General features: G+C 62.7%; 18 protein-coding genes across 32 annotated transcripts; 10 read left to right on the top strand and 8 right to left on the bottom strand.

Moving 5' to 3' along the window:
- Window positions 1-1,658: 1,658 nt before the first annotated feature.
- Window positions 1,659-24,772, top strand: GRIN1 (glutamate ionotropic receptor NMDA type subunit 1). Of its 8 annotated transcripts, none has more exons than XM_027615872.2 (21): window positions 1,659-2,351; window positions 4,892-5,026; window positions 7,467-7,643; window positions 9,813-9,875; window positions 10,656-10,756; window positions 14,788-14,909; window positions 14,985-15,159; window positions 16,355-16,499; window positions 16,597-16,680; window positions 18,434-18,575; window positions 18,658-18,785; window positions 19,022-19,186; window positions 19,262-19,380; window positions 19,497-19,609; window positions 19,683-19,831; window positions 19,933-20,090; window positions 20,318-20,479; window positions 20,649-20,758; window positions 20,866-21,011; window positions 22,233-22,343; window positions 24,626-24,772. In XM_027615872.2, exons 1-21 carry the CDS (start codon window positions 2,094-2,096, stop codon window positions 24,692-24,694), a joined length of 2,832 nt encoding a protein of 943 aa, XP_027471673.1. In that variant the 5' UTR covers window positions 1,659-2,093; the 3' UTR covers window positions 24,695-24,772. The 8 variants fall into 8 exon arrangements, with proteins under 8 accessions (XP_027471673.1, XP_027471671.1, XP_027471676.1 ...); XM_027615870.2 differs by having other exon boundaries at window positions 24,257-24,772; XM_027615875.2 differs by lacking the exon at window positions 22,233-22,343 and having other exon boundaries at window positions 24,257-24,772.
- A 758-nt stretch (window positions 24,773-25,530) lies between these two features.
- On the bottom strand, window positions 25,531-26,668 carry LRRC26 (leucine rich repeat containing 26). Its single transcript, XM_027616000.2, has 2 exons — window positions 25,996-26,668; window positions 25,531-25,907 (listed from the first exon to the last, which is right to left on the bottom strand). Exons 1-2 carry the CDS (start codon window positions 26,666-26,668, stop codon window positions 25,618-25,620), a joined length of 963 nt encoding a protein of 320 aa, XP_027471801.2. The 3' UTR covers window positions 25,531-25,617.
- Window positions 26,669-27,633: 965 nt separating this feature from the next.
- On the bottom strand, window positions 27,634-28,694 carry TMEM210 (transmembrane protein 210). Of its 2 annotated transcripts, XM_027616032.1 has the most exons (4): window positions 28,546-28,694; window positions 28,278-28,413; window positions 28,072-28,101; window positions 27,634-27,877 (listed from the first exon to the last, which is right to left on the bottom strand). In XM_027616032.1, the coding sequence occupies exons 1-4, from the start codon at window positions 28,631-28,633 to the stop codon at window positions 27,682-27,684; spliced, it is 450 nt and encodes a 149-aa protein (XP_027471833.1). In that variant the 5' UTR covers window positions 28,634-28,694; the 3' UTR covers window positions 27,634-27,681. The 2 variants fall into 2 exon arrangements, with proteins under 2 accessions (XP_027471833.1, XP_027471834.1); XM_027616033.1 differs by lacking the exon at window positions 28,072-28,101.
- Window positions 28,695-31,048: 2,354 nt separating this feature from the next.
- On the bottom strand, window positions 31,049-42,122 carry ANAPC2 (anaphase promoting complex subunit 2). 3 transcript variants are annotated; one of them, XM_027615886.2, is made up of 13 exons: window positions 41,949-42,120; window positions 41,136-41,758; window positions 40,076-40,208; window positions 38,918-39,092; window positions 38,398-38,517; window positions 37,890-38,007; window positions 36,849-37,030; window positions 36,359-36,500; window positions 35,971-36,046; window positions 35,678-35,881; window positions 31,841-31,970; window positions 31,452-31,738; window positions 31,049-31,352 (listed from the first exon to the last, which is right to left on the bottom strand). In XM_027615886.2, exons 1-13 carry the CDS (start codon window positions 42,051-42,053, stop codon window positions 31,140-31,142), a joined length of 2,508 nt encoding a protein of 835 aa, XP_027471687.2. In that variant the 5' UTR covers window positions 42,054-42,120; the 3' UTR covers window positions 31,049-31,139. The 3 variants fall into 3 exon arrangements, with proteins under 3 accessions (XP_027471687.2, XP_027471688.1, XP_027471689.1); XM_027615887.1 differs by having other exon boundaries at window positions 31,452-31,687; window positions 41,949-42,115; XM_027615888.1 differs by lacking the exon at window positions 31,049-31,352 and having other exon boundaries at window positions 31,458-31,709; window positions 41,949-42,122.
- SSNA1 (SS nuclear autoantigen 1) lies at window positions 42,122-43,740 on the top strand. The gene is made up of 3 exons (XM_027616042.2): window positions 42,122-42,276; window positions 42,731-42,930; window positions 43,185-43,740. Exons 1-3 carry the CDS (start codon window positions 42,225-42,227, stop codon window positions 43,293-43,295), a joined length of 363 nt encoding a protein of 120 aa, XP_027471843.1. The 5' UTR covers window positions 42,122-42,224; the 3' UTR covers window positions 43,296-43,740.
- A 1,317-nt stretch (window positions 43,741-45,057) lies between these two features.
- On the bottom strand, window positions 45,058-55,593 carry TPRN (taperin). The gene is made up of 4 exons (XM_027615898.2): window positions 51,489-55,593; window positions 45,865-46,117; window positions 45,679-45,785; window positions 45,058-45,567 (listed from the first exon to the last, which is right to left on the bottom strand). The coding sequence occupies exons 1-4, from the start codon at window positions 53,343-53,345 to the stop codon at window positions 45,505-45,507; spliced, it is 2,280 nt and encodes a 759-aa protein (XP_027471699.2). The 5' UTR covers window positions 53,346-55,593; the 3' UTR covers window positions 45,058-45,504.
- Window positions 55,594-55,745: 152 nt separating this feature from the next.
- Window positions 55,746-57,287, bottom strand: TMEM203 (transmembrane protein 203). The gene has a single exon (XM_027616038.2). It carries the CDS (start codon window positions 57,052-57,054, stop codon window positions 56,644-56,646), a length of 411 nt encoding a protein of 136 aa, XP_027471839.1. The 5' UTR covers window positions 57,055-57,287; the 3' UTR covers window positions 55,746-56,643.
- Window positions 57,288-57,335: 48 nt separating this feature from the next.
- Window positions 57,336-66,724, top strand: NDOR1 (NADPH dependent diflavin oxidoreductase 1). Of its 3 annotated transcripts, none has more exons than XR_003523737.2 (14): window positions 57,336-57,560; window positions 57,912-57,989; window positions 62,438-62,535; window positions 63,436-63,534; window positions 63,616-63,717; window positions 63,796-64,005; window positions 64,274-64,395; window positions 64,506-64,726; window positions 64,826-64,933; window positions 65,131-65,245; window positions 65,381-65,527; window positions 65,608-65,726; window positions 65,799-65,896; window positions 65,980-66,003. XR_003523737.2 is itself a non-coding variant. In XM_027615918.2 (14 exons), exons 1-14 carry the CDS (start codon window positions 57,426-57,428, stop codon window positions 66,122-66,124), a joined length of 1,794 nt encoding a protein of 597 aa, XP_027471719.2. In that variant the 5' UTR covers window positions 57,336-57,425; the 3' UTR covers window positions 66,125-66,722. The 3 variants fall into 3 exon arrangements, 2 of the variants coding, with proteins under 2 accessions (XP_027471719.2, XP_027471720.2); XM_027615918.2 differs by having other exon boundaries at window positions 65,802-65,896; window positions 65,980-66,722; XM_027615919.2 differs by having other exon boundaries at window positions 57,429-57,560; window positions 57,961-57,989; window positions 65,802-65,896; window positions 65,980-66,724.
- On the bottom strand, window positions 66,568-68,286 carry LOC118356214 (extensin-like). Its single transcript, XM_035723717.1, has one exon. The coding sequence runs from the start codon at window positions 68,284-68,286 to the stop codon at window positions 66,568-66,570; it is 1,719 nt and encodes a 572-aa protein (XP_035579610.1).
- Window positions 68,285-70,684, top strand: LOC113934205. Its single transcript, XM_035723716.1, has 3 exons — window positions 68,285-68,296; window positions 68,402-68,437; window positions 68,638-70,684. Exons 1-3 carry the CDS (start codon window positions 68,285-68,287, stop codon window positions 69,700-69,702), a joined length of 1,113 nt encoding a protein of 370 aa, XP_035579609.1. The 3' UTR covers window positions 69,703-70,684.
- A 254-nt stretch (window positions 70,685-70,938) lies between these two features.
- RNF208 (ring finger protein 208) lies at window positions 70,939-72,837 on the bottom strand. The gene is made up of 2 exons (XM_027616015.2): window positions 72,698-72,837; window positions 70,939-72,490 (listed from the first exon to the last, which is right to left on the bottom strand). The coding sequence occupies exon 2, from the start codon at window positions 71,965-71,967 to the stop codon at window positions 71,170-71,172; it is 798 nt and encodes a 265-aa protein (XP_027471816.1). The 5' UTR covers window positions 71,968-72,490; window positions 72,698-72,837; the 3' UTR covers window positions 70,939-71,169.
- Window positions 72,838-73,254: 417 nt separating this feature from the next.
- Window positions 73,255-76,664, top strand: CYSRT1 (cysteine rich tail 1). Its single transcript, XM_027614716.1, has 3 exons — window positions 73,255-73,440; window positions 75,855-75,910; window positions 76,234-76,664. The coding sequence occupies exon 3, from the start codon at window positions 76,242-76,244 to the stop codon at window positions 76,662-76,664; it is 423 nt and encodes a 140-aa protein (XP_027470517.1). The 5' UTR covers window positions 73,255-73,440; window positions 75,855-75,910; window positions 76,234-76,241.
- A 5,071-nt stretch (window positions 76,665-81,735) lies between these two features.
- SLC34A3 (solute carrier family 34 member 3) lies at window positions 81,736-86,831 on the top strand. The gene is made up of 13 exons (XM_027615917.2): window positions 81,736-81,861; window positions 82,031-82,154; window positions 82,434-82,523; window positions 83,011-83,139; window positions 83,215-83,358; window positions 83,434-83,545; window positions 83,625-83,820; window positions 84,018-84,107; window positions 84,203-84,290; window positions 84,387-84,554; window positions 84,633-84,749; window positions 84,831-84,955; window positions 86,306-86,831. Exons 2-13 carry the CDS (start codon window positions 82,070-82,072, stop codon window positions 86,768-86,770), a joined length of 1,809 nt encoding a protein of 602 aa, XP_027471718.1. The 5' UTR covers window positions 81,736-81,861; window positions 82,031-82,069; the 3' UTR covers window positions 86,771-86,831.
- Window positions 86,832-90,652: 3,821 nt separating this feature from the next.
- TUBB4B (tubulin beta 4B class IVb) lies at window positions 90,653-93,146 on the top strand. The gene is made up of 4 exons (XM_027615963.2): window positions 90,653-90,813; window positions 91,101-91,209; window positions 91,305-91,415; window positions 91,945-93,146. The coding sequence occupies exons 1-4, from the start codon at window positions 90,757-90,759 to the stop codon at window positions 93,003-93,005; spliced, it is 1,338 nt and encodes a 445-aa protein (XP_027471764.1). The 5' UTR covers window positions 90,653-90,756; the 3' UTR covers window positions 93,006-93,146.
- FAM166A (family with sequence similarity 166 member A) lies at window positions 93,030-99,144 on the bottom strand. Of its 2 annotated transcripts, none has more exons than XM_027615999.2 (10): window positions 98,909-99,144; window positions 97,435-97,540; window positions 97,210-97,309; window positions 96,318-96,450; window positions 94,976-95,190; window positions 94,629-94,894; window positions 94,406-94,532; window positions 93,984-94,078; window positions 93,446-93,563; window positions 93,030-93,225 (listed from the first exon to the last, which is right to left on the bottom strand). In XM_027615999.2, the coding sequence occupies exons 4-10, from the start codon at window positions 96,371-96,373 to the stop codon at window positions 93,137-93,139; spliced, it is 966 nt and encodes a 321-aa protein (XP_027471800.2). In that variant the 5' UTR covers window positions 96,374-96,450; window positions 97,210-97,309; window positions 97,435-97,540; window positions 98,909-99,144; the 3' UTR covers window positions 93,030-93,136. The 2 variants fall into 2 exon arrangements, with proteins under 2 accessions (XP_027471800.2, XP_027471799.2); XM_027615998.2 differs by lacking the exon at window positions 98,909-99,144 and adding an exon at window positions 98,210-98,322.
- On the top strand, window positions 97,611-101,882 carry STPG3 (sperm-tail PG-rich repeat containing 3). Of its 2 annotated transcripts, none has more exons than XM_027616001.2 (6): window positions 97,611-98,108; window positions 98,587-98,744; window positions 98,850-98,984; window positions 99,082-99,170; window positions 99,391-99,691; window positions 99,818-101,882. In XM_027616001.2, exons 1-6 carry the CDS (start codon window positions 97,969-97,971, stop codon window positions 99,949-99,951), a joined length of 957 nt encoding a protein of 318 aa, XP_027471802.1. In that variant the 5' UTR covers window positions 97,611-97,968; the 3' UTR covers window positions 99,952-101,882. The 2 variants fall into 2 exon arrangements, with proteins under 2 accessions (XP_027471802.1, XP_027471803.1); XM_027616002.2 differs by lacking the exon at window positions 97,611-98,108 and adding an exon at window positions 98,377-98,493.
- A 348-nt stretch (window positions 101,883-102,230) lies between these two features.
- Window positions 102,231-112,706, top strand: NELFB (negative elongation factor complex member B). Its single transcript, XM_027615954.2, has 13 exons — window positions 102,231-102,534; window positions 102,775-102,938; window positions 103,076-103,175; window positions 103,541-103,771; window positions 105,847-106,032; window positions 106,632-106,744; window positions 107,305-107,407; window positions 107,652-107,747; window positions 107,969-108,111; window positions 108,218-108,324; window positions 111,166-111,307; window positions 111,525-111,633; window positions 111,777-112,706. The coding sequence occupies exons 1-13, from the start codon at window positions 102,433-102,435 to the stop codon at window positions 111,921-111,923; spliced, it is 1,743 nt and encodes a 580-aa protein (XP_027471755.1). The 5' UTR covers window positions 102,231-102,432; the 3' UTR covers window positions 111,924-112,706.
- A 1,642-nt stretch (window positions 112,707-114,348) lies between these two features.
- TOR4A (torsin family 4 member A) lies at window positions 114,349-120,028 on the top strand. Its single transcript, XM_027615973.2, has 2 exons — window positions 114,349-114,569; window positions 115,286-120,028. Exon 2 carries the CDS (start codon window positions 115,323-115,325, stop codon window positions 116,607-116,609), a length of 1,287 nt encoding a protein of 428 aa, XP_027471774.1. The 5' UTR covers window positions 114,349-114,569; window positions 115,286-115,322; the 3' UTR covers window positions 116,610-120,028.
- Window positions 120,029-121,896: the final 1,868 nt, after the last annotated feature.

Below are 121,896 nucleotides of genomic sequence, written 5' to 3'. Positions count from 1 at the left end.
CTGGGGGAGGTGGCGGTATGCTGCAAACTCACAGTCCATAGGGAAAAATAAGCACTGATTTGCAGGGTTTGATGATTTCCCTGGTGTAACTGCTTCCACCATAGCCAGTTTCAAGCTCCCAGCTGCGTGAAAACTAGCTCACAGATATCTGAATATTTAGAAACTGCCTCTCCAGGGCTAGCCGGAGCTGCTCCAGCACCCAACTGGCAGGTGGGGGTAGATGGGAGGGGCCTGGCTGTCTGGCTGCAGTCCCCTGATGAATTCTTTTGTCCCTGAGGTGTTCTGGAGCTGTCTGGGCCACACCAGAGCTGGCAGCCTGCCCTCATGCACCCACACAGCCTCCAAGCTCTGACCTGCCACAGGCCACAGGCCACAGACCCTGTGGAGGTGGGGCTGGCTCTGGGCTCCCAAACGCCCCCCAATATATCCTTCTGTGAGCCCACAGGGAGTAAGCGTGTCTAGGACTGATGTTCCTTCCACTGTGGATCTCGATCCTGGAGCAGAGAGAGGAGTGGGCCTGCAGCAAGCCACCAGTAGGTTAGCCCCCCAGCAATGATTCCTTCGCATTGAGAGAGAAGGGGTCGAGAAAGGGAGCATGCCAAGAGCCGAGACCCTGCCTCTCAGAACCAGGGATATCCCTTGGTGTCTGTGTTTGGCTCTGGGGGGTGGGGCGGGAGGTCAGCCTAGTGGTGAGAACTGCAGGGAGACAGGGAGAGTGGGATCCGGAGGGAAAGGGAGGGGCTTCTCCCCTCTCTGCTGCTCAGAACATCACTTAGGTGTGGCGACGGCCCTGCTTTATCCCTACTGGGGGCTTTTGCAGTTGGGTTTGCAGAATCCTCAGTTGCTATTGGAAACAATGATGTCACTGGCAGGGGGCGGAGCTTCAGCCATCCTTTGAGTTAGGGAAGTGAAGCCCTCTCCAGGGGTGTGGGGACAAGGGAGGCTCTGGAAAGGGGCAGGAGGGGTGGGGGCTGGGAGTGAATTAGGGGAGGAAGAGCAGGGGAAGAGTAGAAGCAGGGGATATTGGATGTCTACCCTGGCACACACCTCACCAGAGCAAGTGCTTTCTGATGTCTAACCTTGGTCCCATCTGCTACAAACACAACTCCCTCTGGCCTTGGCTTCTGCATAACTGATTTGGGTCCAGACCCCAGACTCCGCTGGAAGACCCAGCTCAACATGGGGGCAGCCGCTGTCACCCTTTCTATTCTTCTCAACCCTCTGGGGGGAGTCCAAGTCACATGGCCAGGCAGATGGGATCTCTCCCCCATTTTTGAGCCTTTTGGAGAGGGGAGTCCCACTGTCCCTCCCCTAGAGGCATGGCTTAGGGCCTCTCCACACCCCTGGGTCTCCAGCCAGCAGAGTCAGGCCCCGAAATATCGTTGACTAGGGGTGAGGACTCGTGCGCGCGCGCGCGTGCCCACACACACGCACACACTGCCAGGACACATTTGGTCATGTTAAAGACACGCAAGGCTGCCGCAGGGACACGAACCCCTCTAACCTCTCTAAACTCATCTCCCTGCAGGTCGCTGTCGCAGCGACCCCTCCAAACACACCCGCGCGTACACGCACACTCGCGCACAGCCTCCCCCCCACCCCTCGTGTGCTCTGATAAATGCTCGCACCAACGCAGGCGCACACTCTGGCGCGGGAGGCGCCGCTCCGTGTTGGGAAGCGGGGGCGGCGGGAGGGGCAGGAGACGCTGGCCCCACTCGCGGCTCCGTAGCTGCCGCGGTCGCCGCAGCGTCGGGACCAGGACCGGCGAAGCCCGCGGAGGAGCCGCGGCTGCGACGAGCTCTCGGCGGCGCCGGGCGCCTGGAGCAGCGCCGGGACCCGCTTCAGCACCGCGGACAGCGCCAGCCGCTCCCGCGGCCGTGGGACCCCCGCGTGCCCGGCACAGCGCCCGCCCACCGAGGGCTCGGGTGCCCTCTTCCCTCCCGCAGACGTCCGGGGACTACGGCTCCGGGGGAAGACGTGGCGCCCCCAGCCCGCGGGATCGGGCGCGCGCAGGACGGCCGGGACACCCCGCTGGGGATGCGCCGAGGGCCCGGTATTCGCGCTGCCCAGAGCTAGGGCTCTGCCCGGAGCCCATGAGCACCATGCGCCTGCTGACACTCGCCCTGCTTTTCTCCTGCTCCTTTGCCCGCGCTGCCTGCGACCCCAAGATCGTCAACATCGGAGCTGTGCTGAGCACGAGGAAGCACGAGCAGATGTTCCGTGAGGCCGTGAACCAGGCCAACAAGCGGCATGGCTCCTGGAAGATCCAACTCAATGCCACCTCCGTCACCCACAAACCCAACGCCATCCAGATGGCCCTGTCGGTGTGCGAGGACCTCATCTCCAGCCAGGTGCCCACCACCCCCCACCAGGGCTCCCGCAGCGCAGCTCTTACCCCTCCCCCCACCGCCTCCCCACCATCCCCCCTCCTCTACCCTCCATCCCTCCTACTGTCCCAGTTTCATCCCACCCTTTCCTAGCCCTCTTGAGAGAGGACCCCTAAGCGAACTGGCTCATGTTGGAAAGGGCTGGTCTCACTAGCAGCCAAACACCAGTTCCCCATCTTGCCGCGTCTTGCTCCCCGCCCCCCCCACTGATCACCTGCCACCATGGTCAGTCCTCACAAGGTTCCAGGGCTCCAGATCCTGACCCATGTGTGCAGACGTGTGGCAAGCATTTCATGGTTTGTTTCATCACTGTGTCAGTGAAGGGTGGGTATCCTGGGCTTATGGGCAGAAGGGCTCTCCCAGCCCCAAGCACGCACTGTGAGCAGGTCTTTAAACAGGATGGGGCCTGGGGCCATCTTTGTCTCTGCTTCTAGACCTCCTTCCCTTCCTCCCTCCTCTTCCCCCATCCATGGGTTTGTCTGAGATGGGAAATGGCCCAGGTGTTGAAGCAGAGTGTTCTGGAGGGTGGGAGCAGGGACTGTGCATGTGGGAGGTGTCCGGGCACACAGCGCGGGAGCCGCTGACTGCCAGCGCTGCGGGGGAGGACATGACTCCTAGGATTTTGCCCGTCAGAGCTGTCCGCCCCTGTGCCGTGCTGCCTGCTGAATTCCAATGAATCCACGGGATCACTGCAATGCAGCCCTTTATGTAAGAGTCGGGACCGACACTGGGCCAAATGATGCTTATCCTTGCTCACCTGCCAGACACAGCACATCTGTGGACATCGGTGGACAGGCACACTCACACATGCACATCTGTATTTATGCACAGAGATGCCTAGACTTACATTAGCACACACTCATGCACACCAGCATTACACAATCGATTGCACATGCTCACTCACACACATCTGCCCAACACGCATGCACACCCATGGACACACATGCTCATGGGCCACACAGTGCTTGGCACACCCAGGTGCACATGCAAACAGGGGCTCAATCATGCACACACATGCACATACACATAAGGACATGTTGGGGCATACATTTATACACATGCATATTCCAGCACACACTTGTGAACACCTGTATGATCAGACACTCACGCAGACACAGACTGGGCACTTTTGGTTGCGGACTGGAGGTGAGGGCCTGGGAAGGGATAGCCAGTCCAAACAGCTCCAACTGCAGAGGCTGGGGCTGAGCTTTGCTCAGAAATCTCCCCCTCCCCACCTCACAAGCCACCTCCATGCTCCCAGCCCCAAGCATGAGAGATAGGACTGGGTGAAGTCTTCGTGGCCAGCAGCTTAGGTCACGTGTCCCATCTGGGATGAGGGAGAGACGTGAAGAAGCGGAGTTAGAGAGTCCGGGTAGGGCCCTTTCTGGGGGCCCCTCCTCCCACTCACAGTTACGCCATCTGTGAGCATTGTTCCCTCAGAGAACAGCCAGTGCCAGGAGCAACAGTGACAGTGACAGCAGCAGCTGCCCCTCGCGGGGCACACCTTATGGGTGAGGGCTGTGCTAGCTTGGCAGCCGTTGCCCCACGTGTGGGGCCGGAGCATGCCACCCCCCCCCACCCCATGGGCAGGAAGAGGTGGGTCCTGTGGCTCACAGACTCTGGGAGGCGGAGTTGGGACAGACCCAGGCCCTTCTAATGGGAGGGTGGCAGGGAGGTGCCAAGCCATCTGCTCCCCGCCACCACTCTTCCCCTGCCCTGGAGCACTGAGCCACCGGCTTCAGACCTGCCTGCAGGGGCCGTGGTCCAGGCAGGAAGGCTAGGCTGCCCACCCCTCCCCAGCACTCTCCTTTCTTGAGGATGTGGTCAGCGCTCAAAGTCAGGACTAAGTCTGGTTCAAACTAGGCTGAGCTCAGCCGGCCCCTGGAAGACACCTGCAGGATTGAGGGCGCCCGTGACTCCTTGCCTGGCTTCTCCCAACAAAGCTCCATCTGCAGTATTAGATGCAGACCTTTTGGAGCAGCTCGTGGTTTCTGGAGCACTGGCCTCCGTGCCCAGGCGGAGGGACAGTGGGTGTGCTCGTCAGCATGACGCGGGACCAGCCACTCTCACCAGCCCATGCTGGGGGCGATGTGTACCTCCTGGGACATCCCGAGGACAGTCTCTGCCTTCCCTTTCAGGGTCTCAATACACATCCCAGGACAGTTCCTCCAGTGTGAGGGATGAAGGGAGGCCCCAGGCAGGGAAAAGTGCGGGGAGGGGTCTGTCATCTCCCTGTGTGTCCTGTCTGCCCCCTGGAGTCTTGCTCTGCTTCTGACTCACTCACCCCTTCAATTGTAGACTCTGAGGGTGGTTCTAGGGTCTTGTCCCCTTGCCTGGGGGTGTGTACCCCTTGGGCTGCATGTGTGCACAAATGGTGCCCCTGGATGTCCCCACCCCTGGCCTGCTGAGTTCAGCCTCCACTGCTTCGGGGCAGCCAGCTCCAGTGCAGTGCCCGCCCCACCCTCACCCCCCACTCGAGCTGACCCTGTGCCCTGTGTCCACAGGTCTACGCCATCCTAGTTAGCCACCCACCTACCCCCAACGACCACTTCACTCCCACCCCCGTCTCCTACACAGCCGGCTTCTACCGCATCCCCGTCCTGGGGCTGACCACCCGTATGTCCATCTATTCAGACAAGGTAAGCCTGACCACTCCGTGGGGACCCAGCTGGCTCTGTTCCTGTGTTCAGACCCAGTGGCTGAGTCCGGCAGCCCAGGGCCACTGGCAGCTGCCCTGGGGTGAGGGAGGAGGGCGGAGGCACAGAGGTGCTCAGACCATGGGCTCTGGGCTCAAGGAGCAGCAGGGTGAGACGTGAGCTCATGCATTCATGCACGTTCACACACTCATACCCATACACAGAGCCTCAGACACACACAGACTCACTGACACACACGCACATACACACCGATACACATTCTCCTAGCAGGCAAACTCAGACTCACACAGGTTCACAGATACAAATAAACCCATACATTCACACCAAGTTCACGTGCACACACAAACATATCCCCATGAACAAACACTCAGGTGCTCTTACACACATTCACACATGCACACTCACACCATACACACTCTTACACTCACACACACCAAGGTGTTCACCCTCCCACACACTCATGCTCCATCACACACACACTCACAGGCACACTCGTGCACTTATACTCATGCCCACACACACACATACACTTACTCTGGCAAGCGACAGGCACCAATAACAAGCCCTCGGAAGCAGCAGAAGTTCCCGTGGGCCGGGAGAAGGGACAGACAGGTGGATTTTGGAGAGCTGGAGGGGGCGCTGCCAGGGGAGGAAAAGCCTGGAAGGGGTGCACCAGGCAGCCATGAGGTTGTGGGTCCCAGCCTTTCCCGCTGCAGGGCACAGGTGAAAAAGATGTCCCCGTATGTGCAGGGTAATGGAGGAGGCAGCTCATGGCAGGAGAGGCTAGACTGGGGTCTGCAGGTCCTGGGGCTGCAAGCACCAACACTCAGCAGCATATAGGACCCTTGTGGCCCCCGGGTGGGGAATGAGGGTCTGGCTGGAGCCATGCAATCCTGGAGCAGCAGCTGGAGGAGCCAAGAGGTCACTGAGCTGGTATCCCAAAGAGGTGGGGAACTCGTTCTAGGACACACAGCTCTCCCACAGCGTCTGCCCATGATCCTGGGAGGACTCATCAGCTGGGGAAGCCAAGAACCACCAGGAGGCTGGGAGGGCCCCACAGCCTGCTCCACGTCTTCCTCCAGACCTTGGGCTACCTGCAGACAGATCAGGAGGGGCCAGAGGAGGGGCCGTGTGCTGGGGGCTTCCCAGTCTCCCATCCCCTCCAGGTCCATCTTGCCGGGAGTCCACAGTTCTAGATAAAGCTGCCTAAGGCATGGAGGTCATCCCAGCCAGGGCCAGGGGGCCTGGGGAGGTCAGGGATGGGTCTGCCCAGAGGCGAGGGGAAACTGAGGCCAGTGCCAAAGTTTGTCCAGGAAGCCCCCAAGGGAGGAAGCCAGTTGGAGGCTGGAGCGGCAGCTCCTTCCTGAGGCTCTGGAAGCCCCAGCATATAGCTGAGGCACCCAGACTGTTCAGATGCACTTAGCCTTCAGCTGCAGAGAAGTGGGGGACCCTTTCCTGTGCCCTCCAACCTCCTTAGCTGTCTGGCACCCATCCCCTCGTAAGCAAAAGGAAGGAAAGCAGCTGGGAGGAGGCGCCCTCTCCCAGGGCAGAACCCCAGCCCAGATTCAGATTGTGGCCCAACTCCCTGGTCCAGCATGAGGACCAAACCTCACAACTCCGCCCTGGCCCCACTCAGGGTCCCAATCCATGGCCAATCTGTGCCCAACACACAGACCGGGAAGGCCTGGGTCAGAGCCAGTCCGAGACCCAACTACAACCCCCTTGCAGCCATGCTGACAAGTGGATGAGGGCCAGAGGCAAAGGGGCATTCTTGCGCTCAGGTTCCAAGGCACTGCCCCCAGGCCACAAAGAGGGAGCAGGTGGAGAAATGATGTGGACATCTCAGAGCACCACAAGATCAGCATGGGACTAGCATTCCCTGGGCAGACATGGAGGGGCGAGACTGCAGAGGACAGAGCCTGCTGTGCGCTCCTGCCCTGTCCTGCCCTGTCCTGCCCCATCCTGGCAGTTGCATGTACACACAGAGAAGGAAGGCAGGGTCAGCAAGCAGCAACCTCTGGACTTGAAGACAAGGTTTTGGCCCCAAATAAAGACTTCTGGCAAACACTACGGTTGTGTGAATTTGGGAAGGAGCCCTGCGAAGCCCCACTGCGGATAGTTGAGAGGCTGTGCCGGGACAGCAGCCAGGGAGCCGGGGAGCTCATGTCAGGGACACTTCCGACAGTTCCAGAGACCTGGGCAGACACCGAGCGCTGTTTCTCAGATTGGACGGCGTGGGGGGCAGCAGGGGCAGTGGGGTCCCTGGCTCTGGCAGGTGGCCCCCAGCGGTCTGAGGGTAGAGCTAGGAGGAAGCAGGGTCCCGGGCTGAGGGGTCTGCTGGCGTCTGCAGCGGGAGGAGGGCAGCGTGGGGGAAGCGCCCCCATTCCCCCGCCGGCCCCTCAGCCTCCCTGTGTTCCCGCAGAGCATACACCTGAGCTTCCTTCGCACGGTGCCGCCCTACTCCCACCAGTCCAGTGTGTGGTTCGAGATGATGCGCGTCTACAGCTGGAACCACATCATCCTCCTGGTCAGCGACGACCACGAGGGCAGGGCCGCGCAGAAGCGCCTGGAGACGCTGCTGGAGGAGCGCGAGTCCAAGGTGAGGCCCGGGCCGCGGGCGGGAGGAGCCGAGGAGGAGCCGAGGAGCCGAGGAGCCGGAGGAGCCGGCGCGCTGCCTGCGCTGTGTCTGTGGCCCGTGTGTGAACACCCTTTCTTTCCATCGTGCATGGTCAGCACCACTACGTCTGGCGAGCGCCCGCCCCAGCCTGTTCTCGGCTCATTTCACTCGCTTTGCCATTAGTCGAAATCTCCTTCGTGTCAGTCCCTGCGGGGCGAGGGCAGGACCACCTGGAGCTCCGCAAACACCCCACCCCGCCCAGCGCAGCACCCTCCTCCTCACGGGGCTGCAAGGCCCGGCCCCGCCCCTTGCAGTTGCGCCCCCGTCCCCCGCAGCGCCCCCAACCCCAGAAGGCGGAGGCCCCAGCCAGACCGGCGCGGCCCCGCCCCTCCTCCCGCCCCCAACCCTCCCCACAGCGGCCCCAGAGCCCCAGCGACCGTGCGTCGTGCCCCTCCCCCAAAGGACCCGGTACCCTCCCTCCCTGCATTGCACGACCTCACCTCCCCTGCCGCCCTCCCCCTCTCAGCTGCCCATTGTCCTACCCGAAGCTCATCCACAGACAGCTGCCACCCCCTCTCCTCTGCCTGGGCTCTGCCCCCTGCAGGCCTCCCGCTCCCCCAAGCTAGCCCGGAGGCTGTCCCCTCCTCACCTCACTCCCACCGTGGGGCTGGGCTCTGGGTTCCTCCAAGAGACCAGTTACCCTCCTGGCTCTAGACACACTGACCAACAGCCCCAGCCTGGCCCCCACTCTGTGGGGCCGCAGAGAGGGCAGAGTGGCCATTTCTGGGGGTCCAGGTGACCCCCACCCCCTTCCTTGCCCGCCCCCACTGCCAGCTTGAGGAAGCCCAGGGTCCCGCCTTCACCCAGCCCAGAGCCCTGAGAGCTCAAGCCCTGTGCCATGGCCCCTCAGTTAGGATGGAGGCCGAGGCGCAGAGGGGGGGGGAGGCCTAGGCTGGGGCGGGCCCGGGGAGGCCAGACCAAGGGGGTGGTGGGAAGCATGTTCTGTCTGTGAAGTCAGAGCTGGCTTCAACCAACTTAGTGCCAACCCCAGGCCCCTCACAGGCCCCTGCAGGGAGTAGAGGGCACCGGCTGGGGTGGGTGAAGCCAGAGGGCAGACCCAGAGGTTCCTGGGGGGGGGGGGCCCTGCTGTGGGAGATTGGCTGAGTCTGAGAGGGAGGGCTGACCACCAGCGCCGTGGGCCCCACTCCTCCCAAGACAGCATCCCCCAGCGCCTGGCAGGCTGGTCACCTCCTGGCGGGCCCACCGATGGCTGCACACACTCACACGCTTACTGGCCGTGTCCCTGCACACCCACCCAGGTGCGCCCATGCTCACAGGGACATGTGGTCATTCCCAAGACAATCCGCTCACATTTCACATCTCCCACCACAGCCTGAGACCGTACCTGGACACGCACACAGGTCTGTAGCCCACAGACACACTCACCCCACCAACTCACACACACGCCCACACACGTGCCCGCACACCTTCTCACACACACACACACACGAGTGCGCAGATGGCACTGGCCCTCATTTCTCCACCAAAATCTTGTGTAGACTGACACTTTCACAGAGATGCCCGCAGACGCACACGACCCGTACGCATGCACGCACACACACACACAGAGTCCTATCACACTCGCTCACCAGTGCACGCGTGGGCCGACAGCTGTGCACACACCCATCAGTGAGAACAGGCACCTGGGCCTCTAAGGGAGATAGAGGGGAGGGTGCCAGGAGGGGAGGGACAGAGGGGACACAGGGCATGAGGGAGGGACTGCTCACCCCCATTCAGCACTGCCTGGGGCGGGCTGGGCACTGCTGGGACCACGCAGCAGGTGCATGGCAGGGGTGGGGGAGGCAGGTGGGTCCCCAAAGGGACACAGACAGGGCCGCCCTTTCTCCCAAGTGTGACCTTGTCCAAGAGCACAGCTCCGTGGCTGGGAGCCCCGGTGGCCCCCGTGCCCCCTCGCCCCCAGCACTGCCCTGGCCCCCAGCCCGCTCGGGCCGCGGTGTTTGCGAGCTCCAGGTATGTGCCCGTCTGCAGACGTGCCGAGGAGGTGGTGTGGTTGCTTCAGCGCCGTCATTTTCAACCGTTTATAATCTTCTTCTGTGTCTGCATATTTTCTCTGTGCACATTATTCATCAGAGTAAAAAAAGGAACTATGAAAACCTCGACCAACTGTCCTATGACAACAAGCGCGGACCCAAGGTATATATGCATGGACGTGCACGCCACCCACCGACTAGGGAGCCCTGGCCTCCGGCGCCTCGGCCGCTAGGGCCGCTGTCGGCCCGGCTGTGCTGCGCCGCAGGCCTGAGCCTGGAGGAGAGTGAGGTCGTGAGGCAGGCAGCGGCAGGCAGGAGAGGGCAGGAGCGGGGCCGCGTGGGTGCCCGCGGCCCGCCCATCGCGGCCTCAGCCTTGGCCTGCACCGAGAAGCAGGCACGGCCGGGCCGGCCGCAGGAGGAGCTGCTCTCCGGGAAGTGCATGCGAATCTCTGGGACCCCCAGGGTTTCCTCGCGGAACCCAGGAGGGAGCCCGCCCGCCCAGCTGCCCGCCTGCCCCTGTCGGTCCAGCCACTCCTGCAGGGGCCTGCAGGGTCAGGCCTGAGAGGATCTCCCATGGTTTTGGAAAAGTCGGCCCTATTTCTGCGCCCGGTTGCATTCCAAAACTCTTCTGTTTCCTGTCCGCTGCACGCATCCTTCTGAGTCTCGGCCCACTTCAGCTTGCATGCTCAGTGCAAAAGTGAGGACAGGAGAGAGATGGAGCGAGCGCAGGAGAGCGAGCAGGCTGAAGAAAGGACAGCAGGCGAGGCCAGGCCAGGCCAGGCAGGAGCCAGGCAAGCAGGTGCACAGTGCAGGTGGCAGGTGCAGGCCGTGGCGGCCCTAGCTAAGCTGCCTCTGGGCTCTTAGCAGCTGCAGCCCGACTCTCGCCCCTGAGGCGCTATGCCCCTGCCCCAGCCATCTGCTAACACTCCCGCTCACACCGCAGGCTGAGAAGGTGCTGCAGTTCGACCCGGGGACCAAGAATGTGACGGCCCTGCTGATGGAGGCGCGGGAGCTGGAGGCCCGGGTCATCATCCTCTCTGCCAGGTGAGGCTGGGCTAGACCCCTCCCCCTACTTCGCCCAGGCCTGCACCTGGGCCAGGGGCACTGTGGGGCTGACGCTGAGTTTCAGCTTCCAAAATGCCATGTCGAGGAGCGCCCCCCACCCCCGCCACGTACACCTGGAGACCTGGCCAATGCAATACCTTCTACCTGTCCATCCTTCCTCCTTCTAGTCACCTGTGGCTGCTTGCTCTGAGATGGGAGATGGAGAAGTCCCTGCCCTCAGGAAGGCAAACATGGCCCAAAGGCAGAGATGTGACCCAGGACTCTGGGAGCCGGGCTCAGGGGCAAAGCCCAGGGAAGGGACATGTGGGTGTGCAGGTGAGCCCAGGGGAGAAAGCCACAGCGAAGAGAGAGGCAGAGTCCTAGGACGGCAGGATTGGAGCAGCTGGAGTGGACAGCAGGAGAAAGGAACCAGTTAGGGACCTGTGGAAACCAAGCTGCAGCCAGCCAGCGCCTGACCCCCACCTTGACCTTGGAAATGAGACCTCAGCAAAAGCCTCCCTTTCCGTAAATGGCTAAGTTCCCCTGGGAAGGGAAAGTCCAGGCCCCTGGACTAGGAAAAGGAAGAGCCCCATTCCATGGAATAGCCAGGAGGGCCCACATGGACACACTCCAGTCTGCCCGTTCCTAGAAGTGCCACTGGGCTCCAACAGAGTGGAGAAAGACAACAGGGGTCACCCTGCCCAGAGGAGCGTTCCCCAAATGCTGCCGTCCAGCTGACCACAAAGAGGAAGCAATACTCTGAGTTGCAGGGCAGGTGTCCGTTTGGACATTCCGTCAACAAACCCCTGACACAGACCCCGGTGCCCCACTTCCCAGTGCTGGGGAGGGTGGGGCCAACCAAGCCTCCTTGGGCTGGAAGACAGGGAGCCCCTCGCTTACCAGAGCCAGGAGCTCATCCCCTTCTGCCCCTGTTTTACAGTGGCTAACCCGGGCTCACGCCAACCACTGACCCTGGGCACTGTGGGGAGGGCTCCAGGAGAAAGGTTTAAGGACAGGTGCAGGCAAGGCCAGGGGTTGCCCCGTCCCTCCCAGGGCAAGCCCTGCCCAGAACAAGCCCCATGGGAAAAGCCCCACCAGATCCTTCCATTTGATTTCCCAATTTGTTTGTACTCCCCCTCATTCATCATGGGGCTTGAGAGAGGTTCAGCGCATGTGGTGGGATCAAAGGGTGGGTGGGTGGGTGGACCAGTAGGCAGACAGATGGGCGAACGGACAGTTAGCTAACAACCAGAAGGCCCCTTCAACCAGGACAGAGCAACTCTAGGAACTCATTCTGCCAAAACATAGATGTTCAACTGTTGGGCACCTTGACAAAGGATGAGGTCACATCAAACTAGACCCCCGCAGCCCTCACCTTATCACCAGAGTGGCCACCAGGACCCTGGCCGGAAAGCCACAAGTAAAACCGATCCACAGACTCCCACCATACCCGGGTCCCAGCAGAGGGGTGGGCACTTTCTCCGGTTTCCCTCTGGTCCGTGAGGTCCCACACCACATTCTGAAGCTCCCTGAGCATGGGCTGGGAGGGGCTTGCCCTTCGTTGCCAGCTCCCAGGCTCGAAGACAGGTTTGGCAGGTATGGCTCCAAAACAAAGGTCAGCCCAGGGCAGGCTATGTGGTCACATCTGATAGTTGCACACACACCATGCACACATGGAAACATGCACACTAACTATGTGTGCACCACATGCGAGAATGCACATGAGCACACACCACTGAACACCACATGTACACACGTCATGCACATCACACACACACACACACACACACGTGTGTACACACCCCCAAATAAACCTTGTGCACGTGCCCACAGGCACACAGCATATGCACACCACTCACACACACACACACTGCATGTGCACACACCATGTACACACCATGCACAACACATGCCAAGTGTGTACACACACGAACACACATTATACACATACTATATAGACACACACACGTGTGCACGCCCACACATGGGTACACACCATATACACGCCACACACCGTGCACACATATATGTACACAAGACGTTCACACACACAGAGGCACAACACAACATACACCACACACCACATGCACGCACCTACCCCCCACGTGCACAGACACTGCCAACAAAGGCAGAGCACTCATCAACCACACAACCACCAGCACCCCCCTTGGACCCACACAAGGCCCCTCCCTGGACCGTTAAGAGCAGAAGGTACCCCTCCCCTCACACCTGGGCTCCTGGGAGCAGAGACGCCCGCGTGGCATGATGACGGGGCTCCCGGCCGCCCCGCACGCCCCGGTTCCCAGGAGCCAGGGAGGCAAGGGGGCGGCACACACAGGTCTTCCTGACCCCGGTACTTCCACCTGACACACGGGTTCCTCCTGCCTGAGGGCCCTTGAGAGCATGTTGGGGACAGGCCTCATGAAGCCAGTCTCAATTTCTGAGCAACTTTCTATGGAGCGTCGAGAGGTCGTGTCTCCAATTTCCTTCTTGCCTTCCGAGATTGTCTTTTCTGGGGCCAGTTACTTCCCTAAAACAGTTGGATGGGCTGATCAGGATTTTGCCTCCAACTTTTTACTGGTCATAACGATTCGCACAGACACAAGCGTGGCGGTGCACTCGGCCCACTCAGCCAGACGTCCCGGAACTGAACCATGTCACGCAGACAGGCTTCTCTGCCAGCTTCACCGGGCAGCCTGTGCCCCTACAGGTGCGGCACTGGCCTTGCCGGGCAGTCCTGGCTGGAGGCTCTGCTTTGGTCACGGGTGAGGTGCTGCCCGGGGCACCTCTCTGTGCGTGGCTTACATCAGGCAGGAGCATGTCGTGTAGAGCAAACACGGAAGGTCTACGTGTCCTCTCTGGCTAACCCTTGAGAAAACTGGGGGCAGGCCCCTTAGGGAGTCTAGAGCCACCTCAGTTTCCAGAGTCAGTCATTGTGAAAATAACCCAACACTCAGACAGTCCGTCCATCCCCTCTGGACCCCGCATTAGCCAAATGCCAGCTGTGGTCTCTGGCCATCTGTGGCCAGGTCCCAGCTGGTAGAGAAGGGAAGGTCAGAGCAGGGGGAGGACCCCCAGAGGCCCCCACAGCCCCGCCAGGCCCAGGATCCTTGTCCTGACAAGGGGAGCCCTAGGGGGCCAGGAGCACAGGGGCTCACCTGTAAGGACACCTCGAGAGCTCAGGATCACATGCGCCTCCAAGGCAAGGCCCTGCACTGCATCCTGCCACCGCCCCAGCCCTGGGTGGCAGGACATGCACAGCTGCTGGGCAGCAGCTCTCGGCACTCATCTCTCTCGAGCAGCTTTCGCTGCAAAGCGGAGGGCAGTTCCCAGGCACTGGGTCCCACCAACATCTGACCAACCCGGAGCATCCCCCACCCCTCAACTTGCATGTGTGGATGTGGAGAACCAGAGCGTGTACGGCTTGTCCAGGAGGTCGAAGGGGCATGGGCTCTGGGGTGACTGTCCACACACAGACCCAACTCTGCCAATTACCATTACTTGTGTGCTTTGGGTGCCTTGGTTTCCCCTCCTGCCACAGGGATAGTACTGATGTCCGCTGCATAGGGATACCGTGATAATTAAATACAAGAGTCCGTGTAAAGCGCTCAGAGCAGTGCCTGGCACCTGGTGAGCAAGCGAGCAATCAACAATGATCCCTTACCATCTGGGGCACCCTGACCCTGCTCACCAAGGCAGAGGGCCAGCAAGAGAGACTGGAAGCTCTGGGGGTCTGGGCCCCATTACCCCATCCCTACCCTCCACCACCACCCCCCTCACCTCTGTTGCGGGGCGGGGGCGGTCTCCTGGCCCAGGTGTGGGCTGGCGATGCAGGCTGGTACCGGGCCCTCTGCACCATCACTGGACCCAGGAAGGGCTGGGCCTGTCACCTCGGCAGTGTCCCCAGGCCTCTTTCCAGGCGAGGGTGGGCTGGGGGAGAGGCGGGGACAGGCCCAGACTCCAGAGGAGAACCCGTAGGTCCGGTGGGGAGGGGCTGGAGTCCTGGCTCGTCATCGCCCTCTGCCCCACAGCGAGGACGATGCTGCCACCGTGTACCGCGCAGCCGCGATGCTGAACATGACCGGCTCCGGGTACGTGTGGCTGGTGGGGGAGCGCGAGATCTCAGGCAACGCTCTGCGCTACGCCCCGGATGGTGAGTGCTGGGCCTCTCCGGGTCCCGGTGGGCCGGGGTTCCCCACGGGCTCTAAGCCCACCACACTCGCCCCAGGCATCATCGGACTGCAGCTCATCAATGGCAAGAACGAGTCAGCGCACATCAGCGACGCCGTGGGCGTCGTGGCCCAGGCAGTGCATGAACTCCTGGAGAAGGAGAACATCACCGACCCGCCCCGGGGCTGCGTGGGCAATACCAACATCTGGAAGACGGGGCCGCTCTTCAAGAGGTGGGCGGGCTCGCTTCTAGGGGTGGGCGGAGACTGTCTTCCAGAGGTGGGCGGGGCTCCCTTCTAGGGGTGGGCGGGGACTATCTTCCAGAAGTGGGCGGGGCTTTCTTCTAGAGGTGGGCGGGGACTATCTTCCAGAGGTGGGCGAGGTTTTCTTCTACGGGTGGGCGGGGCCTCTCAGGAGATGGGAGTAGTTCTCTTCAGCAGGTGCAGATACCGTCATCTCCCCGACTTCGCTCCTCTTCCCCCACCTCTCTCCTACCACCACCACCTCCGTTTCCACTGTGCTAATCATCCACCTCATTTCCAACACCGACATTAACGCTTCAAATGTCAGTGAAGTCATGGCTGTCTCCACTGCTCCTGACGCCACCTTTTAACACTGCAGCCAACCCTGAGACCCACCCCACCTACACAGGGTGCCTGACAACCCTTGGGAGGAGGCTCCTGCTGCATTTGGGGACAGGGGGCTTCCAGGGACCCAGCAGATCAGACAAAGGAGACCCCAAGGATGGAAACCAAGCCTGTAGGGAGCCAGGATTGGCCAGATGCCCAAGTGGATGGCCACAAGGGGGCAGGAGATAAGTCACAGCACCCCGGACGCTATACCACTCAGCCCATCACCAGATCCACCCCACCCCACTAAATAGCAAACAGTGAGTAGCATGTGCAGAACAGTTATAGTGCCCACAACAGGGGTACACACGCAACTGCAGATCTATGCAGCACGTGTGCACAGACTCAGAGAGGCGTGTGGCACATACACAGGCGTGCCACAAGCACGTGCATAGGGGTGCATCCACACAAAGATCACGTGTGTCACATATGTGGCCCCGTGTGCGCACAAGACAGGACCTCAACCCCACCTCCCCCACTTGCTTGTGAACAGGCTACTGCATCCTACCTGGACTTACTCCTCCTCGTTTGTGAAGCAAGGATGGCTGCTGGGAGGGACTGTCCCAACCCACAGAAAGCCCTCGAATAGGGTCTGGTGCTCAGGAGTTACTGGGCTACCATAGCTGTGTTGTCCATCTGGTGCTGGCAGACCGGCACACTGTCCACCAGATGCCCAGCACGAGGGTCTGACATCTGCTGATCTTTCCTTCTTGGGATTGAGGCAGAAAAAGGGGCTTGGGCTCAAAAGGCCAGGGAGAGGGAGCGTCTCTGATAAGTCTGCCCACAATGCCTTCTCCAGAGTGCTGATGTCTTCCAAGTATGCAGACGGGGTGACAGGCCGCGTGGAGTTCAATGAGGATGGGGATCGGAAGTTTGCTAACTACAGCATCATGAACCTGCAAAACCGGAAGCTGGTGCAAGTGGGCATCTACAACGGCACCCATGTAGGTGGGGGTCATGAGGGGGTGGGGGCTGGGGCCTTAGGGTCCTGGGGCCAAGACCCCTGCGTGGCCACCCTCCATCTCATACTCCCACCCCCAGGTCATCCCCAATGACAGGAAGATCATTTGGCCAGGTGGAGAGACAGAGAAGCCCCGAGGGTACCAGATGTCCACCAGGCTGAAGGTAGGGATCCTGCCCCCCTTTGCCAGTGTCCACACCCCCGATGCTCCTTCCAGCTCCTTGGGCCTGGGGGGCGGGGGACAGTGAGGCCAATGAAAGTGACTGAAGGAAGTGGGGAATGACCGGCACCTGGCTGCTGTAGGCCACACTTGGCACCACAGAGGAAGCAGGGAGAGCAGGTGGAGGGACGAGAGGAAGCTGCTGGCCCCCCATCCCATGGGCTCTCTCCAGTGCCTCTCCTGATCCAACTCCACTTGAGTCTAGAGAAGCCGTGTGGGACAGGACTCTTCCGGGGATGAGCTGATAGGGGACAGAGGGACCACTAGGTAGTTATTCTGGGGGCCTCAGCTGCAGCACTCTCCATCCTGAGTTCTGGTTCTCGAGATGCCACTTCCACACTCATCACCTAACCTCCCCCACCCCCAGTCTTCACAGCCTCCTGCTGTGACTGAGTCACACTGTCCTTTTGGCTCTGTCCCCCACCACCGGGGCATTCCCCATAGCAGGCTGTTCCCTCCTTGGCTCTCTCCCTGGGCCTCTGGGAGCCCCTCCTTTGCTGGCCTTTCCCCTCGAAACTTCCCTTCCTTGCTCCTTTGGGCTCCTCCCTCCTTCACAGTCATCATCGTTCCCAACAAGTAGAGTGGGCTTTTCCAAAGCAGTTCGATACCTTGTATTTAAAAGTCTGAAAGTAGGAGCCCAAACACTGATGGCCAGATGGTCCCATTCAGGCTGCCAGATTGCAGATGGCTTTGTGCAAGGTGTTTTGGTCTCACCGATTTTTTAAAGGCACAAACATATATTGCTTATATAATAGAAAAACACTTTTTTTAAAAGAAAACATGATGAAAGTTTAAAAAGCAATAAGCTCCTTCAGGTGCTCCCAATCCCCCAGGGGGGGGAAGTCAAAATGCTGCCCTTGCAGCTGAGACTCTGGCCAACCCACCCTGCAGACCCACCCTCCCCAGTGTGCCAGACGGTCCCTCTCAAACTGATCCCTGCCTACTCTGCATGCCCAATTCCAACATCACCTCCTCTGGGGCCCCTCATCAGTATGTTGCACTTGGTTCAGCTCCCCATGTCCCATACGTGTCCTCCTCACCCCTAGCCTCTGGGCCCGTGAAAGACAGGGAGAAGAGAGAACCCCAGCATAAGCCTCAAGGGGGCCTTGGGTTGAGAGGCAAGCTATGGGAGAGAGGACGGCGACCACGGAGGAAAGAAGAAGGGAGCAAAGCTAGGTGGTCAAATACGCACTGCTGAGGAGGCTGAGGGCCAGGAGAGGCCAGGTGATCAGATAAGGGTGATCCCTGTGGGTCTCAGGTCCTGTGCAGACTCGGGCTGGATGCCAGACATGCCCCTGTCCTCATGGTAGGCAGTGGGGGGCAGGATGCATGCTCTGCGCTGGGACAGGGAGTTTTTCACCACTGAGAAATCAGAGAAGATGCGGGGCCGACTGGACATTCCAGCAGGCTCTGATGGAGGGAGTGATGCATAAGCCAATACCCCAAAGACAAGTGGCCAAGAGGAGGGGACAGTGTTTCAGGAGGCCATGAGCCTTCTGAACGCTGAGTAGTCTGGGGACCCTCTAGGGGTCAACAGGCAGATGTTGCTGAGAGTGGCCAGGGAGATGTGGAGCTGAGCATGGAGGGGCAGCGGCTGGAGGTGGGGGGATGTCAGGGATTTGTAGGGCATCCAGGGGAGTCTGGGGGCTTAGGGTGAGTGGTCCAAGCTGGGTCTTCTCCCTCCCCCTCCCCCGCAGATTGTGACGATCCATCAGGAGCCTTTCGTGTACGTCAAGCCCACGCTGAGCGATGGCACATGCAAGGAGGAGTTCACCGTCAATGGGGACCCGGTCAAGAAAGTGATCTGCACTGGACCCAACGACACGTCGCCAGGCAGCCGTGAGCGCGGGGCTGGGGCGCGGGGCGGGGCGGGGCGGAGGGGCCGGGAGCTCGGCGGTGATGGCCCCTGTCGCGTCTCTAGCTCGCCACACAGTGCCTCAGTGCTGCTACGGCTTCTGCATCGATCTGCTCATCAAGCTGGCGCGCACCATGAACTTCACCTACGAGGTGCACCTGGTGGCTGATGGCAAGTTCGGCACTCAAGAGCGGGTACGCGTGGATTACTGGGTGCCACGAGGGACGGGTCCGGGTGGAAGCAGTCTGGCTAAGGACAAGGCCGGGGTGGGCGGGGCCTGCGGGCCCGGCGGGGGCGGGCGGGCGGGCGGGGCCAACGGACTGGGATGGGGTCTGGAGTGGGTGGGCCCAAGAGCTGAGCTAGGGCAGGAGCCTGTCGCGGGAGTGGGGCTGACATCGTTCGCGCGCCCACCAGCTGTATCGCCCCGCAGGTGAACAACAGCAATAAGAAGGAGTGGAATGGGATGATGGGCGAGCTGCTCAGCGGGCAGGCGGACATGATCGTGGCGCCGCTGACCATCAACAACGAGCGTGCACAGTACATCGAGTTCTCCAAGCCCTTCAAGTACCAGGGCCTGACCATTCTGGTCAAGAAGGTGGGCAGGGCCCAGCGCGGCTGGGGTGGGGTCCTAGGTGAGTTCGGGTGGCGCTGACAACCTGTCCACCTGCAGGAGATCCCCCGTAGCACGCTGGACTCGTTCATGCAGCCCTTCCAGAGCACGCTGTGGCTGCTGGTGGGGTTGTCGGTGCACGTGGTGGCCGTGATGCTGTACCTGCTGGACCGCTTCAGGTGAGCGCGGCCCGGGGTCCGGACACCTCCCTCTGCGGGGGCGGGCGGAGCCGGGCGAGGGGGCGGGGCAGGGCTGCCCCTCCCGCCCTCTCCCGCCCGCCCTCTGCGCCCCGCAGCCCCTTCGGCCGGTTCAAGGTGAACAGTGAAGAGGAGGAGGAAGACGCGCTGACCCTGTCTTCGGCCATGTGGTTCTCCTGGGGCGTCCTGCTCAACTCGGGTATCGGGGAAGGTGAGGCCGCGCCCGGCCGCATCCCGCTCCGCCCCTTCCCGCCTGCCCGGAGCTTACCGTCCTCTGCCCGCAGGCGCCCCCCGAAGCTTCTCAGCGCGCATCCTGGGCATGGTGTGGGCCGGCTTCGCCATGATCATCGTGGCCTCCTATACCGCCAACCTGGCGGCCTTCCTGGTGCTGGACCGGCCGGAGGAGCGCATCACGGGCATCAACGACCCACGGGTGAGGCCTGGCCGGCTGGGGGCGAGGAGGGTGAGGTCAGCGGAACTCTGCCTGGGGTGGGCCCCGGGAGCAGCAGCGAGCTCTGCCCTCTGACCCTGCAGCTGAGGAATCCCTCCGACAAGTTCATCTACGCGACGGTGAAGCAGAGCTCGGTGGACATCTACTTCCGGCGGCAGGTGGAGCTGAGCACCATGTACCGACACATGGAGAAGCACAACTACGAGAGCGCCGCCGAGGCCATCCAGGCCGTGCGGGACAAGTGAGGGGGAGGGGCGGGCGGGACCGGTGAGGGGGAGGGGCGGGCGGGACAAGTTGTGGGGGGACAGGCAGGGAGGGGCATCCACCCCTACAGGAAAAGTGAGTGTGTCCAGGCTGGATGGGAACCGCGGGATGGAAACAGAGGTAAGGTTTCCAGGTGGGCAGGAGGTGGAGACTGCGAGCAGCCTGGTTGTGCAGGGCGCCTGTGACCCCTGCCCCTGCCCACAGCAAGCTTCACGCCTTCATCTGGGACTCGGCAGTGCTGGAGTTCGAGGCCTCCCAGAAGTGCGACCTAGTGACCACTGGCGAGCTGTTCTTCCGCTCGGGCTTTGGCATTGGCATGCGCAAGGACAGCCCGTGGAAGCAGAATGTCTCCCTGTCCATCCTCAAGTGAGTCTGCCTCACCCGCTGCCTGCTGCCCTTCATCCTTCTCCAAGAGGCTCCCACCAGAGGCCAACCCCTCCCCAGAGCCAGACCCTACCCCTAGGCACACAGACCCCGCCACCCCAACAGGGGCCCCACCCCAGTGCCCCGCCCACTCCAGGATGCTCCCTCCCAGGTCCCATGAGAATGGCTTCATGGAAGATCTGGACAAGACATGGGTGCGGTACCAGGAGTGTGACTCTCGCAGCAACGCCCCTGCTACCCTCACCTTTGAGAACATGGCAGGTAGGCCTCCCCGTTTCCCTCAATGCCCCTGCTAACACTGGTGGGGTCCTCCAAGGGGCCTGCAGACTGGCCAGCCCACAGCTGAGGTGCTGGGTCCTGGCCCACAGGGGTCTTCATGCTGGTGGCTGGGGGCATCGTGGCCGGGATCTTCCTGATCTTCATTGAGATAGCCTACAAGCGACACAAGGACGCTCGCCGGAAGCAGATGCAGCTAGCGTTCGCAGCCGTGAACGTGTGGAGAAAGAACCTGCAGGTAGGACAGGCCAGCCTCCGAGGCCTGGTGCCCATGGCCCGGCCTGGCCCCGGCCCTCCTCCATTCCCGCAGGCCGAAGCACCGGCTCAGGCTCCCAGGAGCCCATGCGGGCAGGACTGGAGCTAAGAGCCCCAACCAGGGGCAGCATTGCTGGGGGGCCACCTGCAGGTGGCTGCCCCCTGCAAAGCCCGGCTCCAAGCCTCTGCCTGGCCCCTCTGTCTCCAGAGTCGCCCGCGGCGCCCATTCCATAGGAAGGCAAACTGAGGCAGGGTAAGACAGGGACCCACCTGGGTGTAGCACGTGAGTCCAAGACATATTCTGCCCTCGCCGCCCCATGCCTCTCCTCGGCATCCGCCAGGAACCCCCTTCCCTGCTGCCCTGCTCTGTCCTCTGCTCCACGACTCCACCTTGAATCGGGCCAGCTGGCCCTGCCTGGCACCCCAGGCTGTGTCTGTGGGAACTCGCTGCCAGCAGGAAACAGGCTGCCCACCTGGGATAGGGCAGGCAGTGGGGCCTGTGCAGGCCTGTGGGCTCACGCCCCACGGCCCAGTTCTGGCTTCCTTCATCTCTTCTCTTTCTCTGGGTGCCTCCCCAGAGCTTGGGTCTGGGGATGAAGTTGGTGTCCAGAGAGGGAGGGCCACGGGGGGGGCGGGTTGCTGGAGCCCCCACACCTCTCATCTGCCGACTCTTGTTCTCGGGACCTGGTCACTGCTCTCACTGGCTGGCACAGGGCCATTCTGGCCATCAGACCCCAGGCCAGGGTCTGGAAGCCACCTCCATCTATCTCTCCAATTCATCTTGCCGCCTGCCTTTGGCCCCTCAGCCCCTTCCTGAATCTTGGCGTCCCCTTGGGACAGAATGGCTGGCAGGGCCCGAGGGGCAACTCCTCCAAGGCTTGGGGGACCCTCCTCCTTGGGACACCTGTAATCCAGGGTCACCCAGGAGCCAGGGAGCCAGACTGACCTCCCAGGAAGAGAGCCAGACGGGACCCCCACGCCCCAAGCCCAGCCCCAGCACAAGCAAGGTCAGGCCGAAGACCGGGCAGGAGCAGGGGCTGCTTGCACACGTCCAGCTGCTGGTCCGTCTGTCCAGCACAGCGAGGCAGGCAGGAGCGAGGGCCTGAGTGGCCGGCCAGGCTGGGCAGCAGCCCCCGAGGAGCAGGCGAGGGCAGGTGTGGCCGCCGCCCTTAGCTGTCTAATCACTTATACATATTCATTTTAGGATAGAAAGAGTGGTAGAGCAGAGCCCGACCCTAAAAAGAAAGCCACATTTAGGGCTATCACCTCCACCTTGGCTTCCAGCTTCAAGAGACGTAGGTCCTCCAAAGACACGGTAAGGGGAAGAACGCCCAGTCCCACGTCTCCGACTCTTATCTCGCCCCGCCCCCGTGTCTGTGTCCCGTGCCTCAGGCGTGCCCTCCCCCTCTCCCTCACCATCCCATCCACCCCCACCTCTGACCGCTGTGGCCCTTCTGCCTTCATCTCTATTTGCCCAGCACATGAGGTCTTCACTCTCTCTCTAGACCTTTCTTGGTCCTTTCTCCCACTGGCCCTCACTGGGTCTCCTCTTTCCCCATGTGTCTCTGCGTTGGTCTGCCCCCCATGCCATGACGCCATGCGCCATCTTGAAGCTGTGTCATGTCGTTGGTCAGCCAGTCAGCCTCTGAGCCCAGGGCCCCTGGGAGCCCAGAGCCAATCTGTCCTGGACTCCTCACCTGTGGGAGGCCACGCCACCTCTCTGTCACATCCGTTTCTCCAGCCTCTCCCAGAGGAGCCCACTGCCCTCTCTCCCCCGTCGCGACATCCATGGGGGGTGGCTGTGGTGTCCCATCCGCCCATCTGTCTGGCTGCCAGCCCCGCCACCCAGACACCTGTGTCACGCGTCTCACCAGAGCCATGCCTGTTGCATCCCCTCCATGTGGTCTCTGTGTGGGCCGGGGCTGGGGGCCGGGCCTGGCTCCATCTGGGTGGACGGCTGGGGCCTGGAACTGGGACAGGCCCCCAGCCACAGGGGACCGCCAGGCGGGGACTGGGTGGCACTAGAGGGGTGGAGCCCACCCCAGGCAGAGCCGGAGTCACTGAGGCTCCCAGGAAGCAGAGGCCTCGGGAAGCAGAGGCCTCGAGGGAGGAGGGCAGCTCCTCAGCTCCCGACCCTCTAGCCCTTCCCCACAGGGCGTCAGAGCAGGGCCTCCTACCCTGGACAGCTTGTCACCACACCAGATGTGCACACTTGGAATCAAAGCCCTTCAAATGGACCCAGGCTTGCTAGGGGCACCCCGATCCAAGGTAGGGAGGGGGCAGCCCAGAGTTAGCACTGTCCTTGGCCTCCCTGCCGTCCAGGGGCCAGCTTGGCCTCCATCCTGCAGGGGCTTATGCTCCAAGGTGGAAACAAGAATTTGCACACACACACACACACACACACACACACGCAGCGCACTGGGAAGGAGGCAGATCTCCAGGACAGAGACAGGGCTTGGCACAGAATGATCCGAGGCCAGGGTGAAGCCATCAGGGTGCCCCCAGAGGGGCCCACGTGGCCTGGCTGCTCTGCTTCCCAGGAGGGGCTTGGCACTGGGAGGGTAGGTGAAGAGTGAGGGATTGGGAGCTGCGAGCACAGGCCGGGGCTTCACAGGCCCGAGAAAGTGGGTTGAGCCAGGGGCCCTGCCAAGGGGTTCAGAAAGAGATCCAAGACCAGAGAGGAGAGGTGGTGGGGAAGGCCTGGGGAGAGGTTATCCTCGTAGACAGCACTTTTAGGGAGGAGCACAAAAGCTGCCTTGTGAGGGCGTCCTTGATTCCCCCCCCCAACAACACCCCTACCCAAAGAAAAGCTCCTTAGCTCGTCCAGGTGCAACTCAGAGACCTTCGAGGTGCCTTTCTGGGGACACAATCCCAGTAGACTCTTTACCCGAGCCTCTGTGGGCACCAGGGACCATCTCCCAGGGCAGCCCTGACACCATGTGGCATCTGGGGCTGGCCCTGCCCTGAGGGGTGACTGGGGTGCTGCCAGCTGGAGGGTCCGGGCGGGGGAGGGCAGCCTAGTTCCCATCCTGTTTCAGGCTGGGCGCCTGCTTGGAGGGAGGCCTGGGTGGGGGGCTCTGTTGGGAGGGGTGGGGTCGATCCGGCTGCTAAGATCCTCTGCCCCTGTCCTGTGGCCGGTCTGGGCCAGGGCAGCACTGGGCGCTCAGGGCTGGGGTCCCTGGCAGCCAGCGGGGCCAGCGGGTATTGATTGTTGGTTCTTATTTATAGAGCACCGGGGGTGGACGCGGCGCTTTGCAAAACCAAAAAGACACAGTGCTGCCGCGACGCGCTATTGAGAGGGAGGAGGGCCAGCTGCAGATGTGTGCCCGTCATAGGGAGAGCTGAGACGCCCTGCCCGCCCTCCTCTGCCCCCCTCCCCCGCAGACAGACAGACAGATGGACGGGACAGCGGCCCGGCCCACGCAGAGTCCCGGAGCACGACGGGGTCAGGGGGAGGAGCGCCCCCCCAGCCTCCCCCAGGCCGCGCCCGCCCACCCGCCGGTCGGCCGGCTGGCCGGTCCACCCGTCCCGGCCCTGCGCGTGCCCCCGAGCGTGGGGGCTAACGGGCTGCCTTGTCTGTGTATTTCTATTTTGCAGCAGTACCATCCCACTGATATCACGGGCACGCTCAACCTCTCAGATCCCTCGGTCAGCACCGTGGTGTGAGGCCCCCGGAGGCACCCACCTGCCCAGTTAGCCCGGCCAAGGACACTGATGGGTCCTGCTGCTCGGGAAGGCCTGAGGGAAGCCCACCCGCCCAAGACTGCCCACCCTGGGCCTCCCGTCTGTCTGTCTGCCCTGCTGCCGGGCGGGCAGCCCCTGCTGGACCGAGGCTCGGACCAGAGCGGCTGAGGACAGGCCAGAGCTGAGCTGGCTGGGCAGGGCCGCAGGGCACTCCGGCAGAGGCAGGGCCCTGGGGTCTCTAAGCAGTGGGGGAGAGGGGCTAACCTGGCCCCGGAGGGGCTTGGAGCAGAGACTGAAGCCCCAGGCTTCCCCGGCCACTACCAGAGCCACGGTGTGGGTGCGAGCCCCAACTGGCTGGGCCACCCCCTCCTCCAGCGCCTGCTCTTGGCTTGGCAGCCTCGGCTCCACCCCTCTCCTTTTCTTACCCTCGTCCCTTCTCGGCCTGACCCCCCTCCATCCAGCTGGCCCTGCCCCTCCCCAACGGCAGACTCTGACCCTCAGCGGACAGCTGCCTCCTGGGAGCGCGCTGGGGTTCTCCGCCGCCTCTGACCCTTTCCTCCGGTCTCCGCGAGGGCTGAGCCAGCCGTTTGCCTCCTCCAGCCTGCAGCCCAAGATAGGCTTCCCCCCACGCGCTGGCTCCGGACTGTCCTCAGCCCTGCGCGCCAACTTGTACAGGCCCAGCCCTTCCAGCGTCGAGCGCGTGCCTTCCCCGTGCGGCCCGTGCGCAGCCGCGCGCTGCCCCTCCGCCCAGGGGCCCGGCGCGCGCTGCCCCTGACCCGGTTTGTGCAGTGGTGATGTCTAAAGGAATGTCACGAAAATTTCTGTCTGTGTTGCTTGTTGACGCGTGCAGGGACTGTGAAGAAGGGCAGGGGACAGGGGAAGATTCGAGAACAGCCAAGGCCCGCTCAGGCCTGAGCAGAGGCGGCGGGGCTCCCAGGGCCAGAGTCCCGCGGTCTCCTCAGGCGGCTGAGGGCAGTGGCGCGGCAGCGCCGCGTGCGGCAGGCGGTGAGCACGGAGCCCAACGCCAGGCAGGCGGCCAGGCTGGCGAGGAACGAGACGGGCCCGAGCACGTAGACCACCGCCAGGTCCCGCGGAGCGAGTGGCTGCGGGCAGTGGCTGAAGGCGGCGTCCGGGAAGGCGGTCAAGGGGCTGAGCGTCTGGCGCCCTGGCAACACGCAGAGCAGCGTCTCGGCCTCTGCGGGACACAGGTGCAGAGTCAGGCGGCGGCGGCGGCGACGGTGTCCGTGGGTCCCGACCCGCCCACCCTCGGCCGGAGGGCTCACCTGGCGCCGGCCTCGGGTGCCTGCGCAGCCAGGAGCAGAGCGGACGCAGCGCGCAGCCGCAGGACCAGGGGTTGCCGCGCAGGTGCAGCGCGCGGAGAGCCGGCAGGCGGGCCAGGAGGCCGGGCGCGAGCGCGGCCAGCTCGTTGTCCTGCAGGCTGAGCGCGTGCAGCAGCGGGAGCGCGCCTAGCGCCGCGGGCTCCAGGCGCGCCAGCCGATTGCCTGCCAGCGAGAGGGAGCGGAGCGCGCGCAGGGGCGAGAAGGTGCCGGGCGCCAGAGCCTCCAGCTGGTTGTTGCTGAGGTCGAGCCGCTGCAGCGCGCCCAAGCTCCAGAAGGCCCGCGCGTGCACCCAGCGCAGCCCGTTCTCGCGCAGGTCCAGGCGCAGCAGCGTGCCGGCGCCCACGAAGGCCCCGGGCGGCAGCGCGCGCACACGGTTGTGGTCCAACATCAGCGCGCGCACGCGCCGGCTCAGGTCCGCGGGCACGGCGGGCAGAGCGCGCCCCGAGCAGTTGGCCAGGCCGCCCGGCGCGCACTCGCACGCCTCGGGGCAGTCCGGGGTGCCTGGGGTTCCTGGGAAGGTGGCCGCGGTGGACGACTGGGCCCAGACTGGCCACGGCGACAGCAGCAGGAGCAACATCGGCGGCGGCCGCCGCGAGAGAAAGGAGGGGCTCCTCATGGAGCAGCGCTAGGAGCCCGCTGCTCGCGCGTCCACGGAGCCAGTGCGTCTCTGCCGCGCCTGCACAAATATTAAATCTCCGGCCCGAGTGCCGGTAGTTCCTGTTCCATGGCCAGTCCCGCACCTAGGGCGGGGGCTGGGCAGACAGCCAGCGTCCTGCACTGCCAGCCACCTGTCCCAGAGCTGGGCTGCTCTTGGCTCTGGGCCAGCTGCGGCGCTGACAAGACGCCTCGCCCCTCCTCCCGAGGTGTCCACCACCCTGCGCCCCGCGGAGGCCTGAGGGCTGGACAACACCCACACCCACCAAACTCATCGATGCCACGCATGGAATGGGACTCCGTGAGCCCTGCTGCTCTCCCCAGTCTTTGCCCATCTCCTGCCCAGCAAAGTGACCCCAGCACACACACAGTGCCCCCCCACCACCACCTAGGGATGGTCCCATCCCCATAGTGGATGATCGGTGGGGTCAGGAGCACATGATGGGGGCCTGAGCTCAGGGGGTAAGCTGGAGGGTGGAGGGGGTACGAGACAGGGAGACAGTCATGTCTTCCCCACCTGGCCCTGTAAGGACTGTCCTAGAACCTCAAGGAGACAGTGTGGGTAGGGCAGAGGCACCAGCGCAAGTTCTCCTGTCAAACACTGCTCCCTCTGGGGTCATCAGAGTCACACACCCTGCCCTGGGGTTTCCCGGGGTGGGGGTGGGGCGACAGGGGCCCCGCGCCCCCGCCAACTTCATGGAAGACAGCCGCAGGAAGATGAGGGGAGGGGCTAGGCTGAGGCCACGGCAAGAGGAGGTGGAAGTACCAGGGCTGTGCCTCCCTGCCCTGGAGGGTGGACAGTGGGTGCCTTCTCCTCCCACCCAAGATCCAGGAGGGGACCTAGGTGCACACAAAGCCCTCCGCACCCCGTGGTGCACAGCTGCACCGGGGCTCGAGGATGAGTCTGCAGGGAGGACAGGGCAGAAGCACTGAATACTGTTTAATTCCCCTCCCCCAGGCTGCCTGCAGCCCTACTCAGGTTGGGGGGGTGAGAGGGAGCTGCTCCTCCACAGTCATGTTTGGGGTCATCGGGTCCATGGGAATGGCCATGAGGCCTTGTTCGTCCAGGGGCGGCAGCATGGAGTCCAGGTCGGGGTCCATGACATGGGACTCCACTTGCACGGAGTGCAGGTCCATGCGATCTTCCTGGACTCCGTAGCGCCCCACCAACCTGCACGACAGGGGCCGGGTCAGGCCGGCTGCAGGCAGCCACCAGCACAGGCCTCGCAAGGCCTTGGCCCCCCCTCCCAGGGTGGGCCCGGGCCTCCAGTCAGTGCTCGCGACCCATCTGTGACCCCCCTGCACCTCCCAGCGGCAGGAAGCTGGGGCACAGCTCACCTGTGGGCCTCCCCTGAGGTTACTCACCTGCTGTTCGTGTGTCTGGGGCATGGCTCACTGGAGGGACAAGGGGAGATGTGAATCCTGGGACAACGGAGCCCAGACGTGCCCCCAGCCCCCCGCCTCTCCGCAGCCCAGCCTGGGAAATGGCGTCCCGGCTCCTGGTGACCCCCACCATCCCCCAGCACGGCCCTGCGGCCCTCAGCCACCCTCCCAGCCCTGGGCTCAGGCACCTCTTGGCTCTCATGACACCGACTGCCACGATGACCAGGCTGCAGAGGCAACTGGCGCCTATGCCTGCCAGCACCACAAGCAGGGCAATGAGGGCCTCGCGGCTGAGGCCGAGGCTGCACTCGCAGTACGTCCCAGCTGCAGAGACAGAGCCCGTGTGGCCGAGGGGCCCTCGTCACCGGCCAGCGGAGGACCCCAGGGCCGCCCCTCACCCTGGCGGCCACCAGAAGGGTACGGGGAGGGGCGGGGTTCGGGGGCAGGAGGAGGCACCTGCAGCAGGGACGAGCAAAAGGGACAAACATAGGAGGCCAAGGGGGCTGCCGACCAGGCAGGAGTCAGGCCGGGGACAGGGGGCCATGTCCAGCCCCCAACCCCACCACACACCTCCGGACGGAACCCATCAGAAGGCGCTGACCTCACAGTAGGGCCCTGAAGCAGAGTGGGTGGGGGCAGGGCTTCAGCTTGAGCTTCACTTGAGCTCGGTGCCCAAGTGGAGGAGCCCTGGGCAGGCAGCCCTGGGGTGGGGCAGGTAGGGTGGAGAGGGGCCTGAGAGCCACTTCTGAATGCCCTACCAGACCCAAGGCCAAGGCAAGGATGGGGCTGCCCTGGCCTGGGCGGGGGGGGGGGGTGTGCTTCGTGGGGAAGGGGGTGGAGTCCACACCTAGGCCCCCGGGAAGGTGGAGACAGTGGCCTGGAAACCCTGGGGGGCCCAGAGCGTGCAGCACAGGCCCTGGTTCCTCTCTCAGGATCCCCGGAGGCTGGGACAAGCAGGGGCCAAGGGGTGGGCAAGGCGTGGACCTGTGCTCAAGGCCCTCCCTCACGCTGGCTGTCCTGGGGAGGGGGAGGGGGAGGGTCCCGAGGGTCCCGCCCACACCCACCTCCCAGCAATGCTCAGGTCCAGAGGAACCTGCAGGGGTTCTTCAACCCCCCAGGAGAGATGGGGGGCACTGCCCACAGGTCTCCCCAGCACCACATCCTCTGGGTGCACCTGGTTCAGAAGCAGCTGCAGGTAGCACCTGAGGCTCCAGCTTAAGTGTCCTTCAAGCCGGAGCCCAGCTGACCCTCTGAGGGCTGCTTCCTGGTGCATCTTCCTGCCACCTGACAAGCGCTGCCTGAGGGACTCACCTGCAGGATGGCATCTTTAGAGTTAACCTCAGCCTCCTCCCTGGTCTCCTGCACTGTCTCTCCACCCTGAGGCCTCCTCCCTCCTCCCCTAAGGACCTGGCCAAGCAAACCACCCAGGCAGCAGGAGGAATTGCCCCACCCCACAGCTGACCCCACAGGGCGCCAGGCGCAAGGGTGCAGAGGGGCCCCAGCTGACCCCTGCTCGCTGGGGAACCTCCCTGACTCCAGACACAGGTGGCCCCTCCTAGGGGAGCCCTCAGGGACCAGCCAGCGGGTTCTGGCCTGATGAGTAATGCTGTGACCCAAGACACAGCTTTTTTACCACATTCATCCACAAACCAAGTCAGAAGGGACAGGAAGCAGGAGTGCCGTGCCCAGAAGCGGACACAGCCCCCTGCCAGGCCGGTCTAGCAGGTTTGCACCCTGGTTAGGATGACAAAGGTACACTCAGCCCAGTGCCAGGTGGCCTTCCGCCTGGAGGGCATGTGGGCTGTCAGAGCCTCCTCCTGGGCCCCCACCAGAACCCGGAGGAAAGCGGGAGGCCCCTCTTCTAGTGACCACGGCTCAGCAGCCTTGGTGGTGGGCAGGGTGCAGGAGAGGGAGATGTCAGCTGCTACGACCACACACCTGGTTCCCACCACGTTGCCCTCCAAAGCCGTGGCAAACAGAACACTCTGGGGTAAGAAGGGGAAGTCCCAGAACAGCGCTGACTGCAGGGCCCTGTGCAACAGGCCAAAGTGGAGAAGTGGGGGTAGGCACTGGAAGACAGCCGGCAGGGGGGTGGGGGGGACCCAAGAGTGTGTAGAGGCAACAGGCATGGCTCCAGGCCTGGGAAGGCACCCTGGGCAGGTGGGAGCAGAAGTGGAGGCTCATTCCAAAGGGCCTCTGTTGCCTGGAGGACAGTGCCACCAGCTAGAGTGGAGCTCCCAGCACCGGAGGCCATGGCACCAGACTGGGCGGAGCCAACACCCTTCCCTGCCTCCTGGGACCTCAGGGCTGGGGCAGTGCCAGGCCCCTAAAACCCCTTGCACAGGACCCCGTGTGTGCTCTGGACACTGCTGGCCTCCCAGCTGCACTGGGAAGACTGGGCTCACAGGGTTCTTCACCTGTACTCTGAGCACTGAGGCCCCGGTGTGCTCCCGACCACGAGTCTGAGGGCACAGAAACCAGCTTCACTGTGAGCCACAAATAGCCAGCCCCTCCTGCTGCAGACATGGGGAGTTCTTGGTCCATCAGGGGACGCTCAGCTGCCTGCCCATCTCACACATTCCAGTGGCGTCCACGTGTCCCAGCAACAGCCCTGGAGCCTCAGGCCAGGAAGAGGGTGGGTGACCCAAGGGCTCCTTCCAAAGGCCAGAGTGAGGCTTGGGGCTGGAGGCCTCCGGTGTGCTCCTGCCTGAGCTTCAGGCTCAGAGGTGGGCCTTCCCCAGCTGGTGTGGCCTAGGGACACCCGTGTGCCAGGACTCTGGGTCTGGAGCTCAAACACAGGTGTGCAGGCCAGGACTGGGCCCGGCCACTCATGTTTCCCCTCACCTGCTCCCAGGGAGCCAGGTCCTGCTGAGTGGGGGTGGAGAGGTTGGTGTGGAGGGAGAACCTGGCCCCCAAGCTCATGATGGCCCACAAAACCACCAGGACAGGGAAAGGATAGAGAACCATTTGCTTTACTCTGCACTCTGGGGGCTGGGCAGGGGCGGGGGGTGGGTGGGGTGGATGGTGCGGGAAGGGCCCCGTGGGGGGCATCAGCTGCAGCTCTTGGGCAGGCGGTAGACGCCGGCCGAGTAGACCAGCTGCTGGTCACGCACCTTCTTCTGCAGGAAGCCCTGCAGCTCCTGCAGGTCAATCTCGGCCAGCGCGGGGCCGGTCACCACAAACATGCGGAGCATGCTGTAGATGCGCTCCAGCGAGAGGCTCTCCAGGTTGGTCAGCATGGCCTGGATGTACGTCCAGAAAAGCTGGGGAGACAGAGACCAGGCCGGCAGTCGGGCCACCGCCCGCCGGGCTGCCACCTCGCCCGGGCCGAGCCAGGCCGCCGCCCCCCCGCACAGCCGCACCAGCAGCTCCTCCTCCTTCTGGTCCGCCTGCGAGGCCATGCCCGAGTCGCTCTCCTCGTCGCTGTCGATGAGCACCATGCTGTCCCGGTCCTGGGGCCGCTCTTCCTCCACCACAGAGAAGGTCCCGGCAGGCTCCTCACGCAGCACGCCCTGCTGCAGCCACACCGACATGCGCCGCCGCAGCAGGGCCACGGGCATCTTCACCACCTTGCTCAGCTCCTCCAGGGTCCAGCTGGCTGTGTGGAGTAGCCGCGAGCACTGGGCACACAGGGCGAGGCCGAGCCTCCCTGCCCCCCCACCACCTGGCTTCCTGGAGGTCAGCAGGACCAGGGGGGCGGGCATGGGGGGGGCGTGGCTGGGGCTGGCCGGTGAGGGCTCAGCGGGCTCACCTTGGTCCTGGAAGTACAGCAGGACCACCGCCTGCACAGGAGTCACTGCCACAGACAGGGTGCGGTCGGCCAGCTCCACGTCCATGGTCACCAGACCCAGGGTGTGCTTCCAGCTGAGGGTCCGCATGGCCTGGGGAAGGCCGGAGTCAGCACCGGCAACCCCGCAGCCCGGCACCAGGGAGCGAAGGGCTCCCTGACCTGCCCCCACCCGGCCATCAGCAGCAGCAGCAGGGGAGGACAGGGCTCTGGCTCCCACCCGCTCAGCCAGCTCAGTCAGCAGGCACTGAACACGCAGTGAGGGCCACTGACAGATCCCTGCAGTCTCCGAGAAATACGTCTGTGTCCTAACATCCACGACCCCAGAGTGTGACCTGAGCTGGAGATGGGGTCATGGCAGGTGGGGCCAGTTAAGATGAGGTCATCTGGAGTACAGGGGGCCCTGACGGAATACGGTCAGCGTCCTCGGGGGGGGGGGGCGGGAAGGACAGAGGCAGAGACTGCAGGCACGCAGCCACAGCCGAGACACCAAGCAAGGCCCTCAAACCTGCTCCCCGATGCTGGGGGGCGGGAAGGACCAGCCCACACCCTGCTGACACCCTGGTCTCCGTGCTGCCCTGCAGAACGGAGGAAAAGCTTGTTCTGAGGACCCCAGTTGTGGCACTTTGTTCTGGCAGCCACAAGAAAGGCACACATTTTGGTCCCGTAAAGCGGGTGCCACTGTAGCAAATACTCAGGAATGTGGGAGTCCACGGAGTCGGGGGGGGGCAGAGGCTGGGAGTGCATGAGCCACACGCTCGTGATGGCTGCATTGCCCCGAAGGGCAAGTTGCCGGGAACGTGGCCAGGAAAGCCACGCTGGGGAGGTGTCAAACTGGAGAATGTGCGACCCTGCCAGGCAGTGGCAGAGCCCGTGTGAGCACGCCAGACTGAGGGAAGTGTGGGACGGTGGCGCATGGCAGCACGCGAGCCTGGACCGCGCAGGGGTGCTCCATGCGTGCTCGACACAGAGCCCCCAAGGGTACCAGAGACCTACACTCTGAAGCGGGAGCCCACCGGCAGCCCCAGAAGAGCCAGGATGGAGATGGGCTGTCCAGGAAGGGGGTGCGTGAGAATGGACAAGGCTCCAGAGAGTTTTACAACAGCCTGCGCTGAGAGAGAAGGGGGAGCCACGGGAGAGCCTGGCTCTGCACACAGGGCTGTGATGTGGAGGCCTGGCCAGCAGGCTGGGAACATGACCATGAGGTCACACAAGTTCTTCCACTGGCTTTCGGACTTGCTTGGGGCCTGTGACCCCTTCCGTTCTTCAGAAGTCTTCCTCTTGGAATGCAGAGTCTGCCCTACCCTGTCCCACAAACACATTCTGGAAGCAGCAACTACCTGTCCGCTCTCCCAGGTTCGCAGCCGGAGAGGAACCCTGGCCAGAATGAGCTGCACCAAATCAGATGCTACTTAGATGCTGAACTTTGGGGTTGTTGTGAACTTGGAGTTGGTGCTGGAAGGGTTAAGACTTCTGGGGATGTTGCTTGAATGTGTTTTGCATGTGGGAAGGACATGAATTTCAGGGGAGCTGGAGGGTGGACTGTTGCAGGTTGAATTGTGTCCCTCAAAAAGATGCTGAAGTCCTACCCCCAGTAACTCAGGACGTAAGCTAATCTGGAAATCAGGTCATCACACATTCAATTTGTTCCAATGAGCTCACTCTGGAATAGAGTGGGCCTTGACCCAATACGGCTGGTGTCCTCTAACAAGAAATTTGGACAGAGAGAGACACGGGGAGAATGCCACATGACAACAGAGGCAGAAGGTGACTGATGTGGCCACAAGTTACATGATGCCTGGAGCCACCAGAAGCTGGAAGAGGCAGGAAGAATTGTCCGCCGGAGGCTCTGGAGAGAGTGCAGCCCTACGACTGATCACTCGATTTTGGACTTTTAGCTGCCAGAGCTGAGATTCGCACTGTCTTAAGCCCCATTCATGGTACATTGTTCCGGCAGCCCCAGAACATTGACACAACCACTCTGGGCCAAGTGCTAAGAGTCTGTCAACAACCCCTCAGCTCTGAAAGGGGAGACAGCAGTGAACCCCACTTTGCTCAGAGAAAACAGAAGCAGAACCCACAGCTTGCCCAGGTCACATCCAGTAGAGCCACGGACAGGCCCTCTGGCTCTGAGACCGTGACCTTACAGCCACCACTCCTACCGGCAGATGTGAGGCCCAGCAGCAGAAAACATAGGCGAGGCTACTCTGTGCACTGCACAGCCACCCACAGGTGTCCAGCATGATCCTCGGGCCAAGAGTTCACTTGGCGGGAGGCAGAGACACTGTGGCCACAGGCCTGAGCTCCAGCACAGCTCTGGGGCCTGCCCCCGCCACTCTAGGATCCAGCTGGAGTTAAGACAAAGCAGGCTGAACCTTGGTCATCATGTCAGGTGCATCAGGCCTGAACCTTCCCGGGACCCATGGCAAGACCCCTGTGGGGGGTCATGGGGTCTCTCCTGGCGGTGGCAGCATGCCAACAAGGCAGCCAGAAGGGGCAGGGGGAAGGCAGCGAGCACACAGATGTCCTCAACCAAGGGAAGGTGGGGGTGCCCCGTGGGCAGGCTCCAGAGCGAGCACCTCACCACAGTCAGGAGCAGAAACCACGGGATGGTGCAATGGCCCAGCAGGAGCCAGGGAGAGCCACACAGACCGTCGCAGCGTTGTGCGGTGCTGCCCCTGAATATGGCCTGCCCCTGTTCTGCCTCCCCACTGCAGAGCCCCTTGCCTTGCTCCTGCCCTTGCCTGTCTCTGGAAGGGAGCCCTCCTCCCTCCAGAACTAGCTTCCCTGACCTGGAACAGCAAACCTGGAGAACCTGCTGTCCCTCCCACTACCTGGCTCTGCTGCCCAGCCCCCCACCAACTCCTCCATACCCCAGCCAACTGGTCTCCCTCGCAGGGCTCCGTTCTGAGGGCTCCTCAAGCCCTGGCTGCTGGCCCGTCTCTCCAGATGGTCCCAGGGCTCAGGCTCTGCTCCCTAGGCACCTACTGGACTCGTCCTCTGCTCGGGAACCCAGCAGCCCCTCAAGCCCCACAACTCACTTATCAGACCAAATGCCCCAGAACCTGCTTCACGAGTCCCCCGAACCCTAGGACAGGTACCCTAGCTCCCCGCTCTCTCCAGACATGTCTCCACTGAGCCACCCCTGCAAGGAAGGGTTCTTCGTGCCGTTAATCCCTGCCCACACGAGGTTCCACCGGCCCACACCTGCCACCTGCACTCCCGGAGGGAGTGGGCTCTGCATTCAGCACATCGGGCTCTGGTGGGCTCCGGACCACCCCACACGCCCTGCAGCGCTCCCCTCTCTCTCTCCTCCTGCCCGAGTCCTAGGCCGTCAGGGACCCAACAGTAGACAGCATAGTCCTGGTGTCTAGTGCCCTGGAGCCTGGGAAAAGCAGCTTCTAGGGAAGCAAGCTGGGCAGGGACAGGGCAGGGTCCTGGAAGTCAAGTGCCTTATGGGTGACTGGAGATGTCCTGGAGGCAGACACCCACCGAGCAGACACAGCTCCCTGACTCTCTCTGGGACAAGCCCGGCGCCCCAGCCCCTGGTTCTGAGATACCGGAGGGTAGACAAAGGAAGAGGAAGCCCAGAAGTGTGGGGGGCAGGAGCCACACGGCCCCTCTCCTGGTACAGTGTGGGGAAGCACCCACGTGCACACGTGCACAGGTTCCTCAGGGAGCCCCGAGGCAGAGGGGTCCGGAGAGGACTTGCAGGGATGGGCCCCACCCAGCTTCTGCTGCACAGCATGGGTGCAAGGGGCGCCTGCCCCAGTTCCTGACACAGGGAGGTGTGCACAGTACCTTCAGCTTCTCATACTTCTTGCAGTAGACCTCAAGGGCCTCCCTGATGTCCTCGGGGACCTCCAGCTTCTCGTCCTTGAAGGGCGGCCAGAACTCGCTGGACAGGATGACGGCATAGACCCCAAAAGGCGGCTGCTCCTCTGCGGGCCGCTTCTCGTCCTCCTCACGGATGTTGGCATTGATGCGACGGGAATCCGCCATGTCCTGGGCGGAAGAGCTAGGTGTGGCAAAAGCCCCTGGACTGCGCTGGGGGTGAGGCTGGGCCAGGTGGGCGGGGAGCCCTGGGTGCCCACCTTCAGCATGACCTCACAGAAGTGCATCGGAGCCTCGCCAAAGCGCAGCTTCAGCAGCTCCACATTGCGGATCTCCCTGGAAAGAAGCATCTCTGAGGGGGCGTAGTGCACCCCCACCCAGACAGGCTGCACAGGCACCTGCCCCCACCAATGCAAGGACACCCCCAGGCCAAGAGGAGAACTGGAAAGTGCAGCTCCAGCCATCCAGACCCCGGGCCTTCTCCATCCCAGCGGAGGCCTGGGAGTGCCCGGGCACCTGACTCCCCAAGCTCCTGGGCTGCTCCCGCCCAGGCCTTCCCGGGACCACGGCTGAGCACAGGCCAGTGCTTTTCTTGGCATCAGCGATGCAGCTTCCTTCCGCAGCCCAGCAGCCGCTCGCAATCCTCACCGCTCAGGACTGAAGCTGAACTGGTGCAGAAGGCGGTCAGCTAGCAACGAGCGGTACTCGTTGATGAAGAGATCCTTGCTGCCATAGATGCTGACCAGCAGGCTGATGATGTCCGAGGAGCGCCGCTTGGAGCTGGACTTCCCTGCACAGCACAGGGAGGGGGTGCCACTGAGGAAGCACCATCTGCGTCCAGCTGGGGCCCACCCTGCCACACCCATGAGGCCCAGGCTCAGATCCCAGGGTAGGGGTGGGCTGGGTGGTGCCCAGGCTGCCTGCAAATCTGCTCTTCTAGCAACCAAGATGGGGTCTCAGGCCACTGTGGGCCCACTCAAGCCAGTGGAAGGGCTCTGGGGAACAGGCTGGGTTGGGCGGGGACAGCTGACCCCCTCAAGCCTCGGGGCACATGTGGAGACAAACTCTAGCCCAGAGCGCCGACCTTACTGGAGCCTCCCCCACAATCCGGAGCCTGGCAGGGCTGGTGGGCACTGACCTGGATCAGCATCCACGGGGTCGGGGACCCAGTCCTCGGGCTCGCCAGAGTCATCCTCACTGTCCTGACCTGTCTCCAGACTCGCCGGATCTGTCTTGGACAGCTCAACAGCCAAGTCCCCTGTCCCGTCTGAGTCCCCCGTCAGCCCAGCCACAATCTGCCGCACCGTGTCCTCCCGTGTCCTGCCAAATGTGAGTCTGCTGGCCCTCACAGCACCTCTCCCTGCTTGCCTCACTAGCCCGCGTACCCCACCTCACCCATGGCAGCCAGTGCCCGTTGGCCCCACGCTTAAAATAAGTCTACCAGACTCTTCTCAAAAGATAATAATGATGTTAAAAATAAAATAAAAACCCACCACTTTCTGGGAACACCAAGAATTGAAATAAGACAGAACCGGGGTGCCCAGGGGTTCAGTCAGTGAAGCATTTGCCTTCGGCTCAGGTCACGATCCCAGGGTCCTGGGACCGAGTCCTGTGTTGGGCTCCCTGATCAGCAGGGAGTCTGCTTCTCCCTCTCCCTCTACCCCTCTCCCCTGTGCTGGTGCACACACTCTCCCTCTCTCTCTCAAAATAAATAAAATCTTAAAAAAAACAAACAAACAAGATAGAACCGAGACCGGGCGCTTCCCACCAAGAGGCAGTAGATGTGAGTTGGGGCGGCTCCAGCCCCAGCCCTGAGCCTCCACCGTTCTGAGGGGTTTCTGGGCAGTTGTGCCATGGGCGGGGCGCCCGCTCAAACATGTTCTCTCAGAGCCCAGCCAGCAGTCCCTGGTTCTCGCTGCAGGAGAGGCTGAGCCCAGGGTCTGGGGGCCTCTCTGGGCTGGGAGGAGGGGAAGGGACAGAGGGCAGGGGTGCACAGTGGGGCCAGTGTCTGCACACTGGGCAAAAGGTACAGCGGCAAGCACCAGCAGGAGGAAGGGGCCCAGCCTTGGCCAGGCCACGTGGCCCAAGAGGACCCAGGGGAACTGGGCTGCGTGCGTGGAGCCAGGAGACTAGGGCCCCAAGTCGGATCCGCTCCCTGGGGCCTGGCCGCGGCGCTCACCTCAGGTAGCGGCGAATGGGCTCACAGGCCACCTCCAGAATGACCATGGATGGGTCTAGTACACGCAGGGCCTTGATGGCAGATATATAAAGGGTGATGATGTCGCACGTGTTCACACCTATGGCCAGGAGAGAGGATGGTAGTCCCCACAGCACCCAGGAGTGGTGGTTCCACAAGTGAGCAGCTGCACCCTGGCCAGGCGAGCTTCCAGTCACCACTGTGACCTCACTCCCCAGGATACCAGTGTGACACGCAGGACACTAGCCCCTTCTCCCCCAGCTCTCAGGTGCTTTCTCCAGAATTTTCCAAGATCCAAGCCCCCACTCACCGGGTGGTCTGTTCTGAAGGGATCATGCACCACCTCTGCCTCTAGGCCACACCCCTCACTTCCTATGACTCCCTTCAAGGGAGGATGAAGTGGAGTGCCCTGGCCCTCCTGAGGACTGGCCCACGCTCTACACAGGCCCCAGGGCAGGGAGACCCGACTCCCAGCTAGCAGCTTCGGCACCTGGATGGAGGAGGCGTGTCTCCAGGGCAGCCTTGAGGGACAGGAGCAGCTGCTGCCTCTGGTCAGTCCTCTCCAGACAGTACTTGAGGTCCTCGATGGCTGGCCGCGAGTCCGGGAAGTCTGCAGAAGAGCACCAGCCCTCGCACAGACACGCCAGCACACACACACTGTGCGTGCAACAAAGGACACAAGTCGGCAGGGCCCAAAGGCTGAGCAGCCGCACCTCCACTCAGTAACCCCGAGAGACACCTGCGAGGTGCTTCAGGTCATCCTGTGCCCTCCTGTGCCCGCAACCCCCATGGTGCAGAAGGACAGAGCAGGGACGTGAGGCTGAGAGGACGAGTGTGGACACCCAGAAGCCCTGTCCACTGCCCTGCCACACCTGCCCTGACCCAGACGCTGAGCTGGGGGCAGCCCACACTGACGGGCCCTCGCTCTGCCCAAGCGCCCCTCACTGCCTGCCAGATCTGAAGGGCAAAGGCCCAGGGAAGGTGGCTACTCCAGAGGGCAGGGGGCCAACCTCGGATGATGCTGAAGAGCTCCTCGATGCGTAGGCTGGCGTAGATTCGGTAGAAGAACCTCTGCACGTGGCAGCGCCAGCGACGCAGTGTGTTGCCAGCCTCAGGGGATGCAGGCCTGGCTGGACCATCCTGCAGGAATACCTTGCCCAGCCAGCCCACCACCCTCTCGATCCACTGTTGGGAGAGCACAGGTGTGGGGACGTAAGGTGCTGAGCCCCAGCCCGACGTGGAACAGAGGCCAGGAGAAGCCACACAGCTACCCACCCTGTGGCCAGTCCTGGGTAGTCCCCAAGGCCGCCTGCTCTGGAGTAGGAACACAGCGAAATCATCAGGATAATAGGCCCAAAGGGGGCACCCCAGGCCTTCCATCAGTATGCCCCCACACCCTAAGAGCATCAGTGCCCTTATCTCTGGCAACAGTGGCCCTGATGCAGGGCATGAAGAGAATGCTCACCTCTGACTCGGTGGACAGACACACCCTGGGGGCCACGTACCTGACTAGCCATAGCAGACAGATGTAAGGACCCTTCCGAGCACACGTGCGTGTATAGGCAACGTGACCACGTGGACCCCAGGATGCATACATTCCCCCACAAACTATACAGCCACTAATGAGAATATCTGGATGCCCTGCTACGTGGGGACAACAAAGGTACCCCAGCCAGGCCTCTGGGCTCACACCCACTCAAGACCACTGCTGTAGGGACACTTGCTTTGATTCTCCATCACAGCTAATCTGCATTCTCAGGAGACAGTGGAAGAAAACAGGCAAAAAACAGGAGCAGGCTGGACAGTCCCCTGTGGTTGGACCCAGCACCTTCACAGCTCTGGGGAGTCCAGAGCAGAGCCCCAGACGATGCCCCCAACAGGATGGGTGCCCCGAGAGCCCTCCCTGGGACACCCTAGACCTTGGCACTGCCTCCAGCCAAGTGATTCTGCTCAGACCTCACTGAACACGTCACGGGCTCTTTCTCACTGTCCCCAAGGAAGGCTGGGAAGGGCCAGCCTTCACCCAGCACCAAGACAGCTTTGACCACCAGCCAGGTCCTAGTTCACCCAAGTCTCCACAGTCTCGCTGCTTCTAAAACCAGGGGGTCAGGTTTGCCAGAACCCTGTTCTACAGCCCCGAGGGGCAGGGCCTGAAAGGCTGTCCTTACCTTGTGGAACTCACGCAGAAAGGAGCGCTCATACTCGCCTCGGCAACGGTCCTCCATCCTCTCCCTGGTCACCTGGTGCAGGGTGGTGGTCACAGCCTCGGCACTGACCCGCTCCAACAGACTGAGCCTGTGTCTGGAAGAGACACCTGCCCGTGGAGCATGCAGACCACGTTCCTTTCCCCCACACCCAGTGCCCTCAGTAACAAAGGCTTCAAGAAAAAGTTGCTGGGAAGACAGAGCCCTGCCCTCCCCAGCTGGCCTCTCTGCCCCGGCTCAGACACTGGCCTTCCTCATGTGAACAGTGGGTGTGGCTCCTCAGGGCCAAAGCCTCATCAACTAAACATGGCTCTGAAACAACAGCTAAATACACCACCTGAGTACAGACGTCCCGTTAGGCATTTGGGTGCAGACCCTGGTCAACAACGGCAAAGCGACTCAAGAGGAAAGGAGACAGAACATTTCTGTGCATCCTTCATCTGGGATGAACCCAGCAGAAGCCATACAGGGCCTCCCTCCCCCTGCCAGCAACAAGACCACTCCCTTTCTAACCACTGCTGCCGCTTCACTCAATGTGACAAAATCACTGTAAGCAACCACAAAAGACAAAAAGCTTATAACTCAGAACCTGGCTTTAACAACAACAAAATCCTTTCCTCTTTAAAAGGCTGGAAAGGCAATCTGCTTTTGCAGCATGTTGGCCTAATCCCCAGCTTGTACTGTAAAGAGTAAAAAAGGTAAGCGCACTTTTGCAGTTACAGGGGAGAACAGATGCCATCCCTTTCCTGGAGAGCCTACACAAGGCACAGCTAAAATTTACCTGGCCCAGGAAATTTGGAATCGCGTAGGATCTTAGTGTAGTCAAAGTGTGAAACCTGGGGCTAATGTGCGTGGCAGACACACCTGTGTCCAGCACAGGAAGTATAAGTTCACAGCACAGAGATCCTGGGGACCCTCCCTTTGTCATGCCCCACCCCAACCCCCGGCCAGCTGGACCCGGGACAGTAACTGAGAGTCAAGAAGAACAGGGGCAAGGCGCAGCCACACAGGCGCGAGCACTCACAGGACCTGGCTGAGCTGGTGAAACTGCTCCAGGGCCTGGCGGCACCAGCACTGCTGTTTGTCGCTGCCGCATCCCGCACATAGCGGGCTCTGCAGAAGCCGGTAGTACCGACGCCGGGCGTACCTGCTGTCCAATTCTCCCTCCAGTTCCGGGTCTGTGCCCCCTTCCCCCTTCCGCTTACTCTGCATGTACACTCTCAAAAAGCGGCCGTAGAGGCGCTGAATCATCTCCTGAAAGGTTCTGGGAGTGGAAAAGAACAGGACGCCCCGCAACGTGGTGTGGACTTTTTCCCGCAGCCCCTGAGCGCCTGCGCCCATCAGCAAGCCCAGGCGAGTCCATTTCTCCAGCAGCTCCAGACTATGCAGGTAGGGATCCAGCCGGCTCTCCAACAGGCCGAAAGCGTCAAGGAGAAGCAGAAGGCACTGAGGCTCGTCTGCATAGTTCTCACGCTGGGAGATGGTATTCCAGAACTCGAGGGAGATGTTGGCCTGCAGGTCGTTCTGCAGCACCTCCACAAACCACTCCTCCAGGACCGAATGCAGACCGTGGCCCCTCAAAACCTCCACCGCCGCCCGGAGCTCCTCCTCCTTTGGCGGCACCGCACCGCTGGTCCGGGAGGACGCCTGGAGTGAGGAGGGAACGCAGAGTGGAGGTGGGAAGGGCGGGGACAGGCGGGGACAAGCGGGGAAGGGACGGAGCGGAGGAGAAGCTGCAACCGACGCTAGGGAAGGGCTGCCCGGGGAGCCTAACGAACCCCAGGGTGGACGTCCCGGGAACCTTGCGCGGGTCCGCCGCCCTCTTCCGGGGCCTCACCAGTCCCAAGGCGGCCGGCGGCACCAGCCCGGTGCTCACGGTGTTCCAGGCCACCAACAGCTCCTGTGCAGGCCCGGGGTCGCCGTCGCGCACCGCCGCCGCCATCTGTGCGGGCCCCTAGCTTCCCAGAGCCACCAGGCGCGGCGCGCCGCGATGACGCACACGAGAGGCGCGCGGCGGTGACGTATCGGAGGGCGCGCTGTCCCGAGGCAACGCGCAGGCGCGAGCGGGGATGCGGTAGCGGCGGTTGGAGTGGTCGCGGCCCCGGCGGCGACCATGACCCAGCAGGGCGCGGCGCTGCAGAATTACAACAACGAGCTGGTCAAGTGTGAGCGACCGCGCGGCGGGGTCCACCGGGCGGGCTGGGAGGGCGCGGGGCTCGCCGGCTTGCAGGCCCAGGAGGTAGCGGGCCCGCCGCGCGTGGCCGAGCGGGGTGCATGGTCCGTGCGTGGGGGTCTCGGCTCTGACGGCGCCGGAGGCCGTGCGGGCGTGCCGCACACACCTGGCGCTAGGTGTCCGCGGAGTGAGCGCAAGAACGGACCGCTGGAGCGCGCACTGCCTCCCCGGCACACCCCCGGTGGTCTGGTGCGGGGCTTTCCTTGACCCTAGAACCCCTGGGAGGTGGGACACCAGCCTGGCTCGGGTGGAAGGTGGCCCGGCCAGTACTGGGCCCTCCAGCACGCTTCTCTCGTAGCAGGCGGTGGGCTCCAGAGTGGGAGGGGTGCTGCGCTCCTTCCTGCCCTGGGTCCACAGCGCCTGCCCTCCGCTCGGCCCTCCCCCAGGCATCGAGGAGTTGTGCCAGAAGCGAGAGGAGTTGTGTCGGCAGATCCAGCAGGAGGAGGATGAGAAGCAGCGGCTGCAGAATGAGGTGAGGCAGCTGACGGAGAAACTGGCTCGAGTCAATGAGAACCTGGCGCGCAAGATTGCCTCTCGCAACGAGTTTGACCGGACCATCGCGGAGACAGAGGCCGCCTACCTAAAGGTGGGGCCCGCGGCACCTGGCGGGGTGGGCGGGGGGAGGGGGCTGCATGGCGCTGGCCGGACCTAACCTAGCCTGGCTTCCCAGGGTGCGAGGAAGGGGCTTTGGGCTAGACTCAGGGGAAAGGGCCCCTGCTGACCCTGTCCGACCCTCCCTCAGGGGCTTCCTGTCCGTGCTTCTGCCCCAGGGGCTGGCGCTGGCCTGGTGGGAGCTTCCTGTCGGTGGAACGGTGGTGACCATCACACGTCTGTTTGCAGATCCTGGAGAGCTCTCAGACTTTGCTCAGTGTCCTGAAGAGGGAAGCTGGGAACTTGACCAAGGCCACAGCCTCAGAGCAGAAGAGCGGCGGTGGGGGCAAGGACAGCTGACCAGCTGCAGGCGGGAGGGGCTGCCCCCCCCCCCCCCCCCCCCCCGGCACCCGTGAACAGCTGGGCCTCCAATAATCTGTCTTCAACGTGTCTTTGCTCTTCATGGTAGCAGTTGTCTCCTTTCATTGTCTTGGGTACCAAGAGGCCGTTGCCAAGCTCCACCCACCCCAGGTGATGAGGACAGCCCTGGGCACAGCCCACCGGGTAAGGGTCCTGGCCCTGCAGGATTTGGTGAGGCCAGGCTCTGGGTCACTCCTGCTCAGGGCCTGAGGACCCCACATCCCCCTGTGCTGCTGGTAAAGCCCTGCTCCCTAGTCTCAGCACCATGGCAGTGCGCTCACTGTGGTGCCCAGGCCAGGGGAGTGGGCAAGGGCCTGGGGCCCTCCACCTTGGAGCTTGCTCTCGTAGCCTATGACTGTCAATAAAGATTGTCTTTGTAAAAATACCCTACTGCCTATGGTCTATGTTTTGAGGGTAGGACTGCTGGACATCTCCAGAGTGGGTATGAGCCCCTGCCCAGCTGTGGTATGGCTCCTCCTCGGGAGAGGAAAGCCTGGAGCGGCTTTTCCTGTAACAAGACTTGTTGGCTTTGAAGACAGAGTTGAGGGTACTTTTGAGCATCTGCTGTGACCTTGTCATCCGTCCTTTCTCCCCACCAGGACTGCTGGCCCCTCTCTCCCAACTCCACTTAGACTACCCTTTGGGAGGTGGTCTGCTTATTGGTCCTGGTCTGTGTCATGCCCTATGACCAGCACAAGGCCTGGCCCAGGGAGACACGCTCTTGGCACAGGGCCTCCAGACAGGGCTGCCACCCCCCGGCTGCAGGATTCTGAACTTAGCCCAGTGGCTCCGCTGCTTCCCACCGTCCCTGGTCACACTAAGCACACAAGCTTCCAGCCTTCCACGCTGCCTGGGGCCCAGTCCTCCATCCTGAGTCCTCTCTGCGACCGTCTGCTGGCCTGTCAGCCCCCATGGGGTCCCTATGACTACCGGTTGGAGAGGTTTGGCAGGTTTGGGAAGCATGTATTGCTTGAGAGGGTCTGGAAAAACCCGGGCCCACCGCACCCAGAAAAACAGCTGGGCCTCCAGGCATTAACTAAAAACACTCTCCTCCTTCCCAAGCTTGGCCAGGCAGCATTCCTCATGGGCTTGACTCTTCAGGGGGGATACACTTGTGTTCAGTGCCTGGACTGTAAACAGTCCCAGCTCCCCAGCTCCAGGCTGCTGCTGAGCAGGCGGCTCTGCATCTGCCATTACCGCTCGGGATCTGCTGGGTCTGCCTGCCAGCCGCTAGCACCGACCCCAGGGAAGTAGTCTGCCTGCCACAACCTTGCTGCAGGTTCCTGTGGGTCAGGTAGCTTTCTAAGCCACACAGGAGGCTCTGCCCACCCCTGCCCGCTCCTCGTCCCCTCCCAAGCACTCCCAGAGGGCCAGATCCCAGAGAGTAAGCCTGAAGTGCCCCTCCCACCACAGCTGCCACTATGTCAGCCCTGGATGGGAGGGGGCGGCCCCAAAGGCCAGAAGTGCTCACAGGAAGGTCCCTCTCCCAGACAAGGGGGTGGTAGGGCGTGAACGCCTGGACCACCAGGACTGTTATGTGTGGGGGTGCCACACAGGGCCACCCCACACCTGGGCACAGACGTCCTAGCCAGGCTCCCCCGTACCCTCCTCCCCGCTGCCAGGGCCTCAAGGGAGCCCCCAGACCCCAGCCCTGCTCCCTGCTTCTCCAGCCAAGGAGCACACAGTAAGGCAGAAGTGGCCTTGTCCAGTGCTATTTATTGAATCCGTCATCAAACGCAAGAAAAGACTTGCCATTCGCCACAAAGGGAGTGGGTGGGTTGAGGTCTGCTGCTGGGGTGTACGGGCTGGGAATGGCTTGAAGCCCCACAGAGGACAGGCAGCCCAGCTGGCCCTTCACACACATCGGACAGCTGCCGGGCATGGTGTCCAGCAGGACCCTGTCCGTCCTCCATAGGCAGTGCCCCCAAATCAGGGCTGGAGAGCAAGACTCAGCCCCAGGGGAGGCAGGAGCCCCCAGGGCCCTAGGCTCAGGCCGAGCACCAGCACAGCTGTGAGGCCCCAGGAAGGGAGAGTGGGATATGGCAGGGCAGAGCCTGGCAGGGCAGAAGGGGGGTGCAGAACAGGGCAGGGCTCCTGGGCACTGCCCAGCTCCCAGGGCTCAGCCTTGGCCGTCCTGGCAGGGCCACGGTCAGAAATAGAGAGCTGGCTCGCTGCGGAAGTCTGAGAGGTCGTTCTGACTGGCAGGGGTGAGCTGAGAGAGAGAGACACAGAGGGAGCGGATGGGTTCATCCAGGCGTTAGAGACCCACCCCACCCCCCACCCCATGTCCCGTGTCTCCCCTGCTAGTCCCGTCCCTACTCACCATGACCTCCTTTGGTGCGGGCTCTGCCTCACGTGGAGCCTGCTCCAGCGTCTGCGCCTGCCATTTACCGAAGGCCATGGAGTGCTTTGGAGTGTAGCTGGACAGGCCTGTGAGCCGGGAGGCACACGTGTGGATGTGTGGCCCGGCGACCCACTGGGCCACCCGTTCCAACAGGCGGGCACTCACCTGAGCTACCGTCCGGCAGATGAGGGCTCTCAGGCCCCACATTGTTCACAAAAGTGGCTCGGGGCAGGAAGAGCACAAAGGGCTTCTCCACCACCCCCTCTGAGCTGGACTCCTCCTCCTCCTCGGCCTCCTCGGCCTCCTCGGCCTCCTCCGCCCCCTCCTGGGCCTCAGCCTCTTCCTCCTGCACCAGGGAGCTCTCAGGAGGGTACTCAAACGTGGTCTGCAGGCGCTTGTCATTGAAGGAGATCTTCATCTACGGGCAGGAGGCACATCAGCGGGGCCCTGCTGCCTAGCCACCAGCGGGACTTGAGCCCGACCGAGGTGGGCCCAGTGACCCCGAAGAACATGGTAGGGGTTGTCGGGCCCAGGCAGGTAGCACAGCAGGCCATCAACCCTTCAGGAGCTGAAAGGTGAAGGAGCTGCCCCTCATCAGAGACAACTCCTTTACCTGTACCCTGTAGGCCCGGGGCCAGAAGGACCCCAGGAAGACTGGGTCTGGATGCCCAGGGCAACCCAGGGCCAGTGTGTCTAAACACCTGCATCCCAGGCCCCACCCATCGCCTCCCACCCCGGGCCCAGGGTCGAGTCACCTCGAGTAGCCTACCCCTCCCAGGACCAGATCGAAGCCAGCAGGAGCCCAAAGCCTCAGGGTCTCCAGAAGCTTCTGTGGCAGCTCCAGGGCAGGAGCAGGGTCCAGGTGGACCGTACTTTGGGGGGCCCACATACTGGGAGGCCCTACCTTCTTAGCTACCAGCAGTTCTGCTGTCAGCTGGGGCCTCTCTCCAGGACTGAGTTCACATCTTGGCTGGCTAGCCACCTGAATGAGGCTGTCTGCACAGCTCAGCATGGACACCACTGCTGGGCAAGGACCAGGCACACCCAAGCCCCAGGGTCACCACAAGGTGACAAAGCAGGGTGGCTGGCACACCTAAGCCCCAGGAAGGTGGCACCAAGGGCCATCACCCTGTTTTACAGACTGAGTCAGCGTTAGAGCAAAGCTGCTCCCAGTGGGGGTTGTGGGGGCCCTTTCCTCCCACCTGGACTACCCATGTGGCCCGAGTCCACCCTGTCCACTCTGCAGGCTACAGAATCTCATGCCTGAGCAAATCCTCTCCTCTCCCAACGGCCTCAGAGTCCAGCAGGCTGCTGGTTCTGAGAGGAAGCGGGGTCAGGAACGAGCAGGACTGCAGGCAGACCCTCACCCTCCTTGACGCAGGACTCCCCTCCCCAGCCACAGGCCCCCCAGGCTTGCTCAGCAGGGCTCAGCCAGGCCCGGCAGGTTGGTAATGAATCTGAGAGCCACCAGCCTGCAGCAGATGGGAGCAGCCCTACGGGAGCTCGAAACATTAAACTCCCGAGCACAGGACACCAGCAGCCGGCTCAAGTTCCTCCTTCTTCCTTGGAAGGAGCCGGAGTCAGGAGCTGGGCCCCCAGGCAAAGCACCATGGGGCCTGGGGGCAGCAGAGGGACCCCCCGGCACTAGTCTCAGAGGGCAATTCCAGGCTGAGCCACTATTCAGAAACAAGGGCACCTGTTCCTGGCACCCTACCGTGCTCCTCCCACAACCACCCGTGCACACACGGCCCCCACGGCCGTGGGCATCCCCATCTCAGCATGGTGCACACACAGACATCCGCTGGGCAAATCTCAGGCCCAGGCCCCGGCCGGCTGTACATATGAGTGGTCACGGATAAGAGCAGGCAGGTGCAGACCACCTGAGTCAGGCAAAACCAAGAGCAAAATACTTGTTCCTGTCACTTGAAGGCCCACGGTCCCCACCTGCGCGGCCCTGCCCCCACACAGGCCCGCCCCAGCCCTCCAGCTGCCCCTGCCCCCCCAGGCCTAGCAGGACAGAAGCCCAAGCAGGATGGGACTGCCAACCCAGGGGCCTCCCCCTGCCCCAAGGCCCCACAGTGAACAGGGCTTCCAGTCACCCCTGGGTCCACGGCATTGTTCTCAACGACCCCGGGCCCTCCAGGCCCATCCCCCACCACTGAAGACAAAGGAAGGGCTGGCTGCCAGGGACCTGCCAGATTAGCGTGCCCTCATCAGTCCACATGACCAGCTCCTAGTGGGGAGGCTGAGGGGGCTGGGCAGACATGGGGCACTGAGCCTGGCACGGCCTGGCCAGGCAGGGGCGGGGCGGTGCTCCCAGGCCACTGTCTGCGCCCAGCTGCGGCCCCGGGCTTGGGTCACACCCCACCTCCCGTTCAGTGCCCACACTCTACAGCCCGGTGGGGCTCACAGGCCTTGTGGGTGCAGGTCTCTGGGTCACAGGACACCCTGTGACGAACACTGCTGGGAAGGGGCCAGCCTCTAGCCCTGGGCAGACGAGCCGGGAGTGGCCAGGGGCTGGCACTCGTGCACACCTGGCTGGGGGGGGAGGGGTGGACTTTGCCCGCTGCGCCAAGCGTAGCCGGCAGGTGTTTCCTGGCTTGGCCCACCTCCCAGCTCCCACATGCCCTTTGCCCCCCTCACCCTGCCCCACCTGCGCACACCCAGTTTGGGTTACTGAAGGGCGTCCAGCCTGGACTCTGGTCTGGGAGCTGGGTTCAACCAGCCCGTGCTGGTGGTGAGCCCCCGCCCAGCCCTCGCTCCCATCCCCTACTTAGTCTGCTGTAAGGACCACAGGACCACCCCACACAGCCTCTGCCACAGCTCCCACAGCTGTTTCCTGATGCCCCCAGTCAAGTGCAGCACCAGCCCAGGGCAGACCCTCTGCCAGTGGGGACGCTGGTGGAGCAGGGTCCAGCCTGCTCTCATGGCACCGGGCTTTAGAGAGCCCACATGGGGGCGGGAGGCACCTGCAGAAGACCTGGGGGAGTGGGAAGGGCGGGAAGGGGGGGCAGAGAGGAGACACAGCCAGGACGCCTGGAGGTGGGAGGGTGCGGAAGAGCGGGTGGGGAAGCAGGCCCCCGAGGGCAGCTATAACTGCACCACAGCTCCAAGCGCTGGAGCGAGGCCGAGGGCCACGACCCGGCCGGCAAAACTGGGGTGTCGGGGTGGCGCTTACACCACGGGTGAGGGCAGATGGCCAAGGGTGTCGCTGACTGAGCTCTGGGGACGCTGACACACTCAGGCTGCGCAGAGAACCAGCACGTAAGCAGTGAGGAGGGCAAAGGGGAGGGGAAGGAGTTCCTCAGACGTGCAGGAGCCTGGCCAGGCGGCACCTCACAAAGGGGAGAGGCCCACAGCACCAACCCAACAACCCTGCGGGAGGCGGGTGAGGAGAGCGGCCGGAGAGTCCCACCAACCACCGCCTGGGGGCCGGGGCAGAGGTGAGACGGGGCATGGCAACCATGCCCCACAGCAGCCAGCCCCTGCCTGGCTGTCAGGAGAGGGGCAGATGGGACATCTGCAATCCTGCCCAGAGACAACCAAGTGGGGACAGGTCCCCCCAGGCAGGCCTCCCAGGTCACACTGTCCAGCTGGGCGCCCCCACCACCCTGGACAGGGCTCTAGCCCTCCGAGGCACACAGACCTGCCGGCTCAGGGGCAGGCTGCCCGGGAGAGCCATACCTCACCGGCCGCCTGGGAAAGGCCCCAGCCCCTCCCACCAGCACCCCAGTCAGCCAGCCGTGCAGGGGTCAAGGTGAGCGGTGGGCCCCAAGGTCCCCCGTCGGGAGGGGGGTGAGCAGGACAATGATCCAAACCACAGGCTGGCTGGAGTGCTCCAGCAGCCCAGGGTCTCGAGGAGCAGTGGGAGCAATGCCCAGGGGCTACAGTCAGGAGGCTCTCCAGGGGACGCAGACGGCTCTGAAGGCCGGGCGCACCCACGCCTCTGCCCCACGCGACAGGAGTTCTGGCTCCTCCTGGGCAGGGCAGCTGGCGCGGGGGGTGGGGCAGTGCTCACAAGCCGGAAGTCACCTCCGATAGATTGTGCTGCTCTGGCAAGGGCTAGCTTGGCCGCTTGGCCCTGCCAGGCCATCCATCTGGACCCCCAACGCCCTCAGGCTGGCATAGAGATCAGGGCCAGGTTGGTCTGAACTGCTCTCCACGCTGGGCCAGGGCCTGCTTCCTCCCATCACCTCCTCCCGTCCTTCTCACCCCAACCCTGCCACAAGTGACCCCCACAGTGCTTTCCCCAGCGGGGGGAGGAAAGAGTAGGGGCTCTAGAAACAGGAACTAGCACTCAATTCCTGCCCCATGACCTCCAGCCATCCTTAGGTTCCTCATCCACAAAGTGGGGGGCCGTTACCACCTCCGCTTCTTGGGGCCAGCATGGAAAGGTACTGCCTCCCAATTCAGGGTCAACAGTCAGGGAGCAGGAGTGGGGAGGTAGGGCTGAGGGCCACGGCAAGGGCAGGAGCAAGGGTGGGAGGGGGCTGCGGCCCATAGCACTAGAGAGAGGGTGAGTCAAGGTCAGGCAGGCAAGATGGACCCGCCGGAAGTGCAAGGGCAGGTGGGTGTGGATGCCCGTCCCAGCAGATGGAGTGGGCGGGAGCACCAACGCCCTCACCCAAGCAGGAGGAAAGGACACACGGAGGAAGAGCAGTGCAAGGCCACCCCACGGCAAACAGAGGGAGGTGGCGGCTCACGTGACTAGACAACCAGCAGGCACCACCGACGGGGGGGGGCCTTTGGTGACACAAAGCACATCACCACCCCCATCGCCCCAAGGAACTTGAGGGTAGTGGCAAAGGTAGCTTCAAGGGTGAGCCAACGGAGAAGCCTGCCAGGCGCCATCTCAGTTCCAGGGGAAGGCACATCTGCCCCGTGTCCGCTGATGGGGGTCAGGTGGGGCTGGCTTTGGAATTTGCCCCTGGGCCGGACCCAGACGCTAGAATGACCAGGAAGAATCTGAGGAACGTTTTCTTGTGCCCAGAGGGTTCCAGGCCACTGGGCAGATGGGGATTAAGGTTCCAGCAGGGCTCCTGGTCCTGCAGCTGGGTCTCTGCCTGAAGCCCATCCTCCCCAGTGAGGGGGAGAGTCTACACTGCTTCCAGCATCACACCCCAGGCCTGGCACACACTAGGAGTTCAAGAAACACTTGCATGAAGCCAGGTCCTGCTGAGCTCCAGGCCAACATGCCTTCTGGGGCAGTTGACAGCCTCCCACAGAATGGTTCCCAGTGCTGCACCCCTGGGCTGACAGTGGGGTAGGGATCTGACCACACCCAAATCACAGGCCTCCTGTGCCTTCCCACTTCTGTCCTGGCACCTGCGACCCACACAGGCCAGGACTCCAGAAGACCAAAAAGCCAGGGCCAGTGTGGCACCAAGAGGCCCAGAACTACTTGTTCCAGTTGGACCCACGATGAGACAGGTGTGCCCCAGCAATTCCAGATGCAGCCGCAGGAACAGAACGGCAGCCATGGTGCTGGCTGGACTGACCTCCCCACAGCCTGACACAGCACACCTGAAGCAAACTGTCCCCTCTGGGCCATTAAGGCTCTACTAGAGCCCAAACCAGGGATCCCCCCTCCCCAGCTCAGGCCCTCCTGAAGCCCGAGTGGCCACCCAGTCCAGGGTCTCCTCTGGTCCACACAGAAGCCATCCCCCAAGCCACCCTCCAGCCAAGCCCAGTGCCCCAGGAAGCGGGCACATGCTAGACCCACAGCTCTGTGGCCCGTCACCTTTACTCCCTCCCACCCAGTGGCTCTCCCCCCTGCTCCCCCCACTGACCTTCTTTCTCGAGGAGCCAGCCTTGGTGAGGCAGGACTTCTCTAGAGCCAGGTAGCCACCAATCACCTCAATCTCGTGCACGGTGGGATAGCGCTTCTTCAATGTGGTTCCCAGGGCGGCAGGGGGATCTGACAAGCTGCCTGCCTCCTCCTCCTCAGCCTCCTGTGGCCTGGGCTCCCCATTGGTCTGCAGGGACCCTGGTTTCCTCTTGGGCACCACAGTGAAGGTGTTGCCACCTCGGTGCTGGCGCCCTGACTGGTGCCCAGGCCCAGTGGGGTGCGGGTGGTACCAAGGAGGCCCACCAGCTCCGGAGCAGTGCAGTTTGGCTTCTTGGGGGACCTCATCCTCTGAGTCCACCTCATCAATGAAGGTAACAGGCAACCCTGGGCTCCCAGGCTCCCTGCCGTTCTTGGCCAAGCTGGGAACCCCGAGGCCCTGGGCAGGCTTAGCTTCGGCAGCAGCCGGCGCACACAGGAATGGTGAGGACAGCCGCTGCTGCCGAACAGCTTGGTCCACGAGGGCAGTAGCTGGCCTGGGGGAGGCCCCCTCCTCCACCCCCAAGGGGCTCCTCCCTCCCGCAGGCACGCTATCCCTCCCAGGCACCAGCTGGGCTTCGAGCTCCAGGCTTTGGGGGGCCCAGCCAACCTCTCTCTCTGGCAGCCCCCTAGCCTGCCTCCCTTCAGGAGGAGGGGCCCCAGAGTCTTTGCGCTTGGGGATGAACAGGAAGGAGTTTCGCGAGTTCACACGGAGGCTGGCCAGGGCCCGGGCCTGGAGGTCCCCAGCAGGGATCCTATCCATGTCTGGCTTGGAGGCCGGCCGTATCTCAAAGGAGTCATTGGCGCTGGTGGCCGCGGAGACCCACTGGCGCTGGCTGGGAGTGGCACTGGAAGGGCTGGATGTGGGCAAGGCCAGGGACGCGGCTGGAGTGGCACTGGGGATCCCGGGGCTGGGGGGCGGGTGGACCGGGGCCTCCCCCGACTCCACCTTTGGCTTCCACTCGCCCGGCCCAGGCGCAGAGCCCGCGAGGCCGTTGGCAGTGCCGGCTCGGAACTCGGGGGCTGCAGGCTCGTTGGGGAGCGGGCGAGGGCCAGCGCTGCGGTGCAGGCCCCGAGGGTGGACGGTGAAGGAGTTGCTGCCGGTCTTCTGCAGGAAGTCGCTGCGCCGCGCCCCAGGGCCTGTAGCACCGCGCTCAGGCTCGAAGCAGGCGGCGCCCTCACCCACGCGCGGGGCGGCGGGGCCGGGAGCAGGCGGTGGCTGCGGCGGCGGGGTACGTCCGCGCTCCGGGCTCCTGCGGCGGACCGGCGCGGCCAGAACGTCGAATTTCTGGAGCAGGCGGCTGACGCGCCCGGGCGGCGGCGGCGGCGGCGGCGGCGGCGGCGGCGGCGGCGGCGGCGGCGGCGGCGCCTCGTACACGAGCACCTCAGCGGCGCGGATGCGGGCGGCCGGGCCAGGGCCCGGGCCGGGGCCAGCGGGCGGGAAGCCCGGTGCCGACTCGATGATGAGGATGTTGTCGGCGTGGATGGTGCGCACGCCCGGCACGCGGCGGTACAGCTCCAGCAGCTGCTGCACCGGCCGCGCCCCCGCCGGCCCCTCGCCCCCTCCGCGCCGCGTCCCGCGCCGCCGCTCCGATTCGAGCCGCATGAACGGGTTCTCGCGCAGCGGGCCCAGGCTCTCGGCCAGCACGAGCCGCTCGGCCGCCGGCTCCGAGGTCTCCGCCGCGCCCGCCTCGGCCCCAGTCTCGGGTGCCGCGCCCGCGCCCAAGGCGGCCAGCTTGGCCCGCTTCCGCTCCAAGATCTCCCGTTTCCAGGCGGGCAGCGCGGCGCGAGGCCCCGGGCCCGGCCGCCCCAGGCCGGCCATGCTGTGGAGCGAGCGCCGGAGCCAGCGTGCGCGGGGAACTGCGGTAGCCGCCAGCCGCCGGCCTTAGCGCCGCGGCCACGCCCCCCGGCCCCCGTCTATTGGGGAGGGGTCGGCTCGGACCCGCCCCGCGTCCCGCGGCCCCACCTATGGCAGAAGAGAACGGCCGGCCGCGCTGATTGGAGACTGCTCTCCCTGACCTCTCTTTCCCGGGGCGCCTAGCTGGAGAGCGCCAGTCTCCGAGCCGGTTTCCATTGGGGACGGCCCTCCTGGACGCGCCTCCGACCCCTCGCCGCTCATTGGCGGCCCCACTTCCGCCTCTGCGCCATTGGCCTGCGAGGACCGGAGGGCGGAGCCCGGCGGGGCTAGGTCCAGGCCGGCAACGCCAGACGGGCCCCTGGGCGCAACTAGGTGGGTGACCTTGGCTGGGCTCGGTCCTTCCTCGTCGTGCCAGCACCCAGTCCACCTGTTCCTGACGCTCAGAACGCAGTGGAAGAAGAGCCTGCCCAGGACTGGAAAGCTGTCCCCGCTGGTTCAGGGACTGCCCACCTGTGGTCCTAGGTCCTCTGCAGGACTTGGAGAGGCTAATGCTGGAGCCCCACACAGTGCTGAGGAATTGCTTCTCAGGAACCCCTAACTTTTGCCAGCCCCCAGAACTCACTCTGTTGTTCACACAAGTGGCAGAAGCCCTACCCCACACTTTGCCATCCAGGGCCCATTGAGCAGGAACAGGAGTGCAGAAGCTGTGAGGAGGCACAGAGAAAGCTCTCCAATGCAGACAGCCACGAAAGCCAGGCTGTGCATTCCACCCTGTTGCCTCCCCACACTCCTCTTTCATCTTCTGAACTTCCCCCATCCCAAGGCTAGTAGGGGTGCCAGTGACCTTAAGGGCCCAGCTTTCTTGCCCTTGCTGTGAAGAAGCTCACTCCCAGCACCCACCACACTTTTGAGGCCCAGTGAAGCCAAGGGGAGATGAGATTAGGGGGCATGGACACAGAGGGATGCTACCTGCCTTCCCCTCACCTCTCCTGCCCTCAGCACTTGCTCAGTAATGGCACTCACCTTTCAAGGAGTGGGACACTCCCTTTCAGGGACAGGGCTCCAAGGACACCTGGGGCTCCACATAGGCTGCGGGCAGGTTTCAACCTGGGGTGCCCTTCCCAGCTTCCAGGTCCCATAGTGGTCTGCACTACAACTACTTTAACATTGACTTACTCCTTTCCACTCTACTAAGCCAAGAAAATAAACTGGATTTCAGCCTTCCAGAGGTCAAGTGTCTCCTTTTCAGGACTCTGGTCAAATCACTTTTCCGAAGGAAACTAAGCCTTCTTATGCTCATCACTTCTATAGCAACAGGATCACTCAATTCTGAACTACAAAATAAAACAGGATACAACAAAACATGCAACCTAAAAATAACATTAAAAGAAAACCCACTCCCAGGGTGCCTGGCTGGCTCAGTCAGAGAAGTATGTGACTCTTGATCTCGGGGTCCTGAGTTCGAGCCCCACGTTGGCTGTAGAGATTATGTAAACGAACTTTAAATAATAAAAATAAAAAATAAAGGAAACCCACCGGCAATGTTCATCTTCTATCTGATTTTGACACAAATTATGCCAATCCTGGGTTGTAGCTGTGGGACAAACCAGACCAGTCTCCAATGCAAGAATCTCAATGGCTCAGGCCATGCAGCATCCATTCTAGGCAGAGGGTCACAAAGCTGCTTCACTAAAATAAAGGTCTGCATATCTGTTCTGTAAAGGGCCAGACAGTAAATATTTTATTTTTAGGCAGTTCTCACCAGGGACAGCTTTGTCTCCCAGACTTGTTAGTGTATGGAGACACTTCTGCTTGTCACAAGTGAGGGGTGCTCCTGGCGTCTAGCGAGTAGAGGACAGGGATGCTGCTAAACATTCTACAATGCTCAGAACAGCACCACCACCCACCCCAATCAAAGAATGATTTGACCCAAAAGGCCAAGAGTGCCAAATGCAAGCCACATTCACTTGCTGTCACATGGTCTTTGTTTTTATAACCCTTTGAAAATGTAAAAAATCACTCTCAGCTAATGGGCAGTACAAAAACATGCCTCAGGCCAGAGTTTGTTGACCCCTGCTCCACAGCAAGGCCTATAAAGACCACACACTGGCAGGAAGACAAGGCTCTGATGTCACACAAACTATTCAGCAGTGCCTCAACACAGGCCTACCCTATGTTGTCTTCACCCTGGCTCCCCGGGCAGGAAGACAGGCTTCTCCGAGGGAATGCCCCCATCCACCAATGAAGCTCTAGTACATTCCAGTCTCCCACAGTCAGCTTTGTAACCAGCTACATGACACAGGGGGGAGCATCTCAGCATTCATCTGATTTCACCCTTAAGAGCTCAGGCAACCACTGTACATCTCAGCAAAACATTCTTATTTTATTTTTATCTCAGCAAACGTTCTCATTTGACTTGGCACCTGACTGGCATTAAACTAAAGACCCCAGCCCAACAAACGTGGGCCAAGACCATTTGCAGGTCTCAGTGCCTGTGAGCATCAAAGCTGTTCCTCTCTCTCTGGTCCCTTAGGGAGGCCTAAATCTGTCTCAGGTGTGCTAACAGTGCTGGCCACAAGGTGGTGGAGAAGTTGCAATTGACTGGGATAGGAAGCCAAGCAGTGCTTTATAAGCAAGGTTCTCTCGGGCAGATCTCCACAAATAGAGGGTCCCAATCAATGCTTATCCAACATATGCCTGTCTGCCTGGGCTGGAATGAAGAAAGGGCCATCCTCCCCAGTGGCTCAGGGGAGGAGACACAAGCTCGTTTACACCACTTAGAGCTTAAGCATCTAGGTCTTGTCTGGCTGGATGGGGCAGTGGGCTCTTTTAGGTCAGCGCTGCTGGGCAGAGGAAATCCCCGAGTCCGGCTTTGCAGCCTTTGCACAAGGAGTACTCTTCCAAGATCCATGAAAATACTCAGAGCCCATCGGGGCATTTTACATATATGCAGTTTGCAACTGTCAGAGGAATTCTGCACTGTCTGGCCTGGGTACTTCTCAGCATCTCCATTCAGGATTAGCTATTCAAAGCATGAAATAACAAGACATACATTTTAAGGATCAAGGCTGCTCTTTTTTGCCCTGCTGAGGGAACAATTTTAGACATATGATTGGTATAGAGAAAATTGGGCACTCGCCAGGGCAGGAGCTGACTTTGCTTTCAGACCCAGACTTCTCCTTTGGTGCGGTGGAAGTGGGACCTCAGCTTGGGGTCCAGCATTCTAGCTATCCAGAGTTCTCTCTCCGGCCTTTCTGCGAGGCTAGTTGACCCGACAGGCGCGGATCATGAGCAGCTGCAGGAGAATGAAGACTGGAGACGTGATCAAGCCGAACCAGAGCTCCCGAGTCTGTTCCACCAGCTTCTGGCACAGTAACATCTCGAAGACAAACTTGAGGCTAAGAACCGTGAGGACCCAGAAGAGGCGGAGCACGGCCAACCGCTTCTCTCCGTCCTGGAAGAGGCGCACGGACACGATGGTGGTGAAGTAGGTGCTGAGCCCATCGGCGGCGAAAAAGGGCACAAACACGTTCCACCAGGAGAGGCCGGGGGCCAGGCCGTCCACACGCAGTGCCAGCAGCACGGAGAACACCATCAGGGCCAGCAGGTGCACAAAGATCTCGAAGGTGGCGAAGCCCAGCCACTGCACTAACTCCCGGAGGGAGAAGAGCATCGCGCCGGTTGAGCGCGGGCCGGGGCCCGGCCGAGCGTCCCACCGGCGGAGCTGCTCCTCCTCTCCCCGCGGGTCTCGCCGGCGCCTGCCGCCGTCGCCGCTGCTGCGAGCGGGAGACAGCGAGCGGCTCTGCCTGTCCCGGCCCTCGGCCCTGGCGTGCCGCCAATACCCTGGCCCCGGCCCGAGACCCAGTACTGGCCGCGAGCGGACGCCCGCCTCTCTCGGACGCCATGCCCTGCAGGGCGCGGCCTGAAGGCGTCACTTCCGGCCACCACCGGAAGTCGGAAGTCCAAGCGGGTCTGGGCCGCCCAGGCTCGTAGGAGCTGTTAGCAGGCCCGGTGCCTGGGTGCGGGCGTCTCCCGGTCGTCCCGATGCCGAGCCCGGGCCTTCTGGTGCTCTTCGGCAGCCAGACAGGCACGGCTCAGGATGTGTCGGAGAGGCTGGGCCGCGAGGCTCGGCGCCGGCGGCTCGACTGCCGGGTGCAGGCCCTGGACTCTTACTCAGTGGTGAGGGCGCCCTAGGGCCTCGGCGGGGAGACCGAGCAGGCCTGGGGCGCCAGCCCCCCTCCGAGCCCTCGACCGCAGGGCGCCGCATTTTGTCTGACAGCAGGCCCTTCATTTACGGCGGGTTTAGGGGGCGGGAGAACCTGGGGACAGTGGCTTGGCTCAGCGCATGGAGGGAGGGAGCAGGCAAGGTGGGAGGGTGGAACCCGAAAGAGAAAAAGGGCCGGCGGGCGGTTCGCGGGCGCTCACTGAGGTGGTGTCCTACCACCGTGAGCGAGGGAGAGGGCGCCAGGCTGCCGAGAGGATGCCTAGTCATTACAGCCCGAGGTCTTACACGTGTGTCTTTTTGTTGAGGTGAATCTGATTAATGAGACCCTGGTGATATTTGTTTGTGCAACTACAGGCCAAGGAGATCCCCCTGACAACATGAAGGTAAGGCCGACCTGAAGGCTTTCTTTGCTCAGGAGCTCAGATCACTGCCCTGGACCCTCACTCTGTTTTCTTTGCCTGGAGAGTCCCAGAAGCACAATAAACACTTGCCCTCCTATACCTACCGCTGCACGTGAGCTATGGATTGGGAAGGGTATCTTCGGATGGAGCTGGGGGCTCTGGCTCCGGCTGTCCTCCCTAATAAACTCTTCACAGGCCACCAAATAGCCTTGTTCTCCATTTTAACCTGTAATATTTTCTCTGGGGCTGTATATGAATCAAGTCTGGGTCTATGTGTGTATTTCAGAACTGGTGGACCTTCCCAGAACATTCTTCAATTCTTTGTGAACATTCCAAGCATGATCTAGTGCTGGGAATCCAGCCATGAACCTATTTCTGTCCTCGTGGAGCTCACATTATAGCACAAGCAACAACTTTCACAGGCAGTTACAATACTAGGAGATACATATGCCAGGGAAAGTACCAGATGTCATGGGGGCATTCATAAAAGCTATCTAGCCCAACCTAGGGGCTCAGGGAGAGCTCTCGAGAAGAAAGGTGTGTGGGCTAAGTCCTGAGGATAAGTGGGGGCTGGCCAGGCAAGAGGAAGAAGCCTGTGCAGAGGGTAGAGTGGGAAGAGTGGAAGCACTTCAGTAGGACAGAGCCAAGGAGAGCATCAGGGTGGGAGGGGAGAAGAGAGGCAGGAAGCTGGACCTGATCCCAAGGAGCCCAGCAGCCACAGTAAGGTGGAAGGACTTGAAGTGAAGGGCTGTGGAGTCCACTGGGTGACACAGTCACATTGGTACTCTAGCAAAACTGCCACTTGTCAAGAGGGGGGATGGGCTATAGCAGAGCAAGAACAGCTCCAGAGTATGCACAGTGCAGGCGAGGCTGGCGGCCTGGACCAGGAGGGTGGCAGGCAGTAGAGAAAAATAGACACACTCCGGAGATGTCAGGGTAGAATCGAGAGGACACGGAATCAAACAGGGATTCGGGCTCGGGGACCAGAATGGCTGGTAGTTCCAGGCACAGAGGTAGAGACCAGGGAGGTCAAGTGCTAGGAGTCGTTCAGGTCGAGGTGCGAGGTTGGTGTGGAGCTCTAGCAAGTATCCTGGATGAGGCATGAGAAAGGAAGCTCTCCCTCTCTCCTGGGACAGATTGCCCTGAAAACCAAGGGCATGAGAGGTGGAGGAAAGCCTGTGAGGGTCAGGAAAGTGGCCCCAGCAGCAAAAAGGGAGTGTACCAAATCCAAGGTCAAGGGCACAGAGGTGACTTCTGAGAGGAAGGTTTCCAGCACTCAAAGCTGCACAGAAGTGAGATAAGGCCTGAGCAGCATTGGTTTATCAGCAAAGGGCCTGCTGGTGACTTTGGGGAGAGCAGTTTCAGCGACTTGCAGGGAGAGAAGTGAGCCACGGGGTCGAGAACCAAGTGAGTGGAGAGAATCTTAAGAATGTCTCTACGTGAAACAAAAGGGGCGCCTGGGTGGCTCAGTCGGTTGGGTGTCTGACTCTTGATCGCAGCTCAGCTTGTGATCTCAGGGTCGTGAGTTTAAACTCCACGCCCAACGTGGAGCCTACAGGAAACAAACAAACAAATGATTCTGGCTGTGATTGGGGCGAAGGGGTTGGAAAGAAGGTGTTAATAAGATGAGCGAGATGGGGCGCCTGGGTGGCTCAGTCGGTTAAGCGTCTGCCTCCGGCTCAGGTCATGATCCGAGTCCTGGGGTTGAGCCCTGCATCGGGCTCCCTGCTCAGCAAGGAGCCTGCTTCTCCTTCATGCCTCGCCCCCACAGCTTGTGCTCTCTTGCTTGCTTGCTCACTCTCAAATAAATAAAATCCTTAAAAAAAAAGATGAGAGAGACCTGTTAAATGCTGGGAGTGGGGAGTCTGGGGGAGAAAGAGGCTTAAGATTGAAGAACAAGGTCACACGGGGATGACATAGGAGACCTGGGGCTGAGACCCCAGCACGATCGGGGGGGTCTCCTCAGACAGGAAGAGGGGCAGAAGAGAAGGCAAACCTGGGAGTCAGAAGCAGGAGGTGAAGGGTGGATACCCAGGGCACAGGGCAAGGGAGGGGAGACAAAGACTTGGAGGAGGTCGGCTGGGGTACAGACGGGATATCAGACACCAGCAGCACGAAGGAGGTGCTGGTCATCCCTGAATGAGGGTGGACAAGGAAGCTGGCAGGCATAGACCCCACCATGGACGTGGACAGGAGAGAGCCCTCCGCAACCACAGCGGGGCCTGGAGGCTCCTTGGAGAGGCTGCGGACTGAGGGCCCAGGGACACGGAGGAGGGGGCATGGGTCCTGCTGAAGACCTGGCCTAGTGACCAGCTGTGTAGTAAATGCTGGCTGCCTTGCCTCGGTTCTCAGAACCCTGAGGTCAGGCCCGGGCTCCCAGGCAGCGGACAGGGGGAGCCCTCTGTCAGGAAAGTGAGTAACCACAGCAGAAGACCCAGCAGGATCCTGGCCGGGAAACCCACACTGGGTGACAGGCCCAAACTCACGGTTTTCTGTCAGCTTCTGAAGTCCAAGGGAACCGTGAAGAACCACCACAGCCTCAGGGAAGGGCGCCACTGAAAGAGACCAAGACAAGCGCAGACGTAACCTGGAGGAGCAGAGACGGGCAGACCCTCCAGAGCCCGGCACCCGCGAGACGAGAGCACATGAAACAGGACGAACCTGTAAACAGAGGAAATGCTCTTGAAAATGATGTCAGGAAAACTTGAAAAGATCAGAGAGTGAAGTTGAGACATTCTACTGGAATGTGTAACAAAAAATGAGCTAGGACACAAATCAAAACCCTAAGGTCATTCCAGTAACCTCAGAAGGCGAACCACAGAGTGGGAAGAGACTGACCAGAGAGTCACACGATGTCCCAGAACGGAGAGAGCCCGCCCGCGCCTGGGAAGGGCCCACCTGGATGGAAAGGCCCCCGCCACGTCGTGGTGGTTGCAGTTCCTGGGGACAGACAGCAGGACACGGGAGGACACTGGCTTCTCGGCCCCCGTGGCCCAGCTGGACCAGCTTGGAGCAGGGCCTCGGGCTCTTCGGAAAGAGGATTTCCCGTGGCAGTGTTCCCCGCTAACCTGCCAGTCCTTGTGAAGGGAGGGCCCGGGCATGCTCAGATGCAGAGCTGTGAGAAGTGTACGTTCACTGGGCTTCTTCTCAGCAAGCACCTGAAGGACGTTCTCTGCAGGCTTCAGGAAACCGGTCTCTAAGGAGGAGCGCACAGGAGAGGTCCCCGGAGGCAGAGTGGGTGTAGTCCCCAGCAGGGGCTGATGCAGCACAGTCCTTGGGGAGGCCAGGGGTGGCCCAGGGCCAGTGGGCAGAGCTGTGCCTGGACAGGGCCGGGGTCCCTCCACCCCAGGGGGCGTCTGTCTCTAGAGCTAAGAAGCAGAAGGGAGGTGGAGTGCAGCTCAAGTCCTGGACCGCACACAGAAGTAGGTGTCACCGGGGCTCAGGCCGCTGCGGGCTGAAGGTGATCTGTGTTGGCAAAGTGCCCCTGGAGGCTGGGACAGAGGCCCAGGACCGTGAGGGCCCCCCGGTGGGAAGGAGAGGCACCGGGCTGTGACCTTGGGGGTCTGGGATGGCCAGACAGTGGGGATGAGCGTGCCCTGGGGAAGGGCACAGCTCTGGGTCCTCAGCCTGCACAGCGAGTTAGGTGGGAAGCCGCGGGGGCAGCACTGAGTACCAAGCACGCTGATGGGGGCTTGGGGCCCGGAGGGGGCTCCCAAGGGAGAGAAACTTCATCTTCCACTGAGCGGGTGGGACTAAGACCCCTGGGGGCTGCAGGGGTGCCTGTGGCCGCCTGGGGTTCAGAGCTGGGGGTGGAGGGGCCTTCGGGACACAGGACTCTTGGCACAGAGGCGTAGCCGTGGCCAGGGGAGACCCGAGCAGAAGCAGGGGCTTCCCCCACCTTGGGGAGACCTGGGGGGCAGGCAGCAGCCGTGGCCTCCCTGCTTTGGACCCCAGCAGCCTTCTCTCCGAGTCCTCTGCCCAGGATGGGGTGAAGCTCCACCTTCTGGTGGTGGCTCTGGGGCAGCATGCTTGCTTTCTTTCTCTGCTTTTTGTTTTGTTTTGTTTTGTTTTAAGATTTACTTATTTCAGAGAGGGAGGGGAGAGAATCTTGAGCAGCGTGGTGCCCGGCATGCGGCTCAATCCCACAACCCTGAGATCAAGACCTGAGCTGAAACCAAGAATCAGAGGTTCAACCTACTGAGCCACCCAGGCGCCCCCTGGGCAACTTTCTTTTTTATGATTTTCTGCCTTTTCCCAATTATTTATTTATTTATTTATTTTTGCCATCCTGATAGAATAAAAACCGGTCTTGTTTTAGTAACAAAGGTCTAGAGGAGCAGGGTGGGTCCAGCATGCAGCTCCTCCCTACCCTACCCTGGGACCCCGGTGGTCTAGAGCAGGACCTCTAACTTGGCTTCTTCTGGCTGTAGAACTTCTGGAGGTTCATATTCCGGAAGAATCTGCCACCGACCTCCCTCTGTCAGATGGACTTTGCCGTCCTGGGCCTCGGCGACTCCTCGTATGCCAAGTGAGTAGGGGCGGGAGGGCTGCTGGCCCACGGGGACTGTCCTCGGGGTTGAGCACAAAGCGTCCTGTAGAGGGACGGTTGACTCGGCCCCCAGGGCTCCCACTGGACCTCGGGCTGGGACCAGGCTGTGCGTCCTGCTTCTGCAGGGACCACCGGGGAGCAGCGGGGTTTCGAAGGGTGCGCAGGGAACAGACCGGAGCCTGGCAGGGCAGCAAAGTGGGGATGTCTTCTAGGGCAGGGGGTGATGTCTGGACCTGGCCAGCATCCTAAGTGGACATGGGACCCAGAGCAGCAAAGGCCTACCGACTCTTCGCACTCTTAGGAAAGCACGTAGTCGGGAGATATTTGGGTGTACAAAGAGAACAGAGAACGGTGCAGTGGGGATAAGCGAGGGGCCCAAAAGGCCCCCAGCCCCTGGGAGCCACCCCCAAGGCCACTGTTTCCCTGGGTATGGTGGAGTGACCACCTCTTAGATCTTCAGGACACATGTATGTCCTAAGCTAAGGGTATGTTACCTTTCCTTCTTAAAGCAGCACCGAGGGCTTTGCATTTAAGGGTATGCGAGTTGTCAGGTCACTGAATCGTGGAAACCCCCAACCGTGTGCGCAGGGGCTGAGGGAGGGCCCGCTGGGTGCTGCCGCCTCCAAAGCCAGGTGCAGCCGGAGGGGGGCTGGGACAGCAGCGGTGTGACACTCCCCTGCTGGGGGTTTTGTTCCGTGCCTCCCGTAGACACTTGTGTGTGGTGGCGCAAACACAGGCACGAGGGGGGTGGGGGTGGGGAGCCCCTCCTACTGACAGCGTTCCCTGCGAGGCGCTGTGGGCTCGTTTGGGGCTGCTTCCCCTTCGCCACCCTGCGGTCCTGGGGCTGGAGCCTGCCCGAGCCTCACTCTCCCTCCAAAGGTTCAATTTTGTGGCCAAGAAGCTATACCGTCGGCTGCTGCAGCTTGGGGGCCGCGCCCTCCTGCCCGTGTGCCTGGGCGATGACCAGCATGAGCTGGGGTGAGTGGAGTGGGGAGCGCTGCCCTGCAGGGCCTGGGAGCAGGGGCCCCTCAGACTAGCCTGCACACGCTCTCTCTCCAGGCCTGATGCTGCCATCGACCCTTGGCTGCCCGATCTATGGGGGAAGGTGCTGGGGCTGTACCCCGTGCCCCTTGACCTTGGCACGATCCCCGCCGGAGTCCCGTGAGTGTGGGCCGACAGGTGCAGCGGAGCGGCCAGAGGGCCCTGCTGGCAGCCTGACCGGCATGTCCCTCTCCACAGTTTGCCCTCCAAGTTCACGCTGCACTTCCTCCCGGGGGCCCCCAGGGTGTGCTCTGAGGGGCAGCGCGTGGCTGGCACAGAGCCTCAAGGTCCCCCATCCGAGCAGCAGCCCTTCCTGGCACCCATGGTCACCAACCAGAGAGTCACCGGCCCCTCGCACTTCCAGGACGTTCGGCTGATGGAGTTCGACATCACAGGCTCTGGGCTCAGGTGAGGGGCCTGAGACACCCGGCGGGCAGTGGGGGGCCGTGGCTGGGGGGCCGTGGCTGGGGGTGCAGAAGGTCCGCTCCCAAACCTGGAGAGCAGGCACTCAGCAGGGTGGAGGGGTGCGGGCCAGGCGGCAGGGAGACACTTCTATCCGAGGACCCCTCACCCCAGCCCTCCCTAGACTCTTGCTTCCATCCCCCTAGCACCCTCCGCTGTACCCCCGGTGCCCTGCCCACACCCCCTCACTCTTCCCTGCGGCTTTCCCACACAGCTTTGCAGCTGGCGACGTGGTGCTGATCCAGCCTGAGAACGCGGCCAGCCACACCCAGCGGTTCTGCCAGGTGCTGGGCCTGGACCCAGACCAGAACTTCACCCTGCTGCCCCGGGAGCCAGGTGAGCGCCAGGGGCCAGGGGAGGCCCGGCCGTGGCCACCCGTTCTCCGCCCCCCGCGGGGGGTCTGCTGGCGTACTCAGCCCTCCCCCGTGTCCTGCCCCCCACTGCAGGTGTGCCCTGCCCGGCGCGGCTGCCCCAGCCCTGCTCCGTGAGGCACCTTGTGTCCCACTACCTGGACATTGCCAGTGTGCCCCGCCGTTCCTTCTTTGAGCTCCTGGCCTGTCTCTCTCCCCATGAGCTGGAGCGGGAGAAGCTGCTGCACTTCAGTTCCCCCCAAGGTCAGGAAGAGCTGTACTCCTACTGCAACCGGCCTCGCAGGACCATCCTGGAGGTGTGAGCAGGTGTGGGCAGGCGGGCAGGCCCGGGGCTCTGAGCCACAGGCACGCGTGGCCATGCTGGCCAAAGCCCACGTGAGGCTGTCTCTACCCAGGTACTGTGTGACTTCCCGCACACGGCTGGAGCCATCCCCGCAGACTACCTCTTGGACCTCATCCCCCCGATCCGTCCACGGGCCTTCTCCATCGCCTCCTCTCTGCTGGTGAGGGCCTGTGGGGCAGAGCCCAGGGCGGGGACGCTGGGCCATGCCGCATACAGGCATATAGGTTGGGGGGTCACCCCGACCCTCCACATCTACCCTACGTCTGGGACCAGCCCTGGGTGAAGTGGGTGCAGCCTGAAGCCAGGGTGGCAGGCAGGGACAGCAGTGGATCAGGGCACCCACCACGCATCCCCCAGGCTCACCCCTCGAGGCTGCAGATTCTCGTGGCTGTGGTGCAGTACCAGACCCGCCTCAAGGAGCCCCGCCGGGGCCTCTGCTCCTCCTGGCTGGCGTCGCTGGATCCTGGGCAAGGTGGCCCCTGCTTTCCGGAGGGTGGGCGTAGAGGACTGGGCCCAGGGCCTCTGTGCTCCCCTGTGCACCACGGCCAGTCCTGGGCTAGGGCCCTGGTCCTCGGAGCCTCTTCATGCCTCCTCTCTCCTGCCATAGGACCTGTCCAGGTGCCACTGTGGGTGCGGCCTGGGGGCCTGACCTTCCCACAGACACCAGGCACACCTGTAATCATGGTGGGCCCTGGCACTGGCGTGGCCCCTTTCCGAGCAGCTGTCCAGGAGCGCGTGGCCCAGGGTCAGAGCGGTGAGCACACGGGATCTTAGGCAGGGCGGCAGCTGGGGCTGGACTGGGCCAAGCCTCGAGGCCACTGTGTGTTCCCCCAGGAAACGTTTTGTTCTTTGGCTGCCGCTTGCGCGACCAGGACTTCTACTGGGAGGCTGAGTGGATGGAGCTGGAGGGGAGGGGCTGCCTGACACTCTTCACGGCCTTCTCCCGGGAACAGGTGGGTGTGCTGGGAGGGGAGGGGGAGGGGCCAGGATGCAGACTCACCTCCCCAGCCCCTGCCACCTCCCAGTAGGAGCGGAAGGTGTACGTGCAGCATCGGCTCCGAGACCTCGGGCCGCTGGTGTGGGAGCTGCTGGACCGCCAGGGTGCCTACTTCTACCTGGCAGGGTGAGCCTGGGCCACTGGGTGGGGTTGGGAGCTGGCCCTCAGGGGTCCCAGCCACACTGAGCCCTCCTGGCCTGTCCCTCCAGCAACGCCAAGTGCATGCCAGCAGACGTGGCAGAAGCCCTGACATCGGTCTTCCAGGAGCAGGGGGGACTCTCGGCCCCTGATGCAGCTACCTACCTTGCCAGGCTCCAGCGGACGCTGCGTTTCCAGAGTGAGACGTGGGCCTAAGGAGCCGTCCTGCCGGCCTCGGCCACTCTAGCCACTGCCCTCTGGGGGGCCACCATCACCTCCCACCCTGTCCCCTGCACAGCCTCGCTCCGGTCCACCTGGGGTCCCATACTCGGCCCCGACACCACTGCCCACTCACCACCCCACCCTGCCCCCATCCAGGGTTCCTGCTGGCCTTGCCCCGCTGGCCCCCACTTGGGTCCTGATCAGGGTGGTCCCTGGGCTGCATCACCCTGTGTAGGGACGGTGCCTCAGGAAGGAGCGGGCAACCTGATGGACATCAGGGGCTCCCCAGACAGCATAGGAACCTGGGGTGCAGGGACCCCCAGTGAGCCTTCTGAGCTGGTGCAGGGTCCCTGGGAGTGCCAGATGCCCCCCCCCCCATTTGCCCTAGAGGACAGCAGGTCCCAGTCACCCTCTGCCACAAAGCACCCGGTGCTGCCTCAGGGCCTCACGGGGCTCGAAGTCGGTGAGGACCAGAGCAGTGGGAGGAGGCCCCCCAGCCAGTCAGACTTTCCCCGCCCCACTCCTGGAAAGCCTCGGTAATAAATTGTGGGTTCTGGGTGGCTGCTTCTGACCTGCTCTCCCTTGTGACTGTCGGTGCCTCGGGGGCTGGGTGGCCCACAGCGGGGCTGGCTGGGGACAGCTCTTGGTGCCTCGGGGGCTGGGTGGCCCACAGCGGGTCTGGCTGGGGACAGCTCTTGGTGCCTCGGGGGCTGGGTGGCCCACAGCGGGGCTGGCTGGGGACAGCTCTTGGTGCCTCGGGGGCTGGGTGGCCCACAGCGGGTCTGGGTGGGGACAGCTCTTGGTGCCTCGGGGGCTGGGTGGCCCACAGCGGGTCTGGGTGGGGACAGCTCTTGGTGCCTCGGGGGCTGGGTGGCCCACAGCGGGTCTGGGTGGGGACAGCTCTTGGTGCCTCGGGGGCTGGGTGGCCCACAGCGGGGCTGGCTGGGGACAGCTCTTGGTGCCTCGGGGGCTGGGTGGCCCACAGCGGGGCTGGCTGGGGACAGCTCTTGGTGCCTCGGGGGCTGGGTGGCCCACAGCGGGGCTGGCTGGGGACAGCTCTTGGTGCCTCGGGGGCTGGGTGGCCCACAGCGGGGCTGGCTGGGGACAGCTCTTGGTGCCTCGGGGGCTGGGTGGCCCACAGCGGGGCTGGCTGGGGACAGCTCTTGGTGCCTCGGGGGCTGGGTGGCCCACAGCGGGGCTGGCTGGGGACAGCTCTTGGTGCCTCGGGGGCTGGGTGGCCCACAGCGGGGCTGGCTGGGGACAGCTCTTGGTGCCTCGGGGGCTGGGTGGCCCACAGCGGGGCTGGCTGGGGACAGCTCTTGGTGCCTCGGGGGCTGGGTGGCCCACAGCGGGGCTGGCTGGGGACAGCTCTTGGTGCCTCGGGGGCTGGGTGGCCCACAGCGGGGCTGGCTGGGGACAGCTCTTGGTGCCTCGGGGGCTGGGTGGCCCACAGCGGGGCTGGCTGGGGACAGCTCTTGGTGCCTCGGGGGCTGGGTGGCCCACAGCGGGGCTGGCTGGGGACAGCTCTTGGTGCCTCGGGGGCTGGGTGGCCCACAGCGGGGCTGGCTGGGGACAGCTCTTGGTGCCTCGGGGGCTGGGTGGCCCACAGCGGGGCTGGCTGGGGACAGCTCTTGGTGCCTCGGGGGCTGGGTGGCCCACAGCGGGGCTGGCTGGGGACAGCTCTTGGTGCCTCGGGGGCTGGGTGGCCCACAGCGGGGCTGGCTGGGGACAGCTCTTGGTGCCTCGGGGGCTGGGTGGCCCACAGCGGGGCTGGCTGGGGACAGCTCTTGGTGCCTCGGGGGCTGGGTGGCCCACAGCGGGGCTGGCTGGGGACAGCTCTTGGTGCCTCGGGGGCTGGGTGGCCCACAGCGGGGCTGGCTGGGGACAGCTCTTGGTGCCTCGGGGGCTGGGTGGCCCACAGCGGGGCTGGCTGGGGACAGCTCTTGGTGCCTCGGGGGCTGGGTGGCCCACAGCGGGTCTGGCTGGGGACAGCTCTTGGTGCCTCGGGGGCTGGGTGGCCCACAGCGGGGCTGGCTGGGGACAGCTCTTGGTGCCTCGGGGGCTGGGTGGCCCACAGCGGGGCTGGCTGGGGACAGCTCTTGGTGCCTCGGGGGCTGGGTGGCCCACAGCGGGGCTGGCTGGGGACAGCCGTCCATGGTGGGCACTGCACCACTGCTCAGCCATCTTTGTTGCGACACTAGGGGTCTGATTCCACTGTGATGTGTGCCGGCTGTTTGCCCACTTCGTACAAGGTCTGCCCTGGCTCTGAAGAGCAGGGGGCAGGCAGCCTTAAGCGGGCCCTGGAAGGTAGGGCGCGCACTGACCATCCCTTCCCAGCCCGGGAGTAGCAGTCCCCGGCGGGGGCGGGAAGGCGGGGGGCGGGGCAGCCATTGTCCCCGCCCCTGGGAGGGGCCTTCAGGGTCCCGAGGGGAATTCCTGTAGGAGGAGTCAGGCTGGCTGGCCTGCCCACAAGGCTGCCACTTGGAGTCCGTCCCTCCGTCCGTCAGTTGCGAACACTGCGGAGGGCCGTGGCCACGTCTGGGTCGGGTCAGATCCGGTGGAGACGGCACCTGTGGGCCCAAGAGCTGCCCGGAGCCGGCCCAAGCGACCGTGACTTTCCAGGGTGGGGCAAGGAGCTGGGCGCTGGGGACCAGGCTGCCGCTGCTTCGAGGTCAGTGCCAGACCCTGCCCGTGCCCAGAGGGCCGCACTGACCTTCACGGCCACGACCACCCTGGTCGCCACCCTGGGGACCCCGCCCACCCATCCGAACTCCTGCCCCAGGGCCCCCACTCATGGCCCCTGTGACCTCAGCTCTGGACTCAATGGTCTGCCTTCAGCCTCTCTGGGCCCGGAGTGCCTGGCCCCCCCGCGCCAAGCGCTGGCAGAGCAAGACTTGGACAGCAGGGTTCTTAGGAACGCCCAGGGTGCTGGGGCTCTAGACAGTGAGCCCCTGCTCGGGGCCACGGCCACAGCCTGCCCCTGGGCTGGGCAAGCAAGGGAGGATGTGGCTGGGGATCAGGCAGGGGAGTGGCGGGAGGAGGAGTGCCCCATCTGCACAGAGCCCTACGGGCCCAGTGAGCACCGCCTGGCCCTGCTGAACTGTGGCCACGGCCTGTGCGTGGGCTGCTTGCACCAGCTGCTGGGCACAGCCCCCAGCGCCAACCTGGGCCAGGTGTGCTGCCCATTGTGTCGTCAGAAGACACCCATGCTTGAGTGGGAGATCTGCCGGCTGCAGGAGGAGCTGCTGCAGGCAGACGGGCCGCAGGGCCCACGGGCCCCGAGCCCCCCTGCTCCTCCCCGCCGGGGCCCTGGGCCCTGGGCCTCCCTAGAACACCGCTACCAGCTACGCTTCCTGGCGGGGCCCGTGGGCGGCCAGGGCTGCCTACCCTTCCTACCCTGCCCGCCCTGCCTGGGTGCCCGGCTCTGGGCCTTGCGGGAGCGAGGGCCCTGCACCCGCCGCCTAGCACTGCTGGGCCTGCTGGCCCTTGAGCTCCTGGGCCTGTTGCTCATCTTCGCACCACTCATGCTGCTGGGGCTGCTCTTCGTGCTGCTGGACCGCTCTGGCCACTGAGCGGGGCCTATCACACCTGCCACCGGCACCACCGGGCCTCAGTCCTGGCCACCGACGGACCAGGAGCCCCAGGCTGGCCCTGAGGCCTGATGACCAAACTGAAAAGCCTGAGACAGAGCCGGGCACTAGCCTTCAATCCAGACCCGGGTCTGGGGCCAGGCCTACCTAGGAGCCAGAGACTTCAAACCACCCTGCCGCCTGATGCTAACTACTGGTGCCCGTGGGCAGCGCTGGAGGAGGCCTGTGGCCTGACTTCACCCCCCTCTCCCTGACCCACCCGGCCTGTCTGCAAGAGGGACACAGCGGACGCAAAAGTGAACCCAGAAGGCTGGTATTGAGCTGACTCCCTGGTGAGGGTGGGGCCCTGGGCAGGGGCTGCAGGGTCCCCACCTTGTCATGTTCCAGAGAAGGGCCAGTGTGTCTTCCCTGAAGGTCAGGGCAGCGGAGGGGAGGGGCCCTTGCTGTGCCAGCTCAGGCCACAGACAGCTTCCTCACTCACTGGGTCAGGACCCAAGGGGGTGGCCCCAGCGGCCCGGTGTCCAGCACATGTCCCCGAACAACTAGGCCTTGGGGCTGGGCAGCACTGACCCGAGGCCCCTGAGTGCCCTGTAACCTCCTGTCATTGAGCCTGGGACCTTTATCTAAAAGACAGACACAATCAGCACGACCTCACGGGTTGGTGGGTGACATGCTGAGTGCTGTGCCTGGCCCAAGAAACGGCTCTCAATACACAGCAGCTGCCACCGAGACCTCGTCCCATGTTCTCGATGTCTCTACCCCTCCCTCGGCACCCTGCGGCTCTCCCCAAGCCTCCTCTCCCCACTCCAGCACAAAGCTTCCTTCCCAAGTCCAGGTAGTGGAGTACAAGATCGAAGGCCCCTGGGTCCTCCTCCCCCACCATGGTCTCAGGCAGCCTTTGTCTCGACCCTGGCTCAGACTGGCTCAGAGGCCATTCCCATACGACCTCAGAGGGTCTGGTGGGTACCAGGAGCCTGAGAGACTGAGGTGTCCCCCATCCAGCTGCCCCCACCTCCAGTGGCCAGTGCAGAGGACACGTCCGCCCTTTGCCCACACACAGGAGGCTGGCTGGTTCTGCACAGATATGTGGGGCATTCGCATGCACACACATACACACAACCAGGCCCAGCCCTCCTGAGTGCCGTGCCTGGCCCAGCCTGGCCCCAGCAAGCAGAGCAGGCTGACCCCAAGCGGCACTGGGCCTACCTCTGGTTGGACCCTGTCTGGGCTGCAGCCCTGGGCACAGGCCACAAGAGCAGGCTTCAGTCCAGGGAACAAGGTGCAAACTTTGGCAAAGAGTTTTAATGGCAGAGTTGGCTGCAGCGACAATGCCACATGGGTAGGGGCCAGAAGCTGTGGTGGGCGAGGGGTCAACGGGCGTCAGGGCAGGGCCGGATCCCTGAAGAAGCGGCGAGCAAGGACTGGCGGGCAGTGGTGAGCGGGTGGGTGCTACATGATGGAGCAGGCGGACAGCGGGTTCCGCACGTGGCAGGTGCACGCGGCCCCACAGTACTGCCGGAAGGTCTGGTAGCAGCTGCCCTCGGGTTCACCCCCCCACTGGCCACCGGACGGGGCGGTCAGTGCCTCAGGTGGCAGGCGGCTCAGAATGGACGTATTGACGGCGAGTGCAGCCAGGCCGTAGTCCGTGAAGAGCACAGTCTCGCGGCGGCAGGTGGGACAGGAGATGAACTTGTACTTAGGGCAGGACTCATAGAGAATCTGCAGGCACTGCTCACACACGGAGTGCAGGCAGGACAGCACTCGGGGCCGCCGCTGGGTGACGTTGTACGTGTGCCCGCAGGTGGGGCACTCCAGGGGCTCACCTGAAGCTGGTGCCGCTGTAGCGGGGGGCCCCGAGGTGGCAGGGCCAGGCCGCACCACGTACTGATTCACAATGACCTCGTCTGCTGGCGCCACTCGGGGGAAGCCCAACTCCACACTGCCCTTTCGGGGCCGTCGTGGCAAGGGAGGGGTGCGGGGTGCCCCATCCAAGGCAGGCATGTCCCCCCCACATGCCTGGTTGACGATGATCTCTGTGTCTGAGGGCCAGGCGCGTTTGGGTGCCAGAGCAGGGGTGGGCCGGGGTGCAGGTGGGAAGCAAGGGGCAGCCGCCGGCAGCTCAGGGAACTTCTCAGGGTGAACAATCTTCATGGCCTCCATCTTGAGGATGACATGGGGGCCCTTCAGGCAGGACATGAGGAGGCCTGGCCAGCCACTGCCCACCTCGGGCCCAGGGTCAACCGGCATCCGGCTCTCTCCAGTTAGACTGGGTGTTCGGGTGGGTGGGGGCGTTGGGTGAGGCCGGGGAGGAGGAGAGGGAGCAGCATCCTGGTCCCGCCAGGCCTGGTGGGGACCCCGGCCGCCCCGAGGACTCCTGGGGGCGGCCGGCGAGAGCTGGGGGGGCAGGGCCCCCCCCAGTGGCTTCTCTGGTCCAGTCCTAGGAGGAGGAGGAGGAAGGGGCGGGGGAGGAGGAGGGAGGCGGGGGCAGGGGGGTATGGAAGGCTGCCCTGGGCTGCAGGTCTGGCCCAGAGGCTCACCCAGGGTCTCTGGCTGCTGAGGCTGGCGAGGGGGCGTGGGGGGAGCTCCCCCTGCAGCCGAGGTCAGCAGTCCCTGAGCAGGGACATCCGGGCAGGCAGGGGCTAGGTGGGCCCCATGGCTCCAGGACAGGGCGCCCAGGGAAGGCAGCTAGCCTGAGCCCTGGCTGCGGGAGGCCCCAGGCCGCGGGCTCGGCGGCGGCGGGAGCAGAAGAGAGGCCTGGACCAGGCCCGAGCTGCAGGTGAGAGACAGCGTGAGGGCAGCGCCCGGGCCCACCCTCACCCTGCACAAAAGACAGGGCGCCCGACCTCTGACCCTAACCCTCGCTGGACTCGGGACCCAGCCTCCGCCCCAGCCCCCGCCCCCACGGCCCAAGCCCTGCCCGGGTGGGAAGGGGCGGCGAGTCGCGACCCCGCGTCCGTCCCGCCCCGCCCGAGCTCACCTGCCCCAGCCTGGCGTCCCCGGGCCGCGCGCCGCCGCCGCAGAGGTTGTCTCAAAGGCAGGCCCGGATGCGACGCGCGCGCCTCGGCCCGGCGGCTCCCGCGGCTCCGGCGGCGACCTCGGGCGATGGCGCGGCACGGCGGCTCCCAGGGGCGCGGGGCGCGGGGCTCCGGGCAGCGCGGCGCGGCGGCAGGTGCGTGCGGAGCGTGGCGCGCGCTGCGGCGGAGGCGCGGGGACCGCAGTGCGCGCGGCGCCCGCCCGCGCCCGCAGCGCCACCCCCCGTCTGGGGACCCGCGCGGGGTCCGCGGGGCGGGGCCAGTCTCTCAGCCGCCCCTCCCTCGCCGCGGGCCTGGCGCCGGCTCCCGGGGTTGCCCGCCCCAGCGAGCCGCGTGTGGACCAGGACCCCCGCGCTGCCCCTCTCCAGTACCCCCGCACCCCGAGTCCTGCCTGGCCGACCCTGGGTCCTAGTCAGGGATCCCCACCTCCAGTTCTAGAGGGGAAATCCTGTTCTTCGAAGCCTGGGGCCTCACAATACCAGAGGGAGGAAGCAAGAGGAGTGGAGAGGTGGTCTCGGGAAAGCTGGCTCCCAGACCCCACCGGGAGACCGCCAGGTGTCCCCCCAGAGAGTCGGGGTCTCCGCCTGTCCTTCCACTCTGTCCCCAGTGCGCATGCCTCCCGCTCACAAGTGCACCCAGGTTGTGCTCAAGGCGGACGGACTCAACGAGGACGAGGTGACCGTAGAGGGTGAGCAAGATACTCAAGGATGGAGAGGGGGGGCAGTAGCTGGGAGAAGACTCCAAGGGCAAGAACGCTGGACAGATGGGTGGGGTGAGGGGTGCAGGTCAGGCAGACACCTGGACAGGCCAGCGGGGCGGCCCACGGAGGACACGCACCCAGGGTGGGGTGGCCCTTCCCGGCATCCCACCAGGTCAGCACGTGCCCTGCTGTCACATATTTGTGTGCTAACCTGACCCCACCCAGCATAGAGGCCCCATTCCTTTCTGCTTCCTCCTCAAGCCAGGCTTCCTCGATTCCCTGGGATATACCCTCTGCCTGTGGGGAGCCCTCAGCTGAGAGAAAAGGCAGAGAACATGTTGACAACTACTGGGCAGGGGACCACAGCTGCGGGGTGGGGGGCCTCCGCAGTGCCACCCCCTGACCTGCTCCCACTCCTACATGGCATGCTAGCATTCCTGCGACCGGCACCGGGCCCTGTGCCTGACCCTGGACAGGCTCAGCGTCTTCTGGCCACAGGCCCCTCTCCTCTGGACAGGCCTGACCACACCTGGCTGTAGGCCTTGCCCAGGGGTCCTTCAGAGCAGCAGAGCCCAGAGAGGTCCCTATTCCTGGTGAGGAAGCCCACGCGGGCAAAACAGACTGGAGGAGCGAACGTGTGCCATAGGGGTACTTTGCAGCTCTGTGCGACCTCAGGATCAGTTTCCAAAGCCATTTAGCGAGAGCGGGTGTGGGAGGTGTGCAGGTGAGCAGGTGCCCGGCAGGATGGGCAGCGAGGCCCTAATGGGCCCTGGCGTGAAGGTGGGGCAACTGAGAGAGCCCCGGCCAGGGGAGGGCTAGGAACCCAGCCTCTCCAGTTTTGCTCAACTTCCCAGCGACCCGCTGGGCGCGCACCCAAGGAGGCATCGGCCACCAGGCCCCACCCCTTGCCCTGAGGCCCCGCCCCTGGACATGAGGTCCCGCCCCGTGCAGGCCCACCTCCCCGAGCCCGCCCAAGTCCACGCCCCCGGAGCCGGAGCCCTGCGGGTCAGAGCTGGGCCGCCCAGGCTGAGTTTTGGACCGTCCAAGGCCAGCGGACCCCGAACCGGGTCTTTAGAGAAACCTTTGAGCGCGGAGGCTTCTGGGGAATAAAGTTCTCGCCGGCCGCCCCTGTTGCGCGCATGCGCCAGCCTCTGCCTCGCAGCAAGGGGCGGAGTCTGTAGGGGCAGTGGGCGGGGCTCTTGGAGCCTGCGCAATGAACATCTGTCATACACCTGCGAAGTCCCGGGCCCCGGGAGGACTTCCCTCCTCACCCGGTGCCACATCTGTAGAACTCGTGCCCGGACCGGTCTGACTGGCCTCATGCAGGCCACCCCGGTCACCCCGGCCTCTGAGCCACGTCTGATTTGGTCCCGCCCTTCCTTGGGGGTTCCCTTGGGCACCAAGGACTGGGGGTGCGTGTCCCGGCCCCACCCTACCGCCCAGATGGCTCTGGGGGAAGATCACCAGTGCCAGGCCCAGACCCGAGTGCTCACATCCATTGTCACCACAAAACAAGGCGACCCTGTGGGGCAGGTGCTACCTGCCCCCTCACAGATGAAGGTGGGAGGAGGTGTGAGTTCCAAGGATGGAGACGCTGGTGAGGTGGGGAGTTTGCGGTCTGCGAGCCCACCAAGGAGAGGGAAACTGCAGTTTCAGAAATGAGCCGGAAGGGACACCTGGGTGGCTCAGTCGGTGGAGCGTCTGCCTTCGGCTCAGGTCATGGTCCCAGGGGCCTGGGATCGAGCCCCACATCGGGCTCCCTGCTCCGCGGGGAGCCTGCTTCTCCCTCTACCCCTCCCCCTGCTCGTCCTCTCTCTCTCTTAAATAAATAAATAAATAAATAAATAAATGAGTAAAATATTTTTTAAAAATGAGCCAGAAGAGTCACTTGTCAATGAAGCCCCTGTGCATCGCCAATTTTAAGAATAGTTATAGCAAAGGTGTGTAATTCAAACCTTTTTTATTGGTTAAAAAATGCAAACCTCCAAGCAGGCTGTGCTCTCAAACACCTCAGTCTCTGTCTGCCAGGTAGAGGCTTGGCTTGAAGTGAGGACCTCTGTCCTCTGCCTCAAAGCAGGGGCTTCGAGGTGTGTGAGTGATGGCCTGGGATCTGAGGCTGACAGCAGGCTCACCTCCTGCCCTCCTTCCTGGCGAGCTGCAGGCCTTTGGAGGGCCGAGGACGTGCCCCAGATGCGTGGAGGCTGAGTCACCCAGGCAGTCAGTGCCCCTTGGAGCCCCAGCAGGGGCCACCACCCACCAGAGGAGGAAGGGTGGGTGACTTCTGTGCTGCATGAGCCGGGGCCTCCTGGGATCCTGGGAACCCCATCTTTGAGCTCCACCCCGTGGCCCCGCCCCTCCCCAGGAGGGAAAAGGCAGCTAGCTGCCAGGTACTTACCTCATAGGCACTGGGACCTGGCCCACAGGACGAGAGGGTCGACGGCTGCCATCACCACTTCAGGTGGGTCCTGGGCTGAGGGGCTTCCCTGCACTGGGGCTCAACCATGGGCACAGCCCAGCTGCCTCCCCCAGCCTCCCGGCCCATTCGCAGCTCCATCACAGGGCACCACCGTGCGGGGAGGGCGGCTGGGACACACTGGCCCTCACACTGAGCTCCCCCCCGTGCACGGGCACGCTGACACACAGGCCGGCTACACTGCGGCATCTCCACAGCCTGGCTTTTCCACGGGGCGGGGGGGGGGGGGGGAGGCGGGGTAGCTTTCTTGGGCTGTAGCTTCTCTCCTCCCCTGAGCCCATATTGTCTCCTCTGCCTGCCCCTGCCAGGCCGGGCCATGGACCCACAAGAGACGGTCGTCAAGAACCCCTATGCCCGAGTCAGCATCCCCCGGGCTCACCTGCGGCCCGACCTGGGGCAGCAGCTGGAGGTGGCTCCCTCTTCCCAGGGGTCGCAGCCTCTGCCTGCGGGGTCCTGCCCCTCAGAGCCCACCCGGCTCCTGCAGCCCACCGAGGAGGCTCCAGAGGGCAAAGGCGCCAAGGGGACCAAGGGGGCTGCCCAGATCCAGGGCCAGCAGGTCTGGCCGCAGCCCGGCAACCCCCACGGGAGTGGGCAGCGCCCGGCAGCACTGACCTACGCCGGCCGGCCGCCCATCGGGCGTGGGGACGACATCGCCCACCACTGCTGCTGCTGCCCTTGCTGTCCCTGCTGCCACTGCCCTCGCTTTTGCCGCTGCCACAGCTGCTGCACCATCTTCTAGCCCAGCCCCTGCCAGGCCGTGGGCTGCTGCAGGACCCGCCGCGGCCTGGGCGGCCACAGTGCTGCCCTCCTCCTCGGGGCAGCCACCGGCCCATTAGCACGGGCACTGGCCCCTTCGCACCCTGCACAGGAGCGCCTACCTGCCGAGAAGGCCGACCGCCCAGCTCCAGCCCCTTGCACGCGGGCCCGGGCACCGGCTGCGATGGCCTGGAGGACAGCCTCCACCACCTCCCCCGAGGCCCATGGCCCAGGCAATAAAGCGGAGCGAGCTCTGTTCTGGTCGCTCCCCTTCACTGTTGCGCCCTGGAAGAGGGTCCCGGGCTGCACAATACCGCAGGCCTCGGCCTCTGTGGGACATTCAGGGGCGGGGAAGCCACCCTATGTTGCGGGTCTCAGGTCTGTCCAGAGGCTGGACCAGAGGGGTGGGAGTGTGTCCCCTGCCCTGGCCCAGCCAGCCCTGGGTTCCAGCTGCCTTGCATTCCATAGGGCTGAGGCCAAGGCTGCGAGACAGGTCAGGCAGTGGGTCAGTCGGTAGGAGGATGCTATGCATGGAGCCGGGGTAGGGTGGGGGGAGCCTGAGAGAGGCCTCCAGGAGGAGGGTCACCCTGGCAGGACCGTGGCGGGTGGGACTGACTCTGGCAAGTTTCTGGGAGTAGGAACCCAGGCAGCCAGCACCAGGCCCTGCCCATGCGTGAGTCACTGCCCTACCTCACCGGGGTGTTTTTCTGGTTCCTCATGAAATGTCCAATTCCTCAACATCTGCTGTGTGGCACCCAAGCCATGCTGCTCATCTGCTGTCCTGCCTCGGAGGACAGATCTCCCATCTGTCCAGGCAGCGTAACATGCCTGCCCGGGGGCACATGTGGGGAGCTAAGCTGCTTGACGCTGGCATCGCCTCACTGCTGGGGGAGGCTGGGGCAAGGAGCGAGTGGTAAGGCCCGCACTGGGCACTCTGACGTTTCCAGGGCCAGGCAGAGACAGCCAGAGGAGGAAGCGGAGCTGGCCTTGCAGGATGGACGGGTCCTGGTGCCAGCCCTCCTCTGACCCAGGGTGACTGTCCACAAGGCAAGACCTATCTCTGGGTGTGGGTAGCTATGTCATTGGTCTGACTGTGCAGGCCCTCAGGTGGGCCAGGTTTCTGGCCCTGGCCCCATGGCCTGCCTCCACCAGAGGATGACCCCACCCAGGCCAGCAGCAGAAACCCGATGGACCGGTCAGGGAAGCTGCGGACTATCGGGGTGGTGGGACGGAGGAGGAGCCCCTCTGGTTCTCTGCTTCCACCCAGCTGAGCAGTGAGGGTCCTGATCCCCATCCTGACCATTCTTGACACACCCCATTCTGCTGTGCCCGCAGTCATGGCCACCGTGCTGGCCCAGGGGCCACAGCCAGGCAGGTGCTAGGGGGGAGGTGGCCTGTAATGCGGGCGACCAGGGCTAGCCACAGTGTGTGAGTGGGGATCTCCATGCCTGTGCTTAAGCACCGCCTCGGGACCTTGCGGGGCTGGCTGCTGCCCTGTAATGGGGGCACGACAGACCCAGACCAGGCAGGAGGAAGGTGCTGGGACAAATCAACATGGACACATACGCTGCGACTGAGCTTCGGAAGAGCAGGACACCCCAGGGCTCTGAGCCAGCGAGGGTCCTGGCAGGTTACCTGGAAGGGGTGATGCTTGAGCTGAGAGTTGAAGAAGCATCCCCCAGGTCAAGGCCAGAAGGCTTTCCTAGCGTGAAGTTGGGGGAGCAGGAGAGTAGGGGTGGTGTGGAGGTGGGTCTGGTGGCCCAGGTGGGGAGAGGGACCATGGTGAGCTGTGAAGCCAGGCCTGGGTGGGGGACTAGTGGAGCTGGGTCCTGGCATGGGGGTGGGGGGTGGTGGGCTTATCTCCTGACGGGTGGGTGGTGCTGGTGGATCCACTTGCAAGCACTCTGTGGCTGAAACGGGAGCCCACGCCTGCCTCCAGCCACCACCTGCCTCCCTGCTGACTCGTCCGTGCTCGGCCAGTAATGCGAGCCCCAAGGAGGGAGCCGCAGGGCGCCCTGCCCCTCCCCCCCAAGCCCCGGACATGCTCTGGCTGGGCATAGCTGCCCAGCAGAGCAGATGCAGGCAAGAGAGGCCTGGGGCTTAGGCAGATGGGGGGGGGGGCCTGGTGCTGGGCAGGAGGGTCATGGAGAGGGACAAAACAGCCGGATGGGCTGCTGCCCAGCCGGCCACCGACCACCCTCTGCAGCACCACCCAACCTCTGCAGAGGCCCAGGCTCCTGTCCTCTGGGACAGACTCCTGGGGTCAGGGCCCAACCACACAAGACAGTCTCAGAGGCGGGCAGGGTGGGCAGCAGCCAGAGAGTGCCCGGGTCTCCGAGGAGGGGACACCGCTGGGTCCCGGTGGGGTGACTGCATCACCTGCTACTGAGCCTACGGCCTCGCGGGACACCTGCCGCTTCTACTGCGGCCACACCTTCAACCGGGCGTGTGTGCGGCGCCTGGACACTCCGGCCCATGGGCAGTGCTGGGTCCCCTGCCCATGGTGCCACGAGAGCACACCCACACCCCGCGGAGGGGTGCATGCTGGACCTCGACCTGGCCGCCCTCCTGGCTGTGAAGGCCGAGCGGGAGCCGTCCCGTGCGGGGGACGGGCCCCTGCGCCCCCGAGACAGCACTGCCATCGCTCAGCAGCTGGCCAGGCTCTGTCCCACCTTGGGCACCCAGCCCCAACTCCCCTAGTCCAGGTGCTGCAGGGGCCTCTGCTGGTACGCCCCCAGCAGCCCCGAGGTCTGAGTGCTGCTTGCTGCCCCTCACAGCAGGGGAGAGGCTGCCCAGAGCGTGTCCCTACCTTGGAACCTCCAACTGCAGCACAGCCAGCCCAGAACAGCCCGGGGGCAGAGCACCCGGTGGGCTGCCCTACACGGACTCCCCCAGATCACAGCCTAAGCTTGGGGGCTGTGCCCCCGGTCCTCTGAGACTCTGCGAGAAAGCGGGTGACCTCCTGCTTGTCTTGGCTGGGATTCCTGGGCCTCAAGCTAGCCTGACTGTGTGCAGGAAGAGGGTGCGACTGTCAAGAGTCACCTGCAGGCCCAGCCCAGGCCCGGACTCAGCTCAGACGCCTCCACGGGTCTCTGGCTGCAGGCCAGAGGGTCGGGGCCTGGCCACGTCTGTGCCTGCTCATGCTGGAACCCATCTCCCCTTCCCCATAAAAAGTCCCAGAGGTGTGAGCCGGAGCAAAGACAGAGCTACCTCCTTCATCCTTGGCTTGCAAAGCATCCCTGTGAAGTTCATTCATTCAACAAAGCCCACTGAGCGTCAGCTATGTGTTGGGCACCGTCCCGGGAGGGTCTCCTACAGGCACAAAGCCCCTGCTATGACAGGTGTCCAAGGAGAGGGCCCTGGGCCGGGCTAGCTCTAGGCCCAGAGAGGGTGGGGGTCTGCCTGAGGCAGCACAGCTCAGCGGAGCCGCTCCCCCACGAGGCCTTTTCCCGGTCCTCAGCTTCCTTCCGCCTCACAGTGGCCCGCACACAGACCCTTCCGAGGCGCCAGTGCAGGTGCTGGAGCCTACGGACACAGACCCTCCCCCAGGTCAGGCTGCGACATCGCTGCCCCATCTGGAAAGGAACTGTCACAGGGTCACTCGGGAGCCTCTGGGAGGGACCGCTGGGCCTGCCCTGGGCAGTGGGTGCCGGACAGGGAGGGACAAGAAAATTTGCTGAGAGGACACTCAGAAACCTCCTCCTTCTCTGGGGCAAAGTCCCCCAGGAACACAGCGATTGGTGGGCAGCAACTAGACCAGGGCGCTGCGGCCAGCGGGCCCCTGGGGAGACCAGGCCCGGGGGGAGGGGGAGGAGCATTTCCCAGCAGGGGCGGCAGGAAGGGGCTGACCCCGAGAGGCGCCCACGAGCCCCGGGGCCAGTCAGGATTGTCCCCCTGTGGAAGTGAACAGGACGGGCTGAGTCTGCATGTCCAGGCGGGGTGGGCAGTGGGCTGGGCGGCAGGGTGGCCTGGGGATGGGCCCTGCCCCCCCAACTTGTAGATGGAGGTGCAAGACCCGCCACCATTACTGCCCACCGCTGGGGTTGAGCCCCCACTGGGAGCTCTGCTGGGCCCAGCTCTGCCTTGAGCCCAGGTCTGAACTGGATGACTTTAGGGACCGGGGCCCTCCCCACCCACCTAGTGCAAAGGGCTTCCCTCCCACCATCTGATCGGGTAGGGATGACCATAGTAAGGTCTGCAGAGCTTGGGGAAACTTTCCAAGGGCCTCCAGGCCAACCAGCCAGAGCACCAGCATCCTGCCTTGCGCTGGGCGGGCAGCGTGCAGTGTCTGGTCACGTCCCATAGGCGTCTACTCATGGAAGTCCTGCACGAAGGAGCCCATGCCCAGCCCTGCAACAGCCCCGGCCTGGCTCAGGGCCCAGCCAGGGAGAAGCCCCACTCTGAGAGGGATGAGCTGGGGGCCTGGAGCTCCTGCCCCAGGGGCTTAGTGGGATGCAGACAAGGCAGGCACCTGGGGTTATGACAGGTACCCCTCAGGGGCCTCGACTCCTGGGTAAACATTAATGGGGCTCAGTACACAGCAGGTCATGTGTGCACCCAGCAGATCTTTGACCAGCAGTTGCTCCCGCCCTGTGTCTCCTCCCCGCAGGTGCCCCCTCACTACCCTCACAGGTAGGAGCTTCTAGAACCAGGTGGGGCCCTGGGACACCAGGGCAAGGGCTGGGTGACCTCCTGGCTCAGGGCTTAGGCCCCACCCTGAGCCTCCCCGAGCTGAGGATGAGAGCCAGGAGGGAGCGGTGACAGAGAGCCGCCCAGGACCTGGACCCTGGGGACTGGGAGGGGGGCTGGGGGAGAAGACCGGACAGGGATCCAGACCCAGAGGGTTGAAGAAAGGAGCCTTGAGGTGGGATGGGGAGACCCAAGCCCCTTGCCCTGTCCCCATCCCTGGGGGTGCAGCCCTTATCAAGCGGAGACGTCACCGTTTGGTATCAAATGCCAAAGTCTAAGCTGGGACCATTTGCAGTGTCCCTGATGACACCTGCCTGATAAGAAGGTCACTGGATTCCCTGCTCCTAGGCACTTACCGGCACCCAGCACCCTGTGCCCTGGGCCACCCACCAAGTCTTCTTCCAGCCAGGACCAGCGAGGGAGCCAGGGAGCCAGGGCCCCCTCGACTCTGCCCCTGAAACTGGACTGGGCTCGCCTGACAACGGCTTGAGGTCACTGTAGCCATGCCCCCCCCCCCCGCCCCCATAGATGGAGGAAGCGGGAAATCTCCAAGGCCAGCAGGGGTGGGGAGGGAAGACAGATCCCCGGTTGGAGGACCCCAGCAGGACCTGGTGGGGCAGCGGGAGGGCACGTGTCTGACCTGCCTTTCCCCCCCAGCAGATCCAGGCTTGGACCTGGGTCTGTCCCTGCCAGAAATCCATGCCGAATTCCCTCACGGATGGCCAGGTCCCCCCCCTGACTCTGGACACAGTTGGCCTGGTGGACCGGAGTCTGGGAAATGCAGGTACCAGGAGCCCCAGGGCACCAGGCCTCAGCCTGCCTCTCTGCTTCCCCGTCCAGCCCCTGATCCGACGCTCTGTGTAAGTGGGGAGGGGGCTCCCGCCCATCTCCCGGAGAGCCCATGGGGGCTCGTGACAACTCCGGTCAGGGCCAGACAAGCTGGAGGCCCCCTTTCCTCTCTGCTTCCTGTTCCTGCCTCTTGCCCCAAACCCCTATACCAGAGCCCCCCCACACCCTCTTGCCCCTGCCTATCCTTGGCCCTACTTCACCTTGGCTCCTGCAGGGACCTCTGGTTCTGCCCCAGTCTTGGAAGAGGGGGAAATGGACCCCTGGGCCCTCCCTCAGCTGAAGGACACTGGCCAGTCCTGGACAGGTAGGTCTGGAGGTGCTGGGCAACTGGCCAAATGGGGCTCTGACTTCCCAGGGTCTGAGCGTGGAGAGGTCCTTGGGGAGAGAGAGCGGGAAAGAGGTTGGCCTCGACAGGCCATATAGAAACCTACTGCGCAGACCACCACCCCAGGGATGGTTGTCCCTCAGCTCAGCTGCCTGTTGTGTCTGGATATGAGAGTCACCCCTGCCAAGCCTGCCCCTCCTTCTCCCTCCTAATGACCATTAGGTTTCTGGGAGGTCCCGGGGGTAGTCGGCTTGGCCATTCTGCAAAGGAACAGAGGAGGGACCCAGACCCTGCCCTGTGCGGGGACAGAGAAGGGGGGCCCAGGCCCTGCCCTGTGTGGGGACAGAGAAGGGGGGCCCAGGCCCTGCCCTGCAGGGAGACAGAGGAAGGGGACTGGGAGGGGTTCCGGGCAGGGTAGGGCTGGGTTGGGGGGCTGGCTGAGGACTGCCCTGCCCTGTGTTCTCAGAGCTCAGCGTGGCCGGCAGGGTCCTCCGGGTGGTCATTGGCTTCCTCAAGGCCTGTGGGCTCCTGGGCAACCTCTATCTTTTCATCTGCTCCCTGGACATCCTCAGCTCTGCCTTCCAGCTGCTCAGCAGTGAGTGCCGGGGGTCTGGGGGTGGGGCGGGCAGCCAGTCCTGCTCAGCCTCAGTGCACCTCTCTCTGGACACAGGCAAAATGACTGGAGACATCTTTAAGGACAACGTGGTGCTGTCCAACCCTGTGGCTGGACTGGTCATTGGCGTGCTGGTCACAGTTCTGGTACAGAGCTCCAGCACGTCCTCCTCCATCGTGGTCAGCATGGTGGCCTCCAAATGTGAGTGCCCCCTCCCCCACCCCGGGCTGGTGGTGGGCGGGCAGAGTGCGGGAAGCTGATGCGGCACCCCCACAGTGCTGACCGTCCAGGCGTGTGTGCCCATCATCATGGGCGTCAACGTGGGCACGTCCATCACCAGCACCCTGGTCTCGATGGCACAGTCAGGGGACCGGGATGAGTTTCGGAGGTGAGTGGGGGGGAGGGGGGGGCAGGGGCTGTGAGCAAGGCCACAGTCGAGCCACCGACCACTGTGCTCCACGTGGCAGGGCCTTTGGCGGCTCGGCCGTCCATGGGATCTTCAACTGGCTCACGGTGCTGATCCTGCTGCCTCTGGAGAGCGCCACAGCCCTGCTGGAGAGGCTCAGCGCCGTGGCTCTGGGCGCCAGCAACCTGCAGCCTGGGGGGCAAGCACCCGACATCCTCAAGGTGCTCACAAAGCCTCTCACACACCTGGTTGTGCAGGTGAGGAAAGGTGCTGCCCTCGGGGGGCCCTTTGTGCCTGAAAGTGCTGGGGGTCGGGAGTGGGGGGTGCCGTGCCCCAGCCCTATCCTGGGCCCTGCACAGTGGGCGGGAGGGCACAACGGGCTGGGCTGTGGGCATCTGGGTCCCAGGTGAGCCCTGAGGGTCCAGTCCATGGTCCCAACCCCTCTGTCCCACAGCTGGACACTGATAGGATTGCAAGCAGTGCTACAGGCAATGCGACCAACAGCAGCCTCATTAAGCAATGGTGCGGCACCAGGGAGGTGATGGTGAGGTGCCTCTGACCCCCGATCTCCGACCTGCCAGTTGCTCAGTCCCGCCGGCTCTGGGTCCATCCTGAGCCTGCCCTGCCTCGCCTCCCCAGACTCCGTGGAACAGCAGTGACTGTGGAGTGCTCACCTCCGGCCCCTGCCCTGAGAACAACAGCTCTGTCCTGGTGGAGCATCTGCCCTGTGAGGCCCCCAGCCCCCCCGGCCCCCCAGCCCTGTCCCTGTGCCCCACTGGCTCCTAGAGCTGGCCTGGGCTCACTGACCCCACGCTGCCCCCAGGCCACCACCTGTTCACGGGGACTGTGCTCACGGACCTGGCCGTGGGCTGCATCCTGCTGGCGGCCTCCTTGCTCCTGCTCTGCACCTGCCTCGTGCTCATTGTTAAGCTGCTCAACTCTGTGCTGCGTGGCCGTGTGGCCCAGGCCGTGCGGAAGGTCATCAACGCTGGTGCGGCCAGACTGGGGACAGGGGCATGTGGGGGGGGGGGAGGCCGGGCAGAGGATGACCCAGTCCCCCCCCCTGCAGACTTCCCCTTCCCGTTCAGCTGGCTCAGCGGCTACCTGGCCATCCTTGTGGGCGCCGGCCTGACCTTCGTGCTGCAGAGTAGCAGTGTCTTCACCGCGGCCATTGTGCCGCTCATGGGTGAGCGCAGGGGATGGGCAAGGGACCCCGGGCCACGGGGGTGAGGGCTCAGGCCCCGGTGCTCACCCCCGGCTCCCCCAGGGGTCGGGGTGATCAGCCTGGAGCGGGCGTACCCTCTCTTCCTGGGCTCCAACATGGGCACCACCACCACAGCCCTGCTGGCTGCCCTGGCCAGCCCCGCGGACATGCTGCTCAGTGCCCTCCAGGTACCACCCTACCTCACCTCTCCCTGGCCTCCAGCCCCTCCCACTCCCACCCCAGGCCTGGGGCTTCCCCTTGGGCTCAGTTCCCTCCTGTCCAGCCCTGCGGCCAGCTTGGCCATGGCCCACACGTCCCTGGGACCCCCCTCTGGCTGCCCGATCAGACCTGCAGTCCCACCTCCTCAAACCCTAGGGATCCTGTGGACATCTCTGGGACCCCTAGCCACACTCTTCCTCCCCGGGGAGCAGGTCATTTCAAGGACCCTCTGGTCTTGGGGTGCTGCCGCTCTTCCTTCCTGGCCAAACTCCCTCCAGGAGCCCCTGTCCTCCTCCCCCACCCCGTGCTGCTGGCTGTGCCCCTTCAAGGCCCTGGGGGGCCTCAAGCCCCTCTAGTCCACCACTTCCGGGATGTACCGCCCCCCCCCCCAGCCATCTAAACCCAACAGGCCCCTACCTGAACAACCTGCCATCTTCCTCCAAAGCCCTACCTCATCTGTGCTGGGTGCTCCAAGCTGCCCTTGCCCACGGCCACAGTTCTGCCTCCAGGACACCTCCCCCTGGTCCCCTAGCTCTGTGCCCCACACCCAGTCCCGTTTAGTCCTGCTACCTCCATCTCTAAGTCACCCTTTCTGTGGTCCGCTGCCCTGGCTTGAGTTTCCCTCCCCCACTGCCTCTGCCTAGGTGCCCAGACAGACGCAGCTCCTGAAAGCCCAGATCTTGCGGGGCTTCTGCCCACAAGCCCTCCCTACCACCCTCCTGCATTTTTGGTTCTGCTCTGTCCACTCAGACCCTCTCAGTGCAGGGCCCTGGTCCACCCCCTCCAGGAAGGCCTCTGGACTGCACCTTCCACAGCGACTCCTCAAGACCAGCAGCCCCTGGAGGGGGCTATGTTCCCTGCACGTGTGGCCCTGCACCTCCTCCCCACAGGAGCCAGGCCAGAGCCCAGGGCTGGGTGGCTAAGCCCACTCATGGATAAGCAGGAATGGGGTCACCAGGCATGAGGTGTGGGCAGGCTGAGCCGGCCCAGGGGAGGAGCAGATCCATGTGGTCGTTGGTGATGTAGTTACCACACTGGGCTCCCAGCGTTGAGTGTGTTGGGGGGAGTGGGGCGGTACTGGAAGGGCACACCCATACCCGGCTGGAATCTGCCCTACTAGGTGGCCCGTCATGGCCGACAAGCGGACCTCCAACAGCCTTCAGACTTAGTACCCTTTCTGCCGGGGCGGGGGCAGGAGGGGTGGGGGGAGGAGGGGTGGGAGGGAGAGCAGGTGTCCTGGGTAGTCCTGGGCAGCCTTGCGGGACCTGTGTGCCATCGGGCCCAGGCTCCTAACCCCTGCCTGCCCTCTGGACCTCCAGGTGGCCCTCATCCACTTCTTCTTCAACCTGGCCGGCATCCTGCTGTGGTACGTGGTGCCCATCCTGCGGCTGCCCATCCCGTTGGCCAAGCGCTTCGGGGACCTGACGGCCAACTACCGCTGGGTGGCCATTGCCTACTTGCTGCTCAGCTTCCTGCTGTTGCCCCTGGCAGCCTTTGGGCTCTCCCTGGCAGGGAGCACGGTGCTGGCTGCAGTCGGGGGACCCCTGGTGGGGCTGGTGCTCCTCCTCATCCTGATCAATGTCCTGCAGCGGCACCGGCCAGCCTGGTTGCCCCACCGTCTGCGGTCCTGGGCCTGGCTCCCACTCTGGCTCCGTTCTCTGGAGCCCTGGGACCGCCTGGTCAGCTGCTGCTGCCCCTGCAGGGTGTGCAGCCCCCCTCAGGCCGCTGCCAAGGAGGCCCACTGCTATGAGAACCCTGAGGTCCTGGCCTCCCAGCAGTTGTGAAGGGGGGGCACCCCCATTTCACTGACTCCTGGGTGCCCTGGGGGATCCCAGAAGCAGAAGACTTCTGAGTCACCTGGCTTGCCTTCTTTGCAAATAAACAAGGCTGTGACCCAGGTGTGAGTGGTCTTCAGTCCCCTGCCTGAGGAGGGCCCCTGACCAGGCTCCAAGGCCAGCTGGAAGTAGACAAGGGCTAGCTGTCCCCCAGTTGACACCCGGGACCCACTGCAAGCCTGAGTAGGTGTGAGCACACAGCCAACCCAGAGTCCCAGGCTGTAACTCTGTTTCTCTCCTGAGCCTCTGGAGACAGAAGGTGCCAAGTGGCGGCCAGTCAGGAGCGTGGAGATATCCGTCAGAAAGTATCTGTGGCTGGATGTGGCCGGGACCCTTCCCCCTGGGTGAAGGAGGGAGGGGCTGCCGGCTCCCATGCCCCACCACCCGCAGACGGCGCACCCTAGGAGTCAGGTGGTTGGTGCTGGCAGCCCCTCTGGGGGCCAGCCTCATGGGTCCCCCAAGTGCCCAGGGAGTGAGGAGGGGATGAGTGAGGACCAGGAGGCCCCAGGCTCCCCCCTCCCATGCTTCTCTCTCTCTCTCTCTCTCTCGGATGGGCAGGGCGCAGGGCGGTGTCCATGTGAGACACAGGCATAGGGCTGCCATGGGCCCAGCAGAGCAGGTAGTCAGCGCCCCCCCGCCCCCCGTAAACCCACCAGGAAGTAGGTCCTGCCGGCAACCCCTAGAGCCAGCCGCGCCCGGAGCCCATGCCACCATGCCACCCCAAACCCCTCGGCCGTGAGGCAGGCGAAGGTCAGGTGAGCCTGAGCACTGTCCCTCCCACCTGAGGGTGCGTCCCCTGACGGGGACTCCTGCCCACCCCCTGCCCAGGGGGCGGTAAGGCTTGTCTGCCTGCCAGCTGGTAAGGGAACTCCAGGAAGCCGTCTGGGCCTCCCCCCTTCCAGCCCAGGGCTTCCCACAACACACTTGCCCGGAAATACCATGAGGAGAAAACAAAGCTTCTTCAGTAGGATTAAGTCTGTGGCCCAGAACTCACGCACTGAGGGGCACACACCCACAGACCAGAGGTGGAGGTGACCCTGAGCAGGGGTTTGGCTTGCCCCAGGTCTTAGTGTGCTGCTGTGGGCAGTCACCTCCTCCTTGTCCAGAGAATGCTGCCCTGATGGAGGGGCACCCCCTCCCCAGCCCTCCAGGTTTGCCCACCCAGGCCCAGTGTGGGGAGAGGAGGCCTGGGGAGCCTCGGGGCCAATGCTTGTCCACGGTCCTGTCTTCATTCCCCTCAAAACTCCCAGCTCTCAGTCCCCTCAGCACCCACCCCCCACCCCCCGCAACAAGCTTCCAGGCCTCCTAAGCCTGGGGTTCGCTGCCCACCAACGGAGATAGCTACCTGTCTGGGGCTCAGGGGAGCAAGACCCCGGGGCAGGCTCGTACATTCCAGCTTGCCCCCCCCAACCCGACTCCTATGCCTTCAGGATGCTCCTGGGGGTGGACATCAGCCTCATGGTCCCTGAGGTGGAGCTGGGCCTGGCCAGTTCCCTGGGGAGACGGGTGGGGTGCTCCCTCTCCCTACAGTGGAGACACAGAGAGGGGAAGAAAGTATGCCATGCACCCCTCCTTCCGGGGCGGGTGAGGCCGCCCACAAAGGCTGACTGCGGGTCCTTTGAGGCCGTGAACGACTGTCTGCCTGCTGCCCCTGCCTGGCGGTAAGGCACCCTCCCACTGGGACCATGGCCACAAGTAAACAGAGCCTTCATTTGTGGATGTCGCCAACAGCTGCAGGCCGGGGCAGGAGAGCCAGGCGCCCAGCACTCCCACGGCCCCTGCCCAGGCTTCCCTGCACTTCTGGCCCTTTCTGCACCCCTCCTGGCCACAGACCTCCACTGGGCCCAGGCCACTGGGGCTGGCCCTCCTGCCCCATGCAGGCCCACCTCTCCACACTGTGGCAGGAACACCCTGGCTCAGGGTGGGGGTCTGCAGGGCCTCCCCCAACCAGCCCTGTACAGCACCGTGTTCCTTGGGCTCACACCCAAGGGCCGCAGGGAGACTTCTGCAGTCTTCTTCTCAGTGTCCATCTCCCTGAGGCCATGGGAGGGTCAAGATGGACAACCTGGTGTCTCAGAGGTCTGGGGCTCACACCTGGGCAGAACGTGGGCATCTCAGGCCACACAGCTTGGGGTAGGGGGGTGAGCAGAGAAGGCTTTGACAAACACGTCACTGACTCACTAGGGGAAACATCCGAGCTTCTCCCTTTCTCACCCGATTGATTTGTGGATTTATGACTGCCGCAGAGCCTGGGCCTTGCCGGCTGCTGCTTGGGCAGCTGAGCTACTTTGTAGGGCACAGCGAGGAAACCAGGATGCCTGTGCACAAGCTGAGCGGGTAAGACCTGCGGGCCACAGCCGCTCAGCCCACCTCCCTGCACAGGTATGTGGGGGAGGGGCCGGCTCTCTAAGGCCCTGCTGCACGGACTGGCCCTCGGAGGGACGTGCTGACTCACCGTCCGGGCCAGGACTGCAACCCGGTAGCGGCGCAGCCGCAGACCACTCTCCAAGGGAGAAAATGCCAATCTCTACACCAGCATGCTGCTTGCTCCAACAATCTCATCGAGATTCCCCTGGGGACGTTGCGTCCCATTCTATGTTTTAAGACCGCATGTGTGCCCTAGTACCACAGTGTACAGTATTGTACGGTATTAGCTGAAGAGCGCGCCTTCTTTTCAGGGAGAAATAGGTAGCCAGGTATTGCCCCCAGCACCCATGGGGTAAAAAGCTCACTGAGAAAACCAGAATCTAGAGAGGCTCCAGTGGCCACAGCAAGGGACGCCGTTCAAGGCAGACGCAGGGGCGTGATTTAGTCGTGTTAAAAAGATTATAAAAACATACCGAAGTGCAATTTTTAAAAGCGATTGATGGAAGGTGCGACCACAGGTCATTTAACTGTTTTTCCCTCATAGACTTTCCCCCTCCGAACGTCAGGGAAAAGTAAAAGCATCTGTCAGCGCAGGTATGGCTGGGGTAGCAGGGACAGGGAGCCCGGACGGAGGTCGGGGGCCCGCCGCGTCGCCACGCAGCTCTGTGCGCTCCTGGGGCCGAGGCACCAGGCGACCGGCGCGGGGCCAGCACCGTCTCCACAACAAGAGCGCGGCAGCCGGGCAGGCCCCCGCCCTCCCCGGGGGCAGCGGCCCCACGTGCTCCCTCACCTGACCGCCAGCCGGGCGGGCGTGCGGAACCCCCGCCCCCCTCCTCCGCGCCGAGACCACGCGGGGTGGGCCCGACCCCTCGTTTCGTTGCCCTGGGTCCCCGGCAGCCGACCCGGGGAAGGCGCTCGGCGGGCCGGACGCACGGCCGGCCGGCCGGGCCCGCGCGCTCGCCCCCCGGGGCTGCAGTCTCCAGCTCGCGAGCGCGCCCGGCCCGCAAAGGCACAGCTCCGCGCCGCCGCCCCACCTGCATTTCTCCGGGCGCGGACCCGGGGCCTGCGCTCCCCCCGCCCCCGGCCCGGCCCGGCCCCGCCCGCTGGCCCTCCCCGGGAGGCCCGCCCCGCCCGCGCGCGTCCCCGCGGCACTGCGGCGGTTACCAGGACGCCGGCCTCCGGGCGGCGTGCTCTCCGAAGCCGGCCAATGAGGGGGCAAATCAATCATTTGAAACATCCAATGGACAGAGCACTGCAGCGCGAGGGAGGGGGTTTTGATAGGGAGAGCGGAGGCCGAGGCGGACCAATAAAGAGCGAACGGCGTTGGGAAGGTGGGCGTTAGGCGGCCGGATTGACGGGAAACGCAGCCAATCAAACCAGGACGCTTGCCAGCCTCGTTCTGGCAGCCCAATAGGAGGCTGGCGGGGGCGGGCGCGGCGGCTATATAAGCGTTGGCGGAGCGTCGGTTGTAGCACTCTGCGCGCCCGTTCTTCCGCTCTTGCGTCCGTCCTTCCGCCAGCGCCGCCGCCGCTGCCGCCGCCGCTGCCGCCGCCGCCGCCGCCGCCGCCATGAGGGAGATCGTGCACCTGCAGGCCGGCCAGTGCGGCAACCAGATCGGCGCCAAGGTGAGCAGTGGGGCGCCTGGGGCCCGGCGCGGGTGTCCCGGGCGGACGGGCGGGCAGCAGAAAAGATGGCGGCAGCGGGCGGGTGGGCGAGCGGCCACCCGCATTGCGGCCCGGCACGGGGTGGGAGCCGGGGCGGCGCGGGCCTCCGGGGACGGACCTGACCTGGCGGCGGCGGCGGAGGCGGCGGCGTGGGGGGAGGGGAGGGCCGCGCCCATCCGGGGCGGGGCCGGCTCCGGGCCCCGCCGGCGTGACTCAGCCCGAGCCCGGCCCGCCCGCGTCCCTCGCAGTTCTGGGAGGTGATCAGCGACGAGCATGGCATTGATCCTACCGGCACTTACCATGGCGACAGCGACTTGCAGCTGGAGCGGATCAACGTGTACTACAACGAGGCCACCGGTGAGACACCACGCCCCTTCCCCAACTCCTTTCTGCCTTCCCGCGGCGCTCTTCTCGCTGAGGTCCTTTTCCTCCCTCCCCCCAACCCGCCCCAGGTGGCAAGTACGTGCCCCGCGCTGTGCTCGTGGACCTGGAGCCGGGCACCATGGACTCCGTGCGCTCGGGACCCTTCGGGCAAATCTTCAGGCCAGACAACTTCGTTTTCGGTGAGCCGCGGCATAGGGGCTGGGCGGCGGCCTGATGGCCAGGATGGCTCAAAGGTCGGGGGGTGCCCAAGGTCATTCCCGGCAGCACCAAAGAGCTGAGGTCCTGATCCACTCCGGGCAGAAGCTCGGCCCCCCCCCCCCCCACACCTCCTCTTCCTGGAGTCTCTCAATCTCCTAAAGCGGCTTTGGGAGGAAGGCCCAGCTGTCCACCCGCAGGGAAGGAACCTGCGGATGTAATCTTTCTGCTACAAACATTGAGTTGGAGGCTGTGTTTGCAGCTCATCTGTCCTTGAGAATTGGCAGGGGCTGCCTGTGGGAGGGCATGGCTTATTGTTGAGCCATCTTGGCTTGACTCCTAACTTAATTTTTAAACGGGTGGGTTATTGCTTTATCAGTCTGGGAGTCCATTTGCTCTACCTGCAGGCTGAGCTCTGTGTGTCCCCTCCCACCACATTATTTGGGCTTTTTGGCACGGGTGACCAGTGGTGACCACATGCCCAGCAAAGAGTGACTGGCTGCCCCCTTCCAGGTCAGAGCGGTGCTGGGAACAACTGGGCCAAGGGGCACTACACAGAAGGCGCGGAGTTGGTCGACTCAGTGTTGGATGTTGTGAGGAAGGAAGCTGAAAGCTGCGACTGCCTGCAGGGCTTCCAGCTGACCCACTCCCTGGGTGGGGGCACTGGGTCCGGGATGGGTACCCTCCTCATCAGCAAGATTCGGGAGGAGTACCCAGACAGGATCATGAACACATTCAGTGTGGTGCCCTCGCCCAAGGTGTCGGACACGGTGGTGGAGCCCTATAATGCCACTCTCTCGGTCCACCAGCTCGTAGAAAACACAGATGAAACCTATTGCATTGATAACGAGGCCCTCTATGACATCTGCTTCAGAACCCTAAAACTGACCACACCTACCTATGGAGATCTCAACCACTTGGTGTCAGCCACCATGAGTGGGGTCACCACCTGCCTGCGCTTCCCTGGCCAGCTCAATGCTGACCTGCGCAAGCTGGCTGTCAACATGGTCCCCTTCCCTCGCCTGCACTTCTTCATGCCCGGCTTCGCCCCACTGACCAGCCGAGGCAGCCAACAGTACCGGGCCCTGACGGTGCCTGAGCTCACCCAGCAGATGTTTGATGCGAAGAACATGATGGCCGCCTGCGACCCACGCCATGGCCGCTACCTGACCGTGGCCGCAGTATTCAGGGGCCGCATGTCCATGAAGGAGGTGGACGAGCAGATGCTGAACGTGCAGAACAAGAACAGCAGCTACTTCGTGGAGTGGATCCCCAACAATGTGAAGACGGCTGTGTGTGACATCCCACCCCGGGGGCTAAAAATGTCTGCCACCTTCATCGGCAACAGCACGGCCATCCAGGAGCTGTTCAAGCGCATCTCCGAGCAGTTCACCGCCATGTTCCGGCGCAAGGCCTTCCTGCACTGGTACACGGGCGAGGGCATGGACGAGATGGAGTTCACCGAGGCCGAGAGCAACATGAACGACCTGGTGTCCGAGTACCAGCAGTACCAGGACGCCACGGCCGAGGAGGAGGGCGAGTTTGAGGAGGAGGCCGAGGAGGAGGTGGCCTAGAGCTGTTACCTGGTAAAGCACACAGAAGCTGTGTGAACTCTTTATTCACTCACAACCTGTTCTCTGTGTGCACTTGCTTTCCTTCCTGTCTTGACGTCACATGCTGTACAGACGCCACCATTAAAGCATTTTCATAGTGTCTGGTGTCGTCTTTGCAGTTCCTTTTGATACGCCTTGCGGGTACTGTTGCCAAACGTCAGCGCATAGTTGTCCTGCGTGGCTACAAGGGACAGTGCTGCAGCTGAGTCCCTGGCATTGCCACATGCCCAGCTGGCGGTCAGTTTTGGAGGGTCTGGGCTGCCCTGGGCACCTGCCTCCTGCCCGGCCTGGCCTATCCGGAGTGAACCTCTGGAGGGCCAGTCACCCAACTCCTCCATAGAGTGGCCTGGTCACTGCGCCCTTGTCTAGGAGGTAGGTGAGGGGACCCACTGGGTACGTACATGGTATGAACCCCATGTAGAAAGGTATCAGGCCCTGGCTGTTGTAGATGGTGTTGCTAGGCCAGTGTGTTTTGGGCAGCCTCTCACCCACGGCACAGATGGGGTTTCTGAAGAGGAACTGTGGAAAGAGGCAGGTATTGACCTATGCTACCTTCCTCAGCTCAGCCAGTGAGGAGTAGGTCGTGGTGGGGGCTGGGGTCTGAGCGAGAAGCAGGACTAGGGCAGGAAGGGTAGGAGCCCTGTTCCGTGTTGCCTGGCCCAGCGTTTCCCCTAGAACCACTGTGAAAAGTTGGGCCTGACTCCTTCCAGGGGTCTCCTCTGTTTTCACCGCTCCCCACAGCACTACCGAGCAGGGAGCCTAGACCCAGGAGAACAGACGGGTTCCTCCCGGGGCCTCTAAGGAAGGCTGCCCTTCACAGCCCCCTCCAGGGAAGCCAGCTGAACCTTGGCCATGCTGGTGCCTGCCCAGAGGTGTGGATGCCACTCTGCGGGCTGTGCTGGGCATTTGGGAGCAGGCCCAGGGGTGGCGTCCTTGTACCTGGTTCTTGTCAAACTCATCCATAGCCTGTGTGACACCGTCGCGGTAATTCACCCCCATCACCCAGGCAAACCGAGGGACAAAGCCAGCGTAGCCTAGGGGAGGAAGTGGTCAGGGTCCTGCCCCAGGTCCCGTCCACCTTCCCCTGGGCATACCCCCCTGCTCCCAGGTGTGTCAGGGCCGTCTGTTGGGGCTCTTCCCCTTTCCTAGACGTTTGTCAATTGCCTGTTGGGGCCAGGGGCCTGTGGGTGGGCAGGAGCTTCGGGAGAAGACGGGTTCTAGGAAACAGTTCTCGGGGCAGGGCTGGGGATAGGCCCATGGGCAGTTCTCACTTGCTCTCACTCTCATCCTGTCTGGGCCCCTGGAGCCTTGGAGTGCGTGTGGGGAGTGAGCGAGCTCATACCTACGCCCTGGGCACCCACCTGAGATGGCTTTGCGTTGGATCAGGCTGGGGTGGTCGAGCTGGGGCAGCCTGTGGAACCTGCCCACGTCTAGCGTCTCCTGCTGGTGAGCTGGGGGTGGGTGTTCATCCCTCCTGCAATGGTAGAGCTGGGGTGGGAGAGGAGCGAGTCACGGCCTCAGCCCCTGCTTGGGTCTGGCTGGGCTGAGGCTTGGTCCCAGCGCCTCTCCGCCTCTCCCAGTTACCTGCTCCTGCCCAGAGGCCTCACGGACGGGGGTGGTGCTCCTCCAGCCCTCCTCCCCGTATGCCAGCCGCAGGCCTGGGCGTCCGAAGTCTCTGGAGTCCCCCTTCCTGCCTGGTGGGCACGGGGGGTAGGGAGGGTAGGGCATGAAGCCCACAGGCAGCAGGACCTGCCTGGATACATTCTCTACCCCCGGCCGCCCGCTTTGGGCATCCACTTTCCGGGGTGGGAACTGGCCCAGGATCTCAAAGTGCTTGTAGGGCTTCAGACCTGTACGGACAGGGTGGGTATGAGTGACAACAGCAGGAGGGTGAGCCTGGGGCAGGCAAGGCTGGTGGGCGGGCGGCTCACCTGTGTAGTGGGGGACGTAGGGCTCAGTCAGGTCACGGCGGGGGATCGGAGGTGGCTTGGACTTGCTGAAGTCCTCGGTGAACTTGGGCTTGGATATGGGGGACAGCACAGAGCAGGGGCTCTTCTGCACGCTGGGGTCTGTGAGCAGCTGTGCTGTGGTGTGCCCATAGGTGTCCCCCACCTGGTAGCGCAGCTGCGGATAGAATCCGGCATAGCTGCAGAGGGAAGTGGAGGCAGGGCCCCTGTGCGCAGGGCGTGGAGCCGGGCCACAGGCAAGGTACCTGCCCTCACCTGCAGATGCCAGTCCCAGGAGCACCTGCCTTCTGAGGCTCTTGAGGCTTGAATGGGCGGCTCAGGCCAGGTGCCAGGAACAGGCCTGGCCCACAGGTGAGTTGCACGGTCCTCACCACCAGGTCACCGTCTGCTCTCTACCCAGCCATCCTCAGCCATGGAGCTCCAGGATGAGGGAACAGGGAACTGCTCCCTTGAAGCATTCACGGGGATGGTGACAGGGTCCGGGCCTGGACCCAGGCACCGCCCAATCTATACAAGGTGGTCCCGCTGGGGAGGCCTTGCAGGGATTTGGCCTGGACCTTGGCCACCCGCGAGGCCAGGACTTGAGAGGCAGGCAAGAGTGCTGCTGGTAGGAGGTGGCTGAGCTGAGTGTCGTTTAGAGAGACAAGGGGAAGTAGTGTAGGCCTCACCGCAGGCCCCAAGTGGGGGTAGTGCTGGGGCCGGAATGATCACCCAAGCGGTGAGAATTGTTTTCTTTTGAAAAAACTGCCAAAGCGAATGCAGAATTGCTAGTCTGAGCGAGAAGCAGGACTAGGGCAGGAAGGGTAGGAGCCCTGTTCCGTGTCGCCTGGCCCAGCGTTTCCCCCAGAACCACTGTGAAAAGTTGGGCCTGATTCCTTCCAGCCTGCCTGCCTTCCCAGGGATCCGTGTGCACGTAGGTGCACACATACACTCCACAGAGGGCTCGCTTTTAGTTTTTACGTCAGGGGTACCTAGCGAGGCAGCCTGGCGTCCCTGCCAATCAGCCTACTCTGGAGGCTAAAGTCTTTAAGACACGCAGCCCTCTCTGGGGCATCCAGGATTTACTTAGCCAGCCTCGGGCAGCTGTTGGGCTGTCTCCCGTGTCCTGCTCTTCACAGGCATGTTGGCCGTCTGGTGGGGCTCTGAGCACAGGCCGAGCAGGGAGTGCTCCTGCCCTCAGGCCTCACCCCCACTCCCTGGAGACCAGCTCTGGTGCTCTCTTCACGGGTGGCCTTGAGCCCTTAGGCCCAGCCCCGCTGCCCCATCCTCCACCGAGCCCATCCTCCTCCAGGGCTCCAGCACTTACCCAGGGATATAGTGAGGTTCTGGCGTGAAGAGGTTGTGTTTCTGAGTAGCTGTCATCTGGCCTCAACAGCACCTTTGGTGGCCCCAGCCCCTTCCAGCGTCTGCCTCCCTCCCCTCAGAGGAGTCCCAGTTGCCTGGAAACCATTGTGAAGGGGCCTGCCATTGTTGGGCCCTACCTGGCCCAGGACCCCTCCTCAACCCTGTGAGTGCTCCCATGTTACAGGTGGAACTCCTGGGCCCAGACAGGCAACAGGCTAGGAGTGTCAGCCTGGGGGCCTCAGAGCTCCGGGAATCGGGACGGCCGCGTTGGCCCTGCCAGACTTGCTGCCCCCAGTGGCCAACTGAAAAGTAGCTTTCCCACCAAGCCCCCTCCTCAGACCAGAGGCCCTGGAAGCTTCTCGGGCATTGTGGGAGGCCTCCTCGGGGAGGTGTCTGAGCTTCAGGGCTGTTGGGACTCTGTCCTGGAGAGTCTTTCCCCGGGAACTGCGCACCATTTGCCATTTTAAATAATCCCTGATTTTTTTTTTTTTTTTTTTTGTATAGGAATGACTTCCTAACTATAAAAGCAAAGGAAAGTATCAAAGGAAAAGATGAGCAGATTCTAGTACATGTCAAACACACACACACAAATACTAAAAGGCAGACTACAAGCTGGGGAAAAAAAAATATCGCAACAAGTGTTATGAAGAGATATACTATCAGTGTAAAAACTTCACAAAAACAAGAAAAAGTAGCTCTATGGCAGGAAAACGTAATGTGAACATCTCAAGAAGAGAACCCACAGTCGGGGGACACAGAGACACAAGGTTGAACCTCACGGAGGTGGTTGGTGCTGGCCCAGCAAGGCCACAGGCGCGGGGTCCGGAAAGCAGTTGGGGGACACCGGACATTACCTACTCGGACGGGCCGCTTCTGCTCACAGGAATCCGTCTGAAGGAAGCGACAGGCATCCAGCTGAGGACATCTGTGGGATGTCAGCCATCGTAGTAGTATCTGACACAGGGAGAAACTGGGGCTATCTCAACTGTCCAGTGACGGGGGCTTTGTTACGAAAGCTGCACCTGCAGAACACCATGCAACAAGGGAGGGGCCCAGAGCACGGGCCAAGAGCCCCTCACCCTAATGAAACACGTGTTTCCTGAAGCAGGTTTCTATCTGTCCCTCCTTCCATCCATCCGGAGGGCCTCCCCAGGCCAGGCAGGGTCAGTGTTGGATGGGAGAGATCTGCAGAGAAAGAGACTTGGTCGGAGTGGGGTAGGCCTGGAGGATGAGCTGCTCTTGACTGGGCCCTGCTTGCATGGATTAGGTCAAGACCAGGGCTAGGGCTGGCAGGCTGGCCGGTTGCAAAGGGCACAGCAAGGGCCCTGGTGCCCAGGCGGGCTCTCCCTCATTTGGGCTCATTATTCCTTCACTCTTCAGCCCGGGCAGCCCCATTCGTCTGGGACACCTTACAGCCTCTGCGCAACTAAGCAGAAGACGGGCCCCCTGCCTGGGTCACCAGGCAGCTCCAGTCCCCAGCCTGCCTCTGTGGTCAGCATGGTCCGCCCAGACCCACTTTCCACTGCTTTGCTTTTCTGAGGGCTGGGTTTCCAGCAGGAGCTCCTCCTCCAGGGAGTTTCCCTGGATCCCTCCACCCTCCCCCTTCATTCTGGATGGCCTGGTACAGCTGGGCAGCCCATAGCAGCTGCTCTTCTCATCCCTGTGCAGAGGCCCCAGTCGTCCCAGAAGCCCTGCTAAGGTGGACCCTGGCCGTCCAAGAGACCCCAGATCCTACGAGAGGAGAGGGGTTGGGGTAAGGAAGGGGAGAAGAGAGGAAGGGAGGCCAAGCCAGAAGTTGCTGGGGCAGGCAGGCTAGGGGCCCTCCTGGCCCAGGCTGACGCCAGAGTGACCCACCTGGCTGGCCAGGGGAGGGGTCTCTCTGAGGGGCCCACTGTAGCAGCCCCTCCAGGGCTGGACAATGCTCCTTCCCCAGGGAGTCCCTGGCAACTGAGGCAGGGGGTGTCCATGGCTGGCTAATGAGGTCACAGAGCCCCAAGGTGTCCCTGGGGAAGGGAGCCAGATACTTTGACAATGAATTTTGACCAGAAAACTGTGAAATTCCTGGCGAATTTTTACATCAGTGGAGGCCAACACTGGACCCATGGCTCCCCGAGGCAGAAGCCACTTGAGCCAGCCCAGTAAATTCTCAGGGAGCTGGGTGCGCTGGGGGAACAGTCCAGATGGGGTGGCCATTGGGCTGGGTGGACAGCGCTCCCCCCTCTCCCTTGTAGGCCCAAGGGTAGTGTGTTCTTGTGGGGCCCCCAGCCAGAGACCGACTGGAAGGAGACGCCGCCCCCAGGAGTGCAGGAGTTCCAAGCTGGCCTCAGGATGCAAACGGGCTCCCTCCAGGAGCGCCCCCCTATCTGCACCCAGAACCTGAGAGAGCTGTGTGAGTAAGGGCCCTGGCTGCCCCCCACCTCGGTCTGGTTTGGGGAGGCAGGCAGGGGTGGGAGGCGTCTGCTGAGTCCCCAAACCAGAGCTTGCTTCCTGCCAGGGCTGGAACGACGCCCACCCATCGTGATCGACCTGCAGATCCCCGGCCCCGCCAAGTACCCGGTGCCGGATGCTTCAGTGCGCGAGTCCTCCCCACATCCCCAATTCAGCATCGGCCGCAGGTTCCCCACCCGCGGTGCGGGCCCCCTCCCTGCGCCCCGCCCCCTGCCCTGGGAGTGGGGCTCCGGCCACCAGCCTTCCTTCCCTCCCCAACCACGTTGCTGCTACTGCAGACGGCGGTGGCCGCAGGGCGTGGCAGGTCTTGTGGTTCCAAAGCGAAAGCCCCTTCACGCAGAAGGCCGACTTTAACCAAGAGCAAAAGGTGGAGGGCCCGCCTAGCTAGTCCTGAGGAGGCGGGCTGGAGGAGGGGCCAGGGGGGCGGGGCCCGTGGAGGGGCGGGCTGGAGGAGGGGCCAGGGAGGGGCGGGGCCCGTGGAGGGGGCGGGCTGGAGGAGGGGGCGAGGGAGGGCGGGCTGGAGGCGGGGGCCGAGGGGCGGAGCCTGTCGGGGCGGGCGGGGCCTGCAGCAGCCTCTTTCCCTGTAGTGGCCGTCGCCCGCGGACTATCAGCCCCTCAGCCGGCCTGCCTTCCGGGCCTTCAGCTTTGGGGGCCGCCGCCCCGCCTCCAAGACACTTGAGGCCCCCGCCCGCCCGGGGCTGCCGCGGGCCGGGGGTGCGGGTTATCGTACCCAGCCCCAGCTTCAGGCCCCTCCGCAGGCCCCGGGGGGCGAGAAGCTCCCCAGCCCCAACACCTACAACATCTTGCCTGGGTGCCGCCTGCAGAGCCCCCGTCCGCCCGCCTTCTCCATGAGCCGCTCCCCTGCGTTCGCCTCCTGGGTCAGCTCCTGTAAGGAGAGCTCTGAGAGAGGAGGCCAGGCCGCGCGCAGGGGTGGGGGCTCAGCCTGTGGGGAGCTGGGCGCTGGGTGGCAGCTGGCGCTGTAGCCTAGGTGGGGCTCCCACCTTCTCCCTGCAGCCCGCAGTCCCGGCCCAGCCGCCTACTACGTGGAGGATTGCTGTAACTCGCGCTTCCCCTCGGCGCCTGGAGTGGTGATCCAGGGTGTCCGAAGACCCAAGCGCCATGACACCGGGCCCTTCTGCGCCCTGTAGTGCCTCCTCCGCACAGACGGCCACCCGATTATCCATGGAACCCTGGTCTCCCTGGGGGCCTTCCCAGGCCTCCCTGGGGGAACTAAGGACCTCCAACTCGGCCTTTTGACTCTCTGGGTGCCTCTGATCCACGCTCTTGGCCGGCCAACCCCTCTGTGAGCCGTGGACATCAGGGAGGGCCCTGCCTGAAGTCCATCTGCCCCCCACCCTTGCCATACAGAGATGCTGTGGGTTCTTCCCAACTCTGTTGTGTGCCTGACTGGTGAGCTGTCCCTCAGATGTGGCCTGCTGCCCACCTGTCATGTTTGGCTTTCCTTGGCCAGGGGTCTTCCTCTGCTTCCCCTTTGGTGCCCTCTTCTCTAGGGTGGGTGGGGTAGCAGCCTGGGACCTCCTGGCTGGGGACACGATGGGAGGGGGCCCTGTGGGCAATACAGGACACCCCCACCTAGTTGTGCTACCCAGAGGAGTGGTCAAGCTGCCAGTCTACCCAAGGGTCAGCTGCCCTCTTGAGGTGAGGTCAGCTTGCCCAGCCACCAGGGAGGGCCCAGAGGACCAGCTGGTCAGGGCCTGGCCCCACTTCTTTGGCTCCTGCCCAAAGACTCTGTGAACTTGCCCAGCACCGTGCAGGCCATGCCACAGCCAAAGACTTCCTGGGCCTTCACTTGTTAGGGTGCCCACAGCAGCAACCCGCCTTTCTACCCAGGGTTTGTCCCCAAGACTGCCTCCCTCCCAAGGGCCTCACCTGCAGCTGGTGGAGGCTCCTGTCACCATGCCAGTTCTTGCAGAGGCCCTTCTTGTGCCACCCGTGTCCTGAGCCAGAGCTTGACCCCTCCAAAAAGGCACTGCAACAGCTGCTGTGGTGTGGACAGCAGTCCATTCTGCAGGGAGGCCAAAGCCCAGGGAGTCTGAGTGCAGTGCACCTGTGACCTCCTCTAGGGCTCAGCCACTGGGGGTTGAGCCCCAACACCCCTGAGAATCAGAGCAGTGGCATGGCAGATGGCTGTCCTTAGGCCCCGGGCTGACCAGCTCAGCCAGCAGGCAACAGAGACAGAGCTGTGGAAGGTCTGGCCTCGGGAGCTTGGCTCGGGGGGAAGGGGGTGGAAAGCAACCCCTAGGGCTCAAAGTCAGGAGTGGGACCAGCAGTAAGGATGGAGCAATGCCCTCCAGCTGGGCTGAAGAGGGAGGGCTTTCTGGAGGAGGCAGTGGCGGAAGTGACTTTTAAAGATGATCAAGAGTTTGCTGGGCAGTAGGAAGGGAATTTCTAGCAGGATAAACCTCAGAAACCATGGCACACAAAAAGGGAGAGGGTGTGATGTTTGGTGTGTCCAAACTTGGGAGGATACAGGGCTGTTTGGATGGAAGGAGGTGAGCTGGTGAGGTGAGAGGCTGCAGAGGGCTGAATGCTGGGTTCAGGGGCTTGCACACTTAGCAGTGAGGAGCCCATGGAGGGTGCGCACCAGGCAGTGTCCACTGACTTTGTATGAGCTTCTTGCACTGCAAGGGACAAGGGACACCATGAAACCTGAGCCTTGCGTTCACAGTGTGTCAGGACGGACAAGTCAGCCTGAGGGCCTACCACCTTGGGTTAGCTTGGGGGTTAGATGCTCACGGTGATGAGAGCGAGGATACCTGTCCTTGGTCACGATCCCACTTCGTCCCCCAGGTCTCTGCTAGGTCTCTGCTAGGCACCTGGAAGCACACTTAGAGTTTAGTCTTTGCAACAAGCTTATGCGGTGAGCTTCATCCCCGCCTCCGTTTGACCAGGAGGGAGCCAAGTCCCAGGGAGAGAGAGGTTCGTGCACCTGGTGAGGCCCAGGGGCAGGGAGCAGCTAGGGCGGACTGCTCCTTTTCTTGAAGCGAAAATACTCTCAGCGTCAAAAGTCAGCCACAGGATTTTTCATGATTATAAAAAATAAAGTGTACTTGGCCAAATATCAGTTCTGAAATTCGTAAGCAGGCCGACCCCCGCCGGCAGCACCCCTTCCCCGGTCGCCCCACCCGCAGGTGCGCCGCAGCACCCCGCCCTGCCCGCACAGGGGCAGCGCACGCCGCGGGGCCGGGCAGGAGACGCGGCCGCGGAGGAGCCGCGGGTTGGAGCCTCGGGGGCGGGCCGCGGCTCAGGTGGGCGGGGTGCTCGTCCACAGCCCGCGCGACACCGGGACACAGCCCGCGCCCGCGTCGGGTCAGCCAGGCGCCGGGCGCCGCGCCTCTCCCAGGAACCTCTGCGCGGCGGCGGCGTTTCCGGGGGACCGCTTGGCGGGCGGACCCGGCCTTGCCGGACGGAAGTGGGCGGCTGCGGTCCAGGCGGAGCCGCGCTGCGGGCGGGACCTGGCCGAGCTGGAGGGTGCCGGCGAGCGGAGCTCGGGCGGCCTCCGAGGCCCGAGCGAGCGGACTCCGGGGGGGCCTGCGGCGGCCGCCGCGGCGCCGGCGGAGCGCGGCGGGGATGGGGCGCCGAGCCGGGCGGGGGCCGCGGCCTCGGCCATGTTCGCGGGGCTGCAGGACCTGGGCGTGGCCAACGGCGAGGACCTGAAGGAGACGCTGACCAACTGCACGGAGCCGCTCAAGGCCATCGAGCAGTTTCAGGTGGGGCCCGGCGCGGAGCGGGCACATGTGTTGCTGCGGGCAGCTGCGTCTGTTCCCGGCGAAGGAACCGGGGCCCCCGCAGACGGACTCCGGCTGGGCTATGGCCCGGCTGCCGGGAGCACCCTTGCACCTGCCTCGCCGTGCTCCGGGCACCCGGGGTGCTGGCCAGGCGTGGCTGCGACTGAGCCGTCTGTGCTCGCCCCCCGCCCCAGGAAGCACACGGGCCCTCTGTTTCCGCAGACGGAGAATGGCGTGCTGCTGCCCTCCCTGCAGTCCGCCCTGCCCTTCTTGGACCTGCACGGGACGCCGCGGCTGGAGTTCCACCAGTCGGTGTTCGACGAGCTCCGGGACAAGCTGCTGGAGCGCGTGTCGGCCATCGCCTCAGAGGGGAAGGCCGAGGAGAGGTAGGTGGGCCGCCGACCCCGTGGCCACACTCCCGCCGGTGGAGACCCGTCCCCTGGTGTGGCAGCTGTTTGGGACCAGTAGACAGCTGCTTCCCACTGGGGCCTGTGGTGCTGCCTCAGAAAGGGAGTCTTTCCAGGTACAAGAAACTGGAAGACCTCCTGGAGAAGAGCTTTTCTCTGGTGAAGATGCCGTCCCTGCAGCCCGTGGTAATGTGCGTCATGAAACACTTGCCCAAGGTAAAAACCACAGGCCAACGAGCTCGGCTCGCTCTGCCCAGCGCCCTCACTTGGGGAGGTGGAGCTTGCCCTGGCTCAGGGTGGCAGCTCTGCACTTGGGGAGGCTCCCTGAGCTGTCTGTCTGCCCAGACGAGGGGCACGAGCCAGGCAGAGACTGAAGCTTGGCGTGTAGACTGGGTTGTGGGACCCATGGCGGCTTGGCAAGAGCTGTTTGTATTCAGCTTGGCTGCCTGCATCTGCTGGGCTCGGTGTGCGGGCACAGGTGCCCCTGCCGGTGGGGCTGGGCCTGAGCCTGAGGTGGTCTCTGCTGGGGGCGCTGAGGCCTCCTGAGCTGTCTGGAGGGGGTGGTCTGTGTGGGCGTGTAGGTTCCGGAGAAGAAGCTGAAGCTGGTGATGGCCGACAAGGAGCTATACCGGGCCTGCGCGGTGGAGGTGAAGCGGCAGATCTGGCAGGACAACCAGGCACTGTTCGGGGATGAAGTTTCCCCGCTGCTGAAGCAGTACATCCTGGAGAAGGAGAGTGCACTTTTCAGCACCGAGCTCTCCGTGCTCCACAACTTCTTCAGTCCTTCCCCAAAGACGAGGCGCCAGGGCGAGGTGAGGCAGGGGTGCCCTGACCACCCCCTTTCCAACCCCCGTGCGGGTTTCAGTTGTTCTGCTGCTGGGACGGTGGGCTTGTATGTGTGGCTGGCCAGGGGGCTTTGTGATGCTGTGCCTAGTGTGGGTCTCTGCTCTTAAGTACTTGGCACTTGGTGACTTGGCAAGCCTTTGCAGTGAAGTTCATCGTTTCTTCTTTCGGCTCAGGGAAGTTGTTTTTTGTTTTTAAGATATTATTTGTAAGTACTCTAACTCACAACCCTCAAATCAAGAGTCACATGTTCTACCCACTGAGCCAGTCGGGCGCCCCTCTTTTGTTTCTTCCTTTTTTATTTTTAAGTTTTTTTTGTTTTTTTTTTTTTAATTAGAGCACAGGGAGAGAGAGCATGAGCAGTGGGGAGGGGCAGAGGGAGAGGGAGAAGCAGGCTCCCCACTGAGCAGGGGGGCCTGACGTGGGGCTTGATCCCAGGACCCCGAGATCCTGACCTGAGCCAAAGGCAGCTGCTTCACCCACTGAGCCCCCAGGTGCCCTGCCTCTCTCCTGTTCTATGTCTGATTCATTCATTGCTTTGGCAAACGTTTCTTGAGTCCTGACTTTCTGCCATAGGTGCCTGTACTCTTCACTGATCCCAGAGGTCAGGGTGTTTGCCTGGGGCACTCACAGTTTGTAGGGAGGCAGATGCTACAGAGTAAGTGTCACACGGTCACCCAGAGCTCAAGGGGTGGCCAAGGGCTGCAGAGACATGAGGCCGCAGAGTAAGGCACAGCAGGGCTGGGAAGTGAGCACGGGCTCTGAAGGGGAGCAAGCTGACTGGGATGAGAAGGCTTACAGGGCTGGAGCCGAAAACAAGCGGGTGAGTAGATTGGGGGGTGAGCTCAGGAGGGCTTGAGACCCCCATGGAGACTTTGGCATTTCCCAGTAAGTTGGGGGTCACTGAAGTGTCCTGACCTGCTCCGGCATGACAGCTGAACGGTGGAGGGAGGTGATGGTGGCGAGCCACCAGGTCAGTTGAGTGCCGCTGGGTGTTTTGTTGGTCCTTTGCTTTCTCGCCGAGGGGTGTGCGCTGGCGTGAAGTGGGATCTGAACTAATGCTTTCTCCCACGGTCTGGCCGGTGGTTGCGGTACTACTTCCTGCCTGTGGTCTTTTGCTTCTTCACATTTTCCTCCAAGCCAGTGTCCCCCTTGGCGGCCTGGGTCCTTTGGGCCTTCACCCACTGCAAGGGGAGAGGGTATCGCCCATGGTATGTAGGGTGTGGCTCAGCCACTGGGGCCACGGCTCTGGGCCCAGCTGGCCTGAGCCTGAGCCTCACCACTTCTTGTTTGCTGGAAGGCCAGGTCTGGGCTGTGGTCAGGGCAGGCATGTGGCAGTTCTTGTCCACACCGGAGGTGCCCGCTGGGTGGTGCTCCAGGTCTGCTCTGTGTGTTGGGGTCCCTGACTCCTGCTGAAGAGGCCTTGCCCGGGCCCCCCAAGGTTGCCTGTCCTGCGCTCACTGCTTCGGCTGTCCCTGCTTTCGCTCTGCAGTCACTGTGCCCGGCCTGGTGGCTGTTGGGGTGCTGTGTTGTCCGTTACCTCAGGTTGTGCTGTGTGTTCTAAACAGCGTTAGAGCTAGAGGCCCAGCTCCTGTTCACGGCCAGCGAGCAGTGAGCAGCGCTCCCTCCTGTTGGCTGCGGTGGCGCGGCAGGAGCCTTCTGTGTGGGGTGTGGGTTGCAGAAGTGGGTGGTCCCTGCCGAGGAATAGGGACAGGTGCTGGACGTGGGACGGGGCTGCCACATGGCCTCGAGTTTTGGGACAATGCGGGGAGCCAGAGTCCCAGGCCTGAGTCTCCCTGTACCAGCGGACTGGGCAGGCGGGCGGCAGACCTCCCACGCGGCTCGGGGGATCTGGGGTCACAGGTCGATGGCCTTTCAGAGAAGCTGTGGGATCTGATGTGGACTTCATCTCCTTAAACACCAGAAATGCCACCTCCTGACACAGAGCTGGCGTCTTGTGAGAGAGGAAACTCTCGGGTGTCAGGATAGGGCGGTGCCGCCCCAGGGCCGTTGGTGACACTGTGGCGCGGGTCCTCCCCACCAGGTGGTGCAGAAGCTGACGCAGATGGTGGGGAAGAATGTGAAGCTGTATGACATGGTGCTGCAGTTCCTACGGACCCTCTTCCTCCGGACCCGCAACGTGCACTACTGTACACTGCGGGCCGAGCTGCTCATGTCTCTGCACGAGCTGGACGTCGGCGACATCTGCTCTGTGGACCCCTGCCACAAGGTGGTGGCCTTGCCGGCCCCTCCCCCATCTCCTCCCCGTCCACGCCCACCCCCCAGGGTGCCAGCCAGGCTCGGGCAGGGGGCCATCCGCCCTGCACCCCCCCTTGTTTGCCTGCTCCGGGCCTTCCTCTGCTACGGCTGGGACAGGCCCCGTGGCCGCTCCTGGACGCTTGCTCTAGCTTCTTTTGGGGTTTCCTAGGCCATTGGCCCTCCCCTGCTCCAGAGCCCCTGGGGGCCGCTTGTGTACTGTGCTCCAGGGGTGGGGTTTTCTGTGCAGCCTGAGACAGTGTCACCTCCCGGGGGGCTGTGTCGTGTCAGGATGTGAGACTGTAGCACCCACCCCCACAAAGGGGGGCCGACAGGGAGGCCCCTTGAGAACAGAGCACAAATACTGTCTCCTCCATGCACCGTCTGGCCCCCTGGGGATGTGGGACCTCAGGCCTGTCTGCCTTTGCACCATATTGGGCCTGGACCATGTGAGGCAGTGAGTCCTGCTGCCTACATGGGGCCTGGGCCCTGGCCGCTCCTGAGCAGTGAGCACGAGTGCTGTCTGGAGGCCATGGTCTCTGATCGCGTCCTGACCGCCCTTCCTCCCCGCAGTTTACCTGGTGCCTGGACGCCTGCATTCGCGAGCGGTTTGTGGACAGCAAGAGGGCCCGGGAGCTGCAGGGGTTTCTGGACGGAGTGAAGAAGGGGCAGGAGCAAGTCCTGGGGTAAGGGTCAGCCTTGTACAGGTGCTCCCCGGCCCCCAAAGTCCTGTCCACAGGTGTTCGGATGAGCAGGTTGTTTCTGCGGTTTGTTCCAGTGTGTTTTAGAAGTGCCTGGTGCTCGTGCGCACGGCTGAGAGGCCTGGCTACTGCGGCTGAGGCGCTCAGAGTTTCGGGGGAGCCCGGGCCTGGGCTGGGGCTCTGGTGCCTGCAGTCGTTGGGGCCTGCCTGCAACAGAGGGGTGGGTGGTCAGCACCATCCTCGGGGCCCTCTGTGCTGGTGGGATCTGGCTCCCAGCACCACCTTCTCTCTGTGACGGTCTCTGTGGGATCCTGGATGTGCTTACAGAATCAGGGTCAGGTTTTCAGAACCAAAATGGGAGCTTAATTAAAAAAAAAACTCTTTTGACTCTTTGGCATTTTGATTAAGTTAAAGGTAAGTTATGAACGGTGAAGTTGTTTTGGGAAGAAATCCAGAGTTGGTGGGCAGTCTTGCTCTGTGTGGAGGGGCCATTCTCCCCAGGACAGTGGCCATGCCACGTTAGCTCAGTGTGCTTGTCCTCACAGGGATCTGTCCATGATCCTGTGTGACCCCTTTGCCATCAACACGCTGTCACTGAGCACCGTCAGACACCTGCAGGAGCTGGTCGGCCAGGAGACGCTGCCCAGGGTGAGTGCGCTGAGCCGGCTGCATGCTGCCTCCTGGGTAGATGTCTGGGTGTGGACCGTTGGCGGCCAGGTCTGCTGGCCCCAGTGAGAGCCCGTACTCCTCCTGATGGGTGGTGGGCGTGTGGGGAGCCTGTGAGCGAAGCTGATGGTTCTGGCTGCACCACGAGGACTCTGCAGCAACGAGTAATTTCACTGGGGGAGGGAGGCCCAGGTGTGCATGTGCTGAGGCCTTCACTTTCCCACAGGACAGCCCTGATCTCCTCCTGCTGCTCAGGCTGCTGGCCCTGGGCCAGGGGGCATGGGACATGATTGACAGCCAGGTCTTCAAGGAGCCCAAGATGGTAACGGCACTGTGGTGGGATTGTTTCCGTGGCTTTCTCGAGAGGCTCTGTGGGCCCGAGGAAGATCAGCAAGGTGGGGTCTTGGGAGGTGGGAAGGAGGGCCAGGCCTTTAGATTGATATCCAGAAAAGATGGATGTGAGGTGGGTGGGCGAAGGGTGGGGCACATGCAGGACAAAGGCGGGGCTGTGCGGGACCAGTTCTGGGTTCTCTCCTGGCCTAGGAGGTGGAGCTCATCACCAGATTCCTGCCCATGCTCATGTCCTTCGTGGTGGACGACCATACCTTCAACGTGGATCAGAAGCTCCCAGCCGAGGAGAAAGCCCCAGTCACGTACCCAAACACGCTTCCAGAGAGTTTCACCAAGTACGGGCTCAAGGGGTGTGGGTGGGGGTTCCTCGCCCCCTGTGGCCCCCCTCGGAAGGCTGTGTAGAGCGTGCGGCTCAGGGGCGACCCGTCCTCGCTGGTGCAGGTTCCTGCAGGAGCAGCGCATGGCCTGCGAGGTGGGGCTCTACTACGTGCTGCATATCACCAAGCAGAGGAACAAGAACGCTCTCCTCCGCCTGCTGCCAGGGCTCGGTGAGTGTGCAGGCCCGTGCCCTGCCCCACCTCTGTGGGGTCAGCTGGGTTCACTTCTCAGTCTCGGTCTTCTGGAAGTTGTTCTGGTACAAGAGCGAGTGGGGCCCGGCTTGGTAGACTCAGACACCCTTTACCGTGGTCACCATGTGTGGAAGGACGCTTTCCACTGTGGTGCAAGAGCTGTCTTACTTCTACCCTACCTGGCGAGGGAGTGGAGCCCCTCAGTCCTGCGACCATGCAGAGAACCCACCCTCAACAGTGTCCGGCTATGTGGGGTGGGGGCCAGGTTGCTTCCTGGTAGGAAGAAGAGGGGGGGGGCCTGAGTGGACCCCTTCAGGAATAAGCTGCAGGCCGAGCCAGGGAGAAAGGTTAGTGTTCAGGAGCACCTGGCCTTCCCTCTGCCGGCCCCGGGCTCATCTGGGGAGTTGAGGCTGCTTCATAGAGATGTCGCACGTCCCTTGCTAAGCATGTTTCTGGGTCATTGACAGGTCTGAGGATGGTGCGTGTGTTACGTTTTCTGTGTTCTGTTTGCGAAGGAAGCTGTTTGTGGGTTTTAATTTATATCCAGCTTTCATCTAAGTGAACAACATGAACTTACTTTCTTACTGCCCCAGAGGCCGGAAGGATGAAGTGAGTCTCCTGGGGCTACAGTCGAGGTGTGGGCAGGTCTGGCTCCTTCTGGAGGCTCCAGGGAGACTCTGTCTCCTTGTCTCCAGCTCCTCGGGTCCGCCCACACCCTGGCTCCCGGCTGCATCTTGCAGTTCACCCTCCCAGGTGCTCTCACCCCGTGTCTCTCTGACTCCGGCCCCCGGCCTCCCACCTCCCTCTTACAGCATAGGAACCTGGGATGGTGTTGGGCCCATCCTGGGGCTTCTTACCACGTGAGGTAGGACGCTCACCAGCCCCTAGATCAGAACGTGGACACATCTCGGGGCCATCCTCCCCCTGGCCACAGAGGCTGGAGCATTTCAGTATGTTTCTGAAAACTTCCAAGAGTGCGGTTGCAAATAATTTGCATTTGTCTCATCATTTCTGTTCGTTTCAGTACTTCTCTTTGTTTCTTTCTCTTGTTTAACAGTGTCGGCTAGACACGGATGTTCTGCCTGCATCAGGAGCACCCGCGTCTCCCGGCCACGTGCTCCTGCCCCGTGGGCAGGGATGCAGGCCTTTCCTTGTGTTTAGGAAGAGTATAGTTGTTCCTTCTTTTTTTTTTTAAGATTTTTTTTTTAACTTATTCACTTGAGACACAGAGATACAGAGAGAGAGCATGAGCAGGGCAAGAGGCAGAGGGAGAGGGAGAATCAGGCTCCTCACTGAGCAGGGAGCCTGATGTGGGGCTTGATCCCAGGACCCTGACATCATGACCTGGGCAGAAGGCAGACGCTTAACCAACTGAGCCACCCAGGCGCCCCAAGTATAGTTGTTCCTTTATGTCATTAGTGGGAGCTAGTAAGAATGGATGCCAGTTTAAAAAATTCCTTTCTGTTTTTGTTTTTTTTTTTAAAGACTTTATTTAGTTGTCAGAGGGGGAGGCAGGGGGAGTGGCAGGCAGAGGGAGAATCAGGCTGCCCGTCGAGCAGGGAGCCCGATGTGGGACTCAATCCCAGGACCCTAGGACCACAATCTGATCCGAAGGCAGACACTCAGCCGACTGAGCCACCCAAGCGTCCCTATGTTTTAGCTTTTTATTGTGAGGATTTCTGATGAAATCACAAGTAAAGAGCACAGCATGGTGAAGCCCGGTGCCTATCAGCTGCCTACATGGGGGCCCGCGGTGATGGTCTAGACATAAATCCAGACTGGCAGCATTGCAACTGTGAGGGACCTAGCAGGTGTCTCTACAAGACACGGGTGCTGTCAGAAACCGCGGTGCAGCCGTGGCCACACATGGGGCCAGGTGCTGCTGGTGGCCATGATTCCCCAATTGCCATGTGACATTCTTCTATGAGTAGTTTGCTCAAATCAGGATTCAAACAAGTGTCTCACTTCCCAACTCTCGTGTTTCCTTGTTGCCTCCCGGGTTTCGCACGGTCTGTAGGGTCTGTGGGATTTGTTGGGAATTTGTGGGCAGTGTCCCCTGTTGTCGTGACTGTGGACCTGCCTGCGTGTCCTGTCCACTCAGGTGCGTGGCAGGAGCGCGCCTCGGCTGCGTCTGACGCGCCCGGGTCAGCTTGCACTCGGTGCCGCTGGTGTCGGCCGGGTCCGTTGTCGTAGAGCACCCTGGCGGCACCTCGAGCAGCTGGTACACAGCATTGTGTCCGCGTGCATGTCCCCCTGTGGCCTCCTGCCCTCCAGCTGGGGCTCTGACCCCGTTGGCTATGCACGTAGGCGTTTCTGTCACTGCTTATCAGTGAGGTTCCTTGGTAGTCACCTTAGCTGTTTCTTTTAAGTTTTGGAGTCCATGGCTTCAAAGCGTGAAGTCATTTTCTTCTCTTGTGTTTGTTCCAGAACCGTGCCGATAGCAGGTCTGGTCGAACTCACGGGCTGGTGCCGTGGCACTTGCCTGGGTTTTTCTTTGCTTTCTGATCTGTTCAGAGTTTTTTTCTCTCCTCGAGTCCACTTAATCCAGAGTCCCTTGGCCATGGGTCACAGCCACTGGTGATGGGCTCTCGTGCCCAGCCCAGCCCTCGCACTGTAGCCTTGCTTCACTGTCTGGGTCTGGGCCCCTGGCCGCCCCCCTGCCCTGTCCACCTCGCCTGTGCAGGCCCCTGATTCTGGCTTGCAGGAAAACCGGGCCCCCTGTCCTCAGGTGACCTTGCTGCTTTGCGGCCTCCCCACCATCCACCGGTCCAGGGGCGGGGATGGCAGGGTGAGCGGGACCGACCGCTGCTGTGTTTGCAGTGGAGACCTTTGGCGACCTGGCATTTGGTGACATCTTCCTGCACCTGCTCATGGGGAACCTGGCGCTGCTAGCTGACGAGTTCGCCCTGGAGGACTTCTGCAGGAGCCTCTTTGATGGCTTCCTCCTCACAGCCTCACCCAGGTGCCTGCCTTCCGCCTGTGCGCTGCCAGGGCTGGGGGGCGGGGGGCAGGGGGTGTGGCACAGCTAGGCAGGGGGGCAGGTGTGGGGGTGTGTGGCCCAGCTGGGCGGGGGGGGGGCGGGGGTGTGTGACACAGCTGGGCAGCGGGGGGCGGGGCGTGTGGCCCAGCTGGGCGGGGGCAGCTCTGGGTCACTGCAGTGCTGCTGTGGCCTCTTCCAGGAAGGAGAGTGTGCAGCGACACGTGTTGCGGCTCCTCATCCACCTGCACCACCGGGTGGCCCCGTCCAAGCTGGAAGCCCTGCGTAAGGCACTGGAGCCCACCGGCCAGGTGGGTGCCCCAGCCTTCGGCCTGTGCCAGCCTGACCCTCTCCTTGTGTGCATGTCCCCTGCGTGGACGTGTCCCGAGTGACCATGGGGTCTGCTCCGAGTAGCCCTGGGGCCCGCCCCAAAGCCAAACACTTTCCCCCGCAGAGTGGAGAGGCGGTGAAGGAACTTTACTCTCAGCTCGGAGAGAAATTGGAGCAGCTAGAGCACCGAAAGCCCAGCCCGGCCCAGGCTGCAGAGACTCCGGCCCTGGAGCTGCCCCTCCCCACTGTGTCCGCTCCGGCTGGGCTCTGAGGCTTCACCGGGGCTGCTCAGGACTGGGCAGGGCCCCTGGTGGGTCTGGGACCTTGGCTGGCCAGAAGGAGCTCCCCTGGACTTGGAGTGTCAGGGACCCCACCTCTCCTGAAGGCAGACTGGCTGCTCATGGGGATGGGCTGGATGGAGCTGAGCACCCCCCACCCTTGGATGTCCTGCACGTGGGGCACCCTTCCGCTGTGCCTCAGCCCCACCCTGACCTGGATCCTGGGACCTGTGTTCTTGCTCCTCATAGGCCCCTGTCTGCTGCTTTGGAGGACAGCTCTGGGTCTGATGTGCCCAGCTGGCCCCTGGAACTCACTCCCAGGCTGTGGAAAGCTTCTGGCTCATTCCTGCCTCCTGTTGTGGGTTTCCACTTCTGTAGGGGAGGCAGATTGGCAGCAGTTGGGATTAGGAAAAAGCCACCTTTTTCCATGGGGAGAGGGCAGGAGGACCCAGGCCTGAGGGAAGCGGTGGGCCCAGCCCTGTTGGCACCGATTGGCAGAATCATGTGGCTTGTTGGGTCCGATCACCTGCAGATTGAACCTGGCTTCTTCTGAGGAGCTCCTGAGTGTTTCACAGTGGATGGTCTGGCCAACCCATGGCCTCACAGGCAACGAATTGTTTCTCCCCTGGCCAGCAGCACCCCGTGTAGCAGGCGTGGCTGAGGAATGGCTGCCTCAGTTTACCCTTGGAGCAGTGTGCTCAGCTGCACCGTCTTGGTCAAGTGAGAGCTGTTGCACACAGTGAGACTTTCGCTTATGTAAATAAAAGGTGTTTGGGTAAATCCAGTGGATGAGCTATTCCTGGGCATGCCTGAGGGTTGGATGTAGTGCAGGTGGACAGGTACTTTTTTTTTTTTAAGGTTTTATTTATTTATTTGACAGGGAGGGAGAGAGAGCACAAGCAGGGGGAGTGGGAGAGGGAGAAGCAGGTTTCCCACCCAGCAGGGAGCCCGATGCAGGGCTCCATCCCAGGATTCTGGGATCGTGACCTGAGCTGAAGGCAGATGCTTAACACCTAAGCCACCCAGGTACCCCGGGCAGGTACCTTCTTAAGGGCATTTCTGCCTTTATGGGCCATGGTCTGGATGCTTGGCCCTGTCCCTGGGAGGAGGGACATTCTTAGGGAGGAGACCTCTGTGGGTGCAGGTGCTGGGGGGTGGTCCCCCTCCAATTTCCCTAAGAAGCAGCCAGGCAGGACCTCACCCCCGCCCCCCCATGCTGGGATCGTGGGACACCCGGGAAGCCTGAGAGTACCACCTGCCCATGGGGTGGGTAAGGTGCCCAAGGCCCCAAGCACCTGCCCCTGTGCAGAGGGGGCAGTGGGTCCTGGGGAGCCAGGGCCCACAGCTGGAGAGGAGGATGCTGAGGAGCAGTGCAGTGCTGTCTCAGTGCGGTGACCCTGCCCGAGGGCACTGAACTGATGGACAAACAGGAACTCCCCAGCCCATGACCAACATTTCCCGGATGCAGGTCGCTGCTGGTCACAGGTGCAGGAAAGCTACAGAGGCAGTGTGCTGGGCAGGGGGGCCTGTGTGGGCAAAGGGAGGCTAAGAGGGTGACGTCGAGGGACCCCGAGCAGGGCAGCCAAGGGACTCTGGACTGCCGGTGCCAGAGGGACACAGGGCCGGACTAGCTTTGGGCACGCTGTGGGTTGATGAACTCACTCTTGGGGAGAACTGCAGACAAGCCTGGGCCAAGACGTGCTTCCATTGGTCAGAACGGGCAGAGGAGAGGGTCATCCAGGAGGGCCCGTCTGTGCGGAGATGGGAACGGGGCTGGCGGCAGGGACACAGGAACCCCCACCTGCCACATCTTGGCCTAAGTTCTTCCCAAGTTTGCTCCCTGACCAGGACGCTGAGCTGTACATGGGGGTCTTCCCCCAGCTCTAGAAATTTCTGTCCCAGTGTGCTAAACTGTCCTTGGGGTGGGAGGGCTCTAAGCCGGGGCAGGGGGTGGGTGGGTGGGGATGGGGGAAGAGGGAAGGGCAGAAGGAGGGCATGGAGCCCCAGACTCTGGAAGAGGAGGGGGAGGAGAAGGAAAGGAGCTCTACTCTGGGAGCCCCCCGCTTGGGGCCAGGGGAGGGGAAGAAAGGAGGGATTGGGGAGACCCCGCTAGGCACATGGTCCCCTCTGCTCTTGCCCTACTCCCCTCCGTGTGGGGAGCCGGGCGCAGCTGATGTCCCTGGGGAGGTAGGGGTTCTGTGGAGGACGGGCTGAGATGCAAGGGGCTGTGGGGATGCGCCCCGCCCCCGAGCCTTACCGGGTGGCAAGGACACGCCAAGAGGGTTGTAGGGCCGAGGAGGATAGGTGACCCGAGGGCCGGGCCAGCCAGACCTTCCCCTCTGGCGCCTCCGTCCAGCCTAAGTCCCGCCCACTTGCCACACCCCTGACTCACTTCCTTTGCCTAGAAGCGGAAACCTCCCCAGAGCTTCCTCCCCTCCTAACTGCACCCCAGGGACCCGCAGGTGTTGCTTCCCTCCAGGCCTGAGCTGGCCCAGCCAGGCCCCTGACCCCACTGGGACCCTCCCCAGAAAGCTGGTGTTTTCTGTGTCCTGAGTTGCAGCCCCCGCATCTGGCCTGGGCAGGGGGCTGCCCTTGGTGGGCTGGGGGGCCGGCAGGAGCTTAAGCTGACACAGCTGCAGGTATGGGGCGGGGCGGGGACCAGGGCCATCTGTCCTGCTTTTCTTCAGCTCTGTCTCCTCGGTGGCTCTTTTCCTCCTCTGGCCCTTTTTGTCCATCTTTCCACCCCACCCCTCTGGTCCCTGGGGGCTCCCTGCTGGCCACTCCATCAGTGTGTTCACTGGAGGGATGTGGGGGGTTCCCAGTTTGGGGGTGGAGGGCGAGACCAGATCCCCCCCTCAAGTGTCCTTAAGTGTGTGTGGGAGGTCTCTGGAATCTAGGGGTGCTCGGGGCTCTGCTTCTCTTGGTTCCTGCTTGGGATTCATTCAGAGGGCCCCTGGCGCCTGGCAGTCGGAGCTGTGGGCGGGGGAGGGGGGCGGGCAGCAGGGTCGGGCCTTGACCCTTCTTCACCCTTAATCGGCGCCTAGTTGGCACCGACTTCTCCTCCAGGAAGCCGGGTGGCTTCCCGATAAGCTGCGCCCTCCCCCCTCCGCCACTTCCTCAAGGCCCGCAGCTGTTTATGGGAGGACCCGAGAGATTTGCATTGGGGCCCGCGGGGAGCCGCTTCCTGGTCAGCGGGGCGAGACTCAGGCTCCGCAAGGCCGGCACCAGGAACCGCCCCCCGCCCCCCCGCCCGCCGCGCTCCCTGGGGACCTCTCAGAGGGGTGAGATCATTCGGGGAAAGGGTCCCAGTTGGCCGGGCGGAAGTCTGGAGACCCTCCCCATCTCCCTGTTGCAGGGAGGTCGACCTGCATGCCGAGCGCCGCCTCTGCGCCATGGACGGCGACCAGCCCAGTCTGGAGCCCGCCGCCGCGGGCCCCAGCATCCCCGGCCCGAGCGTGATCGCGCCGCTGCGCGCCGTGGTCCGCCTGCGTCGCCGCGTGTGCCTCCTGCGCAAGCGGCGCCTCCTGCCGCCAGGCACCGGGCCGGCCTCCGGGGCTGGAGCGCCCAGACCCGGCTGCAGCTCCGGGGCGCCGCACGCTGACCTGGACCAGCCGCAGTTCTTCACCTTCGACGGCCCGGCGGAGCTGCAGTCCAGGACGCCGCGCAAGAGGCGCCGGCGCAGCCGTGTGGTGCTCTACCCCGAGACCTCGCGCAAGTGCCGGCCTCACGCGGAGCGCCGGAGCCGCGCGCAGCGCTGCCTGTTGCTGCTTGTGGCCATTGTGGGCTTCCAGGTGCTCAACGCCATCGAGAACCTGGACGATAACGCGCAGCGCTACGACCTCGACGGGCTGGAGAAGGCGCTGCAGCGCGCCGTGTTCGGTCAGCCGGGTGCTGTGGGGCGCATCGTGGCGCTGCTGCGGGACTACCTGGCCACGCACGTGCACAGCCGCCCGCTCCTCCTGGCGCTGCACGGGCCCAGCGGCGTGGGCAAGAGCCACGTGGGCCGCCTGCTGGCACGCCACTTCCGCGCTGTCCTCGAGGACGGCGCGCTGGTGCTGCAGTACCACGCGCGGCACCACTGCCCCGAGCCGCGTGCTGCGCAGGACTGCCGTGAGGAGCTGGCCGGGCTCGTGAACGACGTGGTGGCGCGGGCCGAGGTGGAGGAGAAGACCCCGCTCGTGGTGCTGGATGAGGCGGAGCTCCTGCCGCTGGCGCTGCTGGACGAGCTGCATAGCTTCCTGCAGCCGCAGCGTGCCCACCACTTCCGCAACGCCATTTATGTGCTCCTCAGCAGTGCAGGCGGCTCGGAAATTACGCGCTTCGTGCTGCAGAACGCATCCCGCGTGCTGCCCCAGCGCTCCAACGGCGCCCACGGTGCCCACGGTGACCGGGATGGGGCGGCAGCGGTGCAGGCCGAGGAGGAGCTGCGCGCGGGCCTGCGGGCGCTCCTGGTCCGCGAGCACCCGCTGTGGCAGGCGGCGGCCATCGTGCCCTTCCTGCTGCTGGACAAGCGGGATGTGGTCAACTGCTTCCGGGACGAGATGGCCGGGGAGGGCTTCTTCCCAGAGCCGGCCCGCGCTGAGCTCCTGGCGGCGCAGCTCAGTTACTACCGCGTCGCTGGCCGTGAGTTCGCCGTCACTGGCTGCAAGCAGGTGGTGGCCAGGGTGAATCTCTTGTAGCACAGGCGCAGCTGGACATGATGGCCGCTAGTAGGTACCGTGGGACTTTTGGGGTTGTTGGTGGCAGTAGGAGGGAGGGGACCCTGTGGATTTGCCTGAGGCCTTTAATAAATCTGTCTCCAGCCCCCACTGCCCTCCCCGACCCGTGGTTCACCCTGGAACCTAAGGAGGCTGGTGGGGGTGGGTCAGTTCTGTGGCCCCCCCTTCCAAGAACAATTCCCCCATTCCAGCCCCCAGTCTGCCACCTCCCAATCCTCAGTTCAGCCTGCATTCCTGAGCACCTGCTGTGTGCACCTCATTGCAGGCGTCCCAGGAGGCAGGCAGTCCAGTCTCCACGGTACAGAGGAGGGATGGCCTCAGAGAAAGTGCGTGGCTCCCAGAGTCACATAGTTGGTCCCCTGCACTGGATATGACCTCAGCTCTGTGGGGCGCCTGCAGCAGCCATCAGTGACACTCACACACACTCCCGTCCAGTCCAGCCCTTGCTCCCCTGCCCACCCCCTGGGCCCCGCAATCCTGGATGCTCCTCCGGCCAGGAGAATCGTGCGGACTCCCTGGATTTCTCCTGGACTCCGGCGCCCAGTAGCTCCCTGGAAGGCGGGATGGGTGGGAATCTCCACAGAATGAGCTGATCCAGTGGAATCCCCCGAATGCTCTGGAAGGTGGGGAGAGCTCTCTCAGGGTGACAGGGGCGCTGACTTCTCAGACCCCCCTGCCCTGGTCACCAGCTTGCTTCAGGACGCCGAACCAGGGTAGGCCTCAAGGTAGAGAGATCCCTTAGACTCAACTGCAGAGGTTTTCAGGTTTTCGGTCCCACATTGCTTTTCAGGCGCTGTGGGCGCCTTTTGCGCGTGTCTCCCTGAGGGCGGTGGTCGCGTCCACGTGGACCCCACTTCTCGCAGCCGCGCTTCCCTCGAGACCTGGGGTGGCCTCCTTGCTGCGGCTCGGCGGCGCCGCGTGGTCGCGGGGACACGTGCACAGACGCCGACGACGCTGACCACCGCTACTGCCAACGGGGGACTCGGGGAGCAGAGGCGAAGCTCTGGTTGAGCCGGCGCGGGGCTGTGCGCGCCCACCACCCGCGGCACAGCTCAGCACGCCCCCGGCGCCCCGCAGACCCCGGCACCAGCGCAGGCCGGCTCGCTGGGGCTCCCTCGTGGGGGGGCACCCCCGCGCCATCCCCTCTCGTCCTGGCGGTCGGCGGCGGCCCTGGGCCGAGGTCTGCCGGAAAGAGAGGGAAGCAGCACGGGGGGAAGCACGGGGACCGGGGCCCAGGTGGGAAGGGCGGAAGAACTCCCCGAGAACCCGCCGGGGCGGGGGGTGGGCACAGGAGGAGGAGAGGTGCACGCGACCTTGGGAAGCTTTGCTCCCCCAGGGGGTTGGGAGGCATGGCCAGCTCTGTCCACTGACCGCACTTGCAGCTGGGGACAGGAGCCCCAGTCTCTGAGGCCGAGTAGGTGCCAGAGGGGCCCGTGTCCAGTTCGGAGACCCCCGGCGTGGCCCCTGCGTCTGGGTGTGGGCGACAGCCGCGGCGTACTGACGTCTTACACTTCTCTTGGGACTTTGTCTTTTGCCTTTTCATGCGTTTTTATATCTTGCTTTATTTTTATTTTTTGGTAGTGGTCCCCCTCAGGGTCCCATCTGCCTCCTTGATAGGTTGGCAGTTATACCGCCAACCGAGGACTTACACCCTCACTTGGGCAGCGACCCGACTTGTGGTCCTCGGAGGGCCAGCCCACCCTCTCCACGCTCAGGGCCGTCTCACCGCCTACTTAAACTCCGTCCTTTTATCCGACTCCACATATCAGACATTATAGTTCATTTTTATTGATTTTTAAATTTTATTTTATTGATATATTCATCAACTAGTTCTCTCTTTTCCCGAGGCTCTGTAATTTCCATTCTGCTAGAAACTGGGTTCCAAGGTTCTCTCTGTGCAGGTGGGACAGTTTCCCGGCTGTGGGTCAGTTTGTTTTCCCTGGGTCAAGACAGCCTTCTTGAAAAGTTACTTGGCTCTTCTGGGGCTTTTTTCCTTAGAACTTGGTTTTGTCAAAATCTTTTCTTCTTCTTTTTTTTTTTTTTTTTTTTTTTAAGCAGGCTCCATACCCAACGTGGAGCCCAATACAGGGCTTGAACTCATGACCTTGAGATCAGGACCTGAACCAAGATCAAGAGCTTAACTGTCTAAGCCACCCAGGCACCCCTGGTTTTGTCAAAGTCTTTGGAAAACCTTTTAGGATCTGAACTGGAACCGCACTGATCCACAGGACAGTGTGGGGAGTGTGACTCGGTCACCCTGTGATGCGGTTGACGAGACCTGATTCACGAGTTTGAATACACCTGTATAATGTTCTGCTGACAGGTCTTGCTCACTTTTGTGAGATTTATTCCTAAAAACCAAATAATGTTTGGTTGGTGTTGTAAAAGGTTAATGTTGTCTAATATAACATACATCTAGAAAAGTGGATAAAGCAAAATATATAGTCAAACTTTTATCACAAAGCAAGCACCCATCCAGGTCAGGAAACGGCATGGCCAGGCTCCTAGAAACTCTCCACGCCCCTCCTCCCCGGCCCCTCCTCCCCTCCCCAGGCGATGACCAGCCAACTTTCCACCAAAGTACAGCCTTGTGGCCTTCATACTTCAGCCACCTAACTTCACAACTCTAACCAGTCTGGTTTAGTTTGTTTTTCATGTTGTAGCTTTCCTGTTTGCTTAATTCAAAACAAAACAAAACAACAGAACACCTTGATTGAAGTATCATTTATATACCACAAAATCGACTTAAAAGAGTGGATGATTTAAAGATTTTTAGTAAATTTGCAGCCTTCTGCAGATATTGCCACAATTCAGGCTTAGGATCTTTCCATGACCCCAGAAAGATCCATCCTGCTTATTTTCAGTGAATACCTGTTTTCCCCCCTCCCTCAGACAACCACTCATTCTGTCTCCCGAGGTTTGCCTTTTCTAAAAGTTTCTTGTATACATGGACTCTTTTTAGCTTTATGTGTCTGACTTCCTTCCCTTAGCATACGGCTTTTGGGGTTTGCCCAAGCCATAGGGCATCGTTTCTAGGAGTTTCTAGGAGCCTGGCCATGCCCTGTTTGCTGATGTGGATGAGTGCTTTCCTTTCTGCTGCTGATGAGTGTTCCATTCCGTGGACCAGACTCGTTCCATGGCAGATGCATCCCATGTACATTTGGGTTGTTCGCATTTGTTGGCTGTTACAAATAAATTGTGCAAGGAACATTTGCTCCAAATTGTGTGCGCATACATTTTCCTTTACCTGGAATAAATACCAAAGAGTAGAAATGCTGATTCACATGAAGAACATTTTGTGTGATTTTTTTTTTAAATTTATTTATTTGAGAGAGAGAGAATGAGAGATAGAGAGCACGAGAGGGAAGAGGGTCAGAGGGAGAAGCAGACTCCCTGCTGAGCAGGGAGCCCGATGATGTGGGACTCGATCCCGGGACTCCAGGATCATGACCTGAGCCGAGGGCAGTCGCTTAGCCAACTGAGCCACCCAGGCGCCCTTGTGTGATTTTTTTAAAGAAACTGCCAACCTGCTCCAACGTGACTGTACCATTTTACACTCCATCGGCAGGCAGTGTGTGGGATGAGTCTTCGCCACATGCTCGCCAACACTTGTTACTGACAGTCTCTTATATGACACCTGTCCCAGGGGCTGGTTTCGGTTTGCGTTTTTCTAATAACTAATGGTCTTGAGCATGCTCCACGTGCTGCGTAGACCTTCACTTTATTTGGGTGGTTTCGCTGACTGTTGACTTGGGAGAGGTCTTTGTGTATCCCGGCCGTAGGTGTTTGATCGGATGTGTGTGGCAAATGTTTTCTTCCAGTCTATAGGTTTTTCTTAATTTTCATAATTAAAAAATGCGTTTTGAAGTGCAAAAGGGTTTAATTTTTATGAAGTCAAATGTATCCATTTTTTTTCTTTCATGGTTCCCGACTTGGGTGTTTCTAAGAACTCCTGGTTTACTCCCAGATCATAAAGACTTTCCCCTGTGCTTTATTCTAAATGGTTTTAAGGTTTTAGCTCTTACATTTAGGTCTGTGAACCATTTTGAACTAATTTTTATGCATGTTGTGAGATGAAGGTTGAAATCAATCTTACTGCGTGAAGATGTCCCCTCACTGTTTTTTGAAAAGTCTCTCCTTTCTCTGTTAAATTGCCTTGATGCCTATGGCAGTTGAAGTTCCACAGAGGAAGAGCATCTGTGGGAGATCCCCATGAGGGCAAGCCTCGGGGAAGGGCAGGCTGGGGCTCCGGCCGGCCTGAGCTGCCGGAGGTGGAGTTTCAGCTCTGTTCCTAAGTCTTTTAGACAGATTGAATCAGGCCCACCCAGGTCACGCAGGATCATTTCCTTTACATAAAGTCGACTGATTACGGACCTGAATCTCCTCTACAAGATGCCTTCACAGCAACACCCAGATTAGGTTTTGATTGAGTAACTAGCCAAGTCGTCACCTACAACTGCGTCATAACACCTTTGTCAAAAATTAACCGGCACGAAGGTGAGGGCTGACCTCCGGACTCTCAGTTTTATTGATCTGTGTGTCCATGCCAGAATCACGTTCTTTTGATTTCTGTAGCTTTACAGTTAGTTTTGAAATTGGAAAGTGTGAGTCATTCAACTCTGTTCTCAGTTTTCAGTATTGTTCTGGCTGTTCTGGGTCCTTTGCCTTTCTAGATAAATTTTAAATTCAGATTGCCAATTTCTGAGAAGAAAAGAACAACAACAACCCGAACCAAAACCCAATTTCTACATTTTGACAGAAATTGCATTGACTCTAGAGATCAGTTTGGGGAGAACTGCCAGATCAATAATGTTGAACTTTCCAGTCCCCGGACGTGGAGCCGCTCAGGCTCCCAAGTGTTCAGTTCTCGTCGAGATGAGGTGTAGCTCAGTGTGTGAGCCGTGCACTTCTCGTCTTCAGCATATTCCTGAGCACTTCACTCTTTTTGATGCCATTGCGAGTGGAATGGTGCTATGGTCACGTTCAAGCTCTTCATGGATGGCATATAAAAACAAAATAGAATTTTGTGTATTGATCTTGGATCCCGTGACCCTGTGGAGCTTGTTTATCAGTCCTTTTGTTTTGTTTTGTTTTTTGGTATGGGTTTCTTTCTTTTCTTTTTTTCAAGATGTTATTTATTTATTTGACAGAGAGAGACACCGCGAGAGAGGGAACACCAGCAGGGGGAGTGGGAGAGGGAGAAGCAGGCTCCCCTGAGCAGGGAGCCCGATGCGGGACTGGATCCCAG

This window comes from Zalophus californianus, chromosome 13 (genome assembly GCF_009762305.2).
Source record: "Zalophus californianus isolate mZalCal1 chromosome 13, mZalCal1.pri.v2, whole genome shotgun sequence".
In the NCBI taxonomy this organism is placed as follows: Eukaryota; Metazoa; Chordata; class Mammalia; order Carnivora; family Otariidae; genus Zalophus; species Zalophus californianus.
This window is presented reverse-complemented; position numbering and strand designations above follow the sequence as displayed.

What these genes read in the sequence shown, in the direction of transcription:
- GRIN1 (XM_027615870.2), top strand. Translation starts at nt 2,094, where the DNA reads ATGAGCACCATGCGCCTGCTGACACTCGCCCTGCTTTTCTCCTGCTCC. An exon ending in AGGACCTCATCTCCAGCCAG is followed by an intron (nt 2,352 to 4,891) that starts GTGCCCACCACC and finishes CTGTGTCCACAG; the next exon opens with GTCTACGCCATCCTAGTTAG. An exon ending in TCTGCGCTACGCCCCGGATG is followed by an intron (nt 14,910 to 14,984) that starts GTGAGTGCTGGG and finishes CACTCGCCCCAG; the next exon opens with GCATCATCGGACTGCAGCTC.
- LRRC26 (XM_027616000.2), bottom strand. Translation starts at nt 26,668, where the DNA reads ATGAGGAGCCCCTCCTTTCTCTCGCGGCGGCCGCCGCCGATGTTGCTC. An exon ending in GCACCCGAGGCCGGCGCCAG is followed by an intron (nt 25,908 to 25,995) that starts GTGAGCCCTCCG and finishes TGTGTCCCGCAG; the next exon opens with AGGCCGAGACGCTGCTCTGC.
- TMEM210 (XM_027616032.1), bottom strand. Translation starts at nt 28,633, where the DNA reads ATGGCCCCCTGTCCCCGGCCTGACTCCTGCCTGGTCGGCAGCCCCCTT. An exon ending in TTTGCTCGTCCCTGCTGCAG is followed by an intron (nt 28,414 to 28,545) that starts GTGCCTCCTCCT and finishes CTGTCTCTGCAG; the next exon opens with CTGGGACGTACTGCGAGTGC. An exon ending in CCCAGACACACGAACAGCAG is followed by an intron (nt 27,878 to 28,071) that starts GTGAGTAACCTC and finishes CCTGTCGTGCAG; the next exon opens with GTTGGTGGGGCGCTACGGAG.
- ANAPC2 (XM_027615886.2), bottom strand. Translation starts at nt 42,053, where the DNA reads ATGGCGGCGGCGGTGCGCGACGGCGACCCCGGGCCTGCACAGGAGCTG. An exon ending in CGCCGGCCGCCTTGGGACTG is followed by an intron (nt 41,759 to 41,948) that starts GTGAGGCCCCGG and finishes TCCTCACTCCAG; the next exon opens with GCGTCCTCCCGGACCAGCGG. An exon ending in TTCTGCGTGAGTTCCACAAG is followed by an intron (nt 39,093 to 40,075) that starts GTAAGGACAGCC and finishes CTCTCCCAACAG; the next exon opens with TGGATCGAGAGGGTGGTGGG.
- SSNA1 (XM_027616042.2), top strand. Translation starts at nt 42,225, where the DNA reads ATGACCCAGCAGGGCGCGGCGCTGCAGAATTACAACAACGAGCTGGTC. An exon ending in CAACAACGAGCTGGTCAAGT is followed by an intron (nt 42,277 to 42,730) that starts GTGAGCGACCGC and finishes GCCCTCCCCCAG; the next exon opens with GCATCGAGGAGTTGTGCCAG. An exon ending in CAGAGGCCGCCTACCTAAAG is followed by an intron (nt 42,931 to 43,184) that starts GTGGGGCCCGCG and finishes GTCTGTTTGCAG; the next exon opens with ATCCTGGAGAGCTCTCAGAC.
- TPRN (XM_027615898.2), bottom strand. Translation starts at nt 53,345, where the DNA reads ATGGCCGGCCTGGGGCGGCCGGGCCCGGGGCCTCGCGCCGCGCTGCCC. An exon ending in CTGGCTCCTCGAGAAAGAAG is followed by an intron (nt 46,118 to 51,488) that starts GTCAGTGGGGGG and finishes TCCTGCCCGTAG; the next exon opens with ATGAAGATCTCCTTCAATGA. An exon ending in CCGCACCAAAGGAGGTCATG is followed by an intron (nt 45,568 to 45,678) that starts GTGAGTAGGGAC and finishes TCTCTCTCTCAG; the next exon opens with CTCACCCCTGCCAGTCAGAA.
- TMEM203 (XM_027616038.2), bottom strand. Translation starts at nt 57,054, where the DNA reads ATGCTCTTCTCCCTCCGGGAGTTAGTGCAGTGGCTGGGCTTCGCCACC.
- NDOR1 (XM_027615918.2), top strand. Translation starts at nt 57,426, where the DNA reads ATGCCGAGCCCGGGCCTTCTGGTGCTCTTCGGCAGCCAGACAGGCACG. An exon ending in GTCGCTGGATCCTGGGCAAG is followed by an intron (nt 65,246 to 65,380) that starts GTGGCCCCTGCT and finishes CTCCTGCCATAG; the next exon opens with GACCTGTCCAGGTGCCACTG. An exon ending in CGGCCTTCTCCCGGGAACAG is followed by an intron (nt 65,727 to 65,801) that starts GTGGGTGTGCTG and finishes ACCTCCCAGTAG; the next exon opens with GAGCGGAAGGTGTACGTGCA.
- LOC113934205 (XM_035723716.1), top strand. An exon ending in CCTTAAGCGGGCCCTGGAAG is followed by an intron (nt 68,438 to 68,637) that starts GTAGGGCGCGCA and finishes TCCGTCCGTCAG; the next exon opens with TTGCGAACACTGCGGAGGGC.
- LOC118356214 (XM_035723717.1), bottom strand. Translation starts at nt 68,286, where the DNA reads ATGGACGGCTGTCCCCAGCCAGCCCCGCTGTGGGCCACCCAGCCCCCG.
- RNF208 (XM_027616015.2), bottom strand. Translation starts at nt 71,967, where the DNA reads ATGCCGGTTGACCCTGGGCCCGAGGTGGGCAGTGGCTGGCCAGGCCTC.
- CYSRT1 (XM_027614716.1), top strand. Translation starts at nt 76,242, where the DNA reads ATGGACCCACAAGAGACGGTCGTCAAGAACCCCTATGCCCGAGTCAGC.
- SLC34A3 (XM_027615917.2), top strand. Translation starts at nt 82,070, where the DNA reads ATGCCGAATTCCCTCACGGATGGCCAGGTCCCCCCCCTGACTCTGGAC. An exon ending in TCACACACCTGGTTGTGCAG is followed by an intron (nt 83,821 to 84,017) that starts GTGAGGAAAGGT and finishes TCTGTCCCACAG; the next exon opens with CTGGACACTGATAGGATTGC. An exon ending in GCGGAAGGTCATCAACGCTG is followed by an intron (nt 84,555 to 84,632) that starts GTGCGGCCAGAC and finishes CCCCCCCTGCAG; the next exon opens with ACTTCCCCTTCCCGTTCAGC.
- TUBB4B (XM_027615963.2), top strand. Translation starts at nt 90,757, where the DNA reads ATGAGGGAGATCGTGCACCTGCAGGCCGGCCAGTGCGGCAACCAGATC. An exon ending in GCAACCAGATCGGCGCCAAG is followed by an intron (nt 90,814 to 91,100) that starts GTGAGCAGTGGG and finishes CGTCCCTCGCAG; the next exon opens with TTCTGGGAGGTGATCAGCGA. An exon ending in GCCAGACAACTTCGTTTTCG is followed by an intron (nt 91,416 to 91,944) that starts GTGAGCCGCGGC and finishes GCCCCCTTCCAG; the next exon opens with GTCAGAGCGGTGCTGGGAAC.
- FAM166A (XM_027615999.2), bottom strand. Translation starts at nt 96,373, where the DNA reads ATGACAGCTACTCAGAAACACAACCTCTTCACGCCAGAACCTCACTAT. An exon ending in CTACGTCCCCCACTACACAG is followed by an intron (nt 94,895 to 94,975) that starts GTGAGCCGCCCG and finishes CTGTCCGTACAG; the next exon opens with GTCTGAAGCCCTACAAGCAC. An exon ending in CCAACGCAAAGCCATCTCAG is followed by an intron (nt 94,079 to 94,405) that starts GTGGGTGCCCAG and finishes TTCCTCCCCTAG; the next exon opens with GCTACGCTGGCTTTGTCCCT.
- STPG3 (XM_027616001.2), top strand. Translation starts at nt 97,969, where the DNA reads ATGGCCTGGTACAGCTGGGCAGCCCATAGCAGCTGCTCTTCTCATCCC. An exon ending in ACTTTAACCAAGAGCAAAAG is followed by an intron (nt 99,171 to 99,390) that starts GTGGAGGGCCCG and finishes CTTTCCCTGTAG; the next exon opens with TGGCCGTCGCCCGCGGACTA. An exon ending in CGCCTCCTGGGTCAGCTCCT is followed by an intron (nt 99,692 to 99,817) that starts GTAAGGAGAGCT and finishes TTCTCCCTGCAG; the next exon opens with CCCGCAGTCCCGGCCCAGCC.
- NELFB (XM_027615954.2), top strand. Translation starts at nt 102,433, where the DNA reads ATGTTCGCGGGGCTGCAGGACCTGGGCGTGGCCAACGGCGAGGACCTG. An exon ending in GAGGGGAAGGCCGAGGAGAG is followed by an intron (nt 102,939 to 103,075) that starts GTAGGTGGGCCG and finishes GAGTCTTTCCAG; the next exon opens with GTACAAGAAACTGGAAGACC. An exon ending in AGACGAGGCGCCAGGGCGAG is followed by an intron (nt 103,772 to 105,846) that starts GTGAGGCAGGGG and finishes CCTCCCCACCAG; the next exon opens with GTGGTGCAGAAGCTGACGCA.
- TOR4A (XM_027615973.2), top strand. Translation starts at nt 115,323, where the DNA reads ATGGACGGCGACCAGCCCAGTCTGGAGCCCGCCGCCGCGGGCCCCAGC.